The sequence below is a fragment of the Tursiops truncatus genome, chromosome 3 (genome assembly GCF_011762595.2).
Source record: "Tursiops truncatus isolate mTurTru1 chromosome 3, mTurTru1.mat.Y, whole genome shotgun sequence".
NCBI lineage: Eukaryota > Metazoa > Chordata > Mammalia > Artiodactyla > Delphinidae > Tursiops > Tursiops truncatus.
This window is the reverse complement of record NC_047036.1, coordinates 164142565-164258321: the sequence shown is the minus strand read 5'-3', so window position 1 is coordinate 164258321 and position 115757 is coordinate 164142565. Positions and strand designations below refer to the sequence as shown.

At 51.3% G+C, this 115757-nt stretch overlaps 6 protein-coding genes across 23 annotated transcripts; 3 read left to right on the top strand and 3 right to left on the bottom strand.

Annotated features, from left to right (window-relative positions):
• Window positions 1-11361: 11361 nt before the first annotated feature.
• Window positions 11362-17580, top strand: ATG4D (autophagy related 4D cysteine peptidase). Of its 4 annotated transcripts, XM_033854335.2 has the most exons (10): window positions 11365-11975; window positions 12531-12614; window positions 12696-12869; window positions 13160-13436; window positions 13510-13574; window positions 14999-15129; window positions 16188-16266; window positions 16343-16419; window positions 16497-16616; window positions 17040-17580. In XM_033854335.2, the coding sequence occupies exons 1-10, from the start codon at window positions 11744-11746 to the stop codon at window positions 17220-17222; spliced, it is 1422 nt and encodes a 473-aa protein (XP_033710226.1). In that variant the 5' UTR covers window positions 11365-11743; the 3' UTR covers window positions 17223-17580. The 4 variants fall into 4 exon arrangements, with proteins under 4 accessions (XP_033710229.1, XP_033710228.1, XP_033710230.1 ...); XM_033854338.2 differs by lacking the exon at window positions 16497-16616 and having other exon boundaries at window positions 11362-11975; XM_033854337.2 differs by lacking the exon at window positions 12531-12614 and having other exon boundaries at window positions 11364-11975.
• On the bottom strand, window positions 17251-26087 carry KRI1 (KRI1 homolog). 2 transcript variants are annotated; one of them, XM_033854332.2, is made up of 19 exons: window positions 25941-26087; window positions 25754-25827; window positions 24880-24985; window positions 24279-24387; window positions 23981-24035; window positions 23845-23894; window positions 23451-23547; window positions 23283-23360; window positions 22873-23000; window positions 22070-22196; window positions 21889-21984; window positions 21615-21785; window positions 20704-20779; window positions 20521-20609; window positions 20309-20435; window positions 20093-20223; window positions 19114-19178; window positions 18919-19017; window positions 17251-18143 (listed from the first exon to the last, which is right to left on the bottom strand). In XM_033854332.2, exons 1-19 carry the CDS (start codon window positions 26032-26034, stop codon window positions 17804-17806), a joined length of 2112 nt encoding a protein of 703 aa, XP_033710223.1. In that variant the 5' UTR covers window positions 26035-26087; the 3' UTR covers window positions 17251-17803. The 2 variants fall into 2 exon arrangements, with proteins under 2 accessions (XP_033710223.1, XP_033710225.1); XM_033854334.2 differs by having other exon boundaries at window positions 23845-23891.
• A 419-nt stretch (window positions 26088-26506) lies between these two features.
• Window positions 26507-29006, bottom strand: CDKN2D (cyclin dependent kinase inhibitor 2D). The gene is made up of 3 exons (XM_073803255.1): window positions 28908-29006; window positions 28495-28650; window positions 26507-27454 (listed from the first exon to the last, which is right to left on the bottom strand). Exons 2-3 carry the CDS (start codon window positions 28633-28635, stop codon window positions 27107-27109), a joined length of 489 nt encoding a protein of 162 aa, XP_073659356.1. The 5' UTR covers window positions 28636-28650; window positions 28908-29006; the 3' UTR covers window positions 26507-27106.
• Window positions 29007-30407: 1401 nt separating this feature from the next.
• Window positions 30408-39861, bottom strand: AP1M2 (adaptor related protein complex 1 subunit mu 2). Of its 3 annotated transcripts, none has more exons than XR_012331079.1 (12): window positions 39723-39861; window positions 38438-38594; window positions 38184-38251; window positions 36163-36293; window positions 35908-36055; window positions 35682-35808; window positions 35040-35188; window positions 34888-34959; window positions 32606-32764; window positions 31981-32062; window positions 31268-31343; window positions 30408-30837 (listed from the first exon to the last, which is right to left on the bottom strand). XR_012331079.1 is itself a non-coding variant. In XM_033854340.2 (12 exons), the coding sequence occupies exons 1-12, from the start codon at window positions 39762-39764 to the stop codon at window positions 30815-30817; spliced, it is 1278 nt and encodes a 425-aa protein (XP_033710231.1). In that variant the 5' UTR covers window positions 39765-39860; the 3' UTR covers window positions 30408-30814. The 3 variants fall into 3 exon arrangements, 2 of the variants coding, with proteins under 2 accessions (XP_033710231.1, XP_033710232.1); XM_033854340.2 differs by having other exon boundaries at window positions 31981-32106; window positions 39723-39860; XM_033854341.2 differs by having other exon boundaries at window positions 31981-32106; window positions 35040-35182; window positions 39723-39860.
• Window positions 39862-48208: 8347 nt separating this feature from the next.
• Window positions 48209-76418, top strand: SLC44A2 (solute carrier family 44 member 2 (CTL2 blood group)). Of its 5 annotated transcripts, none has more exons than XM_033854329.2 (22): window positions 48209-48355; window positions 62580-62628; window positions 65820-65893; window positions 66017-66101; window positions 66679-66763; window positions 66961-67071; window positions 67151-67211; window positions 67299-67422; window positions 67542-67625; window positions 67719-67831; window positions 69437-69568; window positions 69674-69773; window positions 69858-69950; window positions 70127-70211; window positions 70822-71084; window positions 71170-71264; window positions 71819-71922; window positions 72028-72101; window positions 72190-72260; window positions 72425-72513; window positions 74175-74259; window positions 74721-75129. In XM_033854329.2, exons 1-22 carry the CDS (start codon window positions 48325-48327, stop codon window positions 74843-74845), a joined length of 2133 nt encoding a protein of 710 aa, XP_033710220.1. In that variant the 5' UTR covers window positions 48209-48324; the 3' UTR covers window positions 74846-75129. The 5 variants fall into 5 exon arrangements, with proteins under 5 accessions (XP_033710220.1, XP_073659354.1, XP_073659353.1 ...); XM_073803253.1 differs by lacking the exons at window positions 48209-48355; window positions 74721-75129 and adding exons at window positions 56491-56530; window positions 75136-76418; XM_073803252.1 differs by lacking the exon at window positions 48209-48355 and adding an exon at window positions 56491-56530.
• Window positions 76419-85691: 9273 nt separating this feature from the next.
• On the top strand, window positions 85692-113990 carry ILF3 (interleukin enhancer binding factor 3). Of its 8 annotated transcripts, none has more exons than XM_033854324.2 (20): window positions 85692-85734; window positions 97939-98036; window positions 98598-98827; window positions 99022-99199; window positions 101067-101214; window positions 102635-102726; window positions 103116-103211; window positions 103827-103938; window positions 104361-104458; window positions 105009-105120; window positions 105225-105335; window positions 105700-105899; window positions 106257-106424; window positions 106856-106981; window positions 107090-107266; window positions 107364-107517; window positions 107666-107719; window positions 111137-111505; window positions 112296-112424; window positions 113309-113990. In XM_033854324.2, the coding sequence occupies exons 2-20, from the start codon at window positions 98034-98036 to the stop codon at window positions 113443-113445; spliced, it is 2694 nt and encodes an 897-aa protein (XP_033710215.1). In that variant the 5' UTR covers window positions 85692-85734; window positions 97939-98033; the 3' UTR covers window positions 113446-113990. The 8 variants fall into 8 exon arrangements, with proteins under 8 accessions (XP_033710215.1, XP_033710213.1, XP_073659350.1 ...); XM_033854322.2 differs by having other exon boundaries at window positions 106844-106981; XM_073803249.1 differs by lacking the exon at window positions 113309-113990 and adding an exon at window positions 112737-113299.
• Window positions 113991-115757: the final 1767 nt, after the last annotated feature.

Genomic DNA, 115757 nt, shown 5'->3' with positions numbered 1-115757 from the left:
CTACCTCCAAGACCCCAAGAGGAGACCGTGGTATTTGTCCTCTTTCTATAGCCCTGTGCCCAGCAGAGAGCTTGGCACATAGTAGATGCCCAGGATAAATTTGTGGGGTTTTTTTGTTTGGTTGGTTGGTTTTTAGTAGTATTGTTTTTATTTTTTATTTTTACTTTTTAAAATTTTTACTGAGGGACTTCCCTGGTGGTGCAGCGGTTAACTCTGTGCTCCCAATGCAGGGGATGAGGGTTAGATCGCTGGTCGGGGAAATAAGATCCCACATGCCATGCAGTGCGGCCAAAAAAAAAAAAAAAAATTTATTGAAATATAGTTGATTTACAATGTTGTGCTAGTTTAAGGTGTACAGCAAAGTGATTCAGTTATATATCCATATCTATCTATACTTTATCTATCTATTAGATTCTTTTTCATTATAGGTTATTACAAGACATTGAATATAGTTTCCTGTGCTATACAGTAGGTCCTTGTTGGTTACCTATTTTATGTAAAATAGTGTGTATATTTTAATCCCAAACTCCTAATCTATCCCTACCCCCAGGATACATTTGTTGAATGAAAGAAGAGTTTGGCATCCTTTCAGCCAAAAAGGCAGTCATAATGTGAGTTCATTTCTAGAGTATTCTCTCACACAACTCTGGGTGCAATAAAGGCATGAGAGGTAGGACGAGGGGGCTCTAAGGAAGCAAGGAAGTTTGACTAGGAAAGTGATCTATGTGAGAAAGCATCTTTATACATATTTGTGTTTCCTTCAAGAGTGTGTAATTTAGTCAGCTCAGCCTAGGAGGGATGATTTCACTAAGGAGCATGGGAACTGGGTGGAGAAGCACAGAAACATTCTTGAAATTGCTGAGAGACCCAGGATGAAATTCAGGCACTGACGCCAAAATACAATCACCAGAATACAGTCACCAATCCTACCTCACTGGATTCCACTCAAATGCAATTTTGTGTCCGTGTCCTAATGTTACCATACTGATTTGTCTTTTCTAGTTTATTGGGGTGTCATTGACATACAACAAAATGCATGCCCTTTAAATGTTTGGTTCCTCTATATCTTCACCTTGGTAGGGTCAGTCTTTTTTTTTTTTTTTTTTCCGGTACGCGGGCCTCTCACTGTTGTGGCCTCTCCCGTTGAGGAGCACAGGCTCCAGACACGCAGGCTCAGTAGTTGTGGCTCACGGGCCCAGCTGCTCCGCGGCCTGTGGGTTGTTCCCGGACCGGGGCACGAACCCGTGTCCCCTGCATCGGCAGGCAGACTCTCAACCACTGCGCCACCAGGGAAACCCCAGGGTCAGTCTTTTTCATTTTAGCTGTTCTGGTGGGTTTGTGGTGGTATCTGATTGTCGTGTTATTTTGCATTTTCCTGATGGTTTTCGATAAGAATCTTTTCATGTGCTTATTTGGCATCCATTTGTCTTTTGTGAAGAGACGCTATAGATCTTTTGCCTGTGCTTTTATTGGGTTGCTTTCTGAGTTTTAAATGTATGACGACTATGAAGATGACCACTGGGAATAACAGTAGTTCGCCCACTGTATGACCTCTATTTCTTATACTTTATTTCCTCACCTGTAAAATGGGTTTAATAATCATATCTAGGGACTTCCCTGGTGGTGCAGTGGTTAAGAATACTCCTGCCAATGCAGAGGACACGGGTTCGATCCCTGGTCCGGGAAGATCCCACATGCCGTGGAGCAACTAAGCCCGTGAGCCACAACTACTGAGTCTGCACTCTAGAGCCTGCGAGCCACAACTACTGAGCCCGCATGCCACAACTACTGAAGCCCACGTGCCTAGAGCCTGTGCTCCGCCACAAGAGAAGCCACCGCAATGAGAAGCCCTCGCACCACAATGAAGAGTAGCCCCTGCTCTCCACAACTAGAGAAAGCCCGTGTGCAGCAACGAAGACCCAATGCAGCCAATAAATAAATAAATAAATAAATTTATTTAAAAAAATAATTAGATCTGACTTCTAGGGTTGTACTAAGGGTTAAATGACTTAAGACAGGTAAAGCCAGTAGGGCAAGTCTTGAGGGCATTGATCTTGAACCCTGGAGAAGCCAGCTGAGGAGACTCAGAAAGAGCTGGGGATGCTAATTATTAGAGAAATGCAAGTCAAAACTACAATGAGGTACCACCTCACACTGGTCAGAATGGCCATCAATAAAACTCAACAAATAACAAATGCTAGAGAGGGTGTGGAGAAAAGGGAACCCTCCTACACTGTTGGTAAGAATGTAAATTGGAGGAACCATGTTGGAAAACAGTATGGAGTTTCCTCAGAAAACTAAAAATAGAATTACCATATAATAATCCCACTCCTGGGCATATATCCAGACAAAACTCTAATTCACAATGATACATGCACCCCTATGTTCATAGCAGCACTATTCACAATAGCCAAGATATGGAAACAACCTAAATGTCCGTCGACATGTGCATGGATAATGAAGATGTGGTGCATGTATACAATGGAATACTACTCAGCCATAGAAAAGAATGAAATAATGCCATTTGCAGCAACATGGATGCAACTAGAGATTGAAGTGAAGGAAGTCAGAAAGAGACAAATACCGTATGATATCACTTATATGTGGAATCTAAAATATGACACAAATGAACCTATCTATGAAATAGAAACAGACTCACAGACATGGAGAACAAACTTGTGGTTGCCAAGGGGGAGGGGGTGTGGGGGAGGGATGGAGTGGTTTGGGGTTAGCAGATGGAAGCTTTTATGTATAGAATGGATAAACAACAAGGTCCTGGGACTTCCCTGGTGGTCCAGTGGTTAAGAATCCGCCTTCCAGTGCAGGGGACACAGGTTCTATCCCTGGTCGGGGAACTAAGATCCCACACGCATTCTGCAACTAAGAGGCCTGCGTGCTGCAACTGAGAAGTCTGCATGCTGCCATGAAGAGCCCGCGGGGCGCAACTAAGACCTGGTGCAGCCAAAATAAATAATAAATAAATTGTTTAAAAATCATTATACGGCTTCCCTAGTGGCACAGTGGTTAACAATCCGCCTGCCAATGCAGGGAACACGGGTTTGAGCCCTGGTCCGGGAAGATCCCACATGCCGTGGAGCAACTAAGCCCGTGCGCCACAGCTACTGAGCCTGCGCTCTAGAGCCCATGAGCCACAACTACTGAAACCTGCGTGCCTAGAGCCCGTGCTGAACAATAAGAGAAGCCACTGCAATGAGAAGCCCGCGCACAACAACGAAGACCCAATGCAGCCAAAAATAAATAAATTAACTAAATAAATTTATTTTAAAAATCATTATAAAAAATTTTTAAAGGTTGTATATATATATGTATAACTGAATCACTTTGCTGTAAACAGAAATTAACATGCCATTGTAAATCAACTCTACTTAAATTTTAAAAAAAATAGCTGGGAGGAGGCTCTTAGGACAGCTAAGTTCCTTAATCATTCACTTAGTCATTTAACAATTACTGTGTGTCTGTCATGTAACAACACAAGAGGCCGGGACGGCTGGTTTTCTCTCCTTGTCATCGCTGGCCTGGTGCAGGACACTGAGAGTGACCATGGACGTTCTTCTTTTTTTTAACTGAAGTAAAGTTCACTTAAAATATTCTATTAGGGACTTCCCTGGTGGAGCAGTAGTTAAGAATCCACCTGCCTATGCAGGGGACACAGGTTCGAGCCCTGGTCCAGGAAGATCCCACATGCCACAGAGCAACTAAGCCCGTGCCACATCTACTGAGCCTGTGCTCTAGAGCCCGCGAGCCACAACTACTGAGCCCACGTGCCATAACTACTGAAGCCCGTGCACCTAGAGCCCGTGCTCTGCAACAAGAGAAGCCACCACAACGAAAAGCCCGCATGCCACAACGAAGACCCAATGCAGCCAAAAATAAATAAATAAAATAAATAAATTTGTTTAAAATAATAATAATAAAAGTATTCTATTAATTTTGGCTGTACAATGTAGTGAATTGATATTTTTGTAGATTATACTCCATTTTAAGTCATTATAAAGTATTGGCTGTATTCCCCGTGCGGTACAATGTAGCCTGTAGCTTATTTATTTTGTACATAGTAGTTTCTACCTTTTAATCTCCTCCCCCTACGTTGCCCCTTCCCTCCTTCCTCAGCCCACTGGTAACTTTTAGTTTGTTCTCTGTATCTGTGAGTTTGTTTCTGTTTTGTTATATTCACTTATTTGTATTATTTTTAGATTCCACATAAGTCAACATACAGTATTTGTCTGACTTATTTCTTCTTTAAAAAAATATCTATTGATTTATTTATTTGCTTGTGCCAGGTCTTAGTTGTGGCAGGCATGCTCCTTAGTTGTGGCATGCGAACTCTTAGTTGCGGCATGCATGTGAGATCTAGGGAAGTCCCACAGTTGCCACCAGGGAAGTCCCTGTCTGACTTATTTCACTAAGCATAATGCCCCCGAGGCCCATCCATGGTGTTGCAAATAGCAGAATTTCATTCTTTGAGAATTCCCTGGCAGTCCAGTGATTAAGACTCTGCGCTTCCGCTGCAGGGGGCACAGGTTCGATCCCTGGTTGGGGAACTAAGATCCCGCAAGCCACGTGGTGCAGCCAAAAACAAAAAAAGTAATTCATTCTTTACCGTGGATGCTCTTGAAGGAATAATGGAGTTACGACTGTTGTGGCTCTTCTCTTCGTGGGACTTTTGCTCTCACAGGGGACACTGGGAATAACAAGCGATGACACAATTGTAAAGATGTAATAATTCATTTGTGATCAGGAGGAGCCTGAGAATAAAGAGAGCCTGGCCCAAGCTGGAGGTCAGGGCAGGCCTCTTAGAGCAGGTGATTGGCAAGCCAAGACCTGAAGAAGAGAAGGGATAAACAGGCTGCACTCATTTCCTAAGGCTGCTGCAATAAATTACCGCAGAGTGGGTGCCTTGAGACAGAAATGGATTCTCTCTCAGTGCTGGAAGTTAAAAGTCCAACATCAAGGTATCAGCAGAGCTATGCTCTCTCTGAAGGCTCTAGGGGAGAGGAGAGAATCATGCCTTGTCTCTTTCCTAGCTCCTGGTGGTTACTGGCCTTCTTTGTTGTTTTTCTTTTTCTTTTTTTTTTTCGGTACGCGGGCCTCTCACTGTCGTGGCCTCTCCCGTTACGGAGCACAGGCTCCGGACGCGCAGGCTCAGCGGCCATGGCTCACGGGCCTAGCCGCTCCGCGGCATGTGGGATCTTCCCGGACCGGGGCACGAACCCATGTCCCCTGCATCGGCAGGCGGACTCTCAACCGCTGCGCCACCAGGGAAGCCCTGGCCTTCTTGGTTTTGCACAAAGCTGCATCACCCCAATCTTGACCTCCATGGTCACATGACTTTCTTCCTCTGTGTCTGTCTGCATCTCTCTTCTCTAAAGACATCAGTCATATTGGATTCAGGACCCACCCTAATTCAGTATGATCTCATCTTAACTAATTACATCTGCAAAGTACCCTATTTCCAAATAAGGTCACAACCACAAGGACCTGGGGTTTGGATTTCCACATATCTTTTGTGGAGAAACAATACAGCCCACAAGGCAGGACAGCCTGTGACAGTCATTGTTATTTTGAATCTGAGGTGGTGGTCCCAGGCCAATCCAGACAAGCCTGGGGTGGCCCTGTGGGGGTGCCTGGCATCTGGTTTGTTTAAGGTAGTGGGACCTTGCAGGAGGAGGAGGGAAGAGAGGAGAAGCGGTTCAAAGAGCAGAGTCAGTACCTTTGGAGATACAGACTGGGCTCCAGCCCTACACCGGGCTCCAAGGAGTCCACCGCAATTCAGGCAGAGACTATCTGGGAACATGGAGCGAAGGACCCAGGGTTCCAGCTGCATCTGGGATGTCTCCTGTCTTCACCTGGGCAATGGTTACATTTCCTGCACTAATACAGTAGCCACTGGCCACATGTGGCTCTTGAAATGTGTCCAATTCAAATTGAGGCGTTCTATGGTTGTAAAACAAACACATGAACTATATCAGATTTTGAGAACGGTACCCCCCAAAAAGGTAAAATAGCTCATTAATAATTTTTTATACTTGTTACATGATCGTATTTTGTGTATAGTGGGTTAAGTACAAAGTATTATTAAAATTAGCCACCTATTTCTTGTAATTTTTTTATGGAGATAGAATTGACATATAACATTGTATTCATTTTAAGTATACAACAGAATGATTTGCTGTATGTATATGCTCTGAAATGTTCACCACAATCAGTTTATTTAACATCCATCACCACACATAGTTCGATTTATTTTTCTTGGGATGAGAATTTTTAAGATCTGCTCTCTTAGCAACTTTCACATGCACAATACAGTATTATTAACTATAATCACCGTGCTGTACATGACATTCCCATGACTTATTTGTCTTATAATTGGAAGTTTGTACCTTTAACTCTGTTCACTGATTTCATCCACCACTCACCGTCTCTGGCAGCCATCTATCTGTTCTCTGTATCTGCATGTTTTTTTTTTTTTAAGATTCCACATATAAGTGAGATCCTGCAGTATCTGTCTTTCTCTGTCTGACTTATTTCCTTCTTTTTGTGGTTGAGTAACGTTTTTATATATATATATATATATACACACACACTTTTTTTTTTTTGCCACACCACTTGGCATGCAGGATCTTAGTTCCCCCACCAGGGATCGAACCCGTGCCCCCTGCGGTGGAGGCACAGAGTCCTAACCACTGGACCACCAGGGAATTCCCCTATATCACATTTTCTTTATCCATTCATCCACTGGTAGACATTTAGGTTGCTTGCTTCCACATCCTGGCTATTGTAAGTAACCCTGTAATAAACATGGGAGTGCACATATCTTTTTGAGATAGTGATATCATTTCCTTCAGGTAAATACCCAGAAGTAGAATCGCTGGATATATGATAGTCCTATTTTTAATTCTTTGAGGAACCACCATACTGTTTTCCATAGTGGCTGCACCAGTTTTATATTCCCACCAACAGAGTTGAAGGGTTCCCTTTTCTCCACACCCTCACCAACACTTGTTATCTCTTGTCATTTTGATAATAGTCATTCTAACACCTGTTAGAACGACTATTATCATAGTCATTGTGGTTTTGATTTGCATTTCTCTGATGATTAGTGACGTCAAGCACCTTTTCATGTACCAGTTGGCCATCTGTATGTCTTCTTTGGAAGAATATCTATTCAGATCCTCTGCCTGTTACCAGAAAACCCGCCTCTTTGTGGGTGTCAAGCCAAAAGACACAACCAAGCCAAAGATAAGATAAGATCGGGAGAAGGAAGGATTTATTACTTGCAGCAAGTAAGGAGAACCCCGGGGATCTCTCCCAAAGCAGTGTCTCCCCAGGCAGTAAAATTGGGGACGTTTTAAGCTAAGATTATATGCATATCCATGAAGGGGTTTGAGCAGAGGAGAATTCAGCATAGAATTTGGACAAAGGTTGACAGAGTCCAAGCTTAAGTTGATGAAATCAAGAGGGTCAGAAAAGGTCAACATCTTCATTCCTTAGGTACTAGTTGATCTGGTGACTGAGCACTTGAGGGGAGTTTGAATTTTGCAAAACAGCTCAAGAGAGTGCTTCAGGCTACTCTTTACCACTGAAACAGAACTGGAAGTCTTTACAACGGATTTATTATCTTTGCTACTGTTACTTCTCTTGCCTGATAACAGTGGTTCATTCCTGCATTCTTTTGTTCCCTTAAGATCATTAATTACTGAGACTCATTCAAGGGCAAGCCCCGTGGCTGGCCTTAGATCACAAAATGGCTTAGGCAAAAAATGGCTTCTCTTATGTCAAAAAGGTATATCTGGTTCTTTTCTTCCAGGGACCCTTACCCTATCTGCTTACATGCCCACTTTTTTAAAAAAAATTTATTTATTTATTTGGCTGCATCAGGTCTTAGTTGCGGCACACGGGGTCTTCGTTTTGGCACATGGGCTCTTCCTTACGCGCACAGGTTTCTCTCTATTTGTGGCACACAGGCTCTAGAGCGCGGGCTCAGTAGTTGTGCACGGGCTTTGTTGCCCCACAGCGTGTGGGATCTTAGTTCCCCGACCAGGGATTGAACCCACGTCCCCTGCACTGGAAGACAGATTCTTAACCACTGGACCACCAGGAAAGTCCCCCATGCCCACTTTTTTTTTTTTTTTTTTTTTTATTTTGCTGTACGTGGACCTCTCACCATTGTGGCCTCTCCCGTTGCGGAGCACAGGTTCCGGACGCGCAGGCTCAGCGGCCATGGCTTACGGGCCTAGCCGCTCCGCGGCATGTGGGATCTTCCCGGACCGGGGCACGAACCCGTGTCCCCTGCATCGGCAGATGTACTCTCAACCACTGCGCCACCAGGGAAGCCCCCCCCATGCCCACTTTTTAATTGAACTAGCTCTATTTTTTTTTTACATGGCTACTAGAATATTGAAAAATGTACCTCATGTTATGTTTCTATTAAACAGTGCTGCTCTAGATTTTTTTGTTGTGGTGGAAATGTTCGTGAAAATAATTTTATAAATAGGTTCTTCCAGCTGTTGTGTGGATTTGAGGGGTCAGAGATGGCATTCAGGAGGCCAGGAAGGATGCAACAGTGGTGGTGGGGGCCAGACCTCAGAGGGCAGTGGTGGGAATAAGAAAGACAATAGCAGTAACAATTCAAAGTGAAGTGGTGGTTGCTGTGTTTTAAACATTTTGCATATTCCTTTAATTCTTCTCCCAAACCCTAGGAAGTAGGCACTATTACTATCCCATTTGGCAGATGAAGAAACTGAGGTATAGAGAAGCAAGGTCACCTGTCTAAGACACCTGGCTGCAGCATCTGCCCATAACTATTGTGCTCCTTTGGGGACATGAGGACAATTGGGGACAGATTAGTAAGTGGACTGACAGACCCCCAGGAAGGAAGGCAATGAAGCCTGGGTGGGGAGAAGCCAAGGGTATGGGAGGAAAAGCCAGTGGGGGTGAAAAACCGAAACTGGGGAACCTGGGGGACATCCCAGGGGGGATACAGGTGGCAGCTGGATGCTGGGTGGGGACAGAGACCCAGGTGGGGAGCTGACGTTGTGGCTGTACTTGTATGGAAGGCGAGTGAAGGGAAGAAATTGAAGGTCACACTGTGAATCACTGCCCTCCTCCAGGAAGGAACTGTTGCAGGAAGGGGGACCCCTTCCAGTGCCTGAGAGTGGGCTCTTGTCTAACACGGAAATGAATTGTCCTAGGGACACACGTACTGACAAAGCAAAAGACTTTATTGGAAAGGGGCGCCCGGGTGGAGAGCAGCATGGTAAGGGAACCCAGGAGAACTGCTCTGCCACGTGGCTCGCAGTCTTAGGTTTTATGGTAATGGAGTTAGTTTCCGGGTTGTCTCTGGCCAGTCATCTTGCTTGGCCCATATATAGTCTGACTCAGGGTCCTTTCTGGTGGCGCGTGCCTCTCTCAGCCAAGACGGACCCTAGCGCGAAGGATCCTGGGAGGTCTGTAGGACAATATTATGGGCTGGCATCTCCTCCCTCCTTTTGGCCCCTCCCAAATTCTCCCAGTTAGTTTCGGCGTCAGCACCATATCCTTTATTGGGAGCTCCTGTTGTGAGACAACTCATGCAAGTGGTTAGCGTCCTGCCTGACCAAGGCGGGGGGGTTTCGGTCAACAGCTGTGACCATGGTTGGGGCGGGGTTCAGCCAGCAAATCAAACAGAAGGGGTCACCTGGGGCCACCCCAGTCCATCTGTCCCCTGTGAAGCTATCAGCTCTCCTTCCACTCCACAAGTTGTTTGACAACTACCATATGCCAGGCCCCACGTTGAGTGTTGTGGAGGCAGCAGTGACCAAGATGAACAGAGATGCCTGCTCTAGTGATGTGGTGGGGACAGAGGTGATAAACATAAAAATTATACATGTAAATATAAGATCAGTGCTGTGGTCTGAACATTTGTGTCCCCCCCAAAAATTCACAGGTCAAAATCCAACCCCCTAGTGTGATGGTATTAGGAGGAGGGGCTTTTGGGAGGTGATTAGGTTTAGATGAGGATATGAGGGTGGAGCCCCCCTAATGGGATTAAAAAGAGGGAAGAGACACGAGATATCTCTCTCTCTGTATAATGCACCAAGGAAAGGCCATGTGAGGACTTCGCTAGGAATAGGGCCCTCACCATGCACTAATGTTATAGCAGTCCAAGCTGACTCAGACAATCAGGTTATGATAACTGCTCTGGAAAAAAAAAAAAAAAAGCAGGGAAGAGGGAAGGATCTCAAGGGTAGGGGTGGGGTGGAATTTTGAAGGTGGTCACACTGCAGGGGTGACATTTGAATAGTCCTGAAAGAGGTTGAGGGACAGCCATGCAGATATCTCAGGGAAGAGAGGTCTAGGCAGAGGCAACAGCAAGTGCAAAGGTGAGGTGGATTGGTACCTGTTGAATTTGAGGAAGGAGGCAGGTGTGTGGTTGAAGGGAAGTGAATGAGGGGAGAACCCAAGGTGAGAAAGTCAGGGGGGTGACTGTACTTTTGTGTCTTCTTCACATTGCATGCCCTCGTCTAAAGCCTTCATCCACCTTCCTTCTGCCTGCTGAGGACAGAGCCCGTGGGCTGGCCACTAGAGGGCACCCTCTCTGTGGTTCCCAGGGCACTCATCCTGCCTTTGAGGTCATGATTGGCTTTCTCTGAGCCCTAACTGTGCCTCAAATGCCTCGCTAAGCGCTTTACCGGAATGAACTCAGCTCGTCCTCCTAACATTCCCCTGAGTTAGATGCACTGAAAAATTTTTACAGCTTTCTTGAGGTATAACTGACATACAACAAACCACACACTTTTAATGTGTACAATCCGTTGGGCTTTCACATGCTGGAAACCATCACCACAATCAAGATACTAAACACATCCTCAGCCCTTTTTTATCCCTCGCTCCCACCTCTCCCCCCCCCCACCCTCAGGCAACCACTGATCTGCTTTCTATGACTATAGACGAGGTTGCATTTTCTAGAGTTTAAATAAATGGGACCAGCGAGTATATACTCTTCTTTTTTGTCTGGCTTCTTTCCCTCAGCAAAATTAGGAAGATTCGTTTATGTTGTTGCGTGTATTTGAGCCCTTCTGCTCCTGGGGAAACTAAAGCACGTAGGGGTATGGCTTGAAGGGGGAGTTTGGGGGAGTGGGTGTCACGCACAGGTTGGGCCCCCGACCGAGGCGGGTCTTGGGTGCGCAGCCCGCAGAGCAGCGCTCTGATCCTCTGGCGGACGTGGTCAGGTGCAAACCGCGTAGGGGTCCCGCCTGGGGGGTCAGTCCCCTAGCGCACGGAGGGGGCGGGGCCGGGAGGGGCGGGGCCGGAACCGGCGAGGGGCGGGGCCTGGCGCGGGGCTTCCCGGCTCTGGGGCCTCCGATAAGGACCTCCAGGGGCTCGGCCGCGCCTGGCTCTGCGATAAGGCGGGCGGTGGAGGGGGTCGCGGGGCGCCGCAGGGAGGCGCGGCGTCAGGAGGTTACAGCGCAGCCACACGGGACTGGGGCTGGGGACCCAGGCTGGAGGCCGGGCTTGGGCGGGGCGTCCGGCTGTGTCACGCCCGCCTCCCTCCCGGGGCCAGGGCCGCTAAAATGGCGGCGGCGGCGGCGGTGACACCGTCCCGCACAGGGCCCGGGGGCCTGGTCGCCGTGCCGGGGGCCCACTAGCGCCTTCCTGGGCGCCCGCGTCCTGGCCGCGTCCTGGCCCCTGAGGCGCTCGAGCGCGGCCCCTGGGGCCCTCGGTCAGCCCTCCCGGCGCGCCCATGAACTCCGTGTCGCCGGCCGCAGCTCAGTACCGGAGCGGCAGCCAGGAGGACGCGCGCAGCCCCGAGGGCCGCAGGCCACGGCGCCCCCGAACCCCGGACCCCAACGGCCTGGGGCCCCCCGGAGCCAGCGGCCCCGCTCTTGCGTCGTCCGGGACCGGCCCGGGGGAGCCGGACGAAGTGGACAAGTTTAAAGCGAAGTTCCTGACAGCCTGGAACAACGTCAAGTACGGTGAGGAGGGGGCGGGCCCCGGTGTTGGGTTCTGAGGTGGGAGCGAGCTGAGGGTTCAGGCGGGCTGGGAACTTGGAGGTCGGTGGGAGTCAAGGAGAACCAGGCCCTGCACCTGTCAAGTATTCCACCCTTTGTTCCCCTCCCGTGAGTCACCTGTGGGTAGGTCCCCCGCCCTGCCCTGCCCAGAGCGGGCCGCTGGCTGGCAGGTCCAAAGGGGAATGTGTTTACACGCCTCAGTCGATTCCCCGTGTGACCTTGGGCAAGGTTTTCTGTTCCCTGTGCCTCCATTTTCCTCCTCTGTAAAATGGGTACAGTAATCAGACGTGCTTTGATTCATCCCGAATTAACGGCAGACATGCATGTGGCTGTTACTAGGGGCTCCGCCTCCATCCAGGAGAAGTGTAGCACGGATTCCCCAGAGCCTTCCCTGAGATAGGAACTAGGATATCCCCATCACACAGATGGGAGAATTTAAGCGCTGTTGCTGCCCTGTTAGGTTGCGTGTCTGCCAAGCAAGTGCTTCATCTTGCTGGACACTGCCCCATGTCTCCCCAGGTTGGGCAGTCAAAAGCCGGACCAGCTTTAGCAAGATCTCTAGCGTCCATCTCTGTGGCCGCCGCTACCGCTTCGAGGGCGAGGGTGAGCTGGTGGCCCCTGGCTAGGGTTGGAGGAGTCCCGCAGGGGTGTTTCTGGTGGCAACTGACAAGCCTGCTCTTGTAGGTGACATCCAGCGTTTCCAGCGGGACTTTGTATCTCGCCTATGGTTTACATACCGCCGGGACTTCCCACCTCTCGCCGGGGGCTGCCTGACCTCCGACTGTGGCTGGGGATGCATGTTACGGAGTGGGCAGATGATGCTAGCTCAGGGGCTGCTGCTGCACTTCCTGCCCAGAGGTGAGCGGTGGAGGGGGAAGGGCACAGTAGGAGCGTAGCGCCCACCACAGGTCAGCAGTGTTAGAACTGTTTGTAAACAGTTTAAAGTCGTGTTAGAATTGTGTGTAAAGTAAGCTTGTGGGGGGGCGGGGAGTGAGAGTTGTTTAGAAAATAAGTTGAAGGAATGTGAAAATTGTAGTTAAACACGGCATCTCTGGAGCAGTAGAGTTGTGTGTAAATCATGGATAGTGGGAACTGTGCCCCACCCCCCTACACCATCGCCATTTGACTCTTAACTCCATCCCTACCAGATTGGACGTGGTCCCTGGGCGCGGGCCTGGGTCCCCCTGAGCCATCGAGGTTGGCCTCTCCCAACCGGTACCGTGGGCCTGCCCACTGGATGCCTCCGCGCTGGGCCCAGGCTGCCCCTGAGCCAGAGCAGGAGCGCCGGCACCGGCAGATTGTATCCTGGTTCGCTGACCATCCCCGGGCCCCCTTCGGCCTACACCGGCTGGTGGAGCTTGGGCAGAGCTCGGGCAAGAAGGCGGGTGACTGGTATGGGCCGTCCCTGGTGGCGCACATACTGAGGTGAGGGCCGCTGCAGGGGACACGGGAGCTACTGGGTACCCCCAGGAGCTCAGGCCTTTCCTCCCATCCCCAGGAAAGCTGTGGAGAGCTGCTCAGAGGTCACCCGCCTGGTGGTGTACGTTTCTCAGGACTGCACAGGTAAGGGGCTGGGAGCCAAGGTCACAGGGTTCTCACCCTGAGCCAGTCACTACCTCAGCTCCCTCTTAGGACCCACATTCCTCAGATGCTGAAACAAGTTCTGCGGCAGAGGGACCCTTGGAAAGGATTCGAGGCCCACACTGGGTCGGGGTGCTCAGGATTCCTTCCCTCCCTCTGGAACCAGGAGAGGAGACGTCAGGGGCTTCTCCCTGAGTGATAGAATAAAAGACATAAGGAATTCCTCTCGCAGGTCCAACTCGCTCTTACTGTGTAAACAGGTCCAACATGTACGAAAGTTGGGTCTCTGCCTCACAGGGTTGTCATGAGGCTTAAGTGAGTCAGTGATAAAAGTAAAACCCTTAGGATAGTGCTTCTCACTTAGTAAGTATTCACTAAATCTTAGCTATTCTTGTTATTATTCCCTCGAAAACAGTTCAGGAGAGCCTTTTTCTTAGTCTGTTAGGGCTGCTGTAACAAAAATACCATAGACCAGGGACTTCCCTGGCGGTCCAGTGGTTAGGACTCGGCGCTTTCACTGCCGGGGCCCTGGTCGATCCCTGGTCAGGGACTAATATCCCACAAGCTGCGCGGCATGGCCAAAAAACCAAAACAGCACACAGAAAACCAGAGACTGGGTGGCTTGTGAACAACAGGGATTTATTTTTCATAATTCTGGAGGCTGGGAAGTCCAAGAACAAGGCACTGGCAGTTTTCGTGTCTGTTGGGAGCCCACTTCCTGGTTCATTTTGCTGTGACTTCAGGTAGCAAAAGGGGCAAGCGAGCTCTCTGGGGTGCCTTTTATAAGGGCAGTGATTTCACTCCTGACCTAATCCCCTCCCAAAGGCCCCACTTCCTAATTCCATCACCTTGTGGGGTAAGATTTCAACATAAGAATTTAGAGGGGGGCACAAGCATTCAGACCGTAGCAGCTGCCTCCGGAAAGGGTTGAATGCACTTTTCTGGGAGCCAGGAGGGGGCTCACATAGCCACAAGGGAGGAGGCGGGAGAGGAGAAACCAGCAGACGGGACTTGAGGAGGGACACACAGGAACTTTCAGCTGACTGGCGGATTGCTCAGCGCTCCCATTTCCATCTTAGAAACCCAGGCGCCGAGCGGGGAGGACTAGAGGCACTCTGGGCTGCGGGGAAGGCTCTCCAACTCCCCCTAGCTTTACACTGTTTGTCTCAGTCTCAGGACGTCAGTTGCCCTCTCTGTAAAATGGGGATGTCCACACCTGCCTGGAGGCCCTGGGATTGTCTGAGGGAGCTTGGGGTGGGGGGACACGGGAAAGGTGTTTTTCTGCCGATGACAGGAGTGTCATCCCAAGAGGTTGCTCAGGCAGGGTTGGTCCCCTGAGGATGGAGGACCATACTCTGAGGCTTGAAGGGCCGGAGAGAATGTGACCTGCTGCCCTGTCCTTCCAGTGTACAAGGCGGATGTGGCACGCCTGGTGGCCAGGCCAGACCCCACAGCTGAGTGGAAATCCGTGGTCATCCTGGTGCCAGTGCGGCTGGGTGGTGAGACTCTCAACCCCGTGTACGTGCCCTGCATGAAGGTAGGTTCTACCAGATTCTACCATGCCTCCCCCCAGGAGCCCTACAGACTTTTTCAGCTTGGGTTAGGTGTTTATGCTTCCTTCATCTCTTCATCGGTTTATCCAGTAGTTACGGAGCGCCAGTTATGTGCCAAGAACTGTCCCAGCTGCTGGGGATTCAGAGGTGAACAGGCAACAACTGATGCCCTCTGGGAACAGACGTTCTAATGGGGGAATAACAGGCAGTGTATGTGGAACCAAATTGACAGCTGTGGTGTTACAACTCGGACTCTAAAGGAACCAAAATTAACACGATGAGGGGCAGATGCGGGTGGCTGCACAGCCTAGGAAAGCCCCTCTCTAGCCAGAAGCAAGAGAGAAGCCAGAGGAGGAGTGTTCCGGGCAAAAGGAACAGCAAGGCTGGAAAGACCCTGATGTGTTTATACCCGGAATAAAGGCCAAAGATCCCTCCACAGCCCACAGGGCCCTGTACCATCTGCCCACACTCTCCAACTCACTTCATTCTGCTCCAGCCACACAGGCCTCTTCACTGTTCTCAGAAGACACCTGCCTCAGAGCCTTTGCACTTGCTGTTCCCATCACTTGGAGCACTCTTTCCCAAGATGCACTTTTTTTTTTTTTTAACATCTTTATTGGAGTATAATTGCTTTACAATGGTGTTAGTTTCTGGTCTATAACAAAGTGAATCAGCTATACGTATCCCAAGATGCACTCTTAACTCTCTTAACTCTTTGCTAAAACGTCATCTCTCAGTGAGGCCTTTTCCTGATTCCCCTGTTTAAAATTGCGAAGCCTTCTTCCCGCCTTTATTCTTTCTCCAGTGTTACCGCCTTGTGACACGTAACTTGCTCATCTTGTTCCTTGTTCTCCCGCACTAGAACATCAGCTGCATAAGGGCAGGGTGTTGTCTATCTTGGTCACTGCTACCCCCCAGGGCCCAGCACAGGCTTGGGTTTGCACACATTGGGCCTTTGCTATGCATCTGTTGACAGTGCTTACAATGCTCACTGACGGCACCTGCTGTGGGTCCTTACCTTCACCCACTTTCTTCCCTGCAGGAGCTCCTGCGTTCAGAGCTGTGCCTTGGCATCATGGGGGGCAAGCCACGCCACTCGCTGTACTTCATTGGCTATCAGGGTAGGCCCACCCCATCCTGCTTCATCCCATCCCACCTTACCCTCTTCCACCCCTGCTCACGCTTCCTCCCCTGCAGATGACTTCCTCCTCTACCTGGACCCTCACTACTGCCAGCCCACTGTGGATGTCAGCCAGGCTGACTTCCCCCTAGAGGTGAGCTGGGATCCCCAGGGTGGGGTTGGAGGCCTGTGGTGGGTTCCCCCCGAGCCTCCCTTGTTTGTCTGCCCCAGTCCTTCCATTGCACCTCACCCCGCAAGATGGCCTTTGCCAAGATGGACCCGAGCTGTACTGTGGGGTTCTATGCTGGAGACAGGAAGGAGTTTGAGACGCTCTGCTCAGAGCTGACCAGGGTGAGCAAGGCATGCTGGAGGGTGGGAGGCAAAGGGCAGGGCAAGGGTAGAAGAGGAACAGAGGCTTTGAGGCCAGCAGACCTGGCAAGGCCACGTCCAGGCTATGTTGTTAAGATTATTATCCTGACCACAAGCTGCAAAAGCCCAGCTCTAATTAGAGCAAAAAGAGGCATGAAATGAAAAATTTAAGTGGACAGCTGCTTCCAGGGGGTCAAGTGGTAGGACCCTGCCATGTGCTCATCACTGAGCCAATCACTATAGCCAGGGCACAGAAGGTGCTGATTGGCTGGCCTGCATCACTGCCCTGGAGGGATGGGAGTTGAGTTCAGGAAGCACCTGATAAATGTGCCTGTTAAGATAATTACACCTACTAGGATAATTCACATGGCTTGGGGACTGAGCTCTTCTCTCTCCGCCCACCAGGTCCTCAGCTCCTCCTCAGCCACAGAGCGATACCCCATGTTCACCCTGGTTGAGGGCCATGCTCAGGACCACAGCCTGGACGACCTCTGCTCCCAGCCCTCCCAACCCACACTGCGGCTCCCTCGCACAGGGCGGCTCCTCAAGGCTAAACGCCCAAGCTCTGAGGACTTTGTGTTTTTATAAAGGGAGGGGATGAGGGAGAAGACACGACCCTATTTATTTTTTTATTTATGTCACTCTGGGTGTGGGAGCTTGAACTCCCCTCCCTGACAAGTGCAGCTGAGAGCAGTCCAGGAAGCCTCCGGGCCGCGGCCATTCAGCCAGGAACAGAGCCCGCACACCTGCCTCCCACCAGCTGGGCCCTCCTCACTGGGCAGGGAGGGAGGGCCCCCGGGCACCCACTCAGGGCCTGACTCAGTACTGTAGTTTGCACTGGACCGTCCATGCCCCTCACCGGTCCCAACGCCCCCATCCTGCCAAGGGCTGGTGGGAGGGAGGAGGGGCTGTGACCAATGGGGGCTAATAAAGCTGTTTGACTTGACCTTGGCTATGGCTGGGCCCAGCATGAGGGATGGGGCTCAGGGTATGTCTCGAGGTGAGGTTCCAAGTCATCCGGGGAAGCTTACTGAGTAGGCCTCAGCTTTCACATCTCTAAGATGGGAAGACTCCCTTGCCCACGGGTAGATGTGAGGGTCTATACAGTTGATAAGAGGGGGCTTGATTGAAGGGGAGGAGCCCCAAGGCCCCTGCAGGCTCCCTTGAGCTCAGGGGTGGCTCTTAGGCCCCTGTCGCTTCCTCCGTTGCCGGCCCAGCTGGCGGAAGTGCAGCCGTTTGGGGTTGAGGCCAAAGGCCTGCAGTCTCTGACGGCTGAACTCACATCCACCAAGTGTTACTGTGGGGCCCAGGAGACGTGCCTTCTTGCCCCTCTTCTGCCTCTGGGGGGCCGGTTTCTCAGCGGTTGTCGCAGGGGCTGCCTCTTCCTGTACTGGGGGGCTCTCAGGCTGGGGCCACTTCCCACAGGCCCCATCGGGTGCCAGCAGCTGCCCCTGTGGGCCAGCTTTGTCTCTCTGTGGCTTCCCTGTGGCTTCTGTGGGCATCTCTGTCCTGGAAGAGGAAGGTGTGGCTCAGCCCAGGCCAGTCACAGTTAGGCTTTCCATCCCCCATTTTTACAGATGTGAAAAGGAAAGGTTCAGAATTCGGGGGCCTGGACTTCCTTGGCGGTCCAGTGGTTAAGACTCTGTGCCTCCACTGCGGGGGGCACGGGTTCAGTCCCTCGTCGGGGAACTGAGATCCCACATGCCGCGTGGCGCGGCCAAAAATAAAAAAAAAATAAAACAATTCAGGGGCCTGCCTGGGACTCAAACGTGGGTCTAATGCAATACCAAGCTGGGATTTTTCTACTGAACTCTGAGGCTGGATTGTGTCACTGATAATTTTGATCGTTGAGCCTGGGCCTGCACTAAGCTCTTCACACAAATTAACTCATTTTAGCTTTCCATCAACTCCGTGAGCTTTTATCACTCCTCATTTATAGATCAGGAAATAACAGGCATAATAACAAGAGCTAATACCTATCCAGAACTTACTGTTTTAAGCACTGTGCGTGAATTAACTCACTTAACCCTCAAAAAAAAGAAAAACCCAACAAGAAGTGAGCCATCTTTATCCCCATTTTATAAATAAGGAAGCAGGCCCAGGGAGGGAAAGTGACTTGCCCAACGTCACACAGCTACAGCCCAGCCAGGACTTGACACCCAGGTATCAGAGAAGGGAAACCCCATTCCCAAGGTCATGTGACAGATGGCTGACAGAGCATGACTCAAACCTGGGCCTGGCAGGCTCCCAAGCCCACCCACCCCCTACAACCAGCAATACTTACTCCTCTGGGCAGAGTGACTTGAAGATCTGCCTCTTTTTCCATACGTTCTGGGCCTTCTGGCTGTACGCCCTCCTGTCCTGCAGCTCCTCCTGCTCCGACCTACAGGCCGCAGGGTGCTCTGGGAGTTGCCCATGCTTGCCTTCAGCCTGCCCGCCCCTCCCCCCCGGGGCACCTGGCCCAGCCCCACCCCGTCACCTGTACATGCAGGTCTTCTTCAGGGAGCACCATCGGTTCAGCTCCTTGTCATCGGCAGTGAGGATCTGCAAGGGCAGGGAGAGTGGGGTCCTGCTCGTAAGCCCCAGGGGGCCCTGACTCTTAAGCCTTAGTCACCTCATGGGTCAAAGCAGGGTAATGCCAGTTCCACCCAGCAGAAATGTCATGATGGTGAGAAAGAACTGATTTCTGCAGAGGCTAATTGATTTTTTTGTTGTTGGGGCATCAGATGGGTAAACTGAGGCTCAACGAGGGGATCCTTGCCCCAAGTCACATGGCCAGGAAGTGGCTACTCTCAGATTACAATTTGGGCCCTTGAGCCCTGACCTTATGCACTGTGGTCTCAGCAGCCTCAGACCAGGGCAGGGGTCTCCATGCCACTGACTGGGTTTGCTAATTACAGATGAGGCCCAGGTTCCTCACTTATGAGTTGGGCACCCCCTTAGAACCTACTGGAAGGTCATCAGGAAGATGAAGTGAATGCAGATGTTATAAGCTCAATAAACATCGTCTACTTTTACTGTCAAGCATCCGTAGCCATTGTGGCTAAGGCGCAAGTGACGTTCAAAGCATATTTTTTTCACATCCACATCCATGAGGTGGGGCTGCCATGAGGCCCATTTTACAGATGGGGAAACCCAGGCACAGAGGCTCTAGTCACATGTCCAAGGTAATACAGCTGGTGAGCGGCTGAGCCAGGATTTGAACCTGTGTCAAGTCTTAAGGGTCACCCTGCTGCCGATATACGGTAACAGAATTAAAACTAATATTTATTGGGGCCTGCTGTGGGCAAAGCACTGTCTGAGCCCCTGCCTCATAGAAACCTTTTGAGGCAGGTAATATTGTTAGTACTGTCATCAGCACTATTATTCCTGTTGTTTTCGAGATGAAAAAACAGGCCACGTCACAGCACAGATGGCTCCAGGCTCCCCCTTGCCTAGCGGGTGCCCCAGGGTCCCACCTCCTCGGTGCTGAGCCCGAAGTCGCAGGGCACCACCGTGCGGTACTTGAAGCGACAGGGCAGGTCATCGATGATGTCCTCGTAGTCCAGCTGGTAATACTCGTCCAGGTACTCCTCGAATGTCTTGTCCCCTGAGCGGGGACAGAGCCAGGCTGCCGGGGTGTGCCGGGCCCTGTGGAGCCCCTGCCTGCCCACGGCCGCCCACCCGGGCCTCACCAGGGTCAAACACAGGCTTCTCCTGCTCCACGGCTGCGGCGAAGGGCGACTTTCGCTTCTTCTTGCCCAACGAAGGAGACTTGCGCTGCTGCTTCTGAGGCTGGCTGGGGTCATAGTCGGCATCCATCTGCCGGGATGCGCAGGTCAGGCCTGCCCTTGCGGTCCTCGGGACCCTCTGAGGACCCCCAGATCCCCGCGCCCAGGGCACCTACATTGAAGTCGGGGTCCTCGCAGTGCGGCTCCTGCTGGCTCCAAGCTCCACTCTGCTCCGGCCCAGCCCACATGTCCCAGTTCCAGTCGTCTGATTCCAGAGGACAGGCAGGCAGGGATGGGCCGGGGGGTCATGTCAGGCCAAGCAGCCCCCGCCCCCAGCCCACTGCCCCAAGTGACCTCACCTTCAAGCCCTTCCTCTTCCTCAAACTGTGGCTTCTCCTCCTCCATGGTTCCGTAGTACTTGTCCCCGAAGCACTTCTGCAGGGTCGGGGCCGGGAGGGTGAGCAGGGCCCACTCCCCCCAGATGGCAGCACTCCTGCACCTTAAATGGCCTCGCAGCACCCCCCTCAGCTCCTGATGTCGGGGGAACCCTGTGTGTCTGGGCTCCTCCACACCCACTTTTGGCTCATCTTGCCCCCTTGACCCCCCTGCTGTCTGCCCCCTGTTCCACTGGCTGGCAAAGGCAGATATTGCTAACCGTGCCGTTTATAAGCACCTACTACATGCTGGACGCTGGGCTGCATCTCACTGTGTTCTCACAAGCTCCCCAAGAGACAGAAGCTACTGCCAAATACTGAGAAGCTGAAGCTCAGGACTGAGAAGCTTCTAGAAAGTGAAGGCTGAACGCTGACCACACAGCACCCACCCACTCCAGTTTTCACCTGGCCCACCTATGCATCCTTAGTCTCCTTCCTTGACCTCCCAGGCTTAGTCAGGAGCAGCTTTGCGGTGCCCGTGGTCCCCACTGCTCTCCCATCCAGCCCTCATCGCCTGTTCCAGTGGCCTGAAGCTGTGTTTCCCCAAATACAACAATAAACACTCACGGCTCAATAAATGAGTTTAAAGGAAATACCAGGACCCACAGTTCCTTGAGCATTTACCAAGTTAATTAACATTTAGTACTCCTCTCAGGCTATCTTTACAACAGCCCTGACATAAATGCTGCAGTTAGACCCACTTTATAGACAGAGACACAGGGTCAGAGAGGTCAAGTCACTTTTCTGAGGCCACACAGCAAGGAAGGGACTGCTGATTCCAGAGCCACACTCTGAGCACTCGGCTGCACAGCCGGGCTGGGGCTCTGGGGCCACACCTGCATGAGCTGGTCGTGCTGGGCGGGGTCAAAGTCGTCCTCGAGGTCCTGCTCCTCAAAGCCCAGTGTCTCGTTGCCTGTGACCTGCCGCAGCCTCTCCAGCTTGGCAAGAATCTCCTTCCTCTTCAGGTTCTTCAGCTGCTTGAGTTCCTCCTGCTTCCTCGCTTTCTCCTGCAGGCGGCAGTTCACAGGAGAGGGAGGGTATGGGCTCCCCACTGGCCCCTGCAGGCTGGGCCCCGCCTCCTCACAGCGCACCGCCCCAACAGACACTCACCCTCCTCTTTCGCTCCCGCGTCTCTTCCCTCCTCTCCTTCCTGCGCTCGTCCTTTTGGCGCACGGAGGATGTGATGTTCCGAGGATAGGTCTTGACCTGTGGGCAGCAGAGATGATTCCAGGCTCTCCCGGCCTGGACCCTGCGGGCCAGGTCCTCCCCGGTGCTGGCACTGGCCACCCACCGAGGCAGAGTCTGGCTCCTCGAAGCGGAAGTTGTACTTGTGCTCAAAGTCCTCCTGTTTCTTCAGAAACAGCTCACCCTCATCTGAGGAGTCGTCCACGGCCAGCTGGACCGGGGGGCCAGGGACCCTGAGGGATGAGATGGGATGGGACTGGGGGCGTCAGCCGAGCTCCTGCACTCCTGTGTACCAGCATATTAACTCATTTAATCCTCACAAGAACCCTCTGCTAGGGTGCCACCGTTACCCCCATTTACAGATGGGAAAACTGAGGCATAGAAATCCAGTGGCAGGGCCCCCTGGCTCCAGAGCCCACACTCTGCAGCTTTTCCTCAAGAAAGGCTAACTCTGGGGAATTCCCTGGTGGTCCAGTAGTTAAGACTCACACTTCCACTGCAGGGGCCACAGGTTCAATCCCTGGTTGGGGAACTAAGATCCTGCATGCCACACAGCGCAGCCAAAAAGAAAAAGAAAAGGGCTTCCCTGGTGGCGCAGTGGTTGAGAGTCCGCCTGCCGATGCACGGGACACGGGTTCGTGCCCTGGTCCGGGAAGATCCCACATGCCACGGAACGGCTGGGCCCGTGAGCCATGGCCACTGAGCCTGCGCGTCCGGAGCCTGGGCTCCGCAACAGGAGAGGCCACAACAGTGAGAGGCCCGCGTACCGCAAAAAAAAAAAAAAAGAAAAAGAAAAGAAAAGAAAAAGGCTAACTCTGCTACCATCTATGTGGAAAAGTGTAAACGCCTGGTGCCTTTTCCTTTCTGGCCAGTGCTGGCTCCAGGCCCCTGGGGGACATGGCTACTCACCCTTCTTCTCCTTCCTCCTCTTCCTCCTCATCTCCTTCCTCCTCGTAGCGTTTGTTGAGGATGTAATCCCGCAGGAAGCGCTCCCCCTCATCTAGCTCTGGGTTGTTCCAATATTCCTTGAGGTGAGTCTAGGGGTGAAGGGGGGGTAACAGGACCCGGATCAGGGACAGGGAAGGAGCACAGATACGGGCACCCAGTGGATTTGGTGACTGCAGCTTCACAGCCAGCCTAGGAAGTAGGTGGGCTAATCCTCATCTTATAGATGTAGACGCCGAGGCCCAGAGAGGGACACACCCCATCTTTAGAGAATGTGCTCCTGGCTACCGTCTCAAGGGCCGGTTTCCAGGGAAAGGTTGGATGGAAGCAGACCAGGTAGTTTAGTGGGTCAGTGACCATGAATGCGAACTCACCAGTTCTTTCAGGGTGTCGGGGTTCTGAATCTCCTTCTGCCCCTTCAGCCACTCGATGTAATCAGCATCCTCCTGGGCCTGGGGGGAAGGCCAGCGCTGAGGGTCTGTGGGAGCCCTGGGGCCCCCTCTCTGCCACCAGCCCCCATCTAGCTGGGCCCCAGCACCCACCTTCTCCTCTCTGCTTTTAGCACGTTTCTGCAGCAACCCGGAGCTACCTTCGCCGGCACTGTCCTCGTCCTCACTGTCCTCCACAAACGCCCGGAAGCTGCCCGTGCGAGAGAACAAGCCTCAGGATGGGTGGGCTGGCCCTGCCCGCTGCCCCAAGACAAGCCCTGTCTACTAATCCCTGAGCTCGTCCTGACAAGCCCAGAGCTGTGCTGTGACATAGAGCCCATGACCAACCCCATGTCACAGATGCAGAAACTGAGGCCCGGAGCTAGCAAGCGATGTGCCCAAGGGCACACAGCCATTAAGTGACAGAGCTGGATTTGAACCCAGGCCCGCCCAACCTCAGAGCCTCAACTCCTTTCCATCTGGCCACTCAGCCAGCCCCAGGGCTCACCTTTCCTTCAGCTGTTTCTGTTCTTCCACATAACTTTTCAATGAGGTCTGCTGCAGAGAGAGTGACATGGGCCTCAGGCCCAGCCCTGAGGCTTCAAGCGCCCCCAAGCCCCCCACCCAGCCTCCACCCCACTCACCTGAAGTCTCTGATTGGAGGCCTCCCCATCTGAATTCTCCTCATCAATATATTTGCTGTGTGAAGAAGGAAGAAGGCTTCAGAATAGACTCCCCATGGCCTGTCTGTCCCCATGGGGTAGGGGGCTGTTAAGAGCAACAGCTGGTGGAGGGGGCAGTGGGGTGCAGGCAGGCTCCTGCTCTCCAGGGTTCCCTCAACTCTAGTGAGTCACTGGCTTCTTCCCACCCCTGCCCCTAAGTGCCTGATGTGTCCACCTGCCCTGGGAAGGTGGGAGCAGAGGGGTCAGGCTTTCTCCTTACCCTCCCTTCTCCAAGATAACCTTCCTCTCGTAGTCCTTCAGGTACATGGGCTGCACCTTCTTTTGTTTCTCTTCAGCTGCTGGCTCCTCCTTACTGTCTGAGGACGATGCTGCGGGGACACCAGAAGACACCTGCCATCACCCACATCCACAAACCCCTTCCTCCCCCAGGCAGAGAGTAAGACTATGCTGGGCCAGAGTCAGACCCAGGTTTCAAATCCCCGAGCCACTAGTTCCCAGCTATCAGAGAGGCATCACACTTGCTACTACCTGGAAGTACCTGGCAGTGATCATTCAGTGAATAATTCACACTCAGAACAGGGCCAAGCACACAGCCGTTATTAATGACAACCTAAGACACTCTGCTAAGCGGTGTTTTTGTTTTGGTTTTTTTGCCTTGCCGCGTGGCATGCCGGATCTTAGTTCCCCCCACCAGGGATTGAACCCGTGCCCCCTGCAGTAGAAGAATGGAGTCTTAACCACTGGACTGCCAGGGAAGTCCCTTTGCTAATCAGTTTTGATGTGTGTGGAGATCCATTAAACAGTCACAACCGCCTATAAAGCAATGAGGAATCTGGGCCTCAGTAGAAGTAGCCCCAGACCTGTTCTCTGATAGAAGGTGGCATCTTTCTGATAGATGCGCGGATCCTTCTTCTTCAGTAAGGAGAGGGTCCTGTAAAAGTCACGCTCCTGCTGAGTGTCAAATTCCTAGGGCAGGAAAAGGGGTGGGGACAGACTTCAGAAAGGGGCCGTGATGGGGGCAGTAAGCAACAGGGGCAGGTGGGCTGAGAGTGTGTGGGAATTAGTGTGCATAGAGGAGTATATGTTAGGAGGAAGGAAGCGGGGGAATCCGGCTGGGTAGAGGCAGGTGGGGGTGGAGGGCTGGATCTGAATTGGGGGGAGTGGTCAATTAGGTGGAGAAAGGAGAGGGGCCCTCTTGGGGGTGGTCCACACATAGGTACCGGATATGAGACAGAGGAAGGTAGCAGGCAAGGGGATGGGTGGTACTTTCTGGTATCAACAAGGGATGGACAACCTAGGGGCAAGTGGGCAGAGGGCACATCAGAACAGAGAGGAAGGGCTGGACTGCTCAGTGAGGCTGGGAAGATCAGGGCTGATATGGGGAAAAGCTGGGTGCCGCATGTGGCAGAGGGATGCCCCAGTCTGGGGACAGAGGCAGACACGGAGAAACGGTTAAACTGTTAGGGACGAAAATGTGGACAGAGGGTTCACACCTCACAGATCAAGATGGGCAGGTAGATCCGAGGTAGGGGAGAGGAAGTAGGGGAGATCTGCCCACTCCCTGGGGATGGGAAGGGCGCTGTCTGTCCCTCATGGAAATGGGGGGTGGGAGATGGACGCTCCCGTACGGCGCGATGGGGTTGGAGGTTAGCCGCCCCCTATAAGTCGGGGCCGGGATGCGGTGTGGGGCTTGGACACCTCCTGCAAGTCCGGGAGGGAGGCGGGGAAGCTCACCACGCGCTCGTCGCCGGAGTCAGACTCGGAGCTGGAGTCGCCGCAGCTGTCCCTATCCCCATAGCGATCTTTCACTGTGGGGCACAGATGGGATCCCCCCCAGCTCAGGCTGGGGGAGCAGATCAACCCCCACTTCCCGACCGCCCTGCACGTGCCGGCGCCCAGCGCGCATGCGCCCCGCACTCACGCCGCTGCAGCTCCTCGCGCTCCCGGTAGCGGCCGTACCGCGCGGCGAATGCCGCGTTCACCCGCAGGGGTGACGACCCGCGCGGCTCCGGCATGGCGGCTCTACGATCCACTGCGCACGCGTGTGAAGAGGCTCCACCCCCCCAGGAGGCGGGGCTACTCACTAGCGAGCTTTAAATGGGGCGGAACCTCATGGGCCGCACCTAATCCGCCCCCGGTCCTTCCGGGATCCCTAGCCCTGTGACCGCAGTCCCCGCCCATGCGCCACGCCTCTGCGGGGAAGGCTGCAGCCACCGCCCACCCGACTCCCCCACCCGCCGGGGCTCCCGGCACCCAGCTGACATCTGGGGGCCCTTTCTCCACTCGCGGTTTCCTGCCTCCCTTCCGTTCCGACAGCGCAAACCGCTGCCCCACCCAGCTCACTCACCGTGGCGCCCTGGGAATTACCACTCTCTCCCCTCCCCCAAAAGATCCAGGATCCGCGACCCCGGTGCCCACCCCCACAAACATCCTGAACACGCGACTTTCCATCGCAGCCTCAAAAATCAGAAGCCACCGGCGCTGTGATCATGCACAAGTCTTAATTTAATGGGTAAAAACATTAAATTACACACACAACAATTTCTTCCATAAATCATAATAAATAGACTTTTTTTTTTCTTTAACGCTGTACAAGGGACTGGAAACCAAGCTTTCAACAAAATATGAATGAACTCATACTACCCTTTTATTGATTTGGAACACTCCCCCCTCCCCCATGCCGGAAAGCAGTGTGCACACTTGAGGTCTCTCTCTCGGTACAGCCAGCCAAGGTCGACAGGTTCCAGGAGCCTTGGAAGCGATGACCTCACTCTAGGGCTGGGGCTTTAAACGCTCTGCCCTTGGGACTCGTCTGTAGCCCCAGCAGTCGGGGCGTGGAGGAAACCGAACCGTTTAGGTGGCTGTTGCCTGCAGGAGCCCTTCTCTGCCCAACACACCAAAAGGGGTGAGAAAAAAAAAAATGAGAAATGTACCTCAAACACACACACCCCAGAAATCAACACCAACAAGCCACAAACTGGTGCCCCTCGGCAGTGAGCAGGAGGAAGAAAGGGAGAAAGTGTTTCTTCCCTCCTCTTCTGACACAGAACCCAGCCGGGTCCTGCTGCCGGAGTGGGTGGCCCCAGGTCACAGTGGTATGTGCAGTATGTCCATGAGATCCTTAGCGCCTCTCCCCCTTGCCAGCTCCAGAGGTGTGAGCCCCCTGGCGTCCCTGTGATGAAGATCGGACTCGGCAGCCAGGAAGCCGACCACAGCCCTGTGGCCCTCTCTCACTGCCAGATGGATGGGGAGGGCCCCGGTGCCATCAGGTGCATTGACATCAGCGCCATGCTCCACCAACACTTTCAGGGTGTCAAGGAATCCAGTGCGTGCTGCATCATGGGCTGGAGTGGTGCCGGAGGCATCCTGGACGTTGGGGCTGGCACCTTGCTTCAGGAGCTCCAGGGCGATGGTGGGGCTGCCAAACATCATGACCTGTTCGGGGGGTAGAGGGTCAGGGGGTCTCCGAAGGAGGAGGTCCAGGAAAATGGGTGACTGCAGAGAGGGGCATTCAGGAGTAGAGAATGCCAGAGACGAGGTCCTCTAGCGAACGAGAGACTTCAGGGAACATAAACTCCCAGGCAGCTGTTGAGACCCCATAGAAGATGATCTGGGAATAAGGACCCTCAAAAAACTGGCCACCCCCCCACCAAGGATAATACACTCCCCCTAGGGTATAGCCCCATGGAAACTTTCAAGGAACCTGAGACCCTCCCCCAAGGAACCAGAGACACTTCTCTCCACAGATGGGAAATCATCAGGAAATATGAAACCCCCACCAGGAAACAGACCTCAGAGAACAGCCCCCTCAAGGGAAAGGAGATGGCCAGGGAATTTGAAACTCCATCTCCAAGGAATTTCCCCCTCCCATATAGTGAGGATGCTCCCAAAGGTACCTGACCCTCTCAAGAAATGGGGTTCCCCTTTTGTAAATGTCCCCAAGGGAAGAGAGACTCCCATGCAATCTGTAACTATTCCCTTATTGGGATCCCCCCAATAATATGGCAATACGAAAATCCCGCGGGAATGGAGATTCCCCGACCCCCCAGAAACTGGATACCTCTCAGAGAACCCCCCCCAGAAAATGGGGACACCCTGGAAACATGAATCCTTTTTTCCTGCGGTCGGATCCTCCATGCAAGCTCCAAGAAACCGGAGCCGTCCTCATGAAACCGGGATCCAAAGAAGCTGAACCCTCACCCAAGGAATACGAACTTCTCCAGGGAAACTGAATCCTCCGCAATCAGAGAACGAGGAATACTCCGAAGATGGAAAGTTCTCCCCTCCCCCAACCTAACCCCATCCACCACCCACCTAAGAAAGGGGACATCAGGGAGCCAAGTCAGCCCAGCGATGGAGGAACAGACCCCAGTCAGCTACCAACGGGAACAAGGAGAGAAGAGGGAAGGTATCTGGGGTCCCGGTCCTCGCCCCGCTCCCCGCCTCGCCCTCGCTGCGGGAGGGCCGGGCCTCACCTGCAGCGCCGTCTTGCCAAAGCGGTTCAGGGCGTCGGGGTGCACCAGCTCGCGGTGCAGAAGGCGGCGCACCTCCTGCACGTCTCCCCGGGCCGCCGCCCCGCTCAGCCGGTCGCCGGCGCGGACCTCCTCCAGCAGCATGTCGATATTTGCGGCCTGCGAAGCCCCCCGCCCCACCCCGACGCGGTCAGTGCGGGGGAGCCCACCGGCGCTGGCCCGAACAACCCTCCCACAGCGTCCCCGGCCTGCGCGAGGCTCCTGGTCCGACTCGCCAGTCCGGGGCTCCTGCGCGACCCCCGCCCTCCCGTCCGGCTCCTCCCCCTGTCGGCCGGTGGGCCCGGGCCCAACCCTCCGAGGCCCGCAGCGCCCGGCCCGGCGCCCGCCCCTTGGGGGCCGGGTCTCCCCCAACTCACCCTCCCTCCTCCTCGACGGGCGGGGTCTGTTCTGAGCAGACGCCGACGCCGCAGCCGAGCCGGCCGCCAGGGGGCGGAGCCAACGCGCTCGGGGTCCCGCCCCCGAACGCCGCGGATTCGTTTTCTTAAGAACTAGCGAGGTTGCAGCCCAGCTGCATTGCCCGGCTCTGGACCCTATAGTGCCCCGCCCACTCGGCCAGCGCAGCCAATGGCCACGCGTCTCCAGGGAGGCTGTGCACACGGGCGTGGGCGGGTCCGCTTCTGATTGGGCGAACTGCGGCGACCGGTAGACCGCCGGCAATGGCGGGGTTTTCGGTTTTTCAAATGCGCCGGGCGGGCGGGAAAGAGGGCCGGTTTAACTGACCCAGGGGAGAAAGGTCAGGAGCAGAGTAGCACGGGCCGCTCCGGGACCTCGGCACCTCCGAGGGAAAGGGAGGCAGGGCTGGGGCCGCCCTGTTCGGAGTTCTACCGTGCGATAAGTATTTAATAGCTCTTACTGTGCTGAGCGCTTTATTTGATTCATTCACTCTCTGTGTGCAGGAACCGTTCTCTGTGTGCAGGAACCCGGCGCTGGGGAGCGCACATTCAAGCAACTAAATAATTTTAGATAGTCTTAAGCACGGTGAAGAAAATAAAACGTGGAAATGGGGTGGATGAGGAAGGAATCACATTCGGCTCAGATGGGGCCAGCCGGGGCACAGCAAGTGCAAGGGCGTGGAGGAAAGTTCACGCTGCAGGTGCCACGTGGGTAAGCCTGGGAGGCGAGAGTCGCGGTCGGAGGCTCTTAACAGAGACCTTCAAACATTTACGGAGCACCTACTGTGTACTAGGCGGCCAAGTGGAGAGCAAGCTGGGTGCCTCCTGCTGCAGGACGCCTACCGTTTAGGGCTGGAGAAGACAATAATTACATATTTTCAGAATGGTATACACTGTGGAGCTGACAAATCGGGATAAGTAATAGTCTCTTGGGAAAAGGAGGCCGTTGAAAGAGAGAGGTCAGAGAGGGCCACCCTGAGGAGGTGACATTTGATTTGAGACCTGAAGGTGAGGGAAGGAGCCATGTGGATCTCTGGGGGAAAGCATACCAGGTGAAGACGCTGCAGATGTAAAGGCCCTAAGGTAGGAGCACGCCTAGTAAGTCCAGGAAGAGTGAGGGAGAGGGGGAGAGAGGGGGCAGGAGGTGAGGGCAGGTAGGGGACGGGGAGGGGTAATGTTGATCAGGCCTGTGGGCTGCTGTGAGCGCTTGACTTTTACTTTTTAAAAAGAATGGAGCTATGATCTGATTTAGGAGTTAACGGGCGCCCTCTGGCGGCTATGATGGTAACTGGCTGTCGTGGGGGAGGGAAGCCCAGAGCCCTGGGAACCAAAGTGGGGGCAACGGCGAGGGCCCAGATGAGTGGCAACCGGGATGAGAAATGGATATGTGTTGCTCACGCTTATCCCAGCGCTTCAGGGGACAGCCCTGGCACCCCCCAGCCGCCAGCCAAGAAACACATAACAGCAGCGAGATTCATTTTTAATGCCATCCTAAAACTCAGAATGGGCCAGCGGGGTCTCTGGGCTCGCGGTGTCTCTGGGTTCAGCAGCTGTGGAGGAGGGCCTCCCCACACCTCCTAAGGCAGGTCACTGCAAGAAGGCACTCATGAGGGGGACTTCAAGTCCCTTTTCTATTTCTTCATATAAAATGGGAGAGGGGAGGGGCGGGAGCCTGGAGACAGGGAGACTATCCCTCCCAGCCTATGGGTAAAGGAAAAGGCTGGGAGCCCGCCAGCCCTTAAGAAACTGCTAATTCAGGGACTGCCGTCCCCCACACACACACGCATCCCATCTTCCCTCTCTCTCTAGAGTTCGCAGTCGGGGCCTGAGGAGAGGACGGCCCATGTTCAAGCCCCCACTTCTTCTCCCTTCTAGCTGGTACGAAGTTGATAATCTGCAGGGAAACAATGAGCGGGGACCATCTCAGAACTGGGGAAAGGAGACAAAGGGACAGGCCCCCCACCCAAGTCCAGCCCCTTCCCCAGCGCTCATGATCAACCCTACAGGTATGTAACAAGGCTACGGACTGGCTCAAACATGGGGACTGTAACCACAGCAACAAGCCTGCTTCCAGGCAGTAGATGGGGGTGCTATGTGTTCAGCCCCTCATCCAAACCCCACCACCACTAACCTGGACTGGCAACTGTCCCCACTTTAAAGATAAGCAAACCGAGGCCCAGGGTGGCACACTGCCAAAGACAGGGTAGACTTGGGGCCAGGCCTGTTGAGTTTTGGAGCCCTCTGAGACAGGATGTATTAAAGCCCCAAGACCATCCCCTTTCATCTCCTTGTCTCCGTCATCCCAGGGAGCTGGGCTGCCTTACCGCCACTCTGGGTGATATAGCGGACCCAGGGCAGGGCCTGGTAACCACTCTTCTCGATGATCTTCATGTATCGGACCTGAAAAGGGATGAAAGGAGGTGACCCATGCTAGGGGGAGAGAGCTGGCTGGGGCCAGGGGAAAATATATAACACAACTACGGGGAATAAGAAAGCACAGGCTTGGGGACTTCTGTGGTGGCACAGTGGTGCCTGAGCTCCCAATGCAGGGGACCCGGGGTTCGATCTCTGGTCAAGGGACTTGATCCCACATGCATGCTGTAACTAAGAGTTCGCATGCCACAACTAAGGAGACCGCCTGCCGCAACTAAGACCCAGTGCAACCAAATGAATAAATAAATATTAAAAAAAAAAAAAGGAAGCACAGACTGAATGAAGTAACATGGCTCAGGGCAAAGATGTGGCAAGGACAGTGTGCGTGGGGGTTAGGGGAGAGGTGGTCCAGGACAGTGGGAAAGATGGCCCAGTATAAGGGAAGAGACACAACACAGTTTAGGCACAGGGCAAAGTAAGAGGGGGAGGGGGAAGGGACCCAGGCTAAGAGTAGAAAAGGCAACACTGTTCCAGGAAAAGACAAGGATGATTGCAAAGGAGAGATGAGCCAGGCCAGGGAATGGAGGTGATCCAAGCTAAGAGACGGGAGAGCAGGGAACCCACTGAGGTCAAGGAGAGGAGCCACTCTGCCCACTTCTCTCACCTGGATCCCGGAGACGGTGAAATAGGGGATCTCAAACTTGACTCCGATGGGGGGCCGGCCCTCTACCTCCTCCTTCTCCACGCTGGGGAGGCCAAAGTGGGCGCGCATCAGGTACTCCTTGCCCCCCTGAGGGCACATGGAGGTATCAGACACACTGAGGGGCCCCTCTATACCCCAGACAATCCTCATGGCAGCCCCTAGGTGTAGGCTCTGCTCTCAGCCCGTTTTACAGACCAGAAAGTAAAGGCTCCTGGCCAAGACTCACAGCCAAAGCTTCTGGTTGGGGACCTTCTAATGATCACCTCCCATTTTCCAGGCCCTGATGAACAGCCCCACCAATATCCCAGGGACAGACCAATCCTCCCTCCAGCAGCCCAAGGATGTGGATAATATGATATTGCCTATTTTACAGATGGGCAAACTGAGGCTCCATGAGAGGAAGTGGGATTCCCAAGACTGTCTGGGATTGGGAGAATTTAACTATTATGCTGGTCTGGATTCCAGCTTTATCATCCCCGAAGGATAGCCGTGTGCACACGTAGGTGGCTCTCTGATTTATTCTCTGCCTTGCTCTCAAGAAGCAGGGGTAGGTCCCCCAGATCCCCCGCCCATCCCCGGTGCTCACCGGGAAAGACTTGATACTCCAGATAACGACGTTCTTCTCTGGCATGTACTTGGCACTGCCCACGCTGGTCTTGAAGCGTGGGGAGTCGGCATCGCTGGGTACCGGCACAGATATCTCCACGCTGTTGGCCACCGACTGCTTCTTAAACTGCCCCTTAGCCTGTCAGTGGAGAGAACATGGGGCATGAGGAGTTCACTCAGGCAAATTTTCACCAAGGCCTTTTCATGTGCCAGCTCATCAAGAGCCCTGAAGTGGGGACCATAATCCAGCCTATTTTCCAGATGAGGAAACAGGCACAGAGAAGTTAAAGCATTTGCCTGGAGACACACAGCCAACAAGTGGCAGAGCCGGGGTCCACACCCAGGAGAGACTCCAGAGGTCCTGATTTTGTTTTTCTGTTTTGTTTTTTGGCTGTATGCAGAGCATGCAAGATCTTAGTTCCCCGACCAGGGATGGAACCCACTCCCCCTGCAGTGGAAGCGCAAAGTCTTAACCACTGGACTGCCAGGGAGGTCCCCCAGAGGCCCTGCTTTTGGTGCCTTCCGTTTGGAAAGTGTCATACACCTTTGTCTGGTTCAAAAGATCCCTCATTTGAGCAGCCTCTAAGGCAGGCTCTGCTCTCAGCCCACTTCACAGACAAGAAAGTAAAGGCTCCTGGCCAAGACTCACAGCCGAAGATTCTGACTGCAAAGCCTGAAGGGTCCTCAGCCCATCACAGAGTTTTCATTTGAAAGCTGAAATTTACCGACCCCCTACCATGTGCTGGGCCCTGTGCCAAGCAGTTAGCCCTCTCACTAATTCTCTAAAGTAGGAGCCATTCCTAAGGTCCATTTTACAGATGAGGAGACTGAGGCCCAGAGAGAAAGAGCATTTTGCCCGAGTCATGCAGTTGATAACCAGCACAGCAGGGATTTGACCCAAGTTTGTGTTCTCAATCCTCACATGTTCTCCTTACAGATAAGTTACAACATTATAGCCAGATCTTTTTTAAGATCTGGCTTTTAACACAAGGACTCTAAGTGTCCATGTGCAGTAGCTAGCATTATGATGACTGCTCTTATTTATGAATTTGGTGGTGGGGGGGGATATATGAGAGGTGGGATTGGGGGCAGAGGACCTGGAGGTAAAACAATGCAGGGGGTGTTCTTTCTGGAAGGCACCAGCTTTAAGGCCCTTTCCACTTTCCCTGCCCGTAGAGATGGGGACACTGGGGATGTCAACACCCCCGCCCCGTGACCATCCACTCCACAACCCAGCTCCCCGAAGACTAAGACTGGGGAACAAAGTTAAATCGGAGAACACAGACTCTTGAGCCAGGCAGACCCAAGTTCAACCTGCCCCCTCCCTTCCTAGATGAATGACATCTTAATTCTTCTGGGCCTCAGTTTCCCCATCTGTAAATGGGGCTAACTATATGCTCTGGAGAAGCTCTTGCTTGGGGCACCAGCAGACAAGCACAGGGGTATTCATGGTAAGGTGAACCAGAGTAGCCAGGAACTGAAAACAACCCATGCAAGAGATGGGACGGAAGATTCTCACGGTGGAATATTCTACAGCCACAGAAATGGATGCACTAAGCTCTGGCTGCTGGGATTCCTCTTAAAAATCCACGTTACCTGAACAAAGCAAATTATACAGAAAGTCATACAGCTCCAGTCCATGGATATAAAGGTCAGAAACCAGAAGAATGAAATATTTGTGGTTATAAATGCAGGTGGCAAAACTATAAAGGAAAGCAAAGAAATTATTTACAGGAAATTCAAAATTGTGATTACCTGCAGGCAAAAGGGGAGCAGTAATTGGGAGAGGGGCAGGTGGGGGTTCAGAAGAGCTGGTGGAGCCAGGCACGTTCAGATAAGCTGTGTGGTTTATTATTAATCTTTAAACCATATAAATACACTATATGGTTTATCTACGTGTATGAAAGTAAATAAGTAAAACAGATCATGTGTCAGATGGTGGTAAGTAATAAGGGAAAAACTACAGCAAAGAAGGGAGGTGGGAAAATCAGGGAGGGCTTCTCTGAGGAGGTGACATTTAAGCAAAGAACTGAAGGAGGTGAAGGAGCAAGCTATGTGTATATATGGGTGGCTGGGGGCAGAATGATCCAGGGGACAGCCGGGGACCATGCCTGGCATGTTTGAGAACCAGCCAGAAGACTCATGTGGCTGGAAGGAAGTGAGGGGCAGGGAGGGAGGTAGGAGATGAGGTTACACTGATGGGGGAGGGGGGGCGGGTATGAAGGGGCGGATCCAGCATTGTAATTATTCCCCAGGGCCCACCTTGACCATGATCTCCACGCGGCTGTGGGAGAATTTCTCAATGACAGATTCAATCCAGATCAGCGGCTTCACCTACAGACAGAGGAAGAGGGAGTTCTCCGAGGCTGTGGGGTCAACTCTTACCCCTTGCCAGGGGCTTGACCCTGCCTTACCTGGGTGCTGAGGCGGTAGGACATGAGCTCGAAGTCACCGTCGGGCGGAATGAAGGAGATGGTACGGTCGTTGTCGAAGCGAGACAGCCGCACACACTGGTGGAATTTCACATCCTCCAGTTCCACGGACTTGTTCTTACTCCCTGAAACTCGGAGCCGAGTTAGCAGCGTGATCCTGAAGCCTGGGGCGACCCTGGAGCCCGGGGCATGGTCCCTATCCTTGTCTTCCCTTTCTACCGCTACGATCACCCCCATTTAACAGTTAAGGAAACTGAGGCCCGGAGTGGATGAGTAACTTGCCCAGGGTCACCCAGCTGGCCAAGAGCGGAGCTAGGATCTGAACTCCGGGAATCAGGCTCTTGCTGCCAGGTTGTTAAATATGATGCTGTTCTGTCCCCTACTCCCGCTAGAATGTCAGACCCATGAGGGCAGGGATTTTTTTCTTCACTGCGGTCTCCTTGCGCCTGGCACTCAATAATGAAGCAGTTGTTTGCGCAAGGAACCAGCAGCTGCAGTACTGGTTACAACCGGAAGAGGGCGGGCGAGTGCTATTTCAGAACTGACTGCAAGTCTCTCGGTACCACCCACTCCTGATGGGACGAAGTCTCAGGCTCCCGCTTGCGCCCCCTTCCAGAAACTTACGGCCAGTGAGCTCGAAGAGCACGCGGTCATTGAGGCCCAGCCTCAGCTCCGGCATTCCTGACAGAAACACCTTGAGCTTGATGGTGCCCACGATCTCACTCAGCAGGACACTGCCGTTGGCATTGACCTGAGGATGGACACACGGGGGGGCGGTGTCAACAGGCATAGGGCCCACTCTCCTGCCCTAAGGCCATGGCAGGGGTGGGGCAGAGGTATGGGGGCTCACCAGCAGGTTGACGGACTCTATGACATCGATGAAGACTTCGTTCTTCTTGTATTTGATGCCCTCCGAGCGCCAGGACACAGCATTGGTGACAGTGGGTGGCACTCGCGACTTGCCCGTCTCCAGCTTGTTGCCCTGCTGTGTGATGTATCTGGCAGCGCAGGGAGATGAGCAGGTAGGCCCAGGGACACTTCCCCAGCCCTCCCCAACTTTCTTCTACCCATGGCCCACACTGTGGTTGACCCAGGGCCCACTCACTCCTGCAGGATTTTGCTGTCCGTGGTCTGTGGGAAGCCGAAGTCCATGAGCTCATCCAGCAGCTCGTAGACGATGACAAAGTTGTCTCGAATGCTTTCCTCCTCCAGCTCCTTGAAGTATTCAGAGAATACCTGCGGGTGCAGGGAGACCGACATCCACAGAGGTGTGGCTGGTGTAGCTGTGGGCTGAGTAGCCACCCAACAAGCAACTATTGAGTGCCTACTATATACCACTGTCGGTATATTAATGGTGAACAAAGCCAACAGGGTCTCTGCCCTCCTGGAATGGACCCACCTCAGAACAAGGTTTGTAAATGCATGAAATAAAATACACAAGAAGGGAATTCCCTGGTGGTCCAGTGGTTAGGACTCTGCACTTTCACTGCCAAGGGCCCAGGTTTCATCCCTGGTTAGGGAACTAAGATCTCACAAGCCAAGATGCAACGCGTAGCAAAAAACAAAAAGAAACGCAAGATGGCAAAGGAAAACTGTTACACAGAAATACGTCTCAGTTTATGGACTCCCTGAATTCTATCCAGGGGCCCTTGGGACTTGGGGGACCCCAAGATGGGAGTCCCTGGGATTAATAGGTATCACCACAGCAGAGAACCTGTCAGTCACCCAGCATTGGAAACCTCATCCTTCATCCTGCTCCAGCCTCTCTGGCCTTTTTTCTGTTCCCATCTCAGGGCCTTTGCACATGCTATGCCCACTGCTTAGGACACTCTCCTCACAGCAGCCTCCTTGTGACAGGCCTCAGCTCCTCAGTGAAGCCACCACTATCCCTTGACCCCTGTGAGTATCAGGGTGAGACTAGCACCCCAGTGACTGGTTATCACAATGTCCCTTTGAATCTCCTTCTTGCCCTTTATTTTTTTATATACATATTTATTTATTTATTTTGGGGGGTCTTTGTTGCTGCACATGGGCTTTTTCCAGTTGCGGCGAGTAGGAGCGGGGGCTATTCTTTGTTGTGGTGCGTGGGCTTCTCTTTGCAGTGGCTTCTCTTGTTGCGGAGCATGGGCCCTAGAACGTGAGGGCTTCAGTAGTTGTGGCGCACAGCCTTAGTTGCTCTGTGGCATGTGGGATATTCCTGGACCAGGGCTCGAACCTGTGTCCCCTGCATTGGCAGGCAGATTCTTAACCACTGCACCACCAGGGAAGTCCCTCCTTCTTGCCCTTTAACTCCTCAGCATAGGCAGGGACAGTGCCTGTCTTATGCACAGCTGTGTCCCCACCTCTGCCTGGCAGAGAGGAGACAAATCAATACAGATCTCTTGTTTGTCGAAGTATAGTATATTTACTAGGAATTTTTTTTGGCTGCACCGTGCGGTATGCAGGATCTTAGGTCCCTGACCAGGGATCGAACCCGTGTGCCCTGCAGTGGAAGCACAGAGTCTTAACGACTGGATGGCCAGGGAAGTCCAGGACTCTGTGCTTTCACTGCCGAGGGTGTGGGTTCGATCCCTGGTCGGGAACTAAGATCCCATAAGCCACACGGCGGCCAAAGGAAAAAAAAAGTATTTACTGAGCACTTTCTCAGTCATTGAGGATGGCATATAGTAAGGGCTCAATAAATTACCATATGATAGTATGATACAACATTAGTGGTAATGCTAACAATAATACCAACCCTTTATTGAGCACTTACTGTATACTGAGCACTGTTTTAGGCACTTTAGAGGTACAAATTTGATTAATTTGTACAACAACCCTGCGGCAGGACTAAACCCAGTTGAGAGGCACAGAGAGAAGTGACTTGTTCAAGGTCACACAGCCAGGAAGTGGGGGAGCTGGGTCTGGAACCCAGTTCCCTCTGGTTCAGTTTTGAGCACCGGAGACCTCCTTGGTTCCTACCCTATAGGGAGAGATGATCCCACAGCAGCTAATGAGAACACAGAGCGATGGGGCTTTGATGGTGACACCCCCAGGGAAATCTTCCTAGGAGAGATGGATTCCGAAAGAGGTGGGCAAGACAGGTAGACAGACAGACCAGCCGGCCAATGGAAGGCCAGGACCTACCTCCACTGTCTTGTAGAGGAACGAGTACACGAGGGAGGCATTGGCGTTCTTCAGAGTGGTGGCCACCACTGCGGGCAGCGAGGTTAAGGAAAATGTGCCGTTTTGGAGGGTTCCAATGGAGCACAGACCCTGAACCCTCACCCTCCAGCCTGAGCCACTGCTGTATTGTGCACCTCTTGTCCCAGCCCGCCACCTCTGGGCCTGAGCTGCCCACCACTCCGGGCCCCCAGGGATCCTCCCGTGGCCCCGGATACAGTAGAGGTTGCTGTATTTGATCCACAGGAAGTGGACCCGGCCGTGGCTCATCAGTGGGGCCAGGGCGCCCTCCTCCTCCCGCTGCATGAGCAGAGGCATGAAGTGCTCAATCTCACTCATGGCCACATCGCCCTTGTAGTTGCGGCTGATCAAGGGCTAAGGGTGGGCAGAGAAGGTCTGGTCACTGCTGGGATCCAGGGACTGTCCGCCCGGGGGCATCAGAGTGCCGAGCTCTGACCCTACTTGCTGGCTGAGGGGGCGTGGGCAAGGCTCTGCCTCTCTGCATCTCAGTTTCCTCCTCTGCAAAATGGGCACGTGATAATGACAGCTAGAGCGTCTAGAGCCCTCACTGACATCTGCTAAAGCCTGGTTGTTTGCTAATTTATTCTGTTGTCACCACAACCCTGTGAGGTAGGTGGTATCACCATCTCCATTTTACAGATGGGGAAACTGAGGTATGAACCACGCCCATAGTCAGTGAGGAAGCTGGGAATTGAACGAAGATGCCCCGGCTCCAGAATTCCTGCTCTCAAGCCAGGCTCCACATGCACCAACTCGGTGAGGTAGTGACGATGAAAGGAAAGAAAGAGAGAAAAAAAGAAAAGAAACAATTATATCCATGTATCTCTCATACATCTCTCATAGTTCATATAGCTTTGCCTGGCAAGCAGCAATAATAATACCTACTTGGTGAGGTTGTTTAGTCCAGTGTTTAGAACAGAGAGGGCACCCGCAGGTCCTCACACACCTTAGCTCCCACTATGATTATTATCAGAAATATTATTTTCACCGCCACTGTTATTATTGCTACCGAATGACAAGACGAATGGGAGGGGGCACCAGAAAGGGACAGGACAGCCCCAAAGGGGAATTAGGCTCTCCGGCCCCTGCTGTCTTTCCCAAATATTAGCACTGTGGATGATGACGGCGACAGAAATAATAATTTCAATTGACTGAACGCCTAATGTTTGCAGCAGGGCTACTGTGCTAGGTGGTATACACGCATAAGGTTGTATTCGTTCTTCTTGGGTGGGGGCTTCTGTTATTCCCATTTGTACGGACAGGGAGACTGAGGCTCAGAGAGGAGAAGCCCCTTGCCTCAGACACGCGGCTAGTGAACAGTGGAGGTGGGATTCGACGCGGGACTCCCAGGGATTGGGGGAGGGGTGTCCCCACGCCCCCAGAGCTTTCCGGGGCCTCGCTGCCTGCAAGGAGGGGCCGTCTCGGGGTCCGGGAGGGTGCAGCCTCACCTGTCCGTTCCCCACTTCCTGCGCCCAGACTCACCTTGCCCTTGACATCGAGGATGAAGACAGCCGAGGCGGACATGGTGGCGGCCGGCGGACCTGGCTGGTGGGGAGAGAGGGACGGGAGGCGACGGTGGCGCCGCTTCCTTCTTCCTGCGGAAGCGCCCGCGCGCAGGTGAGCACCCAGGTGAGCGCGTCTTAAAGGGGAGGCCACCAGGTGAGCGGCGCAGTCTGCCGACGAGAAGACGCTGCGGGGGCAGGGAGGGGCGGAGCTTCGGATGGGACAGCTACCCCGCCTCACTTTCCCTTTGCGCCCTGGAGGGCTGATGGGTGGGGACCCCAGACCAACCAACTATGCATCCAACCAACCATCCACCCATCCATTCATCCATCTATTCATCTATCCATCCAACCAATCAACCATTCATCCATCCACCCATCCACTCATCTTTTTTTTTAATTAATTGATTAATTAATTTTTAATTTTATTTTATTGTTTTGGCTGCGTTGAGTCTTCGTTCGTTGCTGTGCGCAAGCTTTCTCTAGTTGCGGCGAGCAGGGGCTACTCTTCAGTGCGGTGCACGGGCTTCTCGTTGCGGTGGCTTCTCTTGTTGCGGAGCATGGGCTCTAGGCGCCTGGGCTTCAGTAGTTGTGGTACGCGGGCTCTCGAGTGCAGGCTCAGTAGTTGTGGCGCACGGGCTTAGTTGCTCCGCGGCATGTGGGATCTTCCTGGACCAGGGCTCGAACCCATGTCCCCTGCACTGGCAGGCGGATTCTTGACCATTGTGCCACCAGGGAAGTCCCCATCCACTCATCTTCTTTCTTCTGTCACTCCCACTGCATGTGCACCCGAATAGAGCAGGGACTTTGTCCTTTTCATGTCTGTGTCCCCAGGACCCGGTGCTGGGTGCTCAATATGTGTCTAATTAATTAATTATTACCATAAATATTTACTAAATAATTTATTCTTTCACTCAGTGACAGGAACTATGAGTTACACTCTTAGCAGGACAAATGTAGCTGCCTTTTTTTTTTTTTTTGGCCACAGCCATGTGGGATCTTACTTCCCCGACCAGGGATCAAACAAGTGGCCCCTGCCGTGGAAGCTCAGAGTCTTTTTTTTTTTTAATTTATTTTATTTTTATTTATTTTTGGCTGCGTTGGGTCTTTGTTGCTGCGCGCGGGCTTTCTCTAGTTGTGGTGAGCGGGGGCTACTCTTGAAGCGCAGAGCCTTAATCACTGGACCGCCAGGGAATTCCCCAAGTAGCTGCTCTTATTGTTATTCCTAATGTTACTCTTTCAATTTTTTTTTAATTAAAAAAATTTTTATACCGTTTTTAAAGGTCACACTCCATTGGCAATTGTTACAAAATATTGGCTATATTCCCCGTGTTGTACAATACATGCTGTAGCCTATCTTACACCTAATAGTTTGTGCCTCACCCCCCATCCCTATATTGCCCCTCCCCCTGCCACTGGTAACCATTAGTTTATCCTCTATATCTGTGAGTCTGGTTCTTTTTTGTTGTATTCACTGGTTTGTCGTAATTTTTAGATTCCACATATAAGTGATATAATACAGTATTTGTCATTCTCTGTCTGACTTATTTCACTTAACATAATGCCCTCCAAGTCCATCCATGTTGCTGCAAATAGCAAAATTTTGTTCTTTTTTACAGCTGAGTGGTATTCCATTGTGTATATGTACTACATCTTCTATATCCGTTCATCTGTTGACCGACACTCTAATGTTACTCTTTTTTTTTAAATTTATTTTATTAGGGAATTCCCTGGAAGTCCAGTGGTTAAGACTCCATGCTTTCACTGCCGAGGGTGTGGGTTCGATCCTTAGTCAGGGAACTAAGATCCCACAAGTCACAGGGCATGGCCAAAAATAAATAAATACATAAGTAAAATAAAATTTATTTTATTGAAGTATAGTTGATTTACAATGTTGTGTTAATTTCTGCTGTACAGCAAAGTGATTCAGTTATACATATATATATATTCTTTTTCATATTCTTTTCCATTATGGGTTTATCACAGGATATTGAATATAGTTCCCTGTGCTATACAGTATGACCTTGGTTTTCTTTAATTAATTAATTATATTTTGGGCTGCATTGGGTCTTCGTTGCTGGGCACAGGCTTTCTCTAGTTGCAGTGAGCCAGGGCTACTCTTCGTTGCGGTGCGCGGTCTTCTCATTGCGGTGGCTTCTCTTGTTGTGGAGCTCGGGCTCTAGGCATGCAGGCTTCAGTAGTTGTGGCTTACGGGTTCTAGAGCGCAGCCTCAGTAGTTGTGGCACATGGGCTTAGTTGCTTCGCGGCATGTGGGATCTTCCCGGACCAGGGCTCGAACCCATGTCCCCTGCATTGGCAGGCAGATTCTTAACCACTGCACCACCAGGGAAGGCCAGGACCTTGTTGTTTATCCATACTATGTATAATAGTTTGCTTCTGCTAATCCCAAACTCCCAATCCATCCCTCTCCCACCCCCCTTCCCCTTGCAACCACAAGTCTGTTCTATGTGTCTGTGAGTCTGTTTCTGTTTTGTAGATAAATTCATTTGTGTCATATTTTAGATTCCACATGTGATATCATATGATATTTGTCTTTGTCTGACTTATTTCACTTAGTATGATAATCTCTAGATTCATCCATGTTGCTGCAAATGGCATTATTTCATCCTTTTTTTATAGCTGAGTGGTATTCCAATGCATATATGTACCACACCTTTATCCCCTAATGTTAACTCTTTTTTTTTGTTTTTTTTGGCTGTGCCACGCGGCTTGTAGGATCTTAGTTCCCTGACCAGGGATCGAATCCGGGCCCTCAGCAGTGACAGCGTGGAGTCCTAACCACTGGACCACCAGGGAATTCCCTCCCCTGATGTTACTCTTATTCATTCCCAACGTATTTATAAGGTCCTACTATGTGACATTAGGATGTTGATAGAATGTTGAAAAGATAAATGGTCATCATTAGTATGACTATAATTATTATATTATTCACTCAACCTACATTTATTGAGCACCTACTGTGTGCTAGACTGGATATATGGAAGCCGTTTTCATTATGGTGATGATGGTTCATTCAGTGAGTGAATATTTATTGAGCGCTCCTGGGACACTATGGATGGTGACGCAGACAAAGCCACTCCACTGCTCTCCTCCTAGGGAGGGCGAGAGGTATGCAACTTGAAAACCAAAAAAAATAAGGTGACCCTTGAGAATTCCCTGGCGGTAAATGGGGGGCTGTGAGGCAGGGAGATCAGAGAAGGAGCTGACATTTGAGAAAGTCCTGAGGGTAAATGGTGATGTGATGAGATCCCATTACTGCCAGGGACTATTTGCCGATCCCTTAACTGTGCTGAAGTTCACGGGCTTCCCATCCCTGAATTTCCACCATGATCTTCAGAGCAGGGGCAACCCAAGGGAAAGTCCCACTGCAGAGCCTGGCACAAAGCTGGTAATAGTATTGTTTCTGTTGTTGTTCGTGTGTGTGCTGGTTGAGTGCATGGGCTCTGGACCTACGGCTTAGGCTCAAGTCCTGGGTATGCAAGCAGCCAGCTGGATGGCCTTGGGCACCTGGCTTCCCCTCCCTGGATCTCGGTTTGCACATCTATGAGATACAGTTAAAATTGCACTTTACTATAACCAACAAGGACCTACTGTATAACACAGAGAATATATTCAATATTATGTAGTAACCTATAAGGGAAAAGAATCTGAAGAATAATGTGTGTGTGTGTGTGTGTGTGTGTGTGTGTGTGTGTGTGTGTATATAGTATAACTGAATCACTGTGCTGTACATCTTAAACTAATATGATATTGTAAATCAACTATACTTCAATTAAAACACACACAAATAAAATAAAAAAAAATAGGGGGGCTTCCCTGGTGGCGCAGTGGTTGAGAGTCTGCCTGCCGATGCAGGGGACACGGGTTCATGTCCCGGTCTGGGAGGATCCCACATGCCGCGGAGCGGCTGGGCCCGTGAGCCATGGCCGAGGAGCCTGCGCGTCCGGAGCCTGTGCTCCGCAACGGGAGAGGCTCGCGTACCGCAAAAAAAAAAAAAAAAAAAAAATAGGGAGGGATCAATCAGGAACTTGGGATTACATACACACACTACTATATATAATAAGGTAGATAACCAACAAGGACCTACTGTATAGCACAGGGAACTCTACTCAATATTCTGTGATAACCTATATGAGAAATGAATCTGAAAAAGAATGAATGTATGCATATGTATAACTGAATCACTTTGCTGTACACCTGAAACTAACACAACATTGTAAATCAACTATACTCCAATAAAATTTTTTTAAAAACCTTGCAAAATGAAAAAAAAAAAAGAGAAAAAAAGGAAAAAAAGAACCAGAACAAAATAAAAACAAACACAGTAAAAAAAACCACTGCTCTTTCCTAATTAGGTTACAGCGCAGCTCAGCTGAGTTATGACATGCAACACGATGCTTGGAACTGTGCCTGCGATGGAGCCTCCCAGCTCATCAGCTACCGTGGACCCTGGGTTCCACCCCAAGATTGTTGGCAGGGAAGTTTGTGGTGGGGAGGGGAAAGGAAAGGGAAAATAAATCTCAGCCTGCCTGAGAATGATCGTGCTCCACAGAGGGAGGGAGGGTCCTGCAGGGCCTCTAGGGGGAGACACTCAGCTCTCCCGTGCTTAGTCCCTCCTTCACCAAACCCAGCCCCAGGTCTTTATCAGCCTGTGAAAGGGGGATAGGCATCCCCACAGGGGACCTGAGGAAGGAAGGAGAGAGTACAGCATCTATCAGAACCACCCACTGCTTCTAATATCATCCACTGAGCGCTTACCTTCATGTCCTCTTACAGAGAAAGAAACAGAAGCACAGAGAGGTGAAGCCACTTGCCCAAGACCACACAGCAATTGAGCCAGAATTTGAACCTGAGTTGTGGAGTTTGAGAGCTAGGTCCCAGCCCTCTTCTGTCTCATTACAGGATACAAGCATTACTATTACTAACAATAGCTAACCCCTATTTGGTGCTCACTACACTCAGGGGCTCCCCTAAAAGTCTCCAATGTGGGAGACAATGTTCTGAGTTAGGAAACCTGTTATCTCCATTTGACAGATAGGAAAACTGAGGCTCAGAAAGAGTGAATGATTTGTACAAAAATCACCCAGCCAGCGGAGGCAGAGCTGGAAATTCTAGCCCTGCAAAGCCCAAGGTTTTAGGTTGCCTCTGCCCAAAAGAGGGGTGTCCTTCGTGCCTCGACCAGCCCCTTGCTCAGAAGGTAAACTGGGTGGATTGAGGACACTGCCAGTCCCTCGCCCCAGCCCCAGCATCATTGAACATTGCAAGGGTCCTTCTCCTGGGGCCCTCAGATGTTTTCAGGCAGTAAACAGAACCTAAAAGCCTGGGCCCAGCGCCCTGGAATCTGAAACTCAAGGTCTGTTTGGCTGAAAAATTCATGAGCCCAAAAGCTTCAGTGGGATCAGAGAACAGAGCAGCTCTGTGTGCCCAGCTGCCCCACTGCAGCTGCAACCTCCCCCGTCCCTAGAGGCTGAGGCCCTGCCCCAGTTCCTCCTAGATGCCTACAGGGACCTTGCCTCTAGACACCCCCCTTAATCTCTTCTCCACACCACTAAAGGCATCTCCCTGAAACTCACAGTCCTATGGCCCTCCCTCACCCTCACATAGCCCAGGGCTCCCCAGTGCCCTCAAGCTGCCCTGCTTGACAAAGTTTGACCCCTGATGACCTCTCCCAGGAGGCACGCTTGAACCCATTGACTCAGACACACTGACTCCACCTGGTTCTCACTCAGCTCTCAGGCCTTCTCTTCAGAAGCCCTTTCTGACCTCCCACCCCCTGTCTAGGTCAGATCCCTCCTCTTTGCTTTCCCAAGTCTCCCGTGCCCCCATCACAACTGTGTTGCACCGTATTTTTAAAAAGCTATTTTAAAAACTTTTATTGTGCTAATATATATTTACCACATAAAATCTGCCATTTTATCCATTTTAAGTGTCCAGTCCAGTAGCATTAAGTACATTCACCTTGTTGCACAACCAACACGGCCACCCATTTCCTGAACTCTTTCTCTTTTGAAACGGAAACTCTGTCCCCAGTAAGCAATAACTCCCCATCCCCCTCCCTCCATCCCCCGCGGCATGCGGGGTCTTTGTTCTCCAACCAGGGATCGAAACTTCACCCCCTGCAGTGTAAAGGTAGAGTCCTCACCACTGGACCGCCAGGGAATTTCCACGGAATCTATTTTTTGTTTTTTTTAATTTAATTTTGTCTATTTTTGGCTGCGTTGGGTCTTTGTTGCTGTGTGCGGGCTTTCTCTAGTTGCGGTGAGCAGGCTTCTCATTGCGGTGGCTTCTCTTGTTGCGGAGCACGGGCTCTAGGCGCCCAGGCTTCAGCAGTTGTGGCTCGCGGGCTCTACAGCGCAAGTTCAGTAGTTGTGGCTCACGGGCCCAGCCGCTCCGCGGCACGTGGGATCTTCCCGGACCGGGGCACGAACCCGTGTTCCCTGCATCGGCAGGTAGACTCTCAACCACTGCGCCACCAGGGAAGCCCCCTGGAATCTATTTTTTGAAATAGAGTTTTCATTACCCAAGAAACGCATGAATACTTTCTTCCACTAAAGAGACAGAGAGAAAGATAGATAGAACATGATAGATTAGGAAAAAGTCCCCTTTGCCTCCCCTCCCCCATCCTGGTCCTTCTGACATCCCCTATAAAGTTGAAATCTTTTTCTGTTGTTATGTGCAGATGTGTGTCTGTGTGTCTGTTTGATGTATCTCTCTCTCTCTTTCTCTTTCTCATACCAAAGGTAACCGACTAAAAACAACTTGCTATTTTTACTCACCAATAGGACCTGAAAGCCTAGCTGAGCTACTCTGCAGGGTTATGGCTGAGGGGTGTGGAATGTATGTGGAATGTGAAGTTAGCCTTCACGCGTTCAAATTCTTGTTCAGCTCAGTGCTCACTAACTGTGTGTTTGTGGGTAAATTAGTTACCCTCTCTGTGTCACTTTCTGCAGCTGGTTGCAAGGAGTAACACAAAATACTTAATAAATTGCTTAATCTCCCTGTGTCATTTTCCCCAATGGGAAAAAGGTGATAAAGATTTAATGAAAAGCACTTAATACCTCACCTGATGCTGACTAATCTCCTTAAACATTTACTCTTGCACTAACCTGCAGGGCCACCTCCTTCTTTCTTAAACTATTGAGATATTTCCCACTATTAAAATGTAACATATATTAAGAAAGGGCAGAAGTCAAGTAACTGTGACAAACTGAACCCATCTGTTTAACCACAGTCCTGTTTCTGCCCCCGCAGGAAGTCACCCTATGGCCTTTCCTGCCAATCACTACCAACAGCAAAGGCCACCTCTGATTCATGTTCCATGGGTTGATTAGCTATGCCTGTTCTAGAACTTCATATCAAAGTCTCTGGCCTTTTTCACTGGGCATAATGTCTTTTTTTTTTTTTTAGATTCATCCATGCTGTGGCAGTTACCAATAATAGTTCATTCCTTCTTCTTGTCGAGGAGTATTCCATGGTATGGATGGACCATAGTTTGACGAACCATTCACCCGTTGATGGACACTGGACACTTGGGTTGCTTCAAGCTAGGAGCCATTATGAATAAAGCTATTACAGAGCTGCTATGAACATTTGCATACACATTTTGCGGGTTTCTTTTCTATTCTTTCTTTTTTTTAGTGGTTTTGGTTTTATTTTTCTTGGGTAAATACTTAGGAGTAGAATGTCTGGGTCATATGGTTGATGCCCGTTTATAAGAAACTACCAGATCTTTTTTCCAAGTAGTTGTACCATTTTACATTCCCACCAGCAGTGTAGGAGAGCCCCATTTGGTCCAGATACTAACACTCGGTACCCTCAGTATTTTGAGTTTTAGCTATACCAGTGAGTATGTAGTGGTGTTATTATCAAGTTTTAATTTGCATTTCCCTAATGATTTCATTCTTTTCATCCATTGTATGGTGTTCTCTTCTGTTGTGTTGTGTTGTATGCACCCCTCAATTGGTGGACATACATGTTCTCCACCATTTTTTACAAGAACTCCCAAAACTGCAGGTAACACCTTTTGGCACGTACTCGCCGTGCATATGGTTTCTCCAGGATCAATGGCAGAGAGGAATCATATAGGGTGAACACGGTTTGGATTTAATCTTTCTGCCAGAGAACATTCTGACCCACAGCATCAGCTCACCCCGCTTGATGTTACCAAACTCTAAAATTCTTGCCAATCTGATGAATGAAAAATAGCATCTTTTTGTCTGTTCACTGGCACACAGTCGACACTCAATATCTATCTGGCGAATGAGTGGATGGATAGATTGAATGAATGACGACTGCTCCTTGCCCACTAAACGAACCTAGAGGGTCTCTCTGAGAGCCCAGATAGGAAACAAAGGTTGGGGCTCCACCCCTTCCCGAGCTCGACCCCGCCCCTGGGTCCCGCCCCCACCCGCTCGGGACTCCCATTGGTGGGGTCGCGAGGGGATGACCAGGTGGGAGGGGCGGGCCCGGACCCGGGGCGGGGCGCTGCAGCCCGCGGAGCCTCTCGCCCTGCCGGGCTGGGGTCGCGCTGGCTCAGACTCCCCTCCCCGCCCGCCGCGGCCATGGTGGACGAGCGGAAGGACGGAGCCTACGGTAGGAGCCGCCTCTGGCCCGCGGCCGCCTCTGCTGAGTTCGGGGGCCTTGGTGGGGGGAGACATCCGAGATCTTAAACAGCCGCGCTGCAGCTGGGGGCCTCCTGCTTCCCGGCCTTGCATCCTGCTCTGCGCCGAGCCCACACCCACCTGCTCCCGCCAGGTCGCCCTGCATCCCCTCTCGGGAGCCCCTGCTCCCCCTCCGGCTGATGGGCCGGGACACACGGCGCATGCTCCGCCCGGGGAGGTCCCGTTATCTGGGCGGCTCGATGCAGGGCGGGGGAGGGGAGGCACGGCGACCGGCGCTCGGAAAAGGACCAGGGCCCCAACCTCCCCAAATCCTCCTCTTCCAATTCCCTTTATCCACTTCTTCCTCCTGCTCACACTCCCTTAGAAGTAGCCGTTCCGGGCTTTCGGCCAGATGGGGAAACTGAGGCAAGACTAGGCAGACCCAGTGCTGGGGTGGGAGGCGATCGGGTCTCGCCCGCCGTCTGGGAAGGGCGGAAACAAGGGCGCCACCGGCGAAGGGACAGGAAGGAAACAGGAAACAATTGAGAAACTTTCCCCGCCCTGTGCAAGGAGCCGGGGGCGCTCGCTCCCATTTCGAGGGGTCCCAGCGACGGGACCCCCTCCCGCGAACCTCTGAGGGCGGCCTCTGGGCCTATGGGATGGGGCAAAGATGAGGCTTCCTCCCCACCCACGCCCTGCAGAGCTTCCCTTCCCAGGGTTCCACGGAGGGGTGTGCGGTCCTCAGTTTCTCTTTTCTCCTCCATTTTGGGTCCCCAGGGCTCAGGTGGGCACACGGCCCACGTGGCACTGCCTTGGGCTAAAGGGGCTCTGCCACCCCTCCTTGTGTGTCTGAAACTTCCTGGAAACTGTGAGACCGAAGGGCCTTGGGGAGGGGGCCGGAAACCGCTCAAAAATAATCAAGAAAAACGAGCTGGCGAGAGCTGTGCCTCCCTCCCCCCAGGGACTGTGGCCTTCAGAGGCTGCAAAGAGAGACAGATAGGGGAGGCTGGGCTCTCCCTGCCCAGCCCAGCCAAGGGCCTGGCAACTGCACAGCCTCTCCCCTCTCTGCTTGAAGCTGCCAGCCCAGACCTCCTGAGGGGCCCCCTTGCTCTTGGTTTTGGCCCAAGCCCCAGACCCTGTGGCTGCCCGTGCTGTGCGTCCCTTCGGTGTGGCTGGCTGTCTCTGATCTGGGATTCTCTGCCTGGGGTCCTGCCTGCCTGTGGGCAGCACCTGAGGGATCTTTGGTCTCCCTGAGGCAAGCCTGGGGGCAGAGTGGACAGTGATAATGATTCACCCAGCCTTGAATTTGGCCAGAGGGAGCCAGCCATGCATGGTCTTGCCAGGAACACACAGGAGACAGGGGACCTATGTGCCCAACAGACCTTGTGCTGGGCACTAGAAGCACATTCCATCGACAAATATGTATTGAGCATCCTTCAGGCAGTGTCTAGACACGGAGAACACAGCAGTCAACAGAGTGGAAAAATTCTTGAAGAAATACGTAATTTTAGGTAGGAGTGTGTGTGGTGGGGGGAGGATCATCTGGGATTATTTTAGGTGACCAAGGGCTGGAGGTTGAGCCAGCCATGGGAAGATTTAAGCAAAATGTGGCAGAGGGAACAGCAAACAAACTACACAGTTGCTTAATTATTTCTCTCTGTGAGGCTGGAGAGTGTGAGATGGAGACTTCCGCTGGGTCTTGCAGCCAGGCCCTCAACTCCTCCAGAGGGGCATATGGCTTGAATCCTCAGAGTGGGCGGGGGGTGGTGGTGTCTTGCTTAGTTTGTAAGTAGTCCATTCTCATCAGAACCAAAAACCTAGGGCCCTTGCTCTGCCCTGTGAAATCAGATAACAAGATTTCCTTTGGGAACAGTGTGGTTTGGAAAGAGTGGCTCACAAATCCTCCCCTGTACCCCAGTGCCTTCCCATCGGTCATTGTGAATTTAGTGGGTGATATCAGACAGACATAGGCTCAAATCCTGGTTGGTTCTGATACATACAAGCTGTGTGGCCATGTGCGAGTTGGTGACCTCTCTGAGACTCTGTATCCTCATCTGTAGGGCTGGGGAGACTGTACTGGCTGGTGGGAAGTGTTTTGCACAGTGCCTGGTAAGCTGTATGTGCTCAGGAGGGCTCTGGGACTGGTGATACTGGGGACATGGATTTTTCCATGAGCTGCTGGAGAAGCAGCCCTATCTGTTGAGGCACATACTTGGACAAGACTGGGCAGGACAGAAAGCTCCTTCCCTATCAGACACCATATCTAGAGAAAGGCAGCATCTCTGAGGAAGCCAGGAAATGGCTCCCGGCCCCGACGGATGTCAACAAGGGGCGCTGCCATCCTTCCCAGCCCACTCTTGGCATGAGCAGTATGGAAAAAGATTCTAGAACCTAAAACAATAGACTCTGATGGGGTTCGGGGACTGGGAAAAAAGTCATGGTGCTTGTTTTAAAAGCAGATTCCGTGGCTCACTCGCTAGAGAGTTCAACTCAGCCAGCAGTAGGGCTCTGGCATCTGAATTGTTAAAAATATTGTGGAAGAGGATATTGTTAATTGTAACTTTTGCAGGGGAAGAGATAATACATTCACATGCTTCAAAAAACAAAAGATAACAAGCTTTATCATGAAAAATCTCCCTCTTGCTCCCTCTCCCAACATCACACTTCATTCTTGGGATGCATCAGTATTACAACATCTTGTGTTTTCTTCCAAAGTCTAGGCCTTAGACCTTTGCATGCAATTATATACATATTCTTTATTTAGTGGCTTTTTTCCCCTTTTACAAAAATGTCAGCAAATCCCTAGAGTACTAGCTTCATGAGACAAGAAGGCACGTCTGTTTGGTTTGAAGGTGTATCCACAGTGCCTGGCACATAGCACATAGTAGGTGCTCAACAAATATTTGTTGAATGAAAAGGTGTTTGTTTCACATCGTGTTGCTTTTTTTTTTCCTTTTTCTTAATATATGTCGGAGATGATCCCTTTCTCACATCAGCACCTGGAAACCCTCCTCAATCTTTGCTGATGGTTGCATTAAGCTGTGCATTTGTGGGTGGACCCTCTTACATTGAACCAATCAAGCGGAATATTTTAAACATTTTTTTTTAAGATGAAATTTCATTTTATTTATTTAATATATTTTGGCCCTGCCGTGCAGCTTGCAGGATCTCAGTTCCCCGACCAGGGATCAAATCTGGGCCATAGCAGTGACAGCACCAAATCCTAACCACTAGGCCACCAGAGAACTCCCTAAAGTTTTTATTGAAGTAGAAAATTCATACGTAAAAGGGTATAGATTCTAAATGTATGAGGTAACCAGCATCTAGAGCAGGTAAAAAATATTACCAGTTTCCTGAATCCCCTCATGCCCAAGGAGGGCCTATCCTTACTTTTTTTTAATTTTTTTGTTTTTATTTTTTTAATTTTATTTTTGGCTGCATACGGTATTTGCTTTTCTCTTTTGGCTGCGTTTGGGCTTCGTTGCTGCACTCGGGCTTTCTTTAGTTGCAGCGAGCGGGGGCTACTCTTCCTTGCAGTGCATGGGCTTCTCATTGCGGTGGCTTTTCTTGTTGCGGAGCACGGGCTCTAGGCATGCAGGCTCAGGAGTTGTGGCTCGCAGGCTCTAGAGTGCAGGCTCAGTAGTTGTGGTGCACGGGCTTCATTGCTCAGCGGCATGTGGGATCTTACCCGACCAGGGCTCGAACCCGTATCTCCTGCATTGGCAGGCGGATTCTTAACCACTGTGCCACCAGGGAAGCCCGAGCGCCTATCATTATTAATATATTTTTTTAAATTTTTGTGGTAAAATACATAACATAGAATTTACCATCTAAACCATTTTTAAGGGTATAGCTCAGTAGTATAAGGTATTGTTATTACACTTGCACTGTGGCCTGGACTAAGAATGGCTCTTGTATTTTTAAAGCGTTCTTAGAAGAATATGTGATAGAGATGACATTTGAACCAGAAAGCTTAAAATTTTTAATACCTGGCCCTTAAAAAAAACTTGTAGATCTCTTGTAAGAACCTTCTCATCACTCCAGAAAGTTCTCTCCTGCCCCTTCCCAGTCAATCCCCAATGGGAGAATAATAATAATAATAATTATTATTTTGACCACACCACGCAGCTTGTGGGATCTTAGTTCCCCCACCAGGGATTGAACCTGGGCCACGGCAGTGAAAGTGCCAAGTCCTAACCGCTGGACCACCAGGGAGTTCCCAGGGAGGATTATTTTTAAACAGGATTTGAAGTTCTTTTATAACAAAATTAATATATTCTCTTTGCTGGGCTGGGGGTAGGGGCTGAAAATTAAAAATAAGCCCTCAGCCGCACAGAAGATTTTAGCTTTCCAAGTGAAAGAACCCTTCACATACCCTCAGCTAGCTGTCCTCACCCCGGAGGTAAGACAGCCAAGAAGACTCTTTCCAGAGCTTAGACTGTTTATTTCTGAGTGTATGTGTGGCATCTGTATCTTTTTAAAGCTCCTCAGGCTGGTTTAATGAGAAAGGGTACTGTTCCTAGGGTGGGCTACTATGTTCCCTTGTGAGATGAAGAGCCTTGCAGATGCAAAACAATGTCTAATTATGTTAGTTTGTGAAATAGCAAAGTGAGGAACAGGGTGTGTAACAAAACAGGGGGGATGAGGGATAAACATCTAGAAATCTACTTAGGTATGTGCCCTGTGGACAGTGTCTAGAAGGGAAACCAGTGAGAGGAACTGCCCCCAGGGAGAGGAAGTGAGGGCTCTGGGCCAGGGGTGAGAGGGAGAGGGATTTTTCTTAGTCCAAAGGCTTGTTCTACCTGAAGTTGTTTTTTTGCTTTAGTGTTGATAAGCATACAGTTTACTTAACATAAGCAAGTTCATTCATAACTTCCTTCAGCAAACATTTATTGTGCAGGTACCATGTGCCAGGTTCTGTCCTAGACCCTGGAGATCCAGCACTTGTCAAGCTGAAATTGTAGAAAGGAACCCAGACAAGATACTAAGATGAATGGGGAAAATTCTCACAATGTCAGAGAAGGTGCTCTGGAGAAAAGTTTAGCAGGAAGGAGGGATAGGAGTGATCTATAGGGCCTGGAAGCACGGTTTAAAATTTCAGACAGGATCAGAGAAGGTCATCTTGAGGTGACCAGAGGAGTGAGAGAGGGAGCTGTACAGAATGTTTCAGGCAGTGGGCAAGGCATGTGCAAAGGCCCTGGGGCTGGAGCGTGTCTGGTGTGTTTGAGGAGCAGCCAAGAGGCGCGTGTGGCTGGAGTGGAGAGATCAAGGGGGTAGAATGGGAGGAGGTGGGGGCAGAGAGGGGATGGGCAGAGTGTACAGGGCTTTGTGGGTCATGGGAGGACTTGGGCTTCTGCTCTTTTTTTTTTTTTGGCCGTGCCACGTGGCTTACAGAATCTTAGTTCCCCCACCAGGGATTGAACCTGGGCAGTGAAAGCGCGGAGTCCTAACCACTGGATCACTGGACTGCCAGGGAATTCCCTGGGCTTCTGTTCTGAGAGAGGTGGGAGTCATTGAGTTCTGAGCAGAGGAGGAACCTAGCCTGGCTCAGGGGTTCACAGGTACCCCCTGGCCTTTCTGGGGTGCAATGGCAGAAGCCAGGAAACCAGACCAGAGGTGATAGCACTAGTCAAGGGACATGAATCGCCTTGTAGCAAGGGGCTAAATAAATGAACACATCTACAAAAAAGTTAAGCAGAGTTCTGACTCTCAGCCAGGTTCTGGAACCCAGGATTGGCTCCGTTCCAGTCCCAGCTCCATTCTTCTAGCTCTGTACTAGCAGAGACCTTTAGTATCCCTGAACCTTTCATATCTGTACCTTTTGCATATCTGAGCCTCAATTTCTCCATCCAGAAAATGGGGTTAATGACAGTATCAACTCCCTCTCGGGGCTGCCTCAAGGGTTCAGTGAACTCGTGTGGGTATAGCACTTAGCTCAGAGATGGGTCTACAGTAAATGCTTAGTTAATCGGAGTTATTCACAGAACACACATTTCAAGAGCATGGTATAGATAACCAACAAGGAACTCTGCTCAATACTGTGTAATAACCTAAATGGGAAAAGGATTTGAAAAAGAATAGATAGGTGTATATGTATAATGGAATCATTCCGCTGTACACCTGAAACTAACACAACATTGTTAATCAACTATACTCCAATATAAAATAAAAATTGAGAGAATTCCCTGGCAGTCCAGTGGTTAGGACTCTGTGCTTTCGCTGCCAAGGGAGGGCCTGGGTTCGATCCCTGGTCAGGGAACTAAGATCCCACGAGCCTCGCAGTGCGACCAAAAACAATTGAAAAAATTTTTGGAAAAAAAAAAAAAAGAGAGCATGGTGTCAGGACCAGAGTTCAAAATCTCAGCTCCTGCCGGCTGTGTGATTTCAGACAAGTCACAAAGCATCTCTGTGCCTCCATTTCTTCATTGTGCCATCCGTCCTCAGAGCTTCATTGAAAGGATAAAATGGATTCCTAGAAGGAAATAAGTGCTTTGGTGCCCGACACACAGCAGGTGCTCTATCTTTGGTCCTATCATGGTGGCCAGTAGAATCACTTCTAGCTTTCCTACCCCAACCTTTTGTCAAAGGGATTTTTCTGGGCAGCTGGGATGCCTATTACCCAGGCAGAGATTTCTGGGAAGGCAATGGTGAGCTGGCCTGGCTGCATGGGCGAGGCCCTTGGCTGTTGTAGGCTTTGGGGACTTGGCCTGTATCCAGAAGCCTCAGGCTGGGTGGCACTTGATGTCCTGGCACGAGCATCGTGACTGGGTAGCCTGTGTCTGTTTCCTTATCTCCTACACCCACTGAACCGGGTGGGCCGGCCGTCGTACTCAGCAAGGCTGGGACCCAACGGCCGCCTCCCCTCCCCGATCCTGGTCTAACGGTCCGACTTTCCCATGCCTTCTCCCCCACCACTGTCACATCTTTAGCTCTGCCTCTGCCAGTATCTGCCCACAAAAGGCCTGGGTTGGAGCCGGAGGGACCTTGGTTTGATTCAGAGCTCCATCCCTCACCAGCTATGTGGTCTGAGCACGTGGCCTCAGTTTGCCCCCTCTGTCAAATGGTACCGTGCTCCTGGTTAGCATTTCTTTTTTCTTATTTTTTTTGTTTTCTTTTGGCCGTGCCGTGGCTTGCGGGATTTTAGTTCCCTGACCAGGGATCAAACCTGAGCCCTCAGCAGTGAAAGCGAGTCCCAACCACTGGACCACCAGGGAATTCCCCTGGTTACCATTCCTTAAAGCCTTGTACCCCAGACCTGTGCTAAGTGCTTTTTGAGCACCAAGCCCTGGCAACAGCTACCAGTAAATGCAAGGATGAGTCCCATTCTCCACACAGGAAAACGTTAGCCTGGAGAGGGAAAGGGCTTGTCCATTTCCCCACCCACATTACCGGGAATGGATGACATGCCTTTACCACTGCCGGTTGTTATAAGCAGAGCACATGAAACATGCTGGCACAGACTTGGGCTCAACACGTGTGGGTTGATGGCTTAGAGACCAGGGGGCAGCGAACTTCTGTAAAGGGCCAGAGAGCCCATATTTTCACATACAATCTATGCCTGCTACTCGAGTCTGCCATAGACCACAGACAACATGAAAGCAAGCAGCCATCAACAATATGAAAACGGGGACTTCCCTGGTGGTGCAGTGGTTAAGAATCCGCCTGCCCATGCAGGGGACACGGGCTCGAGCCCTGGTCTGAGAAGATCAAACAAACCACGGAGCAACTAAACCCGTGCGCCACAACTATTGAGCCTGCTCTCTAGAGCCCGCGAGCCACAATTACTGAGCCCTCGTGCCACAGCTACTGAAGCCCGCGTGCTTAGAGCCCGTGCTCTGCAACAAGAGAAGCCACCGCAATGAGAAGCACGTGCACGGCAATGAAGAGTAGCCCCCACTTGCCACAATTAGAGAAAGCCCGGGCACAGCAACGAAGACCCAATGCAGCCAAAAATAAACAAAATAAATTTATTTAAAAAAAAAACCAATATGCAAACGAATGAGCTTGTGCTTGTGCCAAGCAAACTTGATTTATAGCCACTGACATTTGAGTTTCACATGACAAAATAGTCTTCCTTTGATGTTTTTCAGCCACTTAATGGAAAGACCATTCCTAGTGCTGAGCCATATGAAAGCATGGTGGATGGATTTGCCCCACGGGACGGATGGTTTGTCAACCCCTGGCCTAAATGGTTAAGACACCGTGGTAGGGACTTCCCTGGCTGTCCAGTGGTTAAGACTTCACCTTCCAGTGCAGGGGGTGTGGGTTCGATCCCTGGTCGGGGAGCTAAGATCCCACATGCTTTGCAGCCAGAAAACCAAAACATAAAACAGAAGCAATATTGTAACAAGTTCAATAAAGACTTTAAAAATGGTCCACGTCAAAAGAAAAAAAAATCTTAAAAAAAAAAGACACTGTGGTAGGCAGGATAATGGTCCCCCCAAAAGACGTCCACGTCCTAGTTCCTGGAACCTATGAATATGTTACCATACACGCATAAGGCACTTTGCAGATGGGACTAAATTTAGGATCATGAGATGGGGAGATTATTCTGGATTATCCAGGTGGCCCCAAGGACAAGGGTCCTTATAAAGAAAAGAGGGGAACTTCCCTGGCTGTCCAGTGGTTAAGTCTCTGCGCTTCCACTGCAGGGGGCGTGTGTTCGATCCTTGGTCAGGGAACTAAGATCCTGCATGCCACGCGGTGTGGCCACAAAGAAGAAAAGAGGGAGGCAGGGGAGCCAGAGGAGAAGATGTAGCAATGGAAGCGGATGTGGGCTTAATGAGAATGCTGGCTTTGAGGATGGAGGAGGAGGCCACGAGCCGAGGAATGAGGGAGGCTTCTGGAAGCTGGAATAGGCAAGGAAACGCAGCCGGCCAGCACCCTGATTTTAGCCTAGTGAGATTCACTTTGGACATCTGATCTCTAGAACCATAAGATAATAAATTTGTGTTTTGAACCACCAAGTCGGTGTTAATTACTTACAGCAGCCATAGAAAACACTAACTCAGGAGCTGGGTGGCCCAGCTCTGTTGCTCACCATCTTTGTGGCCACCAGCATGTGTTTCTCTCTGGGCCTCAGTTTCTGCATCTGTCAAATGGGGGTAATGATGGGATCAACCTCACAAAGTTGCTATAAGGGTGAGCTGAGGTAAACCATGTAACGTTTTAGAAAAGTGCCTGGCACGCAGTAAAGGGGTCAGAAATATGGAGGCACTGGGGCATTCCACTGTTATTATTTTGCAGCATTTTTGCAAAGATTCAGCAAGTTTCCATCCTCAGGCTCAATTATCAAACCATTAGTATTTGCCTTGCCCCTCCCTCCGTCCCCACTTGGCTAATGTTAAAATGAGAGTTAATGGAACCCATCAGATGACAGTACCTTGTTCCCTCTTGTATTTCCTGAGCCACCCACAAGGCAATGCCCTGAGCCAAGGCTACACCAGGTGCCTCTCTGCTTCTTTAGTTCCATCTCAAAGAGGGATAACTCAAGTTCACACAGGAAGGCCATAGCCCCTCTGTCCCATCCACGGCCACCAGTTTCCCTGAGAGCTGTCTGAGACTTCCCCATGTGTCTTCCCCTCCCCAGCACGGCCTCATCATGCTCCCGTTCAGACACCCTCATTGGCTTCCACTAATTCATCAAAACTGGAGTAGGGACTGACCACTTGTTGCTTGGTGACTGGGGGAGCCGCTTCCTCTCCGTGAGCCTCGGTTTCCTCCGCTGTAAAATTGATGTGTTTTGGCTGCACCGTGCGGCTTGTGGGATCTTAGATCCCCGACCAGGGATTGAACCTGGGCCCTCGGCAGTGAAAGCGCTGAGTCCTAACCACTGGACCACCAGGCAATTCCCTAAAATGGGTTGTTGATAGGATCACCCGTATTGTAAAGAGCTCTGCGCCAGTGTCTGAAAGATATTCCTTGGTTCTTAACCGCTGGACTGCCAGGGAAGTCCCAGCCCCAGCTGTTCTTATCTGATAGTTCCCACTGCCAGTTTGGCTGACATAAGAAACTTCCGGCACTCCTTTCTCTCTTCCCCCACCCACCTTACCTGTCTCACCTGCTATCAGATGGTAGAAATATGCTCTTGTGTTTTCCCATCCTACTTGTCATAGTTTTGAGTTTTATATTTTTGCATGATTAATCCATGTGGAATTTGTTTTGCTATGTGGTGGGAGTGGAGTTAACTTTATCTTCTTCCAAATGAGCAGTCAAGGCTACTGACTGATTTATCCTTTCCCTGCCAACTGGAAATTCCACTTTTATCATGTATTCAATTCTTATATGTATAAAATTCGAAAATTAATTTTTTAAATACGTGCACCCGGAAAACTCAAAGCTGCATTTTTATTTTCAGTTTTAGCTGTATTATACATGGATTATATATCGTGGTTATTCATTTAACAAACTCTGACTGAGTGCCTGTCTTGTGCCAGATGCTATGCTGGGTGCTGGGGACAAAGTTATGAACAAAACAGACATAAATCCCTGCCCTTGTGCAGCAAACAGACATGGGGGCAGACAATAGTCAATGTGCAAATGAGTCAGAAACAAAATAAAATAGGGTAACAGGAGAGAAGGGGGAAAGGGTGCTGTTTTATTTTATTTTTTTTAATTATTTATTTTATTTATTTTTATTTTTGCCTGCACTGGGTCTTCACTGCTGTGCGCAGGCTTTCTCTAGTTGCGGCGAGCAGGGGCTACTCTTTGTTGTGGTGCGCGGGCTTCTTATTGTGGTGGCTTCTCTCGTTGCCGAGCACGGGCTCCAGGCTCGCGGGCTCAGTACTTGTAGCTCGTGGGCTCAGTAGATGTGGCACGTGGGCTCTAGAACACAGGCTCAGTAGTTGTAGCGCACGGGCTTAGTTGCTCCACAGCATGTGGGATCTTCCCAGACCAGGGCTCGAGCCCGTGTCCCCTTCATTGGCAGGAGGATTCTTAACCTCTTCCCCTCAAGGGTGCTGTTTTAGACAGGGTGGTCAGAGAAAGCCTCTCTGAGGAGGTGATGTTTGAGCTTGAAGGAGGTGGAGCCAAATGGCTGTCTCAGGGAAGAGCTTTCTGGGGAGAGGGAACAGCCAGAGCAAATGTCCTGAGGTGAGACTGTGTCTGGTGAGTTTATAGTCTAATCAGGGGGGACATGGGCCGGTGGTGGCCTGGGTGAGGGCAAGTCCACCATCCTCCTGGGCAACAGATGCCCATTGAAGGAGACCCAGCCCAACCTCCCCCGATTTTTTTGCTGGAATATTTTGGGGGTTGAAATTCAAAAAGGAAAAAAATATATATATGCATCATTCTTTTCTCAAAAAATTTAAAAAATTTTCCACGTTAAAACAGTCGCTATACTAGTGTTTGTCCCCTATTTAGAAGTAGACGGTTAGATGGCAAATAGAATTTCTTGACATTTTATGAAGCCCTCATGGTCAAAACCTTTAATAAATGTGAAAAAGTTTAAAAAACAGTATACAGTGTAACCAGTATAACCTACAGTATAACCAGGGTGCCAGTGAGGCTGGAACAGAGCAAGGAAAGGGGAGAGTGGGAGGCATGAAGGCAGGGAGGAGGGGATAGGGCAGAGCAGGCAGGGCCTTGTGGGAATGGTGAGGAGTTGGGCTTATGGGAGCCATAGAGGGTTCAGGGCAGAGGAGGGAGTGCCCTGACTCGGGTGTCCACAGGCTCCTCTGGCCCCTGTGGGGGAGTGGACAGTGGGGGACAAGTGTGGGAGCTGAGAGACCAGGGTGGAGGCACCTGCGCTGTCCAGGCAGGAGACGACAGCCGTGTGACAAGGGTGGGAGTCAAACAGGGGGTGAGGGTGGTTGGATCCTGAATAGATTCTGAAGGCAAAGCTGATGTGAAGCAAAGAGAGACGTGTCCCAGGTTTCCAGCCTGAGCACTCAGGAGGCCAGAGCAGCTTGGGGGACAATGGGGGCTCGATGAGGTCATGCTGAGTGGGAGGTGCCCATGAGACCCCCGTGTAGGGTGCTGGGGGGCAGGTGTCACAGGGTCGTGCTGCTCAGGAGCGAGGCCCTCCCCAGGGACCCATATTTGAGCATCATCAGGGCGGAGCTGGTGGCTGAAGGCCGGAGTTTGCAAGAGTGTCCCCAGGGGACCTAGCGTATCTGGGAAGAGAGAGGCTGTGGCCTGGGCACTGCTTGCACTGGGCAGGGTGGGACCAGCCAGCCTTTGGGCTGGCAGGGACTGTGGCAACTACAGGGCTACTTTGGGAGGCCTGGTCACCCAAGGGCATGGCCTGGAGCCTTGGGCCTCGCCTGTTTGCTGAAGCCTGTGGGCCAGGGGGTAGGTGGGGCCTCCACAGCTAGAAGCCACTGCGGGGGTGGTGTGACATTTCTCTAGGCACAAGCTGAGTTGGTGACCAGAGTCCCATCAGGGGGTGCCTGACTCTGAGGCAGCAGGTACGATTATTGAGCACCAACTGTTCTCTTATAACCCCACGCTGGCTGTATGCTTCACACTGGATATCTCTTCCTGCTGACTACACCCTGACGCCGACTGTATCATGCCATGTCACCTGTAGAGCTGGTTGTACTGTGAAGTATACAACTGGCCCCAAGGGCTGTTGGGAGATGCAATTTGAACAGGCACCCGATCAAGAGAGTATACAGCTGGCGCAGGGGTGGATGGTTGGTGTAGGGGGTGTAGCCAGCTGACTGGGAATGCTATGCTGACTGTGTACCCTCACACCAGCTGTATAACTCCCCGCTGACTGTATACCTCCCACCAGCTGTATACCGCTACCCCTACTGTACACCCCACACTGATTAAACACCCCAAATTGTATACCTCCATGTGGGCCATATACCCCATGCTGGCAGTACCCCCATACCTACTGTATACATCCATATCAGCTGAGTATTCCTACACTGACAATATACTGCATCCATGCCAACTGTATACTTCTTGGTATCCCATGCCTGGTCTTTGTCTGGTTTTGGTTTTATGCTTTAGACCCATTTCACAGTTGAGGAAGCTGAGGCTCAGAGAAGGTAAGGCCCTGGCCTGGGGGCTGTCAGTCCTAATTTGGCAGTTTTCCAGAGAAAACTGCCAGTGTCCCAATATTTAACTGTTGGCATTTACTTTTTAAAAAAATGCATCCACGGGTTGGAGAGTTTTCAGCCCAAATACTCTGTCATTGGTTGTTCGGGTTAAGCCAGCTGCCCGTTTTGCTGTGCCTGGCTAGACACTGACCTCCCTATGCCTCAGTTTCCATACCTGGAGAATGGGACAGTAATTAGGCGCTTTCCAGGGTTGAGAGATGTTCTAGGGCGGTGTCGCCTGGTTGGGGGCAGGGGGCTAGCCCAGGCCGCAGGGTGAAGCCACAGGGTGAAGCCACAGAATGAAGCCACAACGTTCCCCGAGTGGGGGCTGGGCGGCGGTGGGGGGGTGCGGAGAGGGCTAAATTGGGCTGCGGGTGAGTGACGGGAGCAGCTGCCGCCCCGCCCGGTCCTCTCCTCTCTCCCTCTCTCCTCCCTCCGTCTCTCCCTCCCTCCGTTCCGTTCCGTGGTCCAGTCCGTCTGAGGCAGCAGCTCTGCTAGGGCCGGTCTGACCGGTTTGGGCCGCCCCGCCTGGCTCTGCTGGGAGGGGCCGCCGTCCGTCGGTCCCTCGGTCCCTCCCTCGGGACTCCTGCGCGTCTGGACCCGAGGGCAGAGAGGGAGCGCGAGCCGTCAGTGGGCCGTCGGGGCAGGGCGCCCGCAGGGATGGGGGGCGAGCGGCAGCATTACTACGGGAAGCACGGTAGGCAGTGCCCCGCTCCCGCGCCCGGGCCTGGCAACTTGGAGGGGAGGGGGCAGCGGGAGGACCCGGGATGGGGGGACGAGGGGGGAGCAGAATTGCAGATCTCGACCTGTACCCCCCCAACCCCCCATCGTCACCTGGCAGCACCCTTCACCCCAACGACCACCCAGAGGTCCCTCCAAACTCCCTCATCCGAAGGGTCTGTCCTCGCAGCCTCCCCAGGACTCCTGTGAGAACCATCTCCAGATCCCACCTTGGACTCTCCCCTCTCCACCGGGCTCGCTGGTAGCCTTTTTTCCAGCCCCCTCCCAGTGAGTGGTCGTCAGGTGATAAATCGGGCTGTTCACAGAAAATCCTCAGGATCTCTGAATCTTACTTCTCCGTGGCCAAGACACCCCTAGGAACATCTGGGGAAGGGTGGTCTGCCACCCTCATCTTGAATCACTCAGCTCAATCTTGCTGAATTTCAGGAACACCACAGAAGTATGACCCCACCTTCAAAGGACCCATTTACAACAGGTAAGCCGTCTGGGTTCCTGAGAGGGGAGGGGTCTCTACTAACACTGCCTCCACCCCTGTTTCTTTACACACCTCCGCATTTGTACTCCAACTTATTTGCAACTTAACGATAAATATTTGCAACTTAACGATAAAAGAACTTAAAAGAATGATAAAAGAACGATAAAGGAATTTCCTTAATATACAAAGTCTTTACAAATGAATTTTTAAAATTCAGGCAAAAGACTGGAACAGATCATTTACAGAACAAGAAATACTGTAAACAGTGGAGTTATGGAGAAATGCTCAAACTCACTGGAAAGTAAAGGAATGTAATTTAAAACAGTAACCAAACAGAATTTCCCCATCACAGATTGGCAGAGGCTAAAAAGATTGACACACTAGGGTATACAGAAGTAGAAATATAATGTTGTACACATGAAACTTACATAATGTTATAAATCAATGTTACCTCAATTTTAAAAAGATTGACACATATTCTGCTCTGAAACTAATTGATACAGTGTTTTTTGAAGGGAATTTGGAAATATGACTTTTTCTTTTTTTTTGATGTACAGCTGTTTGTTCCAGAGATTAAAATTCTATGAAAAAAATTCTCCCAGTACACCGTGCATAGATGCGCAAAATTGTATGATAATGCTGCCTTTTTGAAAATGGCAAAAACCAACAATCTGAGTTGCATCTCTTGGAACTAGTTAGATACATTACAGTGCATCCTTAGGTTATTTTATTACACAGCTGTTAAAATGTACAAGAGCCTTTATAAATAGTCACTGGGATCCCTCTCAATATGTTAGTGAAAAAAACAAGACACAAATAGTGGGTGTATCATAATCATACTTGAGTTAACCAAAAAAGTTTTTTTGGAAAACATTTGTACCAGTGACTAAAGAACTCACTAGAAATCATTAAAACAGGTTACTCCTGGAGAGGAGGGTTATGTGGGAGACAGTTCTTGGTTATGTACATTCCTGTGTGGTTTAAATTTTATCATGTTCGTATTTAATCTTATGATAATAGTTTAATTTTTTCTTTTTAGTAAGTGCTAACATGGTTGGTGAAACTTATGGGTTTTTGTTTTCGTTTTTTCTTCCAGTTTTATTGAGATATAATTGATATACAGTACTGAATAAGTTTAAGGTGTACAGCATAATGATTTTTTAATTTAAAAAAATTTTTTTTAATTTTTGACCGCGTTGGGTCTGTGTTGCTGTGTGCGGACTTTCTCTAGTTCCCTCGAGCGGGGCCTACTCTTCGTTGTGGCAGGCGGGCTTCTCATTGCGAGGGCTTCTCTTGTGGAGCACGGGCTCTAGGCGCGCAGGCTTCAGTAGTTGTGGCATGTGGGCTCCGTAGTTGTGGCTCGCGGGCTCTAGAACGCAGGCTCAGTAGTCGTGGCGCACGGGCTTACTTGCTCCGCAGCATGTGGGATCTTCCCAGAGCGGGGCTTGAACCTGTGTCCCTGCATTGGCAGGCAGATTCTCAACCACTGCGCCACCAGGGAAGCCCCAGCCTAATGATTTGATTTACATATATCATGAAATGATTACCACAAAAAGTTTAGTGAACATCCATGATCTCATATAGATATGAAAGAAAAGAAGAAGAAAAAATAACTTTTCCTTGTGATGAGAACTCTTAAAATTTCCTCTCTAAACAACTTTCACATATATCATACAACATTATATTTACCGTGTGTACATTACATCATTTATTTACCTTATAATTGGAAGTTTGTACCTTTTGAATACCTTCATCCAATGCCCCCTTCCACTCCCCAACTGCCACCTCTGGTAGCCACAAATCTGATATCTTTTTCTATGAGTTAGTTTTTTTTTTTTTTTACATCTTTATTGGAGTATAATTGCTTTACAATGGTGTGTTAGTTTCTGCTTTATAACAAAGTGAATCAGTTATACATATATTCCCATATCTCTTCCCAGTTAGTTTGTTTTTGAAGTATAATTGACCTACATCACTATGTTAGTTCCTGGTGCACAGCATAGTGATTCAGTATTTCTATGCATTACAAACTGATCACCACAAAATAGCTTCATTTTTAAAAAACATTAATATGCTATGCTGGTAAGGATGTAGGGAAATGGGCACTTAATCAAAAGAGAGCTGAACATTGCTGCAACCTGCTTTGAGGACAGTGTAGCATGAGGTATTAAAACTTATTTTTTAGTTTTTTTATTGAGTTATAATTAATATACAATTTTATATTAGTTTCAGGTGTGCAACATAGTAATTTGATATTTTTATACATCATGAAATGATCACTGCAATCAGACCAGTTACCACCCATCACCATACAAAGTTGTTACAATATATTTTTTAAAAATATTTATTTATTTGGTTGTGCTAGGTCTTAGTTATGGCAGGTGGGCTCCTTAGTTGCAGCTCGTCAGCTCCTTAGTTGCAGCATGTGGGCTCCTTAGTTGTGGCTCCAGGGCTCCTTAGTTGTGGCATGCAAACTCTTAGTTGTGGCATGCATGTGAGATCTAGTTTCCTGACCAGGGATCGAACCCGGGGCCCCTGTATAGGGAGCATGGAGTCTTATCCACTGCACCACAAGGGAAGTCCCCAAAGTTGTTACAGTATTACTGACTGTATTCCCTATGTGTATATTACATCCCTATGACTTACTTATTTTGTAGTTGGAAGTTTGTACCTCTTAATCCCCTCTACCTGTTTCGTCCATCCCCCACCCACCCCTAGTCTGACAACTGCCAGTTTGTTCTCTGCATCTATGAGTCTCTTTCTGTTTGTTGATTCATTTGTTTCATTTTTTTAGATTCCACATATAAGTGAAAGCATACGTTATTTGTTTCTCCATCTGACTTATTTCACGTAGCAGAATATCCTCCAGATCTATTCCCTGCTGCCGCGAATGGCAAGATTTCATCCTTTATGGGGGGCTGAGTAATATTCTCTTGTATACATGTACACCCCATCTTTATCCATTGATCTAGGGATGGCACTTAGGTTGCTTCCATATCTTGGCTTTTGTAAATAGTGCTGCAATGAAAGGTATTAATATTTAAAACGCACGTGCCCTTCGGCACAGCATGGGTACCACTCAGGAACATGTGTCCAAATAACACATACCTATATATGTGTACAAGGCAGGATGGGTCCATGATATCCAGGGCACCAGTACTCCCACCCTGACACGGTCTCTTGCTCCCCAGAGGCTGCACAGACGTCATTTGCTGTGTGTTCCTCCTCCTGGCCATTGTGGGCTATGTGGCTGTAGGCATCATAGGTGAGCAAAGGAGGGGATGGGATTGGGGTTCCAGGGTGGAAGGGCAAGCCATCGCCTCTGGGGCAGAAGTGGGGCTGGTGCTAAGGAGTGGCAGCCCCTCGGCATCTCTGGATCCCTCCACAGCTTGGACTCACGGGGACCCTCGAAAAGTGATCTACCCCACTGATAGCCGAGGCGAGTTCTGCGGGCAGAAGGGCACGAAAAATGAGTGAGTCTGGCTCCTTGGGGCCTGCTGGGTCTGGGGAGGAGTGTGCGGGAGAGCTTCATGAGCACTGGGGAGAAGGTTCTAGGCTTTCCTCGCCTCCATCCATCCACTAGTCCAGTCAACAAGTATTTATAAAACTCCCGCCATCCCCAGCCTCTGTTCTAGGCCTTGGGGACACAGCACTAAATGAGACATTCAAAGTCTTGTCCTCTGGTGGCCCACATTTTAGGGGAGAGACAGAGAGGAGACAGTCCCAGATCTGATGTCCGCAGGTGATGAATAGGTGAGGTAAAAGAGCAAGTTCAATCCACGCTGTGCCATTCCCTGGCTGTGTGACCTACGGCAAGTGTCTCAACCTCTCTGGGTCTCATTTTCCTTATCTCTGAAATGGGGATCATGACAGTCCCACTCTCATGGGGCTGTTGTGATGGTTAGATGAGCCAGCACATGTCCAGTGCTTAGAAGAGCACCTGGCATGGAGTTGCTGCTGCTGTGGTTATTATTGTTGTTTTCGTTAAGATAGTCTATATAGGCTGATTGAGAAGTCTTGACAGTTTCCATCTCCCTTCCCCAACCCCAGGAACAAACCCTTCCTGTTTTATTTCAACATTGTGAAGTGTGCCAGCCCCCTGGTCCTGCTGGAATTCCAGTGTCCCACCCCCCAGGTAACTTGTCCCCTCCCCACCTCTTTCCTGTCCCCCACTTCCACCATCAGGTCCTTTTTCCCTCTGTAGCGGCAGCTTCTCTCCCAGCCCTTTCTCTCTTCCTGGTGAATAGGGGGAAGGGGGTGGGACCTCTGTCTTGAGAGGCGATCAGGTGTCTGTCCAGACCCCACTCAAACCCTGCCTCCTGCCCCCCCAAGATCTGCGTGGAGAAATGTCCTGACCGTTACCTCACCTACCTGAACGCTCACAGATCCCAGGACTTTGAGTACTACAAGCAGTTCTGTGTGCCCGGCTTCCAGAACAACAAGGTAAGCAGGTAACTGCCCAGGTGGGGGCAGGTCGAGAGTGCTGGCCCGCAGGATTGACCCCCTCCCTGTCTCTTGGCAGGGTGTGGCTGAGGTCCTCCGAGATGGCGACTGCCCCGCCGTCCTCACCCCCAGCAAACCCCGTGAGTCTGGGGTCCCATGAGCTTGGGAGGGGCATGGGGAGGTTTCAGGGGCTCAGCCTGACTGGTCCTATCCTCTGCTCTGTGCAGTGGCCCAGCGGTGCTTCCCAGACATCCACAGCCACAAGGGGGTCCTCATGGTGGGCAACGAGACAACCTATGAGGATGGGCATGGCTTTCGGAAAAACATCACAGAGCTGGTGGAAGGCGCCAAGTGAGGACTGTGACCCACCATGCTGACATCACATTTTCCTGGGTGGGACAGGGTATCCCCTGGGGCTGGCCCAATCAGGGAGCGGGGTCCGACCTAAAGCCTTGTCTGCCTTCCCCCAGGAAGGCCAATGGAGTCCTGGAGGCCCGGCAGCTGGCCATGAGGATATTTGAAGATTATACAGTCTCCTGGTACTGGATTATCATGTAAGTTGAGAGGGAAGGTAGCCCTCATTGGGCTGCCCTGTCTGAGACCGGTGAAGGGGTGGGGTCCGCTCATGCACCCATTTTATCCCCCAGAGGCCTGGTCATCGCCATGGTATTGAGCCTCCTGTTCATCGTCCTGCTCCGCTTCTTGGCTGGCATTATGGTCTGGGTGATGATTGTCATGGTGATTTTGGTCCTAGGCTACGGTATGTCTCTCCCTCCCTGTGTCCTCCCCTCCCCACAATCGGCAAAATGCCTATGCCCTTTGAGCTGTCATCGGCCTATCAAGGATCTTCTGTCCCTGGCGGTCCGGTGGTTAGGACTTGGCGCTTCCACTGATGGGGCCTGGGTTTGATCCCTGGTTGGAGAACTAAGATCCTCCAAGCCGTGTGGCACAGCCAAAAAAAAACGAAACAAAACTTCTCCTGAGCCATCCGACATCCTCCATCTTTTATTTGGAATATTTGTGAAGATATTCATCTCAACATGGTTTATGAGAGCAGGTACTTGGAAACAACCATTACATCATAATCTTCCCAAGCAGGACTGGATCTGTATTTCATCGACAGTAAATGCATTCTAAATTATACCATTTTGCACAGTGGCTAGGGCCACATGCTCTGGCACCAGAAAGCCCAGGGTTCAAATGCTGGCTCTGCCACTTCCTTGCTCTGTGACCTTGGGCAAGTGACTCCACCTCCCCGTGCCTCAATTTCCTTCTCTATAAATTGGGGATAATTAGTATTTACTAGTTAGGAGACTTAATGAGAAGAAGACAGTCTGCGGATGAGATGCGGGAGGGCCTGAGGCCTGTGGAACTCAGAGGCAGTGCGCAGAAGCCAATGCTTCACGTTCTGTTGATTCATTGAAACTTTCCAAGAGGAAAGATGCTGGATGTGCAACCTACACTGGAGACACAGATGTTAAAATATTCATTTAAAAAAAAAATTTTTTTTTTTTTTTTTTTTTTTTTTTTGGCCATGCCGCGCAGCACGTGGGATCTTAGTTCCCCGACCAGGGATTGAACCCATGCCTCCTGCAGTGGAAGTGTGGAGTCCTAACCAGGGGACTGCCAGGGAAGTCCCAAAATATTCGTTAATAGTCGTTTCTAGCTGGGTGCTGGCCGTTTTGGTGACTAGCTTTTTGTACTTTATCTGTACTTTGTAACTTTCTTCTACCAGAGCTAAGGGGAATGGTGAAAATCGCTAATGCTACCCCACTGGGCGTTAGCACCCGTGTCCTCCCTCCCCACCCATGAATCATTGTTCCAGGATGGCAGAGGGGTCAGGAAAGCCTCAGGCCACACAGCATCCTGACTTCTATTCACTCATTCATTCATCCATCATGTACTGAATGGCTGCTATGTTCTGGGCAGTCTTCTAGGTCCTGGGCTTACAGCAGTGAATAAAACAGGACAAATCCTTACTCTTGTGGAGCTTATATTCCAGAGAGGATGGGCAAGATGGGCAAGAAACAAACCAGAAAACCTCTGGGATGTCAAAGCTGTGAAGGGGGATAAGAAATTGGAATGTAAGAGGGTATGATTCTAAATGGGGGAAGAGATCCCAGAAGGTCTCATGAGAAGGTGACATTTGAGCAGGGACTAGAGGATGTGAAGATCCAGTTGGGGGGAGACTGAACCAGGCAGCAGGAACAGCAGGTAAAGGCCCTGAGGCAGCAGCAAGCGATGGCAGCCCCTCTCAGCCTTGGTGTTTGTTTCTGTTAAATGGGTGTGGTTGTACATGCTTTGTAATGTTGCGGGAGCCCTCGGAGGGCTGAGGTCAGTCGTAGCACGGTGGTTCCCCACGCAGGAATATTTCATTGCTACATGGAGTACGCTCGACTGCGTGGCGAGGCCGGCTCTGACATCTCCCTGGTGGACCTTGGCTTCCAGACGGACCTCCGCGTGTACCTGCACTTGCGGCAGACCTGGATGGCCTTCAGTGAGTCCCAGCTCCCCATTCAGTGAGGCCTGGGTGGGAGTGGGGAGCCCAGGCAGGTGGCAGACTTGATCACTCTCTCCCCCCCCCCCGCCCCCCACCGCGCAGTGATCATTCTGAGCATCCTCGAGGTTATTATCATCTTACTGCTCATCTTTCTACGGAAGAGAATTCTCATCGCCATTGCACTCATTAAAGAAGCCAGCAGGTGGGTGCCGGGGTGCCAGGGGGTCAGGCTGGGGTGGTCCCAGGGCTGTTCGGGCCTTGATGTCTGTGTTTCTACTCCTACCAGGGCTGTGGGATACGTGATGTGCTCCTTGCTGTACCCGCTGGTCACCTTCTTCCTGCTGTGCCTTTGCATCGCCTACTGGGCTAGCACCGCTATGTATCCACCGTCAGACCCCGATCTCCGACCCCGGGGCTGGGGGCTAAGTGCCACACTTGCCTGGAGGTGACCTACATCCTGGGGGCAGAGCCTGAACCTGGTGTGGGAATGGATTCTTTTCCACATGCCCCTGTGGTCCCTAATCCCAGACGTTGGGTTCCTTAATGAGCCTCTAGCTTTCTGTCCACTTCCAACGAAGCTGTCTATAAGATCTTCAATGACACCGCTTGCTCAGTTGCTGGGAAAACGTGCAACCCTGAGGTGGGTGTCCGGAAGTGGCGGGGTGGCTCTTTCCCTAGCAGCCCACAGTTGATCTGAAGGCCTCTCATCCCCACTTGGGGACCATTCAGCAAACATTTGGTGCCTGCCGTATGTCCTGTGCCAGATGTGGGTGGCATGGAGAGGAAGAGATCCAGCCTGGCACCTACTCCCCCCCACCCACTAAGTGCTGATCTACCCACCTTCCCCCACCCCTTGACTTCATTTCCTGCCCCGACACCCCTCTCTTAACCCAGTGGTGGTCAGTTCTTCCTTTAGAGCCCCGTCTTGCCTTTCACAAGCCCCTAACCTGCCTTCCATGGTCCTCATACTGATCTCTGCCACTTGTGATCTGTCCACATGGCCACTCCATTGATCCCCAAGATAGCTTATCCCGCCTCTCTGACACCCATTGGGATGATGATCCCTAATCTTGTTTCTAGAAGGCCTTTTGAAAGCCCCTATCCTAACCCCCCAATTCCTTGACTTAACTCTGTTCCCCATGACTCCTGTCCCATCTCGTGGTCTACCTGACAGGTCTGACCTGATGCCCAGAGCCCACTCTGAACCCCTAGCCCCTATGATGTGACCAGGCTCTGCGTCCCTCCCACAGACCTTCCTCTCCTCCAATGAATCCCGCCTGTGCCCTGGAGCCCACTGCCAGTTCGCCTTCTACGGTGGTGAGTCGACTTACCACCGGGCCCTGCTGGGCCTGCAGATCTTCAATGCTTTCATGTTCTTCTGGCTGGCCAACTTCGTGCTGGCGCTGGGCCAGGTCACGCTAGCTGGCGCCTTCGCCTCCTACTACTGGGCCCTGAACAAGCCGGATGACCTGCCTGCCTTCCCACTCTTCTCTGCCTTCGGCCGGGCGCTCAGGTGGGGCCCAAGGTGGGCTGGGGGTAGGGGTGAGTTGGAGTGGAAGAGGCCTGGCTGGACCACTGACCACTCCCTCGGCCCAAAGGTATCACACAGGCTCTCTGGCCTTCGGCTCCCTCATTCTGGCCATCGTGCAGATCATCCGAGTGATACTCGAGTACTTGGATCAGCGCCTGAAAGGTATGGCCCACAGATGGTTGGCAGTAACTCCCGAGGTGGGGGGGGGGGGGGCTGAGGGGCAGCTTAGGATTGGTTCTTGTGGGGGGGTGGGGCTAAGGTGGTAGGACAGAGATTGGTTTCTGCCTATGGTGGGGAAAGGGTGGGGATGAGGGTCTTGAGTGATTGGTTCCTGTGATGGAGGGGGTGGCTGAAAGAGCCCACTGGGTGTTCTTACTGCTGAGGGGGTGGGAACAAGAGGACTGGGCCACCATTGGTTCCTGACGAGAGGGTTGGGCTGGGATTGGTTGTACTTTGGGGTGGAGCCAAGGAGGCATCAAGGATTGGCTTCTGCCCTGGAGGCGGGGCCAGGATAGCAGTGTGGGTTGTCGCCGCTTATTGTCTTGGAGGCTGGGCCTGAGGTCCTGGATCAAGTCTCCTCTCCCCATCTCTTTGAGAAGGTGGGCTCTAAGGGTCCTGGACTATGGCAAGTGTGTGTAACAAGGAGATAGGGGGCTCCTACCAGGCCGAGTGGGGTCTCCTCTCACCCACCTCTGCATCTCTCCCTCATCTACCAGCTGCGGAGAACAAGTTTGCAAAGTTCCTCATGACCTGTCTCAAATGCTGCTTCTGGTGCCTGGAGAAATTCATCAGATTCCTCAACAGGAATGCCTACATCATGGTGAGTAAGCCTGGGACCAGGCACTAACCCACCAGCTCCTGCTGGGTGGAGGAGCCCTCATTCCCCACCCACTGGGCCTGATCCGTCCCTCCCACCTCCCTCCAGATTGCCATCTACGGCACCAACTTCTGCACCTCAGCCAGAAACGCCTTCTTCCTCCTCATGAGAAACATCATCAGGTCTGGGAAAACACTGTCCTCTGGCCACCTCCCTCCTCCCCCAGGCCCTGAGCCAGCACTCATGCCTGTTTCCTACTGTCCCCGGCAGGGTGGCTGTCCTGGACAAAGTTACCGACTTCCTCTTCCTGTTGGGCAAACTTCTGATCGTGGGTAGTGTGGGTGAGTGCTGTCCAGCTGCGGGAGCCTGTTGGGGGCCGCTTGTGAGCTGCTGTCGGGCCCCCACGTCTTCTCTGATAACTGTCTTCTTCTCTGGGGTCTTCTTGAGGGGAGCTATTTCCTTTATCCAGGACCCTCAACCATCCCGGTTTCCTCCCCCTCTCCAGGGATCCTGGCTTTCTTCTTCTTCACCCACCGAATCAGGATCGTGCAGGACACAGCACCACCCCTCAATTATTACTGGGTCCCTATACTGGTATGAACTTTTGGGGACAGACAGGGGTTGGGGAGAAGATGTTGGGACTTGCCTAGCTTCCTTTGACTAGACAGATGTGGATGGGGCTCAGAAGAAGGGAGTTGTTAATTCAGGACACAAACATTAAGTACCGACCACGTTCCAGGCATGACCTGTAAAGGCCTTACAGTTTGGGACTTCCCTGGCGGTCCAGCAGTTAGGACTCCGCTTTTCCACTGCAGGGGGCACGGGTTCGATCCCTGGTCGGGGAACTAAGATCCCACATGCCGTGCAGCCAAAAAAAAAGAAAAAGGCCTTACAGTTTAGGAGTAAATCGACATTAACCAATGATGCTCCGCATTGGATGCACGCTTGCAGACTTGTGTGTGCCACAGGGCAGAATTACAGGGAACCAATTGTTAGAGCTTGTGGTGGAGGATGTGGGCAGGTGTGGGAGTCCAGGGGGCTTCCCCGTGGAAGTGATGTCACACCTAAGATCTGAAGAAGATGCAGGCAACATCCAGGCAGAGGGAACAAGTACGGAAGCCCTGAGGCAGGACTATGCCAGGAACAGTGAGCAAATCAGTGTGGCTGGTGTGGAGGGAGTGAAGTGGCCAGGAGGTGGAGATAAGGGCAGGGAGGTGATGGGGCCATGGAGGGATTAGGTCATCACCCTAAGAGCAGTACAGTATCTGAGTGCAGGCCTTGGAGCCCAGTGACCTCGATTTTTTTTTTTGAATTTTATTTAATTTATTTTTTATACAGCAGGTTCTTATTAGTTATCTATTTTATACACATTAGTGTATATATGTGACCTCGATTTGTATCTTAGTTCTTTATTTGCTAGTTCTGAGTGACTCTGGGCAAGTTATGTAATCTCTCTGAAGTCTGCTCACTTCAGTCAATAAATGCTTATCAGGTACCTACCAAGGCCCCGTGAGTTTCCAGATTGCTGGGGATATAGTTATTTTTAAATTAACAAAAAAATTTTAAATTATTTATATTTTTGGCCACATCTCGTGCCATGCGGGATCTTAGTTCCACGACCAGGGATCAAACCCACATCCCCTGCAGTGGAAGTGCAGAGTCTTAACCACTAGACTACCAGGGAAGTCCTAACTGGGGATATAGTTATAAACGGGATAGACACACAGTCTAGTAGGGTTGTGAGCATTAAACCTGTCTTGCCCTGAAGATGCATAAAATTGCAGCCAGAGGAAGGCCTAAGAGGAGGGGCTTTTCTTTTTTTTGGCTGCACTGGGTCTTTGTTGCTGCGCGCAGGCTTTCTCTAGTTGCGGCAAGTGGGGGCTACTCTTCGTTGTGGTGCGCGGGCTTCTCACTGCGGTGGCTTCTCTTGTTGCGGAGCACGGGCTCTAGGGCGCGCAGGCTTCAGTAGTTGTGGCATGCGGGCTCAGTAGTTGTGGTGCATGGGCTCAGCTGCTCCGCGGCATGTGGGATCTTCCCGGACCAGGGATCGAACCTGTGTCCACTGCATCGACAGGCAGATTCTTAACTACTGCACCGACAGGCAGATTCTTAACCACGCACCACCGGGGAGGTCCGGAGGAGGGGCTTATCAGCAGGGAAATGCCATAACCCCAGCTGGGGAGGGACGTGGTGGTGAGTGGGGGGTTGCCCTGAGCAGGAGCTGGGGTGGAAACAGCTTGTCTCTCCTCGCCTAGACGGTGATTGTTGGCTCCTACCTGATTGCCCACGGCTTCTTCAGCGTCTACGGCATGTGTGTGGACACACTATTCCTCTGTTTCTGTGAGTAACCCCTCATCCCCACCCTTCCTGGGCCCTGACTCCCTCCTCCCCTCTGGGCAGAACGTCTCCCTCCGATGGGGGTACACGTGCCAACCCAGTGCCCGCAGCCTCCCCTAGGGCCTGGCTGTCCCTCGTCGCAGGGCCCTGGCGCGCCCCCTCTCAGCTTCCCCCTGCGCTCAGAGCTTCTCCATCCTGTTGTCCCCTGGTCCAGGCTGCAACTAGAACGCTGTGCCCCTGGGCCCTCAGCTTCGGAGTTTCCGGCTTTGTTGCGGCGGGGCGGGTGGGATCGGTGGCTGCTACTAACTCCGGTCTCTCCATCTGTCTGTGTTTTTTTGTTTTGTTTTCTCTTTCTCTTCCTCTCCTCCATGCCTGCTGGCTTCCCTGTTCTTCCCTGCCTCCCTCTTTCCCTCCCTTCCTGACCACCCCCATTCCCCCCCTGCTGGTTCCTGGGGGGAGCCCAGGTGAGGACCTGGAAAGGAATGACGGCTCTCAGGAGCGACCCTACTTCATGTCGCCCCAGCTGAGAGACATCCTGTTGAAGGAGAGTGCGGAGGAGGAGGGGAAGCGGGGCGAAGTCGAGGAGTAGAGAGGGAGGCTGGCTTGGAGGCCACGCAGGCCTCCTTGTTTCCTCCCTGTAGATCGGGGGTGCACGCGGGGCTTCCTGGCCTGGGAGTGGGGAGCATGTGTGTGGGGGTGTGGGTGTGTGTGTGTGTCGAGTTCCCAGCCTGCTCCAGTCCGCCCCCTCCAGTCCCAGCATGTCTTGCTTCCTAACCCTCTGAGGCTCCTCTGTGGCCCCTGTCCGCCCACCCTGTCCCCTAAGGCCCCTGCCCGTGGGCTCCCCTCATGCCACCTGCTCTGGGGCCTCTCTCTCCGCAGTGGAGGACCTGGAGAGGAACGATGGCACCGCTGAGAGGCCTTACTTCATGTCTCTCACCCTCAAGAAGCTTTTGAACAAGACCAACAAGAAGCCGGTGGAGTCTTAAAGGCCCCGCCCTCCTACCCCTCCCCGGAAGTCTCACAATGGGTGCTTGGCAGCTGGGTCAGAACCCCCAGCCCATCGGGCTGACCTGAAGTCCTATCACTGCTGCCCCCTTCCTGCCCCTCCCCATCATCCAGTTACCACCAGTTTCCGGGAACCTGGAGGATTTGTGGGATCTCCTCCCTATGCCAAGGGCCAGTCCGCGTTTTCACGGCCGCCCCCCACCCCCCAAAAAAACTGTGCGATGAGTCTCTCCAGCCCCCACTGGCCCGGATGAGAAGCCCAGCGAGGCTTCTTGACGTCTGACATGCAAGGGCCCTCTGCAGGCTGCCCTCCGCTTCCTGTCCCCCTCTTATGACAGGACAGTGTTTGTGTCTGCAGCAGCGGTGGCCACAGGAAGTCCACTTTTCACTTGTGTTTGCTCTGACCAGGATGCCAGGACCCGTCTCTGGGGCTGAACAACTGGTTACCGACTGCTGCAGGCATTTATTATTATTTTTTTAACCTGGACATGCGTTAAAGGTTCTGTTAGCTTTTTTTCTGTCATCACGGCTGAGATGGGGCCACTGAGGAATGCTTTCCGATGTCCCCTCCTCGGGTAGGGTTGGGGTGGGGGTGGGGGTGTGCCAGGTAGGGGTGTCTCCTGGCACAGAAGGCAGGCTGTCCGGGGAGGGAGGCTGGGATCAAGCTGGTGTGGAACAGGGGGGAGGAGGTCGCTAATAGCGGCTTAATGGAAACCGGCTGGCTGGCAGGTTGGGCCGAATCCCGCCGCCCCCCCGCCGCCCTTCTCTGCCAGTTATTGACACAGCTCTCTTTGTAAGAGAGAAAAGAAACTGAATCCACCCAAGGGATGATTTCAGAGGAAGTGGGGAGATGGGCAGATGCCCTGGGCAAATGGGGGGACCCCTCCCCCCGCCCAGTCACCTCCCCTTGAGGATCCTTTTGCCAAATTTGTTGAACTCGGGGGGAACGGGTGTGCTGGTTCCCCCTTCGCCATATCCCAAGCCCCCCACCCCACCCCACCCCCGCTCAATCCAATCCAGGATCCCAATCCGGGATCTGGAGAAATCCCAGCCTGGGGTTTCTGTCTCCAGTGCCTGCCGCCCCCTCCCCCGTTCTGTCCGTACAGCCCTACTTGTAACTGCATTCCAACCACTAATAAAGTGCCTATTGTACAGAGCCGGAGCCTGGATGGAGTGTTTGTGGGGGGAGTGGGAGGCTGGTAGGGGGAACCCCAGCTTCAACCTCCCTGGGATCCTCTGATCTGGGGCTACTCTCCCCAGGGAGAAGGAGGGAGGGCAGGAAGCCTCTGTCTGCTGGCCTCCGCCTGAATTCCACCATGCGGGCGGCTCAGGTTTCTCCTGAACAAATAGCCCTTATTAGGCTCCGATCCTCAGACTGCAGAAGGTGGCAGTGACCTGCCTACCTCCTCATCACACAGCCTGGACATGTGCCCCCAGGCCTGCTTTGTCCCTGGCGGGGCACCTGGGCACCATAGTCTCGTCTAAAGGGCTTCAGACCTGCCAAGCTGCCCGACCCTGCTAACCTGGAGGCTCGCTACTGCCCCCTTGGTGCCAGCTCGCTTACTGTCACCTCTGGGCCAACTGCTCCACCATGTTAACTGCCTTTCTCCCTCCTACATTCCTGCCTCCGGAATTTTTTCTTAAATAATGACCATTTCTGGAGTACTTCTCATCTGCTTATGTACTGTCGCCATTCACTAATTAAGGCAGGTGAGTTGGGCGACGTGTCTGAAGGTGACCCCAGCAGGAAAGGGGCTGAGACAGTCAGGTCTCCAAAGCCCTCACCCGCTATCCTGTACAGATGTTCTTTGGGTTTCCTTGTTCGTTCGATCTTTTAGGTTTGTTCCTTTCTTACCCCCCAGCTCCTGTTAACCCCGCCTCCAAAACAGCTCCTAAACCTGCTCACTTCTCCCCATAGTTTCAGCTCCCAACCTTTGTTATCAACTCCTCCGTCCCCACTCCTTCACTGTTTCCCCCACAGGTGCGGAAGGGCGCCTGCTAACACCGGAGTGAGTTCACACCCCTCCTCTGCTCAAGAACCCTCCGTTGCTCCCTTTTACTGAGTGAAAGCCAAAGTCTTCATGGCAGCCCACAAGGCCCTGCCCCATCCGCCCCATTAACACCCTCTTGCTGATTCATCCAGACACCCTGGCCCCAGGGATTGTGCCTGAAACGCTCTCCACCTGGCTCTTTCTACAGCTAGCTCCCCATCCTGCCTTCAGCTCAGCGCTTACCTCCAGGAAGCCTTCCCTGCTCATCAAAAGTTGGCCTTGGGACTTCCCTGGTGGCGCAGTGGTTGAGAGTCCGCCTGCCGATGCGGGGGACACGGGTTTGTGCCCCAGTCCGGGAAGATCCCACATGCTGCGGAGCGGCTGGGCCTGTGAGCCATGGCCGCTGAGCCTGCGCGTCCGGAGCCTGTGCTCCGCAACTGGAGAGGCCACAACACTGAGAGGCCCGTGTGCCGCAAAAAAAAAAAAAAAAAAGTTGGCCTTGGGACTTCCCTGGTGGCGCAGTGGTTAAGAAGGTTAAGAATCCACCTGCCAATGCAGGGCACACGGGTTCGAGCCCTGATCTGGCAGGATCCCACATGCCGCGGAGCAACTAAGCCCTTGCGCCACACCTACTGAGCCTGCGCTCTAGAGCCCGCGAGCCACAACTACGGAAACACGCGCGCCTTGAGCCCATGCTCCGCGACAAGAGAAGCCACCGCAATGAGAAGCCTGCGCACCGCAGCGAAGAGTAGTCCCTGCTCTCCGCAACTAGAGAAAGCCTGCATGCAGCAATGAAGACCAGCGCAGCCAAAAATTAATTAATTAATAAAAAAAAAAGTTGGCCTCTCTTAGTGATGACCACGTCACCGTTTCTTTTCCTCATGGCATTTGTCACAGTCTGCAATGACTTCTTTGTATTTTCACTTGCTGTCAGTCTCCCCACCCAGAATGTGAGATCTTGCCTATTCTTTAGTATTGAGACTTTATCCCAGGGCTGGGCGGAGTGCCTGGGACAGAGCAGGCACTCAGTATAGAGGCATGAAACAGCTGAATGAATGTAAAGGGTTTAGCACAGTGCCTGATCTGGAAAGTGCCCAGTGTTAGCAAAAGTAGAAGCAGGGAGACCAAAGAGGAGGCTACTGCTCTAGTCCCAGCACATGCTCTGATGTGTCTTGGTGATAAAACGTGTGCAGATTTTGGATATAATCTGAAGAGAAGCTGACCTGATTGATTACACGTGGAATGTGAAAGAAAGGAGCTGGGACTTCCCTGGTGGTCCAGTGGTTAAGACTCTGCGCTCCCAATGCAGTGGGCCTGGGGTCGATCCCTGGTTAGGGAACTAGGTAAAGCCTGCATGCCACAACTAAAAGATCCGGCACGCAGCAACAAATATCCCGTGTGCCTCAACTAAGACCTGGCACAGCTAAATAAATAAATAAATATTTTTTTAAAAAAGGAAAAGAGCCAAAGAAGCAGGAGGAAGCACAGCTCTGAGTGGAGGCAAGCCCAGGCAGAGTCCTGCAGAGGGCACATGTCGCCTGATTGCCAGGGAGCTCTGGAGGTTGAGTTACAGCCTGCACTGGTAAGTCATTGATTAGAGGTGGCCCCAGGGGAAGGTAAGCTCCCAGGCACTTCTGATTCTCTGAGTGTGCTAGCAAAGGTGCATTGGCAACGTGGTCCAGAGCCCAGGGGTAGTTCTCTGAAGAAGAGTTGCAGGTACAGGCAGTGGTGCAAAACCACACAAAGCCCTGGCAAGGGTGCAGAGAAATGATAAGTGGACCCGAAGGGATCTGGGTAGGTAGGTTGGGTTTTTTTGTTTTTTTTTTTAGCTGCGCCACGCAGCATGTGAGATCTTAGTTCCTCAACCAGGGATCGAACCCACACCCCCTGCATTGGAAGCGCAGAGTCTTAACCACTGGACCGCCAGGGAAGTCCCAGGTAGGTTCATTTTGGACCCATTGAACACAATACCTCCAAGGGAAGCTGTCACATAGATGGTTGCATGGGTGGATCTGGACCACAGGGGAGAATTTCAGGCTGCAGGCATGCCATCAAGAGTGCTCAGTGTTTTGGATGGTCTTTCACGTCCCCAGGGCTGGCTGAGACTACTTGCCCTAGACAGAGGCCAGTCTGAGCCCTGGGGAGAGGAGGAGAAAAAGTGGACTTGAGGAGAGCCAGAGAGGGACATCGGGAGCTGGGGGAAGACAGGGATGTGGGCACAAGTGCTCATGGCTTTAGTGGTGGAAGAATATGCATGGGAGCAACTGTTTGCTCTTGAAATAAGCAGGAAGGTCATCAGCTGAGAGCAGAGCACGGGGAGATAGCAGAGCTGTGAGAAGAATGAAGGTGTGAGAAATCATCTTTGCGTGCGGGAGAGTACCGCGTGAACAAGGAATGTTACGAGGGTTGTGGGAGTTTCTTTTCTCCCCCCAAACTCACCGGGGTACAAGGTGCAGGTGGAAAGCTAGATTTAGTTGCGGCTAATGGAGAGGAGCAGGGACTTGAGGGTATGGGCAAGGGAGAGATGAAGGATGGATCCTATCTCTCTGCTGCTCAAGACCCTCCTACGTAGCTAAAAAGAACCTGCTGTATAGCACAGGGAACTCTACTCAATACTCTGTAATGGCCTATATGGGAAAAGAATCTAAAAAAAAAAAAAGAGTGGATATACGTATATGTGTGATTCACTTTGCTGTACACCTGAAACTGACACAGTTGTAAATCAACTATACTCCAATAAAAAAACCCAACCCAAACCAAACCAAAACCCTCCTTTGGAGTTCAAGGCACCCAGAGTGAAAGCCACTGTCTCCATGTGGGTCCAGGGGGCCCTATAGGACCTCTTCACCCTTTCCTGCAAGGTGCTTCTTCCCCTCCTCCCTCACTGGCCCTGTTCCAGCCCCTCGGGCCTCCTCCTCGCTGCTCCTTCCACAAGCACAGACAACCTCTGGGACTTTGCACTGACTGTTCCCTCCGCCTGGAAGACTCTCTACCCAGCAATCTGCTTGGCCTAGGTCCTTAGGCTCCCTGTAAGGGCTTTTCTGCACACCATCTGACTTAAAATCGCACCCACCCTGGCCCTGCACCCCCCAGCTTTATTTTCGCCACTGCACTTGCCACTATGGACATCTTACATACTTCGCTCGTTGTTTATTGCCTTCCTCCCTTTCTAGGTCAGCTCCATGAGGCCAGGCCCATTGGATGGTTTTCTCACTGGGTCCCAGCAGCTGCTCCGAGCTGCATGGCCTCTAAGGCCAGCTCCTCTGCCTCCAGAGACGGTCTGTAAGTTACCAGCTCTGGTGGCCGGCATTCATTGCTGCAGTTTGCCTCTCTGAGAGGTATATAGAATGAGTCAGGATGAGGCCAGGCCAGGGGGAGAGGACTGCTGCCCTTTTGGAAAGGAGGTACAGATGTGCAGGCCAGTTACAAGCTGGCAGAAAACTCAAAAGTGGCCCAGGCAAGGGACAGACACAAAGATGTCTTCCAATTCTGTAACATTCTAGAACAGGTAATGTTCACCCTGGTGATGTAAGAAAAGGCCTGGCAATTGGCTGGGAAGGGCAGGAGGTAACTTCCTGGGGTGGTGACAATGTTCCTTGTCTTGACTGGGGTGGTACTTACACAGATGTATGCTATGTAAAAATTTACCAAGCTCTACACTTAGGATTGGGTAAATATTATATTACTTATCTGTGAGGTTGGCCTGATTTGGGCACATCGGTGGGTGACCCACGTACAGCCACTTTGAGTGCGCTCAGCCATGCACTTCATGTAGTAGATACAAGGGACTGAAGAGGAACTGTGTTGGAACTTCCCTGGTGGTGCAGTGGTTAAGAATCCGCCTGCCAACGCAGGGGACACGGTATCGATCCGTGGTCCGGGAAGATCCCACACTCCACGGAGCAACTAAGCCCGTACGCCACAACTACTGAGCCCGCACGCCTAGAGCCCGTGCTCTGCAACGAGAAGCCAACGCAATGAGAAGCCCGCGTACCGCAATGAAGAGTAGCCCCAGCTCGCCGCAACTAGAGAAAGCCGACGCGCAGCAACGAAGACCCAACACAGCCAAAAAAAACAAAACACCGTCGTAAAATACACGTTAGATTTACCACCATAACCATTTTAAAGTGTGCAGTTCAGTGGCATTAGGCACATTCACATTGTTGGGCAACCACCAGGCATCTCCAGAACTTTTTCGTCTTCTCAAACTGAAACTCTCTCCTCATCAAACACTAACTCCCCACCCCCCTCCCCCAGCCCTGGCACCCGCCATCCTACTCTCTGTGTCTATGGACTTGACTCCTCTAGGGACTCAAATGAATAGACTCATGCAGTATTTGTCCTTTTGTGACTGGTTTATTTCACTTAACAAAATGTCCTCAAGGTTCATCCATGTTGTAGCATGTGTGAGAATTTCCTTTCCTTTTAGGGCTGAGTAATATTCCACTGTATGGATGGACCACATTTTGTTTATCCATCCATTCATCCATCCATGGACATTTGAGTTGCTTCTACCTTTTGGCTATTAATGCTGCTACCAACTTGGGTGTACAAGTATGTCAAGTCCCTGCTTTCATTTCTTTTGGGTATATACTCAGAAGTGGAATTGCCAGGACTTCCCTGGCAGTCCAGTGGTTAAGACTCCATGCTTCCAATGCCAGGGGTGCAGGTTTGATCCCTGGTCAGGGAACTAAGATCTCACATATCTTGTGGCACGGCCAAAAAAAAAAAAAGAGATAAAAAGTGGAATTGCTGGATGACATGTTAATTCTATGTTTAATTTTTGGAGTAAACACCGTAATGTTTTCTTGCCCCATCTTTTGGCTCAGCTTTCTTCCAGGTCAGTTTCATTCTCTGTCAAACACTCCCTGTCCCCCAACCACACCTTGTACTTTGGCTTCAAGATCAGAGAAATAAAGGCTTCTTTTACCCACAGATTCCCAAGGCTGGTGCTCACTGGCTCTGACTAGCCTGACTTTGGTCAGTTACTGCTAAGCCAATCATTGTAGCCAGGCCATGGGACTAGTTTCAGAGTCCAGCAGTGGGGACCCAACAACTGAACTACAGATTGAGCAAGGGAGCGGGATGGTTCCCCAAAGCACGGCGGTCAACCTACGTTCACTCTACTGAGAGGGTGGGAAAGCAGCAGGTGTGGTTCAAAAAACTTTCAAGCGGAGTTCTTGGGTGTGATCAGGGGACTTTGGGGTTGGGGGCCTGAAGTAGGAGAAATCTCTTAAGTTGAGGAAGGCAAGGAATGGAGAGGATGTTCATGAAGGCACTAAAGTCCCACAGGATGGCAGAATCTATTTAGATCAAGGGACTGCAAGAGGAGAGGGGCAGACCTCACTCTTCAACTAATGAGGGAGTGGGTGTAATGGAGACAGAAGGTAAAGCCAGATGACAGTGGGCAGGGGTCAGCTAAGGCAAGGAGGTGAGAGAATTGTTATGCATACAGGGGGTTGCTAACCATGGAATAATGGAAAGGCAAGGGTGGGAGGCTGGGCCAGGGTGGAGGTGTAGGGATGAGAGGGCAGATGACATCTTGGGTCTCCATCTTGTATGGTGACCAAGGTGAGAACATGGACAAGGAAGGCCGGGCTGAAAACCTCTTACCCAGCAGCTCCTGGTGGATGGCGTACGGGTGGGTCCACGGGAATACACTCTTAAGGGAGTTCTGGTTTTCTCATCACCTCACCTGCACTTTAATGGACCACGTCACTGAAAGAATCTGGTTGGACGGGGCACCAGTCCAATAGGTAACAATCACAACCACAACTGTTTTTTTTTTTTTTTTTTGCGGTACGCGGGCCTCTCACTGTTGTGGCCTCTCCCGTTGCGGAGCACAGGCTCCGCACGCGCAGGCTCAGCGGCCATGGCTCACGGGCCCAGCCGCTCCGTGGCATGTGGGATCTTCCCGGACCGGGGCACGAACCCGCGTCCCCTGCATCGGCAGACGGACTCTCAATCACTGCGCCACCAGGGAAGCCCCACACAACTGTTTCTTTAGCATTAACTCCATGCCAGCCACTCCAGCAACACTTTGAGGTTCAAAAACTCTTCAGGTCCATCCTGGGCTCCTCCATGGAGCCTTGGCCTGTAATCATGATCTTATCTGCCCATATATCAAAGGAATTTGGTAAGGGCTACCTTAGAGGAATGAGATCCTCAAAAGCCACTTCTTCAGAAATGTAACCTTGGGAATTGCCTGGCAGTCCAGTGGTTAGGACTCAGCGCTTTCACTGATGTGGGCCCAGTTTCGCTACCTGGTCAGGGAACTAAGATACTGCAAGCTGCCTGGCGCAGCCAGGAAAAAAAAAAAAAAAAAGCAACCTTGGGTCCCTCCCAAGAAAGGTCCTATGGGCTTGCCAATCAGAAAACTAGAAACCTTCCTTGTTCTGCCACTTGGTAGCGCTATTAGCTTAGTCAACTTGCCCCACCTCTGAGCCTCTTCCCTCAAGTGTCACGCAGAGGAATAGCTGATCTCTAACTCAGTGTTAAAGCCAAGTTATCACCTTTATTGTCATGGTGACCTTGAACAATTAAATTTATTTTAGCTAATTTTGTCTGAATACTGCCCCATTAATTTAACCAAAACTTTTTTCAATCTCAAGCTTTATTTAAAGAAAGATCTCCAAGTCGGGGGAAAAAAAGCAAGATGCAGAGCGTCTATTATTTACGAGAAACTCTAATAAAAACATAATTAAGCATCTCTGGAACTAAAACATCTCTGGAGAGATACACACAAAAAACTTTACAATGGTTGCCAAAAAGGAGGGTGTCTGGAGGAGACAAATTGACTTTGTTTTCTCACATCGTTTTGCACATTTTACATTTTATTTATATCGTATGAATAGATTATTGGTTCAAGATCTAAGTGTAAACAAAAATGAAAAGTGATAGGTACAGCATGCACTCATTCTGTAATCACATTTTTACACCTTACCTTGTTAGTAACAACTATCATTTTGGGGCATTTGTTCTGCACAAAGAATTGTGCCAGGTGCTTTTAAGAAAATAAATCATCACCATTTTGTAGATAACAAAACGGAGGCTCAGGGAGGGGCACTATTCTTGGTCACACCGGGAGACTCAAACCTAGTGCGACCCTGGATCTTGCATTCTTAACAATTTAGCTGCACCATCCCTACGTTTTTGCAAGGAAAATCCGTTATTAGGCCGTAAGTTTTGAACTTCTCGCCTTCTTTAGGAAGGAAAGCTTTTGAACTACTCCTTGCTCCAAATCTCGGCAGTCTGAATCACAGACTCGCACACGACAACCTGCCTAACAACGACGCCTGTCGAGCGCCAACTTGATCCTGACACTGGAGATGAGTGGCGTTTAGTTTATGCATAGGTTGTACATCGGGGATCTCACGAAGCGCTCGGGAGGATTCAACGACACCAGGCTTGTAAAGAAAAGGCGCTCGGTCCCCGGTAGCTTTACTTATGAGCCCTGAGAAGTGGTTGGCCGAGCATCTCTGTCGCAGCCCCAGCTCTCCCACCAAAGACCGTTAAGTCTCCAGTTGGGTTTTTTTCTGGTTCGGGCGTCCGTTTCTCCATCTGTGAGTGGGCGGCTGGAAGATCCCGGCCAACTCGGTTCTGCCCTTCAGAAGCTCGGCAATCCGGCTGGGCGCTACACCGGATAAAGTTTTAACACCAAAGACCCGGGGCGCTCGCTTGGCACCAGTCCCGGGGCAGCAACGAGGAGCTCGGCCCGTCCTTTCCTCGCACACGCACCTCGAGTCTGCTCGGCCTCTCGCAGGAGATGCGGACAGTGGGGAGTAAGTTCCGCGGTAATCCCTCGATTGGAGGCCGAACCTCCTCTACCGAGAACAAGCCACTATGAGTACGCTCACGCGCAAGCTTCCTTCCCGTTTCCGCCAACGTACTTCAACGAGTGTAAGATGGCGTCCGCGCAGGCGCGTAAACTAGCAACCGCAGAGAGACTCAGACGTTCGCCCTGCCTCACGTGGTAATGGCCTCTCAAAAAACCGCCATTGAAAAAAAGAGCCGCGATGTTGTCACATGATGCAGGCCTACCAATACGACAACGGGAAGGCGCCACGGTCCTTGTCACGTGGCCAAGGAGAACGCTGAATTTGCCACTGTCACATGATCAAGTAGAGGCGTGGAAAGGGGAGGGAAACGTTCCGACGCCACGTAACGCCTACGGTTCTGTCACGTGACTAGGGCCCACCTCCTTATCTCTCTTTGTCCCTCCTTCCCTCTCCGGCTGGGCCTGCGTCGAGCGGCAACGCGGCGGCGAAGGGGCGGGACTCCGACCGGTCACGTGGCCCCGCACCTCCCCGGCGCGCGCCCGCCCGCTCGCCCCCGGCCCCGGCTCCGGCTCCTCCTCCTCCTCTTCTCGCCATTGCAGTTGGACTCAGCAGCCCGGTGCGCACCGCGTGGCTTTTGGGGCGAGACCCCGGCGGGATCTGGCAGGAGGGCGGCGGCTGCGGTCGGAGAACGGGACGCGGACAAGGTAAGAGTCAATGTGGCGGCGGCCGGGCCCGCTCCCGCCTCTCCCCCTCCCCCCGCCCTTCCTCCCACTCAGCGCGGGATCGGCTGAAGAGTCGAGGTGACAAGGCCTGAGGCGCCCCGCGCTCCCCGCTTCCGCCCAGTCCTCTCGCTCTGGCGCCTGGCTCATTCCTTCCTTGCCTGCCTTGCTCCCGCGCTCGGCCGTTACTCTCCCCCATTGTGCCGAGGAAACAAAATGGCGGCGGCGAGGGCCCGGTGCGCGCGCATCCGCCCCCCCTCGCGGCCCCTCGGCCGGCGGCGGCGCCTCTCGCGGGGGGTGCGCGCGCACCGGGCCCCCGGCCGCCGCCTCCCCCGGGCCGGGCTTTGTCTGTTGTGGCGCTACGCGCGCACAGCGCGCACGTGCCGGCAGCACACACCCCCTCCGGCCAGGAGCATCCTGACCCGCGCTGCGGGGGCGACCCCCCTTCCCATCTGTCCTCCTCTTTGTCCCAGTCCCGCCCCGAGTTCCAGGAGGGTCCCAGGTTCCCAAGGCGGGAACGTCGCCTCCTTTGTCCTTACGTGGGGCAGAGAGGCAGACCCCCTCCCTGGAACCCCGTCATTATTTGGATTGCAAAGGAGGCTTCATGGGGTTCCCAAATCTCTGGCTACCTAGGCCTCCCCCAGATCAGGAGCCAGATTTGGCGGAGGGTTTAAGCTTTTCTTCTTTTTAATTCAGGTGTTTCATTGATGTTGAATTTTCTCCAGATTGCTTCGGACTTGGCATTCATTCTACCCCAAAACTGTGATCTGGTGCGATATTTGAGTGTCCTGTGATCTGCAAGATTGGGACCCAAGCATGAGAGCTTGAAACCCTTTCCCTTTTCTACCTTATTTTCTCAAGTAGTTGAGTGACAGATTCTTGGGGTTGCTCTTGAGGTTCTGTCCAGGGTAATACTCCGCCTGGGGGAATTATTTGGGGTGTACAGTGATCAGCATGTTCTCCCCCAGTTCACTGTCTAAACCTAGGGAGAGTAAGCCATCTCTTCTCAATATTTCCAAAACTGTTTGAAAGTTGCTTGGGATTCTGCCTTGGGGACCTGATCCATCAGCAAGGAAGCATTGGCTAGCCTTTTCCAGACCCAGGTATTTCAGTGATTCTGAATCTTTTTATGATTGCTTAGGACTGTGATGGCTTTAAAATGAGTGGTCTGGTTGGCATATTTGGAGTCCACGGGAAAACACAAGGTGTCACCCGAAGTTAGGACTGAAATTTACAACTTTAGGCTCTTTTCCTCCACGGATTGCTCACAGTGCTGCCACTATGCTTTGTGTGTGGTTTCATGGGATGTAGCTACAGCAGCCGCTCAGACTGTGAATGAAATGTGGGAACCAGAGGCTCATTCACAGCTGGAATGGGGGGGGAAAGGCCCCAGGGCACTGGTAGGTGCTACTAGCCCTGTCACTAGTCCTGGGTCTTTACCCCTGAGCTGTCTCTTGGCCTTGTGGACAGCTCCTGGTCCCTGGGATTTGTGAATAGAATCTGTGCAGACTCTAGCGTTGTCTGAATTGATTGGAGGCAGGCAGTTACTGCCAGGCTTGGCTTTGCTAGCACTGGGCACTAATTTATCAGGGTCTCCCTACCCTGCTGAAGCTTGGGCCAGCCTGGGAATCTCCCTGTTTGTGGAGTGGAGTGGTGCCTAATCATTTGCAGTTTTTCTTTGTTTTTTCCTGATTGAACTTGTCCAGTGCCTGTAGGTAAAAATTCCTTTAACTACTTCCACTGTACTCGAGGAGATGCCCACATTCCTGGGAGTGAGGAATCTAAGGCTGTCTCTTATTTTTCTTAAATTATTTTCTTGTCAAAACAAACAAAAAAATATTGGCAGGAGTGGCTGCTAATATACACATATATTATGTATTTTTAATTTTACTTTTTGTCTGCGTTGGGTCTTCATTGCAGTGCGCGGGCTTTTTCTAGTTGTGGTGATCGGGGGCTACTCTTCGTTGTGCGCGGGCTTCTCATTGCGGTGGCTCTTCTTGTGGAGCACACGCTCTAGGTGCATGGGCTTCAGTAGTTGTGGCATGCGGGCTCAGTAGTTGTGGCTCACAGGCTCTAGAGTACAGGCTCAGTAGTTGTGGCACACGGGCTTAGTTGCTCCGTGGCATGTGGGATCTTCCCGGACCAAGGCTCGAACCTATGTCCCCTGCATTGGCAGGCGGATTCTTAACCACTGTGCCACCAGGGAAGTCCTGGCTATTAATATCTTTTCTTTTCTCAGTTTAAGGAGAACACTTTGGTTTTTTAAATTTATTTATTTTTGGCTGTGTTGGGTCTTCGTTGTTGCGCGTAGGCTTTCTCTAGTTGCGTCGAGTGGGGGCTGCTCTTCATTGCGGTGCGCAGGCTTCTCATTGCTGTAGCTTGTCATCGCGGAGCACGGGCTCTAGGCACGCCAGCTTCAGTAGTTGTGGCACACGGGCTCAGTAGCTGTGGCTTGCGGGCCATAGTGCGCAGGCTCAGCAGTAGTGGCGCACGGGCTTAGTTGCTCCGCAGAATGTGGGATCTTCCCAGACCAGGGCTCGAACCCATGTCTCCTGAATTTGCAGGTGGATTCTTAACTACTGCACCGTCAGGGAAGTCCACTGGCTGTTAATATTTTGATGTCACAAATATGGTGCTCATGCTCCCCTGGTTAAATTTGCCACATAGGGACAGGTGGAGTCGCTGATGAGGAAAGAGCCTTTAACAAGTCTATAAATCTCTTCTCTTTGGTTAAACATAGGCAGAACTTGTAGGCTTCAGCAGCGTGTGGGAGTTGGAAGTGTGCTCACTTTTTAAAAATTATTTATTTATTTTTGGCTGCATTGGGTCCTCGTTGCTGCATGTGGGCTTTCTTTTATTTGCGGCGAGCAGGGACTAGTCTTAGTTGCGGTGTGCGGGCTTCTCATTGCGGTGGCTTCTCTTGTTGCGGAGCATGGGCTCTAGGCGTGCGAGTTTCAGTATTTGTGGCGCATGGGCTCAATAGTTGTGGTGCATGGGCTCTAGAGCGCAGGCTCAGTAGTTGTGGCGCACAGGCTTAGTTGCTCCGCGGCATGTGGGATCTTTCCCGACCAGGGCTCGAACCGGTGTCCCCTGCATGGGCAGGCGGATTCTTAACCACTGCACCACGAGGGAAGCCCTGTGTGCTCAGTTTTGAAAAAGGCTTCAGAAGTTTTCCTTGGGCTGAGGCAGCTCCCTCTTACTTACCTTTCTCATCTTTCTCTCCAGTTCTTCCTGATTTCACCTTTTACGTCTCAGAGGAATGATTCCTTCCCCCTGGAAACTTGCCCTCCTGCTGTGTTTTGTCATTAAGTTGCTTTACTTTATGCAGTCTTGAAAGATGTGTAAAGTGTCACCATCTAGTATTAGCAGGTATGGCCCACAAAATGGTGATACTTGATTTGCACGTTGCTTTGATCGAATATTCTTAGGAGTTAGGATTTTTAGGCTCTGTGTATTATTATTATTAATTTATGGCCGTGTTGGGTCTTCGTTGCTGCGTGCAGGCTTCCTCTAGTTGCAGCAGGCGGGGGCTACTCTTGCGGTGCACGGGCTTCTCATTTCAGTGGCTTGTTGGCGGAGCATGGGCTCTAGGCGTGTGGGCTTCAGTAGTTGTGGCTCGTGGGGTCTAGAGCGCAGGCTCAGTAGTTGTGGCGCACAGGCTTAGTTGCTCTGCAGCATGTGGGATCTTCCCGGACCAGGGTTCGAACCTGTGTCCCCTGCATTGGCAGGTGGATTCTTAACCACTGCACCACCAGGGAAGTCCCTCTGTATATTATTATATATTATATTTTATTTTAGCCAAGTCCTGGGCAAGAAAGATTTGATTTCTTTTTCCAGTGGCAGGGTTCGGAATTAGAGGCAAATAGTGGTTTGATGGGAGCCTACACACTGTTGGTTAGTGAAATGGGGTTGTGGCCCTGAAGAGATGAGGCGGACTTTAGTCTTCTGCTGCAGCATTTGACAATTTTGTCTGAAGCCACTAGTTTCCCTCCTACTTTGTTATTTAGGGTAAGTCGGTGCTGCCTCTGTGGTGCTAACAGTGTTACAGAAATAATACTGAAAGCAGGGTAGGCATATGTTTGTTGGGGAGGCTTGTCAGTGTGCTGACTTGCTAAAAGAAATTGTTTCTTGCCATTGTTATGTTCTGTTAAATCTCTGTGGGATTTTTCTTAGACATCACTTTTTAGGTGATACTGTTATAAATAGCAACTGGAAATTCAGTCAGACTTTTTTTTATTAATATTTATTTATTTGGTTAGATTGGTTCTTAGTTGCAGCATTTGGGATCTAGTTCCCCGACCAGGGATCAAACCCGGGCCCCCTGCATTGGGAGTGCCAAGTCTTAGCCACTGGACCACCAGGGAAGTCCTTCATTCAGACTTGTAACATCAGCTGTTTTCAGATGTTTTGTGAAATGATGTCCAGTTGAAATTTAATTTTTTTCTCTTCTCATTGGATGTCCACATAATGAAGAAATTGAAAACGTGGCTCTAGTTTTAACAATAAAATGAGTTTACTGTCCAAGGGATATTTTCTTGTCCATATAAGATCACAAAGGATCATTTACAAAGTTGAATGTGTGTCCTTTTATTAGAGTCTGTAAATTTATTCCAGATTATTTTTTTAATCTTAGGTGATTAGTGAGAAGAGGTGCTATTGGCAATTTGAGGTTCATGGTAATTTTCCTGGAAACAGCCATTTATATGATTTCCATTAGGATTGTGGTTCAAGCTCAAGGGTAAGGTCTTACTGGGATAATCTTCTAGGCCACTTGCTTTTGTGCTGCTTGCCTTTGAACTGATTTCTTTCTTTTATCTGAGTGTGTGTGGTGTGTGTGTGTGTAAAGGATGAATGTGATAAGTTAGGCTTGCTTTTCAGTGGTACGTTTAGAGCTTTTGCAGGTTAATAATTCTTACTGTTTATTCATAATTCAAAAAAAAACCAGTCTAAATTTCCCTAATATGGAAATGACCAGCCTGGCCCCATGGTTCATAGTGTCTCTTAATATTTATTTATAACAGCCAAGAACTAGAACCCACCCAGATGTCCTTTAATGGGTGAATGGTTAAACTATAGTACATCTTTATCATGGAATACTAGTTAGCAATAATAAAGAACAAACTGTCAGTACACACACAACTTGGATGAATCTTGAGGCAGTTAGGCTGCAACAGACAAGCCAATCCTGAAAAGTTGTATGCTTTACAATTCCATTAATATAACATTCTTGGAATGCTAAAATTACAGAAACCTTAAAAGGATTAGTGGTTGCTAGGGGTTAGGCATTGGGGAGGGGGGACAGTTGGAAGGTGAGTGTGACTGTAAAGGGCAACAGGAGGGATCCTTGTGACAGCAGCAGTCTGTATCTGATTGCGGTTGTGATATTGTTCTAGAGTTTGCAAGATGTTGCCATTGGGGGAAACTGGGTAGTGTACATGGGGGATCTCGCTGTTATTTCTTACAGCTGCATGAGAAGCTACAATATCTCAAAGTTTAAAAGTTTCATTTGAAAAAGAAACTTACCCACTAAAATAATTCACAGTTTGCATGTTGTTAATATTTAACAGCCTTTGAGAGCCAGCCATTTTTTTGTTTTGTTTCTTAACTAGAAACTAGTTTTTTAAAAAACTGGGTATTTCCCTGGTGGCTCAGTGGTTAAGAATCTGCCTGTCAATGCAGGGGACTCTGGTTCAATCCCAGGCCCGGTAAGATCCCACATGCTGTGGAGCAATTAAGCTCGTGCACCACAGTTACTGACCCCACGGGCCACAAGCTAGTGAAGCCCATGGGCCTAGAGCCTGTGCTCCACAACAAAGAGAATCCACCGCAGTGAGAAGCCCATGCACCGAAACGAAGAACCCCTGCTCTCTGCAGCTAGAGAAAGCCCACGTGCAGCAACGAAGACCCAACACAGCCAAAAATAAATAAAATAAAATAAATTTAAAAAAAAAAAAATCTGAGGCTTTCCCATGGGAACACAGGGGAAGGTTGCCTCTGCCTGCCCCTCCCTCTTAAGGATTTCTAAGCTGGCTTCCCTTCCCCCCTTGCTGCCTGAAGGGCATGTTGCTAAAAGAGTTTAATAATTCCCACTTGGAGTCACATTAAACCTTTTTGCTGTAATATTGTTTTTTCACAGGCAGATGTTAAAATATTTCTGTTGGTTCATCCAAGAGTAGCTGAAATTACTCCTTCAATACGTTGCATTTGTAGTTTTACAGCTGATAGAGCATTTTTCCACCTTGTCACCTTTAATCCTTACTGTTTGCGGCTCTGAGGTGTAGGTAGTGTTTTAATCTCATTTTTGAAATGAGCTCTGAAAAGATAAAGTGATTTGTTGGAGGTTCCACAGTGGCCAGGTTGGAAAGCCCAGGTGGGCACAAACCTGGGGCTTCTGTTTCTGAGACCTGTGGCTGTTCCACCGTGTCATTGGGCCTGGAGGCCTGGGTCTTACAGACCAGTTATAGTTCCAGAAGCAATTTAGGCAACAACCTGCATTTGCCAGTTAAAATATCTTTTTAATTAATTAACATACTCCATCTCCACCTTTTCATAAGAAAAAAGGATGTTTTAATACTGAACATATAGGAAGAAAATAAGTTTAGAATAAAGGACGGTCCTTTCTTCTTTATTTTTGGCTTTGTTGGGTCTTGTTGGCTGCACGCGGGCTTTCTCTAGTTGTGGCGAGCGGGGGCTGTTCTTCATTGCGGTGCGCGGGCTTCTTGTTGCAGTGGCTTCTCTTGTTGTGGAGCATAGGCTCTAGGCGTGGGCTTCAGTAGTTGTGGCACGTGGACTCAGTAGTTGTGGTGCACGGGCTAAGGTGCTCCACGGCATGTGGGATCTTTCTGGACCAGGGCTAGAACCCGTGTCCCATGCGCTGGCAGGCGGATTCTTAACTACTGCGCCACCAGGGAAGTCCCAAGGACAGTCCTTTAAATTGAAAATATTTGTGAACATCTTTATTCCTAACTTTATACCTCCCTATGGACCAGTAAAAGCACTGTGGGGGACAGAACTGGGAACCATTGCACTAGACTTAAGATATGTCTTGAATTGAAAATTTTCTCACAGTGGCATCCATAATCAGATTTTAGATTAGCCTCTTCTGGCTGGGTTGCTTTGTTAAAATTATTTTCCATATATCCTCGATGATGTGAATCTGTAAAAGCTTAAGGAGTCACTTACAAGTTGTATGTGTGTATTATTCCATTTCTCATTCCAGGATAGGATTATATCTCCAGAGGTCAGGGAACCAGGATTGGGTCCTGTACCTTTTAAAGCCTAATTAGGTCTCTTTAAGAGGAGCATCCAGTTTGGGATCATTCCCAGGAGTGACTGGGACTCTAAGGTTTTGTGAAGTACCCTGGATGGGGGAATTTACTCTGGAAGATAGGTGGGGCCATACCTGTTGGGGTGTTGTCACTACACCTCTTCATTCATTCTACAGACATGTGTTGATCCACACATGCTGACTTGGGCACGTTTCTTTCCCAACAGCAAGTGGTCATGAACGGCATATTCCAGTTAGTGAGAGGTCAGAGAGGTGGTCATCTCACTGCGTGCTGTCGTTTAAACTTCTGTAACTCTGCGTGCTCTGGGTGGGCTGGTTTTGAGAACAAAAGAAAGAAACCTGATCCCTGCATGTTAGAACATCCCAAAACCACACAGGTTGTTTAAGATCCTGATTCTTCGCTCTTCACTCGTTCTTTTTTTGGACTTCTTTTCAGAGAGGCTGGGCTGGTAAATATCAGGCTTCAGTTGGGCCTGGTTTGAATCCTGAATGAGGTTGCAGGAGCAGCTCTGTGAGCCTTTCAAGGCTTGGGTTTAAAGTTAGATTGGCAGGGGGCAGTGGAGTGTTGCATATATAGGTGGGTATTGTGGGTTTCTTGCCAGCAGTGTTCCTCAAAATCTTGAAAAGGAGGTTAAATGAGGTGGATTCTCTGGTATTCAGGACTGGAGCAGCTGGCTTCCAAGAGGCTGATTTGGATGACAGATAAAGGCTCACGCAGAGGCAAGTGAGGCCGGTTTTGTTGCCCTGCAAAGAAGTATTGACTCCAGTTTTTTGTTTGTTTGTTTTGCGGTACGCGGGCCTCTCACTGTTGTGGCCTCATCCGTTGCGGAGCCTGACGTGCAGGCTCAGCGGCCATGGCTCACGGGCCCAGCCGCTCCGCGGCATGTGGGATCTTCCCGGACTGGGGCACGAACCCGTGTCCCCTGCATCGGCAGGCAGACTGTCAACTACTGCGCCACCAGGGAAGTCCTGACTCCAGTTTTTATTATTTATTTATTTTTGGCTTTGCCTCGCGGATTGTGAGATCTCAGTTCCCCAACCAGGGACTGAACTCGTACCCTCGGCACTGAGAGTACAGAAGCCTAACCGCTGGACCGCCCGGGAATTCCTGACTTCAGTTTTTACGTGTTTGTTTTAGTTCACAGAATAAGTACTCTTACTCACTTTGTCCCCCTGAATCAAAAGCCATCGCCACTAAGGCCTGGCCTGAGGGAGGAGGGCCAGGGGATGAAAGGATCGCAGATGGGCCAAGGGTGGTGGTCAGAGTTAGCCACAGCCCAGTGAACCCCTTTAGGGGTCCCTTCTTGGGCCTGCCTCTCAAGTGAGGCAGCCTGCTGGAGCACAGGCCACAGCCATGCTCTGAGTTTTAGCAGTGAAGACAGCAGATGGAGACCTCGCTGCGGGACGTTTGCTGAAGACAGGAGCATTTGGGGGTGCACAAGTGGGCTTGATGGGCTGATGTTTTACACAGTGAATATCTTTTTTTTTTTTTAATGTTTCATTTTATTTTATTTATTTATTTTTGGCTGCGTTGGGTCTTCGTGGCTGCGCGTGGGCTTTCTCTAGTTGTGGCGAGCGGGAGCTACTCTTCATTGCAGTGCGCGGGCTTCTCGTTGTGGTGGCTTCTCAGTGCGGAGCATGGGTTCTAGGTGCACGGGCTTCAGTAGTTGTGGCATGCGGGCTCAGTAGTTGTGGCTCAAGGGCTCTAGAGCGCAGGCTCAGTAGCTGTGGCACACGGGCTTAGTTGCTCTGCGGCATGTGGGATCTTCCTGGACCAGGGCTCGAACCCATGTTCCCTGCATTGGCAGGCGGATTCTTAACCACTGTGCCACCAGGGAAGTCCTATATGCCATTGACATCTGACTTTAGTTGTGTTTCACATATCTCTCCATCTCTATTCTTTTCATCTTTCAGTCCACTTCATTTTATTGAAATATAATTAACATAATCTATTTTTACGATGCTTTTCAAAGTAGCAGAAAGTTGTAGTCTTTCCTCTAAATATTAACTAGAGTCCAGTATTTATTTACATTTTTTTTTCTTTTGAAGTAAACGTACAGATCTTGAATATCCAGTTCAATGGATTTTGACCACTGCATGTCCCCATCAGTATTACCAAGATGTAGACCATGACCGGGACCCCTTCCCAGGTGTTTCCTGCCACCATCCCCCAGAGGCAACCGCTGATGAGTTTTGGCTGTTTTGCTGAGTTTGAGAACTTCATCTGGGTAGCTTTTTTTTTCCTTTTTCTTTTTTGATAGTTGCCCCAAATGTAGCCACTGGAAGTCTTCATAGGTCAGCTCAGTTGTCCTTTGGACAAGCCTGCAGTAATCTGTGCATGTTTCCTTGCTTTCTGACACTGCAGCGTGACCCAGGCTTACCCACCATAGTTGTGCATCAGGTGCCGAATCAACCATTTCTTCCAGGAGCTCCTTTTAGAAGATTTTAGACAATATCGGTCCTACAAAACCCTGAATAAAAAGGTCTTAGTCACCTGGGATCTCAGTTTAAGCTCTGTTGTTTTCGAGTCTCTATATCTGATATCTGTGGTGGAGGAAGAATGTAAAATGAAGAGGTGGTAAGTGTACAGTGATGCATTGGCTCTGGGCACCATGTTGGATTTGGAGGGAAGGCGTTTCTCCTTTAGGGTACACTCGTTGGCCAGGTCCACGGGAATGGGGGACTTGCGTGCTGTGTTCATCACTGTCCCAGCATCTAGCTCAAGGCCTGGCACAGGGGAGGTGCATGCTGAATACTTTTGAATAAGTAAATACAGTTTTAAACATCATCCTTCATTATCAGATTGATGAAGTTTCAGTATAGATATGGCCAGGACTGGGGGCTGTTTAACATGGGCTCCTCACCAGTCAGCTGTGATTTCTGATGGCCTGCCTCTTGTCAGTTTAGAATTGGTTTTCTGAGCTTTGCTTTAAATTTTAGATTACCTGCCATGGTTGCACTTTTGTAAGAATTCTTGTTTACTACTCACTTTTAAAAAAACCCAAAAACTATTATGGAAATTTTCAAACATGTACTAATGATCCCAGTATACCCATCCTCATCTTCAGCAGGTATCAACATTTTCCAGTGTTGATTTATCCTTTTCCCTTCTCCACTCACCACCTCACTGGAGTATTTTAGAGCAAATACCAGGCATGTAGTTTAAGCCATTATTTATTTTAGCTGCATTGAGTCTTCGTTGCTGCGCGCGGGCTTTAGTTGCGGTGAGCGGGGGCTACTCTTCGTTGTGATGCGCGGGCTTCTCATCGCGGTGGCTTCTCTTGTTGCAGAGCACAGGCTCTAGGCGCGCAGGCTTCAGTAGTTGTGGCACACGGGCTTAGATGCTCCGCGGCATGTGGGATCTTCCCGGACCAGGGATCGAACCTGTGTCCCCTGCAATGGCAGATGGATTCTTAACTACTGCGCCACAAGGGAAGCCCCAAAGACGTTCTTTTCAAACACAGCCGTAATATCATTCGTTCCTAACTGAATAAACAATTATTCCCTTAATACAGGATGTGCTTTTGCATGTGCTCCGCCCCTACAACAGCCAGTGATGTACATCTTGTCTGTAGCAGAAGTTGGTGCTGTTTTTGCGGGTCTGTGGGATTTATGCTCCATGCTTTCCATAGGTCAATTCATTTAATTTTCACAGTCTCCTTGAAGAGGTAGAGGAGTAGATTCATGTTGCAGGTTAGAAGGAAACTCCAACGAAACTTCAAGGCCACACATGTAGTGGCACAGCTGGCAAAGTTTCAGGCCCACATCTTTGCAAAAGCTCCCACTTGGTGACTACCAAGGGCCCAGGCTCAGCCAGGAGCTGAGCCCAGGGACTGGTCCTCCACTCCTCCCTTCCCTCCCTCCCATGTCAAGAAGAATTTGACGCCACCTGTCCTTTTGCCTGGCTCTGCAGGGACATCGCCTGTCATTCCACCCTTAGATTTTCAGGTTCTACTTTGGAACCCTTCAAGTTTTCGATGAGATTGCTAAGTAGTCCTGAAGCATTGTGGGAAATTCTTGTTCTGGCTAGTCATGTCGGAGTTTATCCTTGAAGGGGGTGCGTTTCAGAGATGAACCTGCTGCCCTGGCTGGTAACTGGTGTGGATGCAAGGGGCTAGCTGTTATGTGGCTGGAGGGAATGGGTGGATTCATCTGTTGCCTATTATGCTGATGGGGTTTTTTTGGTTGTTTACTCATTTGGAAGATTTCAGTGTGGACCAGACTGTTTGCATAGAGTGGGAATTGAGTAGGTTGTAGTCAGCATGTTATTTAGAGTCCAAAATTGTAATTATAGCTACGTTTGTCTTGAAGACTTCTGTTGTGTATTTCAGTTGTCTCAACCACTCCAGAATTGAACCCACAGGTGTGTGTCCATGTGCTGCAGTGGCCACATCCACCTGACGTTTCAGAAGGTTCTTGCCTCTCCAGTTTACAGAAGCCTTTTGAGCCCCTCTGTTTCCTGCTTTCCTTCCATCTCTTCATTACCCTCAAGGACCAGAGCTCTTTCCCTCTTTCTTCTCCAAATACCAAGATTTTGCTGAACATTTTCACCTGTACCATTTTCTGGAGGCTTGTTAAAAGGTTTATTTTTTATTTGTAAAAATTGGCATACTTATATAAAGATACGATAAAAAGGGATTTTTAAAAAAGTAAAAATCACCTGAGTGTGGGCCCGAAGTGAGACGCACCATCTAGAAACCAGCTGTTTTCATTTTTATGGAATTTTATAATTAGTTGTTTGTACCGTGGCTTAGTGGTTACTTGGAAATAAAGATGTGTCCTGCTGTGTGGACGGGCCTCCTTCCTGAGGCAGCGCCGTTTGCATCCTGCTGAATATCTGACTGCTAAGATTCATCCATTGATGAAATATGTGAAACTAAAAAGATTTTCTGATCTTATAGATAGTTGAAGTATTGATAACACCAAGGAAATCTGTCACAATTTGAAAAGATAAGGAAAAATTTGATTTCCAGACACTACAGGAAAAGAAGTAAAAATGGTAAGAAAGTTTTTTTCTTAATCATAGATATGGTTTCTTCATTCATGTACAAAAATGTCTGTAGTGTTGCCCCAAAGCATTGGATTCTTTTTTCTAAATTGAAGTAGTTGACTTACAATATCATATTAGTTTCAGGTGTACAACAGTAATTTGATAACTTATTGTAGATTATATTCCATATAAAGTTTTTATAAAATATTGGCTACCTTCCCAATCCTGTTCATTGTGTCCTTGTAACTTGCCTATTTTATACTTAATAGTTTGTTCCTCTTAATCCCCTTCAGTGTCTCGCGTCCCCAAAGCATTTGATTCTGTAATCATTTTTCATTGGACTTTTTTCAAGTACATAGTGTAACAATTCTAGTAATATAGAAACGTGTAAAGTAAATGCCCCCTTCCTCCCACCACCTAGAGAAAGCACAGCTGTTATGTTTGGTTGTCCTGCTCAGGCTTTCAGATAAGTTCATATAGTTTTATTTTCATATGAATAATTCTCAGTTGTACAGCTTAAAAGATAAGCGTCAAGTTGCATTGTTTTTAACTAATTTTTCACATTTCCAGCGTCCAGTGAGAATTTTTGTGAATGATGATCGCCATGTGATGGCAAAGCATTCTTCTGTTTATCCGACACAAGAGGAGCTGGAGGCAGTTCAGAACATGGTGTCCCACACGGAGCGGGCTCTCAAGGCTGTGTCTGACTGGATCGATGAGCAGGAGAAAGGTAGTGGCGATCACGCCGAGTCTGAGAATGTGGATGTGCCCCCAGAGGACGAGACCAAAGAAGGGGCCGGGTAAGTTGGTTTTGTAGGGTGGTTGTTTTTTGTTTGTTTGTGTGTTTGTTTTGTTTTTTCCTTTCTCCTTTCTAGGGAGACTGGCCAGGCTAGGGTTGAGCACCTCCTTTTCTAAGAAACTCCAGCCTTTCCAGGATCCCTGGGTTCTGGCCAGATGGAATCTCTCACTGAGCATGTGTTGGGCTGTCCCTCAGGGAGCAGAAGGCAGAGCATGTGACTAGAACCCTGAGGGGCGTGATGCGTGTTGGCCTCGTGGCAAAGGGCCTGCTGCTCAAGGGGGACCTGGACCTGGAGCTGGTGCTGCTGTGTAAGGAGAAGCCCACGACCGCCCTCCTGGACAAGGTGGCTGACAACCTGGCCATCCAGCTCGCTGTGAGTGTGACCACCACCACTGGGGTTGGAGGGTGGTCAGGGGAAGAGGTGCCCAACCGCGCTGTGCGCCAAGAGGCACGCTCCAAACCCAGCCTTGCGCCTGCTGTGCTCACACCTTCTGTAGGTGACAGGCAGGACGCTGCAGAGCCACCCAGATGCTCTGGCAGCCAGGAAGGGCCCAGTGCCTGCCATGCACAAGGCTGCACTGTTTTTGGGCCTCACTGGGCATGACCTGCACGTCCAGACTCCAGTGATGGATGGGCGGGTGAGTGGGTGAATAGGTAGCACAGTTGTTGACTCTTCCTCCCTGATGCAAAGCTGAACATAAAAAAAATTTTTTTAACCGATTTATTTGTCTCATTACAAAAGTACTACATAAATAATAGCCTCTGGCATTTCTTGAGCATTGACTACACCAGACTCTAGGCCAGAAGAGCTCTTTATCATTTCATCGTAATGATTGAGATAGGACTTTATCATCTAAGTATTTTCGAAGATGTGACTGAGGTGTGGGGAGCTCAGTAACTGACCCCACATACCCAGCTGGTGAGGTCTGGGGCTTCAGAACCTCTTGAGTGTCACTGCCACTCAGTGCCTCTTTGGGACACATTTACCCTGGATTTAGTGACAGGATAAGCAAAAGAAGAAAGTAAAGACTCTCTTAGACACACTGTTCGTTTTCACGTGTGAAGGTATGTTCTGTCACGTGTGAAGGTACGTACTGTCACGTGTGACTGACAACTGGGGATTCAGGACAGAGGTCAGAATTGATCAGTTAATTTTAATCTTTGTCTATAAAAAGTATATTAAGTGAAGAAAATTAATTTGACGTAAATGTTTCTAAAGGAAAGACAGTTTTTGAAGAGTCTTTAAAGATAGATACAAAGAAAGTATATTTTTATCAATTTAGCTTGGTGTTTTTTGACTGGGGCAGATTTTGCACCCCAGGGGACATGTGGCGAATCTAGAGGTAGTTTTAGTTGTCACAGCAGGAGGAGTTGGGTGCTACTGGCATCTCCTAGGTATAGAGGCTGGAGATGTTGCTCAAGGTCCTCCAGTGCACAGGACAGCCCTACAACCAAGAGTGATCTGGCCCAGAGCGTCCGTAGTGCTGAGGTGGAGAAAAGTCAACTTAGATTTTCCATAGTGCCTTTGTCCTCCCCGTAATGTATTTACTTTGTTTTTCTTGAAAAAAATCAAAAACGCTCGAGTTTTCTTGATCAAGGCATATAAACTGGTATAAAGAAGAAAGCAGAAGTCACAATTGTGAACGTCCTCTTACAGACACGTGCATTTGCAGCAAGTGTGTGCCTTTATAGGCATCATGTGATGAGACTATTTTACTGCACACAGTTTCCATCATCCCGCATTCTGTGATAGCTGCTCAGCCTGGTGTGGAAACAGCGGTGGCTGGATGCCGACTCTGTGCTGGGTGCTGTGCTTCCCACGGAGTGTCCGGTTCAAGGCCTCTGCAGCCTTGTGCTGTCGGCCGTGTCACTAAGTCCATTTTACAAATTAGAAACCACAATCTTGATGAGATGAAGTGATTTGTCCAGTTACACAACAACCAAGCAACAAAATGAGGATTCACACCCTCATCTCCTCCCAGACCCTAAACTCTCTTACCATTACATTATAAAGCTTCCCGTGAAAATCACTCCTCTAAGTAGTCACCTCCTCCTTGGAGTACCTGGAAGATGGCCAAAGACCTGTCCTGCAAGAGGGAGGTTCTGACCCCTAGCTGAAGGGACTGCTGTCAGTCCCAGTCCAAGAAACTGGCCTGTCTGCTGTAGTAACCAGGAGCTAAACAGAACTGTCGATAGCCTTGGGGGGAAAGTGCGTTTGAAAGTTGCATTTTCTTTTGTAGGCTGTTACAGATGACAAGTACGAAATACTCCAATCTGTCGACGATGCCGCGATTGTGATAAAAAACACAAAAGAGCCTCCATTGTCCCTGACCATCCACCTGACATCCCCTGTTGTCAGAGAAGAAATGGAGAAAGTATTAGCTGGAGGTAGGGAGGCTGAGAAAGGCCAGCAGGACACTGGCAACTTGGTGTTCCCTCACGATTCAAACGTGCTATTCAGTTTTAGACTGCTTTGATAAAAGGATAGCGGTGTAGCTTTGACCACCTTTTACTCTGAGATCACATCTCCCACTCGATTTCAGTCCTGGGAGTTTGACAAAACGGTTGCACTAAAAGTGAGTAGCACTTTTCCTAGAGGATTGCACCATTTTTGTTTGTCTTAATCCTTGGATGTTCTCATCGGTGTTAAATGTGATTTTTTTCTGTTGAGCCAGTCTCTGGCCTTGGAAAAGTGTGTCCCTGGTGATTATAGGCTTTTTAAATTATGGAAGACAACCAGATGGTTTCTGCATGAGCATCACGTTGGACTTGTGCAAACAGCTTGTGTTGCAGCAGAACCGAGGTCTTCTTCGTTTGTCCTCTTCCATTGGCTGCTTTTATCAGTTGCAGTGATTGAAACGCAAAGAGCTGATGCAGAGTTTTGGATAAAGTTTTAAACAATTGAGTGATTTCAAATCAAGTCTCTGAACCTCAGACAGTGATAATGCTTTCACGATTCAAAGTCCACCCAGGGCTCCTCATACATCGCTGGGTGGACGTTTTTCAGTCACAACTCTCACACCTCAAAGTAAAGGTGACAGGCCTTATCCAAACCCCTGATGCACAGATGGCGGAAACGACAAACGCTCCGGTTTTGCTGCAGCACAGGCTAACGCCGTGCCCTTGTTGCTGTTCTTTGATTACCTTCGGTTCCGATACCTGATTTACTACCAGAGCCCTTCTAGTTTATCAATTTAGGGACGCTGGACCTTTGACCAACAGGACTCTCTCTGTCAAGGGCTGGGGCTAGGGCAGTCCTGCCTGGTGGGCGGAGGTGGTCCCCTTTGCCATAGACGCCTCAGGGGAAGGCCTGTGGGAAGCAGAGAGGGAGTGCATTTCTACTCCCCACCCCCTGCCTATTTTTTTTTTTTTTTTTTGGTTTTTGGTTTTTGGTTTTGTTTTTCGTTTTTTGCTAATGAATTTTTTAGCATAGCTAATTTATTGGGAGATCCTGGGGAGGAAGCAAGGTAATAGTCTCTACTAGAAGATAGGATCCACCTATCTGTCCCCCTCCCCCATGGGATTATTCCTTTTAGAGTAACTTCCCACTTTTGTTTTTGTTTTTCTTATTGTTGTTTTTTTGGTTTTTTGTTTTTTTGTTTTTTTGGAGGGGGCCTCTGATTTTTACCATCTCCTCTTGGGGCAGAGTTAAATGCACTTGAGCGTCTCCTTCCCTGGTCAAGGGTGGAGATGACTTGAGATTCTGGGAGCCTCAGCTGCCCCTTAGGAAGCTGCCACATCCCCTTTCCACCTGACAGAAACCCCTTGGTCAAACTGTACCTTGTCTTCTTATTCCATCCATGAATAGAAACGCTATCAGTCAACGATCCCCCGGACGTTCTGGACAGGCAGAAATGCCTTGCTGCCTTGGCGTCCCTCCGACACGCCAAGTGGTTCCAGGTTTGCATTTTGTTCTTCTATTTGTCTTTCGGTAGAGAATTCCTAAGTTTTAACTTGGCTAATTTTCACCATAAAGTTTCGGTAACATTGAAGAGCACCGTGCTGGACTTAGCACCTGCAGGCGTGCAGTTGCTAAAGGAGCACGCATAGACAAATTTGACACCCCCAAAGGAGGCTTGTGACTGAGTAGGTGGGTAGCTGCTGCTTTGTGCCAAGAGTAACATCATTCTCGTCCACTCGGTGAAGTCGCTGCCGACCACACACTTGATGGTTGTGAACGTTCACCGTTTACCCTTGACAAAGTAGCACCCTGAGACTTGTGTTTTTCATGTTTGCCTTGTGTTCAGGGAGGTGCCTTGGTGTGAAAAGCCTGTGCTTTGTTCCTCTAGGCCAGAGCCAATGGGCTGAAGTCGTGTGTCATTGTCATCCGGGTCCTGAGGGACCTGTGCACCCGCGTTCCCACCTGGGGTCCCCTCAGAGGATGGGTAAGGCACCTTTGTAGCTATAGCCACCCTGGGTCATGTGTGCAGAGACCTCCCAGATCCCAAGAATATGTTAATGGTAAATGGGCTGGAGTGGCCCTTCAGGGTGTGGCCGATACTCCAGTCATAGCTGCTCATTGAGCAACTACTGTTTGCCACACCCTGGGTGGGGATGAGAACGAGACCAGACTCCCATGGAAGGTGCACAGCTCAACCTAGGCAGGGGCCGGCCAGGTGGCACACTTACTGTGACAGATTGCTCTCCGTGACGAGGGTTTTGTAGCTGTTCTTGGACAGGGGTCAGCAAACTGAGGCCCACAGGCCAATTTTGACTAGTTGCCTGTTTATCTATAGTTAAGAATGCTTTTTATGTTTTTAAATGGCTGTATTTTAAGTATAAGTACCTATGTAACAGCTTCAACTTTGCCTCTTGGCCCACGCAGCCTGCCCCTTTAACGTCTGGTCCTTTAAGGAGAAGTTGGTTAAGACCCACTCTAGGTGTCCTGTCTTAGACGCGCGCCCGCACACACACACACATACACACACACGGCAACAGCTCCTCAGCATCAGCCAACTCCCTCCTGGACACTGTAGTTAACTGTCCCTCTTGCCTTTCAGCCCCTCGAGCTTCTCTGTGAGAAGTCCATCGGCACAGCCAACAGACCAATGGGTGCTGGCGAGGCCCTGCGGAGAGTGCTGGAGTGCCTGGCTTCAGGCATCGTGATGCCAGGTTGGGGCCTTGTGCTTTGCAAGTTGCAGGGAAAGGACAGGGATTGAGGCCCTGAGGCCACTTCCTGGCGGGTCCCCTGACCGGGTTAGGGCAGCAGCATCCCCGTGTCCCCCTAGGGATGAAGCATGTGACTACCCTCTTGCACCATCATATCCAGCCCTGTGCCGGCTCCGCAGCTGTGACTCAGGGCGGATCCGGGGCAGTGGTGACCCACTCCCACGCGAGCTCCATGCTCTGAGATACATGTGGATTATTTCTCTCACAGGCTGGATGCCGAGTGGGTCACCGAGCTCGGTGTGTTTTCCAGAGCTGGGTGTGGATGGGGCGCGGGGGGTAACGCACTTGGTTCCCTCAGCCAGCACAACTCTTCGGAGATGCTAAAAGATAATCCTCTGCATATCTTCCTTGTTTCCTGCCTTCAGATGGTTCTGGCATTTATGACCCTTGTGAAAAAGAAGCCACTGATGCTATTGGGCATCTAGACAGACAGCAACGGGAAGATATCACACAGAGTGCGCAGGTATAGTCATCGCCATTGCCAACGTGAGCCCTTACCCAGTCTGTAATCACTGGCTTCCAGTTCCATTACTGGGTATTCTCAGGGTAGCCACTGGACTCATAGGCTCAGGCTGGGGATTCTGAAGGTCAAGGGATCGTGCCTGATACAGGGTGCCCCAATCTGGGTTGCTTCTTTCCCCTGGCGCCACGCGTGGTTGTCGCCTGCCCCCTCAGCCTGCTCGAGTGCTGTTTTCAGACACCGAGTTCAGCGGGGAGATGTGTTTGCGTGCGGACTGCTCCAGGAGTCCTTCCCTCGCAGGCCCACCACGTGGCTCCGTGTGGCAACCAGTCCCCAGGTTGGGGTCTCCTGTAATCCTCTCGAGGGGGGTGGTCACAGGCTGGCCTTCCCCCACAGCAAGGCTGGGCCCTGGCTGTTGGGGACCCCTCGCTGTTATAGGGGAGACCGTTAGCAACCCGTCAGCTCCCACCCCTTCCAGAAGGCATTAGTGAGAGCACACACGTTGGCTGGGAACGCAGGGCGGCTGAGTCAGGTTCCTCTTCCCCTTCTCCAGCATGCTCTGCGACTTGCTGCGTTTGGCCAGCTCCATAAGGTCCTGGGTATGGACCCCTTGCCTTCGAAGATGCCCAAGAAACCAAAGAATGAAAACCCAGTGGACTACACAGGTAAGCATGGCGCAGTGCCCATGCCCAGGCAGGCGGTATCATCGCACGCTCCCAGTAGAGCCCAGACTGGAGTCTCAGCTGCTTCTGTCCTTGTCTCGTTTCAGTGCAAATACCCCCCAGTACCACCTACGCCATTACGCCCATGAAACGCCCAATGGAGGAAGATGGGGAGGAAAAGTCTCCCAGCAAAAAGAAGAAGAAGATTCAGAAGAAAGGTACCAGCATTCATTCATAGTCCTTGTTTTACCCTCCACGTGGCTTCAATTAAGGTTCACCCCAAAGTGAGTGGGATACCTCCTTTTGCCTTCTCTTTCTCGGACATGATACTTCAGTCCTTTTAAGAATGATTAAATAAATACAGCATGGGTATGGAGCACAAGTGGGGTGGACGTGCCTCAGCTGGTGACCGCAGGCGTGGTGTGCGCCTGGGAGTGGGGCAGGCAAGGCCTCGGCACATGTTGCCGCCCAGCCCCCTGCCCAGTCCTCCACGTCGTGCATCAGGGCGCAGTCAGGACAGGTTCCCCTGCCCGGTTCAGAATTGACTGACTTTCCAGAGCAACATTGGTGTGTTCTCTCTAGAGGAGAAAGCAGAGCCTCCCCAAGCGATGAATGCCCTGATGAGACTGAACCAGCTCAAGCCGGGGCTGCAGTACAAACTGGTTTCCCAGACCGGTCCAGTTCACGCCCCCATCTTCACCATGTCTGTGGAGGTAGACGGCAACTCATTCGAGGCTTCTGGGCCCTCCAAAAAGACTGCCAAGTTGCACGTGGCCGTTAAGGTGAGCGCGGCCGGCAGCGTCGTACAACGGCAAAACACTTCCCTCATCTTGCTCCCCTTCAGAGCCATCATCCCCTGTTTAAGCATGAGGCTAAAGGAGGGCATGCGCATACTGCAATGGTTAGATTCCTGAACGGTAGCCAAGTCACACGTGGCAAGAATGCCATCATCACTGTGGCTGATGGGCAGAGGGCCCCCAAGTGTGGCCGGGCATCGAGGTGGTCTTGGGAGCTATAGGAAAGCTCCTCCAGTTAGCTGGACGCTACCCTAGGAACTTCTGAGTCAGGACCCCGGGTGTGGGAGGGGTTCTGTGTGGTTGAGCCCTCCCTCACTGGGGGCCTGGGTCTCCCTCCTGCAGGTGTTGCAGGACATGGGCTTGCCCACGGGTGCCGAAGGCAGAGACTCCAGCAAGGGGGAAGACTCAGCTGAGGAGACAGAGGCGAAGCCAGCCGTGGTGGCCCCTCCACCTGTGGTGGAAGCTGTCTCGACCCCCAGCGCTGCCTTTCCCTCAGATCCCACTGCCGAGGTGAGCACGGGGTGGGTGCCCGGCAGGAAGGAGCAGGCAGCCCTGGGTCCCATGAACCAGGACAGTTACTGGTCCTTGTTCTCTTACCCCAAGAGAGTGTACCTTCCAGTCCAGGAGCCTCTGGAGGGAGTTGGGTGTGAGCTATTGAGCCATGACCAAGAGGCCCTTGCTGGTGTTGACCCAGCATCTGGGGCTGCACTGGGGTGGCCTGCAGTCGAGGGTGTGCCGTTTCCCCGGGAGATGGGGTGTGGGTGGAGGTGGTCCCATTGCTGGGAAGGCCACAGATGATTTCTGGAGACGGGAGTGGCGAGGGGGATGGAGCGGAGGGCCTCAGCCATGACATAGGGGCGGCTGCCCTCCTCCACGTGCTGGAAAGCCCTTAGCTGAGTTTGTTGGTTTTCTTTTCTGTTTTCCCTGAGAACGTAAAACAGCAGGGGCCGATCCTGACCAAGCATGGCAAGAACCCTGTTATGGAACTTAATGAGAAGAGGCGTGGCCTCAAGTATGAGCTCATCTCAGAGACAGGGGGCAGCCACGACAAGCGCTTCGTCATGGAGGTGAGTGGTCCTGGGGGCGGGTCCTGGGGGGGCCTGGAGTCCTTGGAGACTCCTCCCCGTCCCAAGGTGGGTGTTGGGTCACCCCAGACACGCATGTGTTCTTCCCAGGTCGAGGTGGACGGACAGAAGTTTCAAGGCGCTGGGTCAAACAAAAAGGTGGCCAAAGCATATGCCGCCCTTGCTGCGCTAGAAAAGCTGTTCCCCGACGCCCCTCTAGCCCTTGAGGCCAACAAGAAGAAGAGAGCCCCCGTGCCTGTGAGAGGTGGACCGAAATTTGCTGCTAAGGTGAGCGGTCACCCCGGAACTCTCTGACCTTGGCGTGTATTCTCTGGTGATTCGACTGGGAGGCGAATGTAACCCGTCTGTCTTCTTTCCCGTCCAGCCACATAACCCTGGGTTCGGCATGGGGGGTCCCATGCACAACGAAGTGCCCCCGCCCCCCAATCTCCGAGGACGGGGAAGAGGAGGGAACATCCGAGGTCGAGGTCGAGGGAGAGGCTTTGGTGGCGCCAACCATGGAGGCTACATGAATGCTGGTGAGGACCATTGTCCTGTGCTGTCCCAGTGGGCTCGGCCTGCTCCCTGGAGTGGGTGGGACCCCTGGGGCCAACTGAGATGCCAGAAGAGGCAGGGGGGCCGGCAGACCCACCTCCTGCCCTGGTGACCCTGTCTGTTCCCTTCCAGGCGCCGGGTATGGCAGCTACGGGTATGGAGGCAACTCGGCGACCGCCGGCTACAGTAAGTGTGTGTTTCTCTTTGTCTGAGCTTGGGGAGAAGCTGCAGCTTAGCTCCCGTGGCCTGAGTTAGAGCAGGGTGGCCCAGCAGCAGGAGCAGCCTCCCTGAGGCTTAAGGGCGGCTGGCACCCATTCTCGGTGGTTAGGTCAGGCGGTCCTCCAGCACCCCCCATCCTGCAAAAGTGTAATTTACTCTTTAAATGTTAATGCACACACTTGTGTGACTTGAAAGTTCATTAAAAGTCAGAATTTTAAATTTCTCTGCTTTAAGCCATGCGAAGCACCAATCCTGTGATAATACTTTTCCTGACAGTGCACAGCTCTTGTCTTGAGAAGGAGCCTTCATTGGGGGGTTACAGGAGCAGAGAAATCTAAAACATGAATTTCAAATGTGGCGCTCTGTGCCATTTTTCAAAAGAATTCTAATTTTTTTTCTCTGCTCTGTCTCCCCCTTTTGTAGGTGACTTTTTCACAGACTGCTACGGCTATCATGATTTTGGGTCTTCCTAGAGCATCTAAAAGTATTGCACACAAAATCAACTTTTTACTCCAATTTTCTCGAACTCCAAAACCCAAAGTGTCCGTGCTGTGCCCTGTGCTTCACTGGGTTTCTCAACCGTGGCTTGTCACCGCAGCTTGTCTGAAACTCTTAGCCTGCAGAATTTAAGACAATGGCAGTTTTTATCGTGATTTGCCTTTGAACTTGGTCATATTGAAGTTCACAATAAGTGGAAAACAATTTTCAGAGAATGTGTTTTTTGTGCAGAATTGCACAGAATTCTAGAGCCAGCGTTGGTCAGCATCAAGGCAAAAGCCCACCTTTGCTTTTTATGGAAAGCATTACTTTATTTAAGAGACAGATAATAATGCATTTTAATCTACCTTTGTCTTAATTTACAGCAGGTTTTGTATGAATTTTTAACCTTTTAACAAATTCCCAAATCTGGTTGATGCCTTTGACAGTAACGATTTCACCACATCTGAATCCAGAGCAACCAGCCTTTTTTTTGTTGTTTTTTCATAAGCATGTGAAACGTTGGGAACGTTGGGGAATTGTATATTGTGCTAAGTTAACCTCTTCCACCTTTTGTAAATGCTCTGGTGGGTTCTTGTTCCGGGATGCAATGTTCTGTGGCTGCTTTAGCTAGAGGTGAACTCTCAAAGGTATCAAAACTGTGCTTCCACTATTAGTGCAAGAAACAGACAGGCTTTAAGGAAGAGAGAACGTGGAATTTTGCAAGTCGTAATCACACCTGCAAATGCATGGGATTCTAGAGGTTTTTTTTCCATTTTTCTTTTCTTTTCTTTTCTTTTTTTTAATGGGGCTTTAAAAATAATCCAGCAGGAAGAGCTTAATACATAGCACAATTCTCCAGTGAAGAGCCAAGCCTCAGCAGGGCCTGTGCTGCTGGGCGCACGTCCACGGCAGAGTCCAGAAGGCCCGGAAAGCTGCTGCCCTCTCACCTCAGGGTGCAGGCTTGAGCTTGTGTGGCTTCTCCTTTGTGCGCAGAGGCACACACAGGCGTTTTGGCTCTTGAATGAGACCCCCGTCTCTTGGCGGGAGTCCTTCTTGGGAATGAGTGTAGTTTGGGCTCTGGTCAGCAGGTTTTTTTGCAGCAAGGCCTGCCTCTGCGTTGACTTGCAAAATTTTGCGTTTATTCAGTCAGGCAAAAAATTGGTCAAAACGGTTATTACATAATTTGTTCCCAGGGGTTTGAAACATTCAGTGAAACTTTTTAAAACTTTGATTGCATGATGTATTTTTTTTTCCTAGAAAGTTATTGTTTGAGAATAATGTCTTTTTATACCAGGAAATAGTTATCCTGAAATGACGTTGAAAATTTCCCCTCCCCTTTATTATTATTATTATTTTTTTTTAATCAATACATGTTAAAGTAACAAGCCCTCAGTCCTTGGCGTCTTCATTCATTCCCACACTGGCGGAGGGGCGAGGAGGCGCTCAGTGCTGGTCGTGGGCAGCCGAGGTGGTGGGCTTCCGAGAGGGGGTCTGCAGGGGACCTCCTGTCCTCCAGCCTCCTTGAGAAGCCTTCGCGCGTTTACGTTCTTGCATTGTGGGACACGTCCTTCTCCTTGGTGTTTTTCGCTTTGGGTGGTGTGGGTGGAAGGGTCTAGAGAAAATTAACTGATGTTGCAGATCAGTTCTATCCAGATTATTGTTCAAACCACCCAAGACACAGCGGTGTGGGGCGTACATCTGCAGCGGGTGGAAGGAATTAACCCCATTCAAAAGGCAGGAGATCCTTGGTGCTAAATACGGGAAGGAAGGGCAGGGTGTGTGGGGAGCGTCCTCTCCCCGTCCTCCCACCCTGGGCATAGTGGCCACACCAGGCACCAGCCCCGGCTGTCTGTGGCAGGGGCAGCGGCCAGCCAGCACAGGTGCACCCAGGCCCGCCTGCTCCAGGAGCCCGAGAGTTCTGCAGCCCTTGTGTGAATGCTAGGGATTGCCCGGCTGGGTCGGAGAGCCACCCACATGACCTGTTCTCTTCCTGTCGCCTCACCTTAGCTGACCCATGCCCCGTCAGTTCATCTGAGTGGTGGGGCTGTGTTAAGAAACCTGTCTTCCGGGGTCTGTACCTAGTAACCAGAGGGGGGACCCACCGTGACATTCTCCGCTCCAGGGCCTGAGAATGTGGCGGCCTGGCTGCACGCTTGTCAGTCCTGCCCCTGGGTCCTGCCTGCGCCCGGCAGCTGTGCTGGGAGTAAGGAGGGGCCCTCTGGGGGGGGCCACCCAAGGCAGTAGCTTGAGGGCCCACCTGGGTGTTCTGAACCCAGCCGTAGTGTTTCATTCCGCCCACGAGGCTGTGGCAGTCACACCAGGGAGATGCCCTAGGTCATTGGGCTAAGTCTCCATTCGGTCCTCCCAGACCCAGGTTGGACCAGCTGGTCTTCCAGGAACGACTCTGGCTTTTAGGGGCATCGTTACAGAGCAGCTCCAGGGGTCACCCAGGCCTGGGACTACAGAGCCTCTTCCCAGCACAGCAGGGGGGAGGTGGCGGTGGCCAGCTGCTTCTTTGGGGCTTTGCTTTTCCTCTCACCGTTGGGGACATCTGGGTAGCAGTCAGCTAGTCGTGAATGTCATCCCGCGCTTGGAGCCCATCTCATTGTAATGTTGACATCCGCTGCGAAAGCTGCTGCTGGCCTGCTGTCGTGCCGCTGCTTGGGCAGAGAGCCATTGTTGTCGTCAGCTGATGGGTGAGTGGGGCTGAAGGCTGGGCCAGTCCATACCAGGCTGCTTCAAGGACTGGAGCCGCCGCTCCTCGCTCTCCTGCCTCTTTCCGTCTCTCCGGGCCTGGCCAGTGGGCTTGTGGGTCAGCCTTCAGGGCCCACAGCTGTGACCTTCCCTCTCCTTCCCCTCCCCCGTCTCCCGATCCTCCAGCTGACCCGCTGCCTTCCTGTTTAGGTCAGTTCTACAGCAACGGAGGGCATTCTGGGAATGCCGGTGGTGGTGGCGGCGGCGGGGGCGGTGGTGGCTCTTCTGGCTACGGTTCCTACTACCAAGGTGACAACTACAACTCACCAGTGCCCCCGAAACACGCCGGGAAGAAGCAGCCGCACGGGGGCCAGCAGAAGCCCTCCTACGGCTCGGGCTACCAGTCCCACCAGGGCCAGCAGCAGTCCTACAACCAGAGCCAGTACAGCAACTACGGCCCCCCACAGGGCAAGCAGAAAGGCTATAATCATGGACAAGGCAACTACTCCTCCTACTCAAACTCCTACAGCTCCCCCGGAGGCGGGGGCGGATCAGACTACAGCTACGAGAGCAAATTCAGTGAGTTGGCTTCCAGAGCCTCCAGGGGTCCAGGCCAGCAGCACATCCCAAGGAGTGGTGGAAGCTCACCCTGCCCCAACCTGACCTCTGGTGGAGGGACTGGAAGGAAGCCGGGTGGTGCTGGCTGCAGGGCGGGCGTTAGGAAAATCCTGACAGCAGGGTCCCCTGGCCCAGGTCTTTGCTGGTCCCTCCCTGTTGCCTTCTCCGAGGTCCCGGAGGCTGTGGGCTGAGGCTGGGGCCCAAGGGTGGATAGAGCCTGTGAGTCTGGGCCAGCTGCTGCAAGGTCATCTCCAGGGATGGGCTCTGGAGACAGCCCCCGACACATCCTGAGTTAACTTCCCCGTCTGCCGGTCCTTCCACCTTGTGCACAGACCCAGCAGGCCTGGGGAAGCGTGGGTGTGAACTCGTGCACAGCAGGATAGCGGGCAGCTGCGTGCCGGGGACCTTAAAGAAGCTGTGCTGCCTGTGCGTGGGCCTGGCGGTGGGCCTCGGGTACCTGGCTGGGTGGGAGAGGGGAGGAGGCTGCTGGGGACCCTGGGATGGAGGAGCAGGCGGGAAGGCAGGATGGACCTGGGCTTCAGAACATGATGACATTACAGGGCTCCAGTGGCCCCCGGCGCTTCGTGGTTGGACTGAGGGTGCCAAATTTCATCAGTCAAGATGGGGATCGGGCAAGGCCCAGGCGTCAGCTGAGCTCCTGCCACTGCCGAGGCCGCGCACAAGGAACCTAGATCGCCCCAGCCGCAGTCTTGGCCACAGCCCCTTAACTGTGTTATCTTCTCTCCCCCAGACTACAGTGGTAGTGGAGGCCGAAGCGGCGGGAACAGCTACGGCTCAGGCGGGTCGTCCTACAATCCAGGGTCACACGGGGGCTACGGCGGAGGTTCTGGGGGCGGCTCCTCATACCAAGGCAAACAAGGTGGGCCTGGGGCAGCAGGCAGCACAGCATGGGGCCCCTTAAACTCAGAGCCAGCAGGGACCACACGGATTCCATGAGGAGGGGGCGTGGCCTGGCCTGGGCAGATAGCAGCACAGGTAGGGGGGCCCCGGTGGCAGCTGCAGCTTGGCTTCCATGTGGGGTAAGAACAAGGAGTGGGAGACACGGGCACACCAGGACCCTGTGAGAGCACGGGCTTAGGCACACCTCCAGCGTCAGGTTCTTCCCGAGCCAGGCGTTCAGAAATTGCCCTACTCTTTTTTTTTTTTTTCCTTTCCTTTTTGCGGTACGCAGGCCTCTCACTGCTGTGGCCTCTCCTGCTGCGGAGCAACAGGCTCCGGACGCGCAGGCTCAGCGGCCATGGCTCACGGGCCCAGCCGCTCCACAGCATGTGGGATCCTCCCGGACCGGGGCACGGACCCATGTCCCCTGCATCGGCAGGCGGACTCCCAACCACTGCGCCACCAGGGAAGCCCTGCCCTACTATTAAATGTTGGCACCAACGGGAAAGAATACGGAGAACAGTGAGGGCCAAACAGAGCCTGACGTGGAGCTCTGGTTTGGGGTGGTGAGCTCAGCCTGTGCTCAGGCAGCCCCCGGTTACAGCTTCCGCTGCCCATGCGTCGTGGCTGGGCAGCTCCCCACCCCTCATAAACGCAGGGCTGATGGTCCCACCTCAGGGTTTTGGGGACAACTAGGCCCAGTGACCCTGGAAAGGCACTTAGCAGAACAAGGTGGAGCTTCCATGGCTGCCCTGCTGCGATCTCTCCGGCAGACACAGTTCTGGTGTTGGCTGACGTCCTGCTCTCTGACCGCGGGGCAGGCCTGTGCCTCTCACCTCTAACCCTCCCCCCTCTCTCCCTTAGGAGGCTACTCATCACAGTCGAACTACAACTCCCCGGGGTCCAGCCAGAATTACAGCGGCCCTCCCAGCTCCTACCAGTCGTCACAGGGGGGCTACGGCAGAAACGCAGATCACAGCATGAACTACCAGTACAGATAAAGCCCCCAAGGGGTGAAGATTTGTACCTTCTGCACTTACTCCCCCGTTGTAAGATTCAGTTTTATGCATCACAGTTAACATGTCAACTGGCCTCTCCAGGCCCCTTCCGCCCTACCCTGTCCACGTTGCTGTGTTGTGAGGTGCAGCTGGTCACTCCTGTGACCCGTCCTGTGACCCATATTTAGCTGTGTTTGGGACTCCGTGTCTTCAGTGGTTTGTTAGTTGCCATTACAACTTTGTCTGAGTAGAGTTTTTTTGAGTTCTTGCAATTAAGTATCCCTCTGTCTATTTACAATTGGTGTTAGTGTTAACTCAGTTTGTCTTTAAATAGTAACGGAAGGGATACTTCATCTGTTAATGCTTTTGTGAAGTGAGTTAAACGAGCTTTCTGTATTTTAATGCTTTAGTGTTTCAGTTTTATAAGTGAAGATTTTATTTTAAAAACCAGTGGGAAAGAGTGGGGGTTTTTTTTGTATGTCTGGTTCATTCAGGCAGTACATCTGAATTGAGCTGAATGTAGACGAATAAAGAAAAACAAAACTCTGTGCCTGTCGTAGGCCTGGGTGTCTGGGCCACCAGCAGCAAGATGGGCAGGTTCCTCCACTCTGTTCCTAGCACAGGAAGGCAGGGTGTGGGGGGCAGGGCAGTCCCTGGTCACCAGAGAACGGCCAAGGCCAGCAACCCAGTTTCCTGGCAGCTTGTAGAACCGGTGTCCCAGCGGCGCCATAGTCCCAGCTCTCCCGTTGGGCTGCAGAGTGACTTCCGGAGACCCACACTGCTGTAGGGGGTTTGCTCACACAGTTGGGCATGCTTTGTTTTCTCCATGAATTCTCATATGGTTTGAAGTGCAATTTCAAGTCACCACGGAGTAAAACATCCTTGTAGGTTGGGTACGTGTAACCTAAAAAAGCCCAGTTGAATCTGGCTGAAAGATGCCGAGATCTAGGGAACCCAGCCACAGAAGCATCCGTGCCAGGATGGCGCTTTGTGTCTGCAGCAGCCACGGCCTTTCCCCTGGTGCCGCCCCACCTCGAGCGTGTTCCACAGAGTGCACGGTTGGCGTGCTTCACGATCCAGGGTAATTTTGCAGTGGTTGGGAGACGTCTGTAACCTAGTGGGTAGAGGCCAGGGATGCTGCTGACCATTCTACACTTGAATGTCAGCAGTGCGCAGGTGGAGGAACCCTCCCCAGAGCAGCCCCCTTCTCAACTCTGGCCCTGCGTCCGGGAGAAGTGGGGGTCGCGCCCGGATTGCTTTACCCGCCTGTCTGGAACGAGCCCCTCACTGAGGCCTGGGACTGCATCTCTACAGGAACCCACCTAGTCTTGCTGCCTCTCCACTCTCTCAGAGCAGGTACTGTTCAAGATTGTGGCCCCTTCGGGCTTCCCTGGTGGCGCAGTGGTTGGGAGTCCGCCTGCCGATGCAGGGGACACGGGTTCGTGCCCCGGTCCGGGAAGATCCCACATGCCGCGGAGCGGCTGGGCCCGTGAGCCATGGCTGCTGAGCCTGCGCGTCCGGAGCCTGTGCTCTGCAACGGGAGAGGCCACAACAGTGAGAGGCCCACGTACGGCACACACACGAAAAAAAAAGATTGTGGCCCCTTGGCCTCCCGTGCTTGGTTAACCATGGCCTCTGGGAGAAGTGCGAACCATTCTTGACTCAGAATCACTCAGCTGAGGCAGCAAGTCCAGTGTGCCTTCAAAGGATGAAGATTTGCCTTCTTGGGGAGGTGAGAGAAAGGTGTTCTCCACTAAAAGGGGAAACATTGGAAGAATTTTGCTTACTGCCAGAGCAGAGGAGGCCTGGGATGCCAAATGGTCCAGCCCTGGGAGCGGGTCCCAGAGTGCAAACATTTGTGTTGGCCTGAAGTGCCCTGGGATCCCTCAGGCATTTGCACTTGGAGACCAGAGACAGACCTGAGGGATGGCTTCCAGCCTCGACTCCTCTCCCAGACAGGTCCAGGGGATGGAAAAAAAGAGACCCACACAAGATCACTTGGACCTTGTGTTTCAGAAGATAGGATAAAGGTGTGGACGGAAGCTGTGTCACTGAGAAGTCCATGGCGAGGAACACTCCTGCGACGCCTGCCAAATGCCTTCAACCATGGACCTGCGTTTTCAACACAGGTTTCACCATTGGTTTCCCAAGCAGCAGCCACCACCACCATTCACATTTCTGAATGCAGACTCACCGCAAGGGAATGAATCTCAAGGTTAGGGAAGGCAGTGGAAAAATATGTACCTATGGTGACAAGTCCTCAGGGAGTCGAGACTTGCTGCCGTGTTCATCTGTTGCGGGGAAGGGCTAGACCC

What these genes read in the sequence shown, in the direction of transcription:
- SLC44A2 (XM_073803252.1), top strand. Translation starts at nt 56,491, where the DNA reads ATGAAAGCATGGTGGATGGATTTGCCCCACGGGACGGATG. An exon ending in AAAGGACCCATTTACAACAG is followed by an intron (nt 62,629 to 65,819) that starts GTAAGCCGTCTG and finishes CTTGCTCCCCAG; the next exon opens with AGGCTGCACAGACGTCATTT. An exon ending in TCCTGGTACTGGATTATCAT is followed by an intron (nt 67,626 to 67,718) that starts GTAAGTTGAGAG and finishes TTTATCCCCCAG; the next exon opens with AGGCCTGGTCATCGCCATGG.
- ATG4D (XM_033854335.2), top strand. Translation starts at nt 11,744, where the DNA reads ATGAACTCCGTGTCGCCGGCCGCAGCTCAGTACCGGAGCGGCAGCCAG. An exon ending in GCTGCACTTCCTGCCCAGAG is followed by an intron (nt 12,870 to 13,159) that starts GTGAGCGGTGGA and finishes CATCCCTACCAG; the next exon opens with ATTGGACGTGGTCCCTGGGC. An exon ending in GTACTTCATTGGCTATCAGG is followed by an intron (nt 16,267 to 16,342) that starts GTAGGCCCACCC and finishes CCTCCCCTGCAG; the next exon opens with ATGACTTCCTCCTCTACCTG.
- KRI1 (XM_033854332.2), bottom strand. Translation starts at nt 26,034, where the DNA reads ATGCCGGAGCCGCGCGGGTCGTCACCCCTGCGGGTGAACGCGGCATTC. An exon ending in CCGACACCCTGAAAGAACTG is followed by an intron (nt 23,001 to 23,282) that starts GTGAGTTCGCAT and finishes CTTCACCCCTAG; the next exon opens with ACTCACCTCAAGGAATATTG. An exon ending in CGCGGGAGCGAAAGAGGAGG is followed by an intron (nt 21,786 to 21,888) that starts GTGAGTGTCTGT and finishes TGCCGCCTGCAG; the next exon opens with GAGAAAGCGAGGAAGCAGGA.
- AP1M2 (XM_033854340.2), bottom strand. Translation starts at nt 39,764, where the DNA reads ATGTCCGCCTCGGCTGTCTTCATCCTCGATGTCAAGGGCAAG. An exon ending in GGAGTATCAAGTCTTTCCCG is followed by an intron (nt 32,107 to 32,605) that starts GTGAGCACCGGG and finishes ATGTGCCCTCAG; the next exon opens with GGGGGCAAGGAGTACCTGAT. An exon ending in CTATATCACCCAGAGTGGCG is followed by an intron (nt 30,838 to 31,267) that starts GTAAGGCAGCCC and finishes GTTTCCCTGCAG; the next exon opens with ATTATCAACTTCGTACCAGC.
- ILF3 (XM_073803248.1), top strand. An exon ending in GACACGCCAAGTGGTTCCAG is followed by an intron (nt 102,727 to 103,115) that starts GTTTGCATTTTG and finishes TTGTTCCTCTAG; the next exon opens with GCCAGAGCCAATGGGCTGAA. An exon ending in ATATCACACAGAGTGCGCAG is followed by an intron (nt 104,459 to 105,008) that starts GTATAGTCATCG and finishes CCCCTTCTCCAG; the next exon opens with CATGCTCTGCGACTTGCTGC.
- CDKN2D (XM_073803255.1), bottom strand. Translation starts at nt 28,635, where the DNA reads ATGCTGCTGGAGGAGGTCCGCGCCGGCGACCGGCTGAGCGGGGCGGCG. An exon ending in TTGGCAAGACGGCGCTGCAG is followed by an intron (nt 27,455 to 28,494) that starts GTGAGGCCCGGC and finishes CCCCCCGAACAG; the next exon opens with GTCATGATGTTTGGCAGCCC.